Source organism: Halichoerus grypus, chromosome 2 (assembly GCF_964656455.1).
Source record: "Halichoerus grypus chromosome 2, mHalGry1.hap1.1, whole genome shotgun sequence".
Taxonomy (NCBI): Eukaryota; Metazoa; Chordata; class Mammalia; order Carnivora; family Phocidae; genus Halichoerus; species Halichoerus grypus.
Genome location: NC_135713.1, coordinates 156,225,834 through 156,347,729, shown reverse-complemented (window position 1 = coordinate 156,347,729; position 121,896 = coordinate 156,225,834). Strand labels below are relative to the sequence as shown.

The following is a 121,896-nucleotide window of genomic DNA, read 5'->3' as shown; positions in this document are numbered from 1 at the left end:
AAATAAAAAACAAAACAAAACAAAACAAGCCAGTAGAGCAGATAAATGAAAGGATAAAGCAGACAAATGCCATTCATATAGTGGAATACTATATGGCAAGGAAAATGGATGCATTCACCCAACAGCAGGTAAAAACACAGATGAACCTCACGAGAAAAAACCTGAGCAGGAAAAGGCAGCTTCAGAAGTGTACTTTTTATTTGATTCCATTTATATAAAGTTCAAAAACAGACAAAAACAAATTGATGGTAATAGAAGTCAGGATAGTAGGTACCTGTGTTGGGGGAGAAAGATATGCTAGAAGGAGGTGAGACTGGTGGCCTAGCCCCTGAATCCTGTCAGCTGAACAACCGAATATAAGTGAAAGTGGACAGGGGTTCTAGATCCTTCGGGTGGCTTATATTTAAGGTGACCTGGTTTGCCTGGGACAGTCTTCGATATGCCTGTTGTCTTGGCCTTCTATTGGATAGAGCATTTGTCCTGGACAAAAGTGTTCTGATCTAGATGATAAATTACATGGTCACCCCCGCTGGACCCTGTCTTCATCAGACCTGTTCCCCTTGGGAAGTGTCCATGTGAACCCTTATCTATTTGGTGTGCAACAGAAACAGAGGGCTCAGATCCTGCCCTGGGCTTGGAAGAACAGCAAGAACACAGGATTCAGCATGCCAATCTGAATTGGGCCACACTACTCAAAGAACACCAGTTCTCCACCCCGGAGAAGTCCAAGCTGACTTTGGCTTGGAGGTCCCTTGGCTGAGCATGATACCAAGGAAGTAAGATCACACTTTTTGAGGAGCCCCTTAGGCTGATAGCAGTAATAAGTGGAAAGTCCCTGGACTTCCCTCTCGGCAGCTGTGGCTCTAATTCCCTGGTCTGGAGGCTGGGAAGCCCATAGCCCCATCTCAAAACAACCCAATCTTAGTAGCTATAGGATCCTCTAGTCTCAAAGAATATACACTCATGTTCCATTTTTAGAACAAAAGTCAGGAACAGTGGGTCCTTCTTTCCGTTACTGGATAAAGGGCATTTCTCAACATTTGGAGGTGATGTGAGTGTTAAAATGATAAAGGGGACTTCCTATAATCTAGGCATGTGGGGGAGTCAAGATTCCCACTTTGAGCCAGAACGGGAGATGGTTATTCATCTCCCTGTAATGATAAACACAGGTATTCATTTATGATGCGGCTGACGACAATGACAATGTGATTATATTATTAGTAGTATTTGTGATGGTTGATTTTATGTGTCGTTTTAACTGGATGCAGGGATGCCCACGTAGCTGGTGAAACATTATTTCTGGGTGTGTCTCTGAGGGTATTTCTGGAAAAGATTGCCTTTGAATCAGAAGACTGAGCAAAGAAGAGCCATACTCACCAATGTGGTTGGGTGTCATCCAGTTTGTGGAGGGCCCAAACAGAACAAAAAGTAGAGGAAGGAAGGGCAGATTCTCTCTCTCTTCTTGAGCTGGGCCATACATCTTGTCCTGCAATCCTCCGCCGGAGCTCCTGGTTCTCGGGCCAACTTCAGCTTCTCATATCCCGTGAATATGGTAAGTTCTCATTTATGTTCAAGCCTTTGTATAGGCTGTCCCCTCTGCCTGGAATGCATGTAACCCTTTTGCCTGGCCAACTGCTATGTCATTAGTGGTCTCCTCTGAAGAGTCCTTGACCATCCTCCCTACCTAAGATTTTATGAAATGCCCTTCCTATAACACCTACTGCATGGGAGTCGTATGCACTTACTCCCACGTAAGCACTTATCAGACTATGTTGTCCTTCCTTCTTTACCTGGCTTCTTCTCCAGATGACAAAATTCTTGAAAGCAGGGGTTGTGTGTGAGCCATCTACAGTTTGTGCCTCTTCAAAACCTGTTCCCCCTTTTGCTAATAGCAACTCAATTTTCCCATAGAAAAAAAAATCTCACTTTCTCTGCTGTCAGTCCATGAGAGTCAAATGACCCCACTCCACAGCTCAAGGATGAATGGGGGATCCAGACCCTGTGAATGAATGTATACCTCATGCTCATGGCCACAGAGGTGGGTTCCAGGATGGGCCCACTGAGAGAGAGAGAGCAGTGAGGTTTCTGCTGTGACTCTTAGGAATGCAAAACTCTCTTTTTGCTGGAACTGCTAATCTGAAAGATGGACACCTGGGGCTTCTGACAACCTGTGCTCTTCTTGCTTCTACATGGGGAGAGCCCACCAGAAATTTAAGGGTGGAGAAGGGAAGGCAGAGCCATAGCATGAAGCAAGATCAAACCTTGTCTAAACCAGGGCTTGGGACCCCCTTTCAAGGGCTCCTTGCAAGATATCTCAGTTCCTGCACGTGGCTTACGTGCTCACTGATGGGAAAATGAGAGTCAGGAATAAATTTGGGAGAGAAAAATAAAAAACTGACTCTTACTTAGGGAGTCTGTGCGTATCTTTGATGCCCAATGCATTCCGCATTACTATTCAGTTTGCTCAGTTGCTAACCTGATGAAAACAGTGGGTTGGCTAAGATGTGTGTGTGTGCATGTACATGACGGGAGGGTCTGTTCCTTTCCACAAAAGTCTTCATCATGTTAGTGTTACCAGTGGTAAATACAGGTGAGATGTGTACCGTTCGAGATCAGGGGCTTTGGAGATAAAAACGTCTGGCAGCTGGCTCTATATATTTCAGGTGTAGAATCTTAAACAATTGACTGAGCCTCTCTGAGCCTCAGTTTCTTCGTATGTAAAATGGGAGTAACAGTAGCTTCAAGCCATTGCGAGAACACAGGAAATGGCACCCATGAAGGGCGTGGCCCAGTACCTGTTCTATCATATAGTCGGGGAAAAAAGCTCACGTCTTTTTCAAAATAAACATTTTATTTAAAAATATATTTATATATATATATTTTTTTTTAAAAGAACACATGCCAACTTTGGTACTTTAGCCATTGCTTCTTTTCCTGGTAATCCACATTTCTTTCTGGTAAGGTATAGTTGAGCAAGGGAGACCAATGTGAACACAACACACAGATCCCCACAGAAAATGCATGCTGGCTTTTTTTATTTCTTTGCAAAGCACCTCTTTGGGTTTCTCCAAGGAAGGGCTTCAAGCCCCCTCTTTCCTCACTGCGGGCCCACTGGAGGGGAGCTCTAGGGAGCAGGGTGGGTTCCCTTCCTTTGGAAAATACTAGAATAGCATCCAGGATCCCCACCATGATACTCCCCCTTTCCATAAACACTCAGGAGCTGTTAAACCATTTAGAGAGGAAACTCAGGTGGCCAGCGTCCACGATGGGAGCTGGTGATTAAAGAAGCATGAGATGTTCAGGAGTTTGTTGGTCCTAATCCATTGGGGAAATCACCAAATCCTAGAATCAGAATCATTACTGCTATGTTGTTGACCCTAGCGAGTCCTATTACAATTTCCCTGGTAGATAGAGGATAGAGAAATTCTTCCCAGATCTTTCCCTGTCTTGAAATCATCTTCTTGTGCATAGGCTCAACCTAGCCAGTGGTCCTCTGAAAATGTCGATTCTAGAACCAAAGCCAGCTCCTTAGCACAACCTGAGCAGCTCTTGCAACTATAGGACCATCTCGTTCCAGGACCTGGGTTCCACGTGTCTAGTAATATCATCTGAGAAAGAACGAGCAGTCTCGGCATCTGAACCACCCTGCTGGTTATACTTGGTTATAGGAAAACGAAGACCCCAGACTCTTTTTACTCTGAGTTGGCTCATCCCTGAAAGCAAACTGTGTGCCCGCCCTAGTGGGCTTCCCACTGTGAGGAATGAAGGCCTGGAGGGGAAGGCCGAGTGCTTTGCTCCTAACGGGCAGTGCTTACCATGGGCACCCCTCCCCCACCCCAGTGTCCCTTTTGCATAGAGAGCTTGTTATAAGAGTCAAAGACAGGGACTAGAGAAAACAATAATAATTATAATAAAAGTTTCCTTCACCCTTCCCTGATTTTCAAGGGGCTTCTGTATCCGGCAATAAAAAACAAACCCCAAGCTCTCACAGATGTTTTAAGTGATGGGGGATACAGAGAGATCGCCCAAGTACCATACTGTGGCTGTTGGATCCCAGAGACAAGACAAACTGGTAGCGTGGGTGATAACGTTTGGCAGAAAAGGGACCCTCTGCTCTCCCTTCTGGAAAAATGAAGACCACTCCCCCCCCCTTTTTTTTTATCAGAGCTAAAGGGCTTCTGGTTTGAGGACTGGGAGATTCCCGGTGTTCTAGCTTGTAGGAACCGCAGCTCCCCAGTCACAGAATCTGAACCATGGGTACTTTGTCTGGTTAGTAGTGGATGTCTGGGGATTGGTGCACTTGGCACAGATCAGACGTCAGGGAACCGTCCGTTGGAGGAGTCAACTTGATGCGGGAGCTTTCAGCCAGGTCCGCATTTGTGTCTGGAAGAGCTGATGGAGTTTAAATATATTTTGAAAAGGATTGTCTTGAATTCTTGGGATAGGGTTTTTTTTGTTGTTTTTTGGTTTTGTTTTTTTATATCCAGATCAGATATAAATGTCTTTGAATGGCAAAGGCCACCAGGGCACAGACCCTTGACTATTCAGGTGGAAACTCTCTTGACTTCCCTCCCTCCCTTTCTTTCCTTTTCTTCTTCCCTTCCTCCCTTCCTTCTTTTCCTTCCTTCCTCCCTTCCTTCTTTTCCTTCTTTCCTTCCTTCCCTCCTTCCTTCTTTCTTTCCTTCCTTCCTTCCCTCCTTCCTTCCTTCTTTCCTTCCTTCCTTTCCTTCCTCCCTTCCCTTCTTCCATCCTTCTTTCTTCCTCCCTCCCTCCCTCTCCTTATAACAGAATGCGTGCTGTCTCGATAATATTGTTAGAAGCAGGGCTACTACTAACGAGCACTATCTTCACGAGAGCATTTGCACAGATGCGTTTTCTGACTCTGTTGAGTAAGTTTGAACCCACGCGGCTGCAGCAACATTGGGATTAGCGGCAAACTCTGTGTCTGTTAGGCCTGCTTCACCACGGGAGTCCCAGGTATCTGGAGAAAACCACATGTGGCTACTTCCAGGCTCTAAGAGCATTAAGAAGCTCAAATGTGGCTGTCTTCAGAAGTCTCCGTACATCTCCTAGTCATGTCCCATTGATCTCCAGAAAAGAGGACACACTTAAGAGTTTAAAAGTACTTAAAATAAAAACTCCCACTAGGAGACAGATGAATTAACATGGTCTGTCTGATCCACTGGGTGCAGCCAACTTCTCCGAGTTTCTCCCAGGTATCCCTAGTTTTATACTGTAAATGTCACATCTGATCGATGGACAGTGTGTGAATACGGAGCCTGTGGGAAGGGGCTGAGACTAAGAATCCAGGGGTCTGCTCTGTGATGCGTGTGTATCAGTACTGGTTAATATCCTACAAAGGTCTGTAGGCAAGTGTACAGTCTTAACAAAGTACAGCGGCTTCCTGACCAAGTCTCGTCCTTCTGCCCCAAATACCCCGAGTAGAGACCCTGCAAGTTTGTTTTCCAAAGGCAGTAAGTGGGGAGAAAATAACATACAGATCGCACAACGTGGCACAGGAAAAATGTACTGACCAGCAAGCTTTGTCAAGATCCAAATAAAATGTCAACACCTGAGGGACAAACATGAGGAATGTGTTAATAAGATCTTTCTTCCCCGGAGCTTCACCTTCCCAGAAGAGACTGGTAATGCTTCCCTCTCGATTTCTGGTTCTGATGACGGACATAAAAGCAAAACGAAAAAAATGTACCATGTGGATCTCTCAAAGCACAACGCAGGTCAAGGAATGTAAAAAACGGTTTTCGTGTCCCTTTGATGCTTTTCTACGAGAGACGGTATTTACCACTTCCAGCAACTAAGGGTGAAGCTGTTCTGTCTTTTCACATCCATATTCCTTGTCAAGATGAGCGCGTTCATGGTGAGCAAGTGGCTGTGTGAGTCTTCGGGCTGGAGCCGGTAGTCATACACAGAGAGGCAACGTGTAGTCTGTTGATGAATCAGGAACTCGTAGTGAGAAAGGCCAAGTATCATTTCACAGCAAATTGGGGGCTTAAGGGCTATTGGTGTAGAATGCTCTGTAACACTGCTTTTCAAAAGACACACAAATACACATACGTGTAGACATATATACACATGCATGTATATGTACATGCATATATCTACACACATATGCATACCTACCCCCCGTTAGATCTGCCAGCTGAGTAGCAGTCCCCCCAAAACACTCTGTGTTCACACATGTTTACAAGTTAACAATGGAATGACTTCTAAACCTTTGGTTTATCAAAAAGAGAACTTCTAAAATCACAACATTTTTGGTTACCTTCTGCGTAAGTGCACAGTGAATTTTTTTTTTTTTTTTTTTTTACAAGAAGAACACAGTGCCTTAGTGGTTTAAATTAAAAACAACAACAACAACAACAACAAACCAACCAGCCAACCAGCAACAGCTACTCTCTACAGCATGCAACACTATGTCATTTGAGTGTTTGGAGTCCCAGCAAAAGCGCGAGGTATGGAGGAATGCACACCAGACCACTGTCTTTTCTTCCTTTCCTTGTTTTCCATGTGCAACTGTGTTTCCTTTCACTGACCCAGACCTGCAATCCTCTCCCCTTGCAAATATCATTTCAGCTCTATCTTTACAAAGTAATGATTTCCAATTTCCCCAACACCACCCAAATCACTGATTGCTGTAAGTCAAATGAGAGCAGAATGAGCTTTGGGACTGATGGGCCAAGTCACTGCTTTTTTTCCCCAAGGACATTCTTTTGACTTTTTTTTTTTTTTTTTTTTTTTTTGCAGCAAATGATGCATATGGAGAATGAGTTCTCCGGGAGAACATGGAGTTTTAGCTTTTTAAAATATGGCTTTATTAGGATTATGGCAGCTTGTTAGATCTGAGGAGTCCTCTTGATGTTGGGGCAGAAAAAAGAAAGAGTTTCAAAAGAGGAGCAAGAAAAGATTGGTATCTTGAAAGAAAAGTTGGAGAAAGATAAACAGAGGTGGATCCCAAATCCCTCCCCCCCAAAAAAAGTTGGACCTCCATAAATCGCCATCCCGTTGTAGGAACCCATGGTATTTATTCTCGTGACACGTGAAACAAGGTTTTCTAGCACTGTCTGAATGATCCCTGGTATGGCTTGCCATCTGCTTATGTGGTCACCTCCAGTCTTTGAAACTAAAGGGGGTTGTGTTGGGGAACTTTCCATGGCAGGAGGTTTTGGGTTTAGTTTGCTTTAAGGTTCTTGGCTGTTTCCCGCTTCACAGAGACAGTGGGAGTGATCTGGCGACTGGCTGACAAAGAGGGAAATTCTCAGTGGGGTTCTGTGGACCAAATGTAGGGTCATTGCTATCCGTGACCAGAGTCCTGGGTCCCGGACTGGAATCACCACAAGGGGGCAGCTTTGTAGCCCAGCTGATTTCCTTTCCCTGGGAATGGGTTGGTTCTGTCCCTCTATCCTACCTCAAGAACCTAACAGAAGTGGGGCCTGACTTCTATTTTGAACGACAAGGAGGGGAGGGATGGCAAGCAGCCTCCACCACGGGTCTCTCTTCCAGAAATGTTGATGGTTATGCTATTATACTCCCTGTACTCCAAAAGAGCTCCATTTCCTTTCCGAACCACATCTCATAAATCCATGAGAGAGGCTTACGAAGCGAGAATATGCCCGAACAATGCCTGAGAAAAATCAGGGGTTGCAAAAATATTGGTGTTTGAAAAGGCAGTGAAAGATTTTTTTTTTTTTTTTTTTTTTTTGGCATTCCTGATCTGAGAAAGCACATTTCTGAATGCATTGCTGAAATCATTGACAGTTACTGAATGTCGGTAAATATTACATCATACATATATATATAAAGACTCCTTTTTGCTCTCGTTGATGGTCACAGAAGTCTCCACTGTTTCTTTGAAATTCCCTCCTCCTCCTCCTCCTCTTTTTGGACGATAGGAGTGATTTTGGTTGTCTGCTTTTCCCCCATGGAATTCCCACTGGTCTCCCTTGCTGCCTCTGCCCACGCATTCTACCACTGCTGTAAGTGAAGGTCCATGGGGGAATTCAGGTTGAGATCCGTGACATCCAGGAAATCAATGTTAAAGATGCTGGGTCCGCTGGTGCCGAGGGAGCTAAAGCTTGGCGTGGAGCTTGGCGGAGTGAGGTCCAGCCACTCCATGGTTTCCCAAGGAGATTCAGTGAAGCTTAGCGGCAGCCCACTGCTGTCCACAGAGGAGGGGGAGAACTGAGTCTGCATCGGGGAGAGGGGGCCTGCCAAGATCTCGTGGGCGCTGAACAGGTCTTCTGCTGCCTTCCCGGAGAATCCATCCATTATCCCATCGAAAGGAGGCTCTTCGCTCCCGATTTTTAGCAGGGCGACATCGCTCACCTTCCCTAAGGGGCTCTGGGAATTTAATAAGACTTCAAGGTGCTCATCGTTCTCGGTGCCGTAGTGATCAAAGGAGAGCTGGCCCCCCGAAGACGAGGGTTTGGGCAGGGCAGCCGGGGGGCTTCGGGAAGACCCGGGTATCTTGGGGACTTTTTGAAGACACGAATGATCCTCTCTAGCGTTAGCTGGCATTTCTGTTGGCAAAACAGAGTGGGAACTGTTAAACCACTTCTGGTTCCGCAACAGGGATCTTTGGGATGAAGGAGTCACGCTTACACACAAGATGGACGCATCTCTCCGGTTATCACCCAGTCTCGTCCCTAAAGTGCCCTGTTTGTGTCCAATTCTTCTCCCTGGTCTCTCCCCAAGCCCTTTCTTTCTGGAACTTCCACTCCGATCAGCAACCTCGCAAAGCAGGTTCCTTTACCTGCTCCTTCACTGACACCTGGCTGTCCCCCGAGGACACTGCATCCTCCTCACGCCCGCAGTGGGGGCTCATTTACGTGGGAGCCGGAAGAGGAGTCATGGGGTGCCACGCCATTGTCACTTTCCGATTGTCACTCCAACCTACGGACTCTACTACTGTCTCCCTCCATCAGCCCCCTGGGCTCTCACTTTTTTCTCTGTTGGGCTGATATTCTCCCGTCCACGGTTAGAGCTACTGTCTTATAAATATCCTCAATCCCCTTGCTCTTTTCTCCTTGCATCGCACTCCCTTGGCAAAACCCCACACCCAGGGGCGCCCGGGTGGCTCAGTTGGTTAAGCGTCTGCCTTTAGCTCAGGTCATGTTCCCAGGGTCCTGGGATTGAGCCCTGAGTCAGGCTCCCTGCTCAGCGGGGAGCCTGCTTCTCCCTCTCCATCTGCCTCTCTCCTCACTCATGCTCCCTCTCGCTCTTTCTCTCTCAAATAAATAAAATCTTAAAAAAAAAAAACAACAAACCCACACCTGGATGAATCTTGGTTGCAAGAGAAAAATGACACAATGGAGCTGACTGGTCTCACTTTAGATTTACGGTAACAAACCTACCAATGGCACTTAATACAGCCTAGCATCCTACTGTGTTTCTCCAGAAAATTCATTCGTGATTGATTTAGAACTACCCTCAAATGATTCTTCTGTCCTCAAATCTCCTGTGCTCCCCTCCTGAACCCTTACCTTTGCTGACCTGGCCATATAGTTCGTTAAAAATATAAGGGTGTCTTGGGGCGCCTGGGTGGTTCAGTCGGTTGGGAGTCCGACTCTCGGTTTCAGCTCAGGTCCTGATCTCAGGGTCTCGAGATGGGGCCCCAGGTCGGGCTCTGCCCTTGGCGGGGAGTCTGCTTGTCCCTCACCCTCTCCCTCTGCTCTCTCTCTCTCCCCAAAATAAATAAAATCTTTAAAAAATATATAAGGATGTCTGATATCACCCTCTCCTCTTTCCATTGCAAAATGTATAGATATATACGCCCATCTTTTCCTTCTTTCTCTTGCTACAAGGCAGAAATTGCTGGTTCACTTGACTGTTGTCCATTCTGCCTTACCAGACTCTAATCTCCACAAAGGTGGGGACTTTGTCAGGTGCAGCACTGAGCCCAGTGCAATGCCTGGCCACTCCTTCTCCCAACTTTCAAGGTTGTTACCGAAAGGCTCAGACCTGAGGATTTTTTTTGTTTTTGTTTTTGTTTTCTATCTACATGTTCTCTTCACACAATCTTATTCATCTGTGTGGTTTCAGATTCTGGGCACATACCATGTAATTTTGAAAAAATAAATGAATGACTAAAAAGGAGGCGAAAAGAACATGTTGGTCATTTTTTTTTTTTTTTTTTGGTTGCAAGCTGGAATGACATCTAAGCATGAATGGACCATCCAGTGGGAGATCAGTAATTGAATTTCATTTTGAGTAGGTAGCACAAAACTTGCTTTGTCTGCTCTCTTCTTATTATTAATTAAGAGGATAGGGAGATTGGGATTAGAAAGGCAAAGAGGAACGGAGTTACAAGGGAAAACACTTAGGGAAATAGGGACCGAGTTGAGGACACCAACTGGTAAAATGCTGAGCAAGCTCCTAGGGACAGAGGGACAGAGTCAGGGAGGAATCACCCACTGGACCTTCTTACATCTTCTCCAGCGTGGACAGTGAGCTCACAAGAAGTGACACTTGACCCCCTTATGGCTTTTGGGTCTGACTTCCCGTGAGCACCTGACCTTGGTCCTAAGGGTTCACTCCCCAGAGCACAAGCAGGTGCAGAGTATCCCCAGGGCAGTCTTACCTCCACTTTCAATGAGGACATCTAGGAGCTCATCCATCTGTTGACTCCGAGTCATTTGCTATTGCAAATTAAGCAGAGGAGAATGGACAAGTAAGAAGGTTGGCCACCTCTTCTGTGGGAGATCGTTAGAAGCAGCACTACAGATTTTTCGAACTAGGTTTGGTTAAGGTGGGTTTTTTTTCTTAATTGCAGTAAAATACACATGACATAGAATTTACCATCTTCATCATTTTTAAGCATACGGTCCAGTGACATTAAGTACATTATGTTCACATTATTGTGTGACCGTCCCCACCATCCGTCTCCAGAACTTTTTCATCTACCCCAACTGCAACGCTGTCCCCATGAAACATGAACTCCCCATCCTCCTCCCCCCCAGCCCCTGACGATTTCCATTCTGCTTTCTGTTCCCATGAATCGGGCAACTCTAGAGACCTCACAGAAGTGGATTCACATGGTGTATTTCCTTTCATTACTGGTTTACTTCACTCAGTATAATATCCTCCGGGTTCATCCATGTTGCGACATGTGTCAGAATCTCTTTCCTTGTTAAGACTGACTAGTATTGGGGCGCCTGGGTGGCTCAGTCGCTTAAGCATCTGCCTTCAGCTCAGGTCATGATCTCGGGGTCCTGGGATCAAGCCCCACATCAGGCTCTCTGCTCAGCAGGGAATCTGCTTCTCCCTCTCCCTCTGTCCCTCCCCCCTGCTTGTGCGAGTGCTCTCTCTCTCTCAAATGAATAAATAAATCATCTTTTAAAAAAAAGACTGACTAGTATTAATTGTATGTATTCACCACATTTTGGTTAACCATTCATCCATGGACAGCCACTTGGGTTGCTTCCACTGTTTGTGAATAATGCTGCTGCGAGCAGGACTATAAATGGCTGACCGCACGACTACAGCTCAGTGTTCACCTCAGACTGGAAAACTCCTGAATGAAACAAGAGAAGGGGGGGAAAAGGCAGAGTGCTCCCCAGGAGAGTCCTTCAGGGTGAGCTCAGTGGAGTGGCTTCCATCCCAAGAACAGGGCTTCTTAATACAGAGAGTACAGCCATTTTTCTCACTCTGAAGCGACTCGGATCTGCCTCCTGTGTGGGGGCTGTGGTTGTGGCCCCAGCACGTGGCTCAGGCTTTCCTGGTTCCTCACTGAAAGAGCCCTGTGGCACCTGTTGATGCTCGTAGGGTAGACACCCCTTCCCTCTGGCTCATCTGAGTTGTACGGTAGAGTCTCGTTCATGGAAATCCACTTGGCTTGACCTTCTTCTTTTCTTTTGAAACCACAAAGGATCCATGGATGCTTACAGATACCAGGGGCAGAAAATGGGGAGGACAGGGGCCCATACCTCTCTCACTCCCTTGACAGCCCACTCCCAATACACAAAGGCATCAATAATCAATATGATGGGAGCACTGCTCAGAGAATGAGTCACCTACCAGTCCAGAAGGCATCAGATGTCCACAGGGTCTGGCAGGTAATGTAAATGAGCCGAACAGAGAGCAAGAGAGAGGGGTAGAATGTAGACCCCTCGCTGTGGTTCTGAGAGGCTGTGGATACTCTGTTTCAGGCAACTGTCCGCTCCCAGAAATGTGGCTCCACCATTGAGAGATCCTCTGACTTTTCAGGAATGAGAAAGCCCACTTTTCGCCTAAAATCTCCTGACATTTAAAAATACTCTTTAAGCCACGTGAGACCTAGCTGCAAGCTGATTTTGATCTGGGGGACGCCAGCGTGCAAAAGTTGACGTAGCTCTTCCTTGTGAGGTTGGGCACATGCAAAGGGCCTTCTGATATCTTATCCAAGCTCAGACCGTTTGAAATATACGATCATTCACTGCTTTCCTTTCTTTGGAGTTTACTTTTTATTTGGAACATTTCCCATAAATGGCAGCAAGGCATACAACAGACCTCCATGATCATGGTCATCAATACTTTGCCTGGATCACTAAATTCTGAAGCTAACAAGAACCTTATACAAAGTATCACCTTAAACAAAGTATCACCTTATACAAATTATCACCCTGACAACGGCTCTCCTCTATCTGAGTACCTACCAGGTGCCTGGACAAGGTAGTAAGTGCTACACTCTCTAGAATCCTTACAAAGCAGATATGGATCCTATTTCACATAAGAGACCTTGAGCACTTGTCCAAGCTTAGTAACAATGGTGGCTGGCTGCTGACATTAAATAAAGGCACCTGGGTGCCCAGCCCAACCTCTTCTCTGCCTGCCTCACACACCGGCTAGGTACACCCAACACCTTTCTGCAATTAGCGTCTAGACACTTGGCCCATTCTCATCGAGGGGCTCCCGATGCACTCAATGTCAGCATCTACAGACTGCATGAAGGTGCATAATGAAAAAAAAAATCCGTTTAGGCTACCTGTTTCCCTACAGAGAACACATCTTGCAAAGTTACCTGCTTTACGGCATCTTCATAGGACGGAGGCTGGGTTATCTCTGGAACTGCTGAAGTTGACTTGGAAAACGTTGGGGATGGAATGGAAAACTTTGGCCCTGTCTTCTCAGAAGAAGAGTGTAAACCAGCCATCTGTGGGGGTACAACGCAAAGAAAGAGAGTCAACTCGTGGGGTCAGAAACGGTACGGCTTCTGTGTTATAAACTCCAGGCTTGAGTTTGGAAAAACTGATTTGAGGGGGAACGAAAAAGAGCTAGGGTTTAGAAACAACCCCAATATATTGACAGTAGGACACATCACAGGCATCCTATTGACAATAGTACATATCGTGGGCATATCATGGGCAAATTGTAGCCCGTATCTGGAGGCATGTTAGGATGGGAACCTTGCAGATTCATTTTCCCCTCTAGGATGAACCCTGTTCGGTTAGGAGAAAAGCAAATAAAGTAAGAGTGCAGTCCAATATGAAAAAGTCCATCACCCCAGGAATTCCCAGGGTACTTTACCCTCACCCCCCACCACCGGGGAGGCGTTTCATTCCTAACTGGGTGCATTTGCAGAGAGATGGAGCCACCGCTGGGCTATCTCTTTAGGAACCAGCCTCACGTATTGTGAGTGTTCTATGGAATGCCAGGGCCATTTCAGGGTCTCTGTCCCCAAAGGATTCCCTGCCTGTCCTTGTGGCATGTAGCGCTTCTGTGTCATGGCCCTCTTGTTGGTCTCCTTATCACCTCTTCATTAGTCCTTGGAACTCCCCATATTCTGGCTCCCTCCCATCCCTGATTTCCACCTGCTGGGATGTACCACCTTTTCCTTTTTCCACTGAGAGACTGCCCCGTGACTCGAACACTCTGCACCTTTCTAGACCTTTCTAGACCTTTCCACCTTAACACTCTTTCTCGAGTGTTATTTCCCCACGTGCCTCTATTCCAATCTTGGACTCCACGGAAACTGGTGTGTTTGCCATGTTGTTTCACAAACAGACCATGCTCACGTTAGTCCTCGTGATTTCCAGGATGACCCCGGGCAATGGCTCCTCAGTACACCCTGATTTCTATCTGTACATCCATGTCAGTCTGTTTCCAGTGGATTTGTTTTTATCTAAAATGTCACTGATTTCTGCCTTTGGACCTCCTCATTCGGAGGACGGGGCCACAGAAGAGGGAAAGAGGCCAAGTTTAAACCTTTTTCCAGGCGCCTACCTTTTGCTGGACCCCTGGGCTTTTGGGACGAGGGGTGCCCCCAGCACCATGACTGCTGTCTGCCTGGGCTCCAGAGAAAGGGGGGTGGAGGCCGGAGGGCTGGGGAGAGAAGCTTGTAGGATGGCTCTCATGCCCTGAGTTCTGGAAGGAAGAAACGACCAATGAGGTGGCCTCCAGCAGCACACTTGAGAGCTTTGGCTGAGACTCCTGGTCCCTGCCCCGGTGTCTTATCTTTTCAACTCTCCCTAAATCCCATTATCAAAGTCTCAAATCTGGCTTTGTACGTATCACCCATTGCTCAAAAACCTTCCATGGCTCCCATGCATCCACAGCATAAGGTCTCCACCTGTAACGTGTTCGAGATGCTCCAGGCCAGGTACCATTTCCTTCAAAAGCTTGTATTCTATTAACTTCCCTCAGCATGCCCTGCACATTGTACTTCCCTATCTTTTCCCACATGGAATGTTCTTTTTCCGACTCTTGTTTTTTAATGCTACGTTTCTCATGGAGTCTAACCCCTTTGCAAAACCTTCCTGGACTGGCCTCCCCCCCACCCCAAAAAAGACCTTCCTGGATCTTCCTAGCCCTTCATGACCAATCTGCTTCCCCCCACCTTCCCCAACACTTCGTGCAGCATTTGATACCAGAAGCACTGATCAGGCATGTTATTCTATATTGCTCTTTATCTTTTTATCATGTAATTGATCATGTCCTCAAAGAGTGCTTTGTAAACCATGAACCACTGCACGAATGTTAGTTCTTCTTGAGAGTATCCATGTCGTCAGAATGGTCTTAGGGTCCAGAGCTGTGTTTCCAGAACTATTTTTACCTTTGTTGCCTAGGACACCGTGCACTGAGTAAATGTTGTCAACAGAGATGACAATCCATGTGACGTCCCAGCCCCTCCCAGAGTGCCCACTCAGAAGTGGGCATCATTCACTTGGATGTGCTGTTCTGGGGTGTGTAAAATCATATTCCCATTACCTATGGCCATACCCCATACTCCCAGGGTAGAGAACATTCAGTGGGAAAAGGGCATGCATTTTAGCATCAGATAACCCTGGGTTCCTGTGACCCTGGGCTCCTGGGTTAACCTCCTTGAGCTTCATTTTCTTCTGTGGCAAGTAAAGAATAAAGAATTGGAGCTCATAAGGTTGTGACAATTAACGAGATTACTCAGAGGCATGCCTCTTAATACTGGGCACGTGGCAGGATCCAATCATGTGGGTTTTCTTCCTATTTTCCTTTCTCATAAGGTAGATTTCAGAACTTTTGATGATGTAATTTTCTTTCTCAGCCTTAGGTAGATTTTCCTAATGATTTTTTAGCTTCGTGGACAAGGAAAGTCTCTGATGATCACCTTGGTCGAGTCTTTGAACTAGTTACTGCCGTAAGCTCTCTCTACAACCACCCCTCATTCAGCTCCAGCCACACTGGTCTTCCTTCTGATCCCTGAATATTCCACACACAACTCCCACCTCGGGGCCCTTGCTCTTGCTATTCTTCCTTTGCCTGCAACCTTCACCCCAAATATTCATGAGGCTTTCTCCCTTATCTCTTTCAAAGATTTGCTTAAATGGCCCCAGACCTTGACTTAAAAGTTGCAAACTTGCAAATGCTCCATCACCATGCCTCCCTGATTTTTCTCCATAACACCTATCATCCTTTAAGGGTGCTTGGGTGGCTCAGTCGGTTAAGCATCTGCCTTTGGCTCACTTGGGCTCATGATACCCGGGTCCTGGGATTGAGCTCCACATGGGGCTCCCTACTCTCCTTCTCCCCCCCTGCTCGTGCTCTCTCTAGCTATGTCTCTTTCTCTCTCAAATAAATAAAATCTTTTAAAAAAAAAGATCTATCATCTTCTGATACATGATATATTTTATGTGTTTATTTTATTTACTGTCTTCCCATGAGAATGGGGATTTTTGTTTGGTTAGTTCATCCCTCATCCCCAGAGACCATAACAGGGTCTGACACACACAGTAGTGTTTGGAAAATATTTGCACTATGCAGACCATTACACGGAGAGAATAGTAAGGTCTGGTAACTTCCCTTTGGCTCTCTTGATAAATTGGTTTGGCCTGTGGTAAGGCTTTATGCCGAGGAGTCCTGGAAAGGGGTTGGCAATCTGACCCACCACCTTTTTTTTTTTTTTTTTTTTAAGATTTCATTTATTTATTAGAGAGATAGAGCACAAGCAAGGGGAGCAGCAAGCAGAGGGAGAGGGAGAAGCAGGCTTCCCGCCGAGCAGGGAGCCCGACGCGGGTCTCAGTCCCAGGACCCCAAGATCATGACCTGAACCAAAGGCAGATGCCCAACTGACTGAGCCACCCAGGCACCCCCACCACCTGTTTTTATAAATAAGGTTTCACCGGAGCCCAGCCTCCTGCATTCCGTTACAGGTTGTGGATGTCTGTGTTCAGGAAACAAGGGTCCCATTGAGTGGCTGTGACACAGGCCATCGGGCCCACAAAGGGCCTTTCACAGGCCGATTTTGCCAACCTCAATCTCAGAGAAGAGAGTCTCCTGTCTACCGTGAAGACCAGAGGTTGCTTCTGGGCTTCCCCTAAACCCTACCCATTCAGACTTCAGCTCCTGAGCCTTTGCTGAGCCACACCCCACTTCTGGAAAGCGGGGTGCTCCGGGGGAGCCTGGGGCGGGGAGTTCTTACCTGTGCAGCGCATACCTGGTTGCTGGCAGGTGAGGTGATCCTGTGCCCTTCTCCTTGGGCGCCCGAAGAGGAGGGGAGGAAGTAATGGTTGTTGGGGGATGGGGGCAAACTGATGTGCTGCGGGCTTTTGACCGCGCCCAGCGGCGAGTGCTGCGGGGAGCACTGCGGGCTGAGGAACGTGGACGGCAGCGCGTCGCTGGGGCCCGAGGCCGGCTCGGCGCACGGAGCGGGCCCCGGGGGCCGGCGCCCCGCCGCTTCGCAGGCCTGCGCTCGGCCCTCTGAGCTGAGGCCCTGTCTCTTCCCAGGTCTCTGCTGGGGCGTGAAGGGACAACTGGACGCGGCGTCCTCCTGCTTGACGGGGACGGCCAAGAAGGGCGGCGGCTTCTCGGGGCAGGTGCTCCTCTTCTGCTTCTGCAGCTGCAGCCTCAGCTCCTCCACGTGGCGCTGCTCCTGCTGGAGCTTCCAGGTGAGCTCGTTGATCACCTTCTGCTTCTCCACCAGCATCTTGTCCTTCTCCGAGTCCAGCCCGTCCAGCTCGGGGCCGAGGGAGCCCCCGTTCAGGCTGCTCAGGAGGCTCTCGTCGGCGCACGCGGGGAGCGGGGACGGGTGCAGGCAGAGGGACGGGGACGCGTCGTTGAAGGGGTCGGGCAGGGACCCCGCCGCCGACAGGTCGGACGAGGCAGGCGAGATCGGGGGGCTGGAGCTGGTGCTGCCGAAGTGGTAGAAGCCGTTGGATAAGGCGCCGGTGGACGGGGAGGACTGGTAGCCCGGCAGCGCGCTGCTGGGCGTCACGGGGAAAGTGACCGTCGTGATGTCCCCGAAGTTGGCCAGGGGGGTCCCCGAACAGTCCTGGAAGGGCCGCAGACGGTCCATGAGGGCCATCTTGGTGCCGGACACCGGCAGACCCCGGATTCGAAGCTGCTGCCTTAATTCCGAGACCTACAGAAACCAGGGCGTGGTTAGGGTGCCGGTTAAGAACAATCTTTAAAAATAAATAATTACATTCGCTTTCAAACATCACACATGGAATTTTACAACATCCGCTTTTCTATGATTTGCTTACAATCCCCTCCCCTTCCCTTGGTATCAATAGGCTTTTGCACCATGCTTTTTTTTATTTTCATGATCCCAGAATCCTAGACAGGCATAGCCCACATGAACCGTAGAGGTCGCCTACTCTACTAGCTTCCAGCCCCCACCCTGGCCCTCGCCCCATTCTACAGATGAGAAGACTGATCTCTGCCCAGGTTTAGCCATCAGCCAGCAACCAATCATCCCAAAGCATGCTGAGACTCCAGGTCTTCTGCTCCTAGGTCACCGGTCTCCCTGCCAGGCTCTCTCTGTCCTTGGTTCTCCAACTTGAGCAGGTGCATTTTTAACGGGTTCCCAGGGGATGCTGATGCACTGGTCCCTGGGCCAGGTTTTGAGAACCATGGTTCTACATGAACACTTATGTCCTGTTTTTTTTTTTTTTAAGATTTATTTATTTTAGAGAGAGAGTGAGCCTGAGCATGGGGAGGGGCAGAGGGAGAGAGAATCTTAAGTAGATTCCCTGCTGAGCATGGAGCCCGACACAGGGCTTGATCCCACCACCCCAAGATCATGACCTGAGCTGAAACCAAGAGTCAGAGGCTCAACAGACTGAGCCGCCCAGGCGCCCCAAAATACGTCCTAATTTTAATAACTGGCTAGATGATAGTCATATACTGAGGGAGACTGTGCCGGGATAAGACCATCAGTTCAAATCCCGACCTTGCCTCTTACTAGCTCAGAGATCACTCTGTGCCTTGGTTCCCCTTCTGTAAAATGGAGACAGTCATAGCGACCTTATATGTTTTTGTGAGGACTGAAATGGCTTAACATTTGTAAAGTGCTTGGAATAGTGTCTCGCAAATGGTTAGTGTGGTGTAAGAGTTTGCCATTATTATGTTGATTCACGTGTGATAATTTCATCCTGCATTTTTTACAATGTTCATAAATGATAAGCTGCAGATATCTAAAAATATGGGAACTAAATTAACGATCATGACTATGACTGATGGAATACCTGAATCCATTAAAGCTGATGTTATATATAATAATGAATAATTATTTATGGTATATTATTTTTTCTTGATTTTTAAAATTTGAGAGAGAGAGAAAGAGAGAGAGAGCACAAGCAGGGGGAGGGACAAAGGGAGAAGGGCAAGCAGATTCCCTGCTGAGCAAGGAGCCGGATGCAGGATTCGATCCCAGGACCCTGAGATCATGATCTGAGCAGAAGTGAGACACTCAACCAACAGAGCAACCCAGGTGCCCCCCCTGTTTTTGGTATATTATTAAATGAAAAACAGTTTGAATTGTTTGATTCTATTTTTCTAAGAATTATATAAATTTGTATGTATGTGTATATTTAAACCTATGCTTGCTGATGAAAATATGTAGATAAAGATAGACTAAAATGTTAACAATGGTTCTCCTTATCTCTAACATCCTAAATATTTCACATAAGATATTACTTTTGTAATTAAAACAAGAAACATTAAATATCTAAGTGTCAATAATCCCATAAAATAGCTAGAAGAACAAATAGGGAAATATCCTTCTGATATTCTGTAGGGAAAGATCTTTTGAGCCTAAAAGCAAAGAAAGCAACTTTAAAAATACTGAAGACAAAAATAAAAAACCCCTCTAAGTCAAAAACACCAAAAAGAAAATGCAAATGCAGATAGCAGTCTCAGACAAAAATAATTGCAGGACAAATAATAAAGTGTTAGTAAGCTCGATGTACCAAGTGTGCTTTAACAAACCCCCAAAATAAACCAACACCCCAAAATGGGTAATGGGCATGGTTCAACTCTTCACAAACAAAAGATACATTTTTATTTATTTATTTGAGAGAGAGCGAGAGAGAGGGAGAGCACGAGCAGGGAAGAGGAGCAGAGGGAGGAGGGAGAAGCAGGCTCCCCGCTGAGCAGGGAGCCCCATGCGGGGCTCGATCCCAGGATTCTGGCATCATGACCTGAGCCAAAGGAAGACGCTTCACCGACTGAGCCACCCAGGTGCCCACAAAAGATACATTTTTTTAAAAATGGCAATAATGGACATGTACCAGCATTAGTAATCCAAATAAGATAAATATGGACATATTTTTGCATTCATGAAATTGACAAAGGAATTAATAACACTTTGTGTTATTGAAGTATCAGCAAAAATAAGCAAATAAAAATGTTTTTTTAAGAAAGTTCCTTAATACCTTGCTATTCCAAGTGTGGTCCTTGGACTACCAGCTCCAAGGGCATCTGGGAGCATGTTAGGAATGCAGACACTCAGGCCCCCTCCCCACACCTACTGAATCAGAACCTGTATTTTACCCAGAGCCCCAGGTGATCCAGTGTGTATACTCATGCTTGATAAATGTTGCCGCAGCCCAATGCTTCTGGCAGTAGATTGGCACAAACGTTCAGGACAGAAATTTTTACAATATGTATTCTTTGGCAAGAACTTTAGTTTTTTTTTTTTTTTTTTTTTAAGTAGGCTCCATGTTCAACACAGGGCTCGAACTCACAACTCTGAGATCAAGACCTGAGGTCAAGAGTCAGATGCTGTACTGACTGAGCCACCCAGGTGCCCCTGGCAAGAACTTTAAAAAATGTTAATATGTTTTGGTTCAGGAATTCTACTCCCAGGTATTTAGCCTGGGACAGTCACTGGATACATCAATAAATTTATGTACAAATTATATTTTTAATAGCAAAAATTTGGAAGCAAGTTAAGTGTCTGACACAGGACTGTTAACTAGGTGGTAGAATGATACACTATGAAAAATAAAAATTCTGGGGTGCCTGGGTGGCTCAGTCGGTTAAGCGTCTGCTTTTGGCTCAGGTCATGATCCCAGGGTCCTGGGATCGAGCCCTACATCGGGCTCCGTGCTCAGCGGGGAGTCTGCTTCTCCCTCTGCCTGCCACTCCCCCTGCTTGTGCTCTCTCTCTGACAAATAAATAAATGAATAAATAACATCTTAAAAAAAATAAAAATTTTATCGAATATTGCAAGTTATGAAAAATGCTTATGATATGTTAACCAAAAAAGCATGTCAGAAATTCATGCTCACAGGATTACCTTACAGCAATAATTTAAAAAAATTTTTTTCAACAATAATTTTTAAAAGAAAACAGGTCCACCTGTATTTTCAGTTTATAGGGAAATAAAATCTGCAATGCTATCTGTGGGTCAATTATCTTTTAAAATACTCTTTATTTCTACCTGCACTATCCTGTCTCAATAGTAAATAACTACTTTTATAATCATTTAAAGGGTATTTTAAAAGGATTGCAAGAACTCACACTATTGTAAGCGGTAAATATACGCCCCCATCTTTCTGGCATTGTTTTATCTTTTTTTTTTTTTTTTTTTTTTCAGATTTGCTGGTTTGAAAAAGTACAGAATAGCAACTCATTATTGTTTTAACTTTGAATTACTTAAAATTAATGAGTTCCACATTTATTTTTAGAATCTGTTCTGGCACTGAATATTTTAAACTACATCATTAAATAATGCAGCTCATATTCCAAAATAACACAAATACTTGTTGCGTTCATGTACCTTACATTTCGGAGTATTATGCTGTGTGGGCTTGCTTGGGACAAAGGTTTGTATACACCTTTCCTATACTCACTGGTGTTTTAATCACCGATCACTCTTTCAACCATGTGTTATGGAAATGTGTATCATACACAAAAGTTGATGAAAAAAGTATAATGAACCTCATGTACCCATCAACCAGCTTCAACGATGATTAATCCATGCCCAATCCTGATTCATTTATACCCTAAACCACTTCCACTATATTTCCTAAATTATTCTGAAGCAACTCATATAATGAGATCTGTAAATATTCTGATATCTTTCTCTAAAAGATAAGTGCATTTTATAAAAAACGCCAATAAAAGACCATTATCACACCCAAAACACATGAATAACTATTTCTTAATATCCATCATATTTTCCCAGTTTTTAAATTTCCCATTATTTTCTCTCTCTCATGCTGTCATGCTCTCTGGCTCTCAAGTTTCTTAGAAACAAAAAAAAAATCCATATACTGGATTAGCAAAAAAACATATACTGTGATGTTACCCTGTATAACTTTAAAAAAAAAGACTTATTTATTTATTTGAGAGACAGAGAGAGAGAGTGAGCAGGAGCGGGGGGCTGGGGCAGAGAGAGAGGGAGAATCTCAAGCAGGCTCCCTGCTGAGTGCAGAGCCCGACACAGGGCTCAATCTCACAACCCCGAGATCATGACCCTGAGCCCAAACTAAGAGTCGGATGCTTAACTAGCTATGTCCCCAAGGTGCCTGCCCCCCATGTATAACTTTTTAATGAGAAATCAAACTTTCTTCCCAGTGCTTTTCCCCTTTTACTCCTAATCAGCAAAACATGAGCATTTTGGGAGAACATCGACCTTCGATACCTTATCTTTCTGATGACCTGTTTTAAGGGTCACCTTCATTAATTCCTCCTATTTCTTCCTTTTCCAAGGTACGGTTATATCACCTGTTTCCTTTATTCCTCTTCTCTCCTTCTTCCCTTCCCACTCTTTCCAATTGCTCTCCTTCCGTCTCTTTCGGTCTCGTGGCTTTAACCCACCCCGCTATGCAAAAGATGCCAAAATTTCTGTGCCCAGCCTGACAACTAGGTCGGTGTGTCTCTAACTGCATGGAAACTGGCTAGACTTTTCCTCTTGGTTGTCCTGGTGGTACCTGTGACTCAATTTCCCCAAACTGAATGCACCTGCCAACATCCCTTCAGATCAGCTCCCCATTCTACCCTCCCAGTTTCTGCCCCTGGTGTCACAATCCCAGGTGACACCTCTCCCCATACACCCTGTGGTCAAGTCCAATTAAGGTTTCTCCTTCTCCATCCTCATTTCAAATGACAGTAGCAAAACCTTTCAGATCACTCAATTAAAAGAAGAACTACTCTCCAATCCAGTAATCACACTACTGGATATTTACTGAAAAAAATACAAAAACAGGAATTCAAAGGCATACATGCACCCCTATATTTAGAGCAGCATTATTTACCATAGCCAAATTACAGAAGCCGCCCAAGTGCCCATTGATAGATGAATGGAAAAACAAGATGTGGTGTGTATACAATGGAATATTACTCAGCCATAAAAAAGAACGAAACCTCGCCGTTTGCAACAACATGGATGGAGCTAGACGGTATAATGCTAAGCGAAATAAGTCAGTCAGAGAAAGACAAATACCATGTGATTTCATTCATATGTGGAATTTAAGAAACAAACAAAACAAGCAAAGGAAAAAAAAGAGAGAGAGAGACAAACCAAGGACAGACTTTTAATCATAAAGAACAAACTGATAGTCACCAGAGGGGAGGTGGCGGGGCAATGGGAGAAATATGTAATGGGGATCAAGGAGTGCACTTGTGATGAACTCTGGGTTTTGTACAGAATTGTCGAATCACCATATTTTACACCTGAAACTAATATAACACTGCATGTTAACTATACTGGAATTTAAAATAAAATAAAATAAAATAAAATAAGAAAAAAACAAAAAAAAATCACTCACTTAAGTGCAAATCCCAGTTTTGTCATCTATAGTCTGGTTAACTTGCATAGCATTTGGTCTCTGTTTCTGGGGGTGGGGGTTAAGCAAGACATTTATTCACTTAATATATGATCTTAGTGCACTGTGTGTCTATAGTATAAACCGTAAACTCACAACCGATCGACACTCAAACTTGACAATGTGCAACCCATGTAGGGATGTGAGGTTGATGTGATAAATGTCATATGTCTCCCAAATATAACTCAAGACTTCCTACTTTAACTTCTTAAAATACACCAATCAATGTTACCAGAGAAACTAAAGCCAAATCTATGAATTTACCAAACTTATTTATTCTGTAAAGATTCTTAGGCTTCTACAGAAGGAGATGTAAGTCTATTTTTAGATGTCAGCATTCTGGATTGACTTGTGGGCTCTGGAAACATAGGACGAAGTTGTCAAATGAACAGATGAAATTGGGATGGCTTCTCCAAGTGGGGGAGAAAATGTAGAGATAAAAGAATCTCTTTTACATGTTAACCTATGTCCTGATAGAACCAACATATTTCTCCCACTTTTCTCACCTGAGCTATCAGGGTTGGTGTTAGGTTTATCAACAGTATCTTTCTTCTAGGGGAACCTGGGTGGCTTGGTTGGTTAAGCGTCTGACTTCGGCTCAGGCCATGATCTCAGGGTCCTGGGATCGAGCCCCGCGTCGGGCTCCCTACTCAGCAGGCAGTCTGCTTCTCCCTCTGCTCCTCCCCCCACTCATGCTCTCTCTCTCAAATAAGTAAATAAAATCTAAAAAAAACCCAGTATCTTTGTTCTATACAGCAAACCGTTTTATAGCATTCATGATAAAGATAAATATCAAAAATATCTAGGATGATAATGAGTTATATGCCTTATTCATTTAGCATCTTTGAGGTCCTGATTTTTATGTTCACATGTAAAACCTATCTTGCAGGGTGAAAATGGAAGCAAATCTATACAGGATGGTCGACTGATACTTTACATTCAGAAACTGGCAGCTGCGACCCCCATCATTTCCTAGTACCCCTGCTAATTTATTATTATATATCGAACCAGCCAATCATTCCGAACATGTGCACATGGAGGAAACCATCTTTGGAGGCTCTGCCGCACGGCACATCACATCTAGACCAGGCAACTACCTGACCCCGGGCTCCCATCCTAAGGTAGATTACTTTTTAAAAAATCTTTTTTTTTTTTTTTTTTTCAATGCAGGGCTTGAACTCATAACCTTGAGATTAAGACCTGAGCTGAGATCACGAGTCAGATGCTTCACCCACTGAGCCAGCCAGGAGCATCTGAAAAATCTTTTTTATTCTGGTTAAAGACATACAGCATGGGGCGCCTGGGTGGCTCAGATGGTTAAGCGTCTGCCTTCGGCTCAGGTCATGATCCCAGAGACCCAGGATCGAGTCCCGCATCGGGCTCCCTGCTCCTTGGGAGCCTGCTTCTCCCTCTGCCTCTCTCTCTCTCTCTGTCTCTCATGAATAAATAAATAAAATCTTTAAAAAAAAAAAAATAAAGACATACGGCATGAAATATACCATCCAATCATTTAAGTATGCAGTTCAGTGGAATTAATTCATTCACACTGTTGTGCAAACATTATCACCATCCGTCTCCAGAACATTTTCCTCATTGTGAGCAGAACCTATGTACCCATTACACACTAACACCCCATTCCTCCTCTGCCTAGCCCCTGGCAAACACCCTTCTACTTTCTGTCTTTGAACTTCTCTAGGTCCCTCATACAAGTAGACTCACAGAATAGTTGTCCCTTTGTGCTTGGCTTACTTCATTTAGCATATTGTTTTCTGGGGAGAGGACCTAATTTTATACCTTCATGGATTTATGACCTGGGGAGTGAAGGGTGGATGACCTGTTACCAGAAGCTTGGCATCCTCTTCCAGCCTTATGGATGCTAAATCGGAACGAGCTCAATGAAACCTAAGCATTTTTATTCCAAGTGGAAGGGACAGAGGAACTCTTGATATCACAACCCAAGATATATTTTATTGACTGGTGTTGCCATTGGCAGCCATAGAATTAATTTTCTTTCATTTGAAATAAATCCCACTCCCACCTTTCCCCCAAGACAGATAATGACCAAAGACTGAGAATGGGAATGGAGGGTGACAAATAAGGCCCGAGAAATCCTGGCCCAGTGAAGACCACGGGGACCTGTAGGAAATTGGCTTTTTGGGGACAAGTGATAAGGTCTTTTGGGGGAGGGGAGAGTAATAGGTGGGATCACAGACAACGGAGTGAGGCGTTGAGGGGAGCAGGTGTTCACACATTAGAGAAGTTGAAGGCACCACAAACTGCCTTCTTCAGTTCTTTTGTAAGTACTGGATGGATGAATACGCCAATCGCGATCACCGCTCTGGAATGCGCGAGGTTTAGCTCAAAGCCCAGGGTCATCTCGGTGAACCGAGATCCCTGAGGTCTGTGATCCAGAGCAAACTGCTCCCCTCCCCACACAGCATTTAACACGTTGCTGTCACATTTCAGGGCAGAAATTCTCAGACTTGGGGATTTCACAGAACAGTACATTGTTTCAACTTAGGCAGTTGATGCACTTGGGGTTGGGTTACCAACATTTCGGCTCCTTGCACAAGACTAACATCCTTATTTAATAATACTCCTGCTTAATAGAAAGAAACAAAAGTCTACCAGAAACATTCCACTTCCACCCACTACTGTCATCATTTCCAAACAGGGTCTTTCTTTAGATTCGAAACATCGGGAGGAAATAAATACTTTGAATAAAGATCCTTCAAGGTATGCCGAACACACTTAGATTTATGAAAAGCCCTTTATGTGGTTCTTGTTTTTCTCATTTCACCAGAGACTGATTAAAGTTCATCATGGAATTGACTGCTGGTTTAGAACATTCAGGAAGCCCACATCAGTCTTACTCTCTGCGCTATGCTCTGTCATGTATATACAATTCCACTGGGTTCTCACAAGAACTCATGTATGCAAATGAGCAATCTAAGATGCAGAGAAATTAAGAAATGAACCCAAGGTTGCATAGCCAGTGAAAGAGCTGAGTTAGAAGCCCAGGGTCTTCTGCTCTATGGGGGGCGGGGTACTCAACCACAGCAGTTAAGATTTTATCATCTACTTGAATTTCCCTAACCCTCTCCCTAACCTTCTCCCTCCCACCGTTTTATTCAAGAACTCAGTTGGGGAAAATGTTGTTAAAAAGCTACTGATGGATTTGTCCGGGCACCTGGCTGGCTCAGTCAGTGGAGCATACGACTCTTGATCTCGGGGTTGTGAGTTCAAGTCCCATGTTGGGTGTAGAGATTACTTAAAAAGAAAATCTTAAAAAAATCTACTGATGTATTTGTTGAAGGACAGGGAGGAAGGAAGGGCAGGCAGGCAGGAAGGAAAACACACCAAATCCTATACCTTCAGATCATCTAGGTTTGATGGCAGTGGGCCTGGTTTGAGAGAAGAGACACCAGTTTGTCCAGAAAAGCTGTTTTTGACAGGAGACAAAGGGGTACTGCTCAGTGGTGTTGAAGTAGAGTTTGGATTTCTGACCATCTGTTCATTTGGCTCCCTGAAAAACAAACAAAAAAGAGGCACTTAAAATATGGGCAAATAGATATATGGGGGCGTAGTACCAGGATTTACAATAAGAAATTACACATTTGGTCCTTGTCCCTCTCTCTGGCACAGAGCTCCTAAAATCCTTGGAATCTCCTAAGTGATGAGAGCCACAGGGGTGTCAGCTGTTAGTGAGGCGACTTTGTGAAAGCCCCTAGGTCACCTAAGGATGGGGGCTGGTTGCCTGAGAACCAACCCTGTGATTTGAGGTTGAAACTTTCAGTCCCACCCCCTGCCCTCTGGGGAGAGGAGCTAGGCTGGAAGTTGATTCATTCACCAATGGCCAATGATTTAATCAATCATTGCCTCTAATGCAGTCTCCCTAACACCTAAAAGAATGGAGTTCAGAGAGCTTCCAGGTTGGTGAATACGTGGAGAACGAGGAGAGCGGCATGCTTGGGGGGGGGGGGCGTGGAAGCTCCTCGCCCTTTCCCCATCCCTTGCCCTGTGCATCTCTTCCATCTGGCGGTTCCGGAGTTACATCCTTCTATAATAAACCAGTGATCTCGTAAGTCAAGTGCTTCTCTGAGTTCTGTGAGCCACTCTAGCGAATTAATGGAACCCAAGGAGGAAATTGTGGGAACCTCTGATCTATAGCCCTGTCAACCAGAAGCCCAGGTCACAGCTTTTAGACTTGTGGTTGGCACCTGAAGTTGGGGAAGGGGGGGCAGCCTTGTAGGACTGAGCTCTTAACCTGTGGGGTCTGATGCTGTCTGTCCAGGTAGATGGTGCCAGAATTGTGTGGAACTGTAGGGCACCCGGCTGGTGATGTGGGGAAAGCCTCCCCCACACACTGGGATTGGGTGGCCAGAACCCTTGGTGGGTAGCTTTGCATTTAGATCAGGTCACAAGCTAATGGCCTGCAAGGATCAGGCAAGAAATCAATCAGCGCGAGAGGCGGGGCAAGGACACCAACAGTGCAGGCTCGGTGCCAAGTGGCAAGTGACACTCTCTCTGGGGAGACAGGAGGGAGCCGTAGAGACTGTGGCATAGTGGAGAGTGTCCTGGGGGGGCAGGAGCACCCCTCATAAAGCATGGCTATATTCAGCACTCAGCATCATTGCCAACCCGACCTGAGGCTGAGCAGAGACAGGTGCGGGAACCCACACCCCAACTTCAGAGTTGAAGGGAATGGCCCATGTAAAAGGTGACCTGCCGTGGGGGTCACAGGCCGGGGTCTGAGAGTCAAACCTTGGGGCTGGCCGTCACTCAGTCACTCAGCTCTGTTGCTTCCTAAAGCATAAGGTCCGAGTGAATCCAAGAAATGGAACCATTCTGAGATGGTCTCTCCTCTCTGCTCCACGATTCAGTCCAAGAGCGCTAATCCTTTCTCTTTTCCCAACCATACCTCTTACCGGGGCATCGATTTTGTTGCTTCCTCCCGGCCTTCTGCTCCGGAAAAGGTGGGCATGGTTCCTAAGCAGAGTCCCATTCTAAACCTACCAGATGAGGACGGGGTGCCATCGGGGACTGGCTGGGTGCCCGGGCGCTGGCCCCGCGTGCCTCAGACACAGAGGAGCGCCCCAGCCCCGGGCCCTCCCGACTTACTTGAGCTGAGCCTGGTGAAGCCCCGGGTAGCCGAGCCGGTGCTGTTGTTGCTGCTGGCTCAGGATCTGGAGCTGCAGAAAGAGCTGCTGTTGCTGGAGCAGCCGGGCGTAGGCCGAGTCCATGGGCGGAGGGGACTTCTCCGCCTTCTGGTCTGGGGGGATGTACTGGTGATATTTGAGCTTCTTCACCTTGGGCTTGGGGTCCTTGGGCTTTTTGTGGCGGTTCTTACTGTCGCTCAAGGACTTGGACTGCAAAGGGGGTGAAGAAATGGCACGTGCTTTAGGTGGGGGGTGGGGCAGGGGGGAATGGCTGGATGCCGTGGCTAGACCGCGAGGAGGTTCTGTTAAGATGGGCTTTCTCGAATCCCAGAGATACGATCTAGCAAAGGCACAAGGTGCCAAGAGACCCTGGGGCATTGAGGTACCTGTCGAACGGATCTACTGCGGGTGCCTCAATCTAGAAGAGGGGGTGGGCATGAATCCCAGATGTGGCTCCGGGAGCATTTCCTTCCCAGCGCAGAGTAAGACGGAAGCCTGCGTCTCGGCTAGGACGCTTTCCTTGGCTAAAACCACAGATGGCCTAGCAAAGGACACGATCTGATCTTGAGATGGAGTCGTAAGAAGTTCCTTCCCACGTATACACGAAATCGCCTTTAGTGAAGCACTTGGTAAACTGACTTATGAATGACGTCACCTTGGATGCAATTAAGCTTGTCTTTGATGGGGATTTTTGCAGCTTTGGGCGGAAAAGTCAGATAGACTCCCCCATCCCACCAACACCCCAAATACGGATGTAACCCCAGGAGCTGACACCCTCTGAGATAGTGACACTTGACTTACTATGAGAAGGGTTCGCCACCCACTGGGACCCTTCTAGAAGCTTCCCATCCTAGAGCGTGACTTGGACACACTGAAAGAAGTCAAGGCTACAGGCTAGGAAGTTAAGACCAAGTTCTGAACACGGTGCAGGTACTTTGCTACATCTCCCTTACCTCACCGGACAGTTGAGGAAAATATTCTTACTTTTTATCTCAGTGACCAACACAACGATGTGGAAAGATACTAGTGACATAAGAACAGGTCTCAAAGGATTATACCATACCTACACCTACGCTCCTGAAATCAAAAGGCCTCCCTATTGTAGGAGGCAGTAGTCCATACTGTCATCAGTTGAAAGAAAAAACTTAACTTTCCAGCCCTGACTTTAATTAGAGAAGCCTGAAATGAAGAACATGGATGTCATGACCGGTCTCTCGAGGCTTTGGGGGAAAGGTGCAGGGGAGGTGTGATACCAGAAGTGTCCAGGAGAGGGAGCTCCAGAATACCTGGCAGGCAGGTTCCCACCGGGCAGCTTCCCCATTTTAACCACAAAGCACACATCTGGAGCCTACAACTTGCATTTCTCTGACTCCAGGCATCCCACCACCGAAGCCTCTTTTGTAAACGTCTTCTTAAGGAGGCTTCTTCTCGGGAAGTAATAGATAAGGTGCACAAGAATTCCCGTGTGCCTGGTGGCTCGATTTCTCCCGGCTCCTTCATTGATTAGCATTCTAGCTAATTAATCAGTCTCCTGCACTCGCGGGAGAATCTCTGCGGGGCTCCTGCCATCAGCTCGGCCCTGCTTTGCTCCAGCTCAGCTTCTGTTCCCACCTCACCCTAGGACTTGCCTCCTCGTCTGGGGGAGCTGCAGGCCAGTCAGGGACGGGGAGCTTTTTCTCCATGTTGCCTTAGTACAGGGATACTGAACATTCCAGAAGTTACTCAAATTGGACCGCTTTCTCTGGAGAGTGGAAGGCAAAGTCTTTTGAGCCCATGGAACCCTGATTCCATGGACTGTATAGTTTTACACTCTTTTTGAAACCAGAGGATACAAGGTGGTAAGTTTGTTTGTTTGTTTGTTGTTTTTTTCTATTTTCTGCCTAGAACTGCATGGTCTATGGGAGGTAGATACATCATCCAGGGGTTTAAGACCCACGCGTGAATGTGTAAAGCAGGTCAGTGTAGTGCAAGAGGGCATGGCGTGGTCTGTGGCTAGAGGGTCCGTGACTTTTTTGCAAGAAGTCTTGCTCACATCCTGGGCCTGCCCCACAACGTACCACCCCAGCAGCCTACAATCAGTTTGCCTGTCCTGCCTCGCAAGACCAAGTCCCAAACCCCCTCTGCCAAAGAAGACTGTTCACCCAGCTGCCTGACCCCTCCCACCCAACAGCTTACCCCTCCGGTCTCTTTTCCTTGCAATGTCCTGCTGTCTGCAATTCCCTCCTGCACCTGCTACCCGACTAGGGCTCATCCTCTGCGTCTAGCTCACACCCCAGCTCCCCTGGGAAGCCTTTCCCAATTCTCAGTGAGGTCTCTCATTTGCAGGTCTCATATGGCATTTCGGGGCTGTCTGATAATGGTCCACCACTGCATACCCTGCTCAGGGGGTGGGGGAGACTGAAGTCCAGCCCCTGTTCTGCTTCTTATGCTACGAGTCCTGATGGAGGTGGTGCCCCCCCCGAGAAAGGGATCTCTCATTCTGTATCTCGGTAAAATACAAGTAACAGAGAAATCACCCCAGTAACTATTTTAAAGTATACGATTCACAATGTTGCGCAAGCATCATCACTAAGTAGTTCCAGAAAATTTTCATCACCCCGAAAGGAAACCCCATCCCCATGAAGCAGCCCCTCCCCATTGTCCTTCTGTGGTCCCCGGACAACACTCATCTGCTCTCTGTCTCCATGGACTTGTCTATTCGGGATATTTCATATAAATGGAATCCTACACTACGTGGCCTTTTGTGTCTGGCTTCTTTCACTCAGCATCGTGTTTTCAAGGCTCATTTCTGTGTCAGACTTCATTCCTCTTTATAACTGAAGAACATCCCATTGTGTGGATATGCCACACGCAGACCCATCCTTCAGCTGATGGACATTTGGGTTCGTTCCAAATTTTGACTATTGTGAATAGTGCTGCCATGAATATTCACATCCAAGATCTCGTTAGAACACCTGTTTTCAATTCTGTGGGGCATATACCTAAGGAGAGGAATTTCTGGGTCACATGGTAATGCTAGGTTTAACTTTTTGAGGAACCACCAAGCTGCTTTCCGTAGTGGATGCACCATGTGTGAGAGCTCCAATCTCCACACTCTCACCAATACTTGCAATTTTCCAGGATAGCCATTCTAGTGGGTATGAAGTGGTATTTTGTTGCGAGTTTGAGTTTCATTTCCCTGATGACTAATGACACTGAACACCTTTTCATGTGCTTATTGGCAATTTCTTTATCTTTGGCGAAATGTCTGTTCAGGTCCTTTGCGGCATGTTTTTCTTACTTGCTCCCAACACTGTTTGGGTTAGTGGTGGCTATGATACTCAATTAGACTATAGGCTCCTTGAGAGCAAGAATCTTTTTTTTTTTTTTTAAGATTTTATTTATTTTGAGAGAGAGAGAGAGAGCACGAATGAGGGGGGAGGGCAGAGGGAAAAGGAGAAGCAGGCTCTCCACCAAGCAGGGAGCCCGATGGACATGGGGCTCGATCCCAGGACCCCAAGATCATGACCTGAGCTGAAGGCAGACGCTCAGCCGACTGAGCCACCCAGGCGCCCCAGGAATCGTGTTTTATTCAGCTTTGATATATACCTTCTAGGAGCCTGCACTGAGAACACCTTTCCCTTACATAGGATTTTACAGTTTTGGGGGAATTCTTGTGCATTCTCTCAGTGGTCTCATATGTATCTTAGAAAGTCAATAGGTCAGAGGTGTTTCCCCCGAGCTGGGCTGCTTCCTTCTTTGAGAAGCCCTGTAGTATCCTCTTCATTTAGACATGATGAGTATCGAACAACTGAGAATTCATAGACATTGACCAATCAGCAGGGAGACTGGCTCTTATATAAACAACCAGTCCTGCTAGATCAGTTACCTGTCAATCCTGCTCTCCGTTGAAACTGACCTATCTTTCCTCTGGGCAACTATCACCTTTCCTTAGTGCACTGAGGCTGAAGGAGGTGCTAATTTGGCTTATGCAAAATTTAAACACGTTGGTAGAAATAGTAATAAAATTTCTCTTTGTACATGACAGTAGAAATAACGTGAACCATCTCCTTCCTCCACCGGCAATGAACAAAGTTCATCAACAGTCGTGTAATTTCAAAGCTGCTGGGCTGAGTAAGCGAGGTTTAAGCTACTTAGGGAGTGAATTTGAAGTGAGGTTTAGGGACATTTACAGGAAACTGAAAGTCCTGCCGTCCACTTTTGTGTATATGCATGCAATGGAGGGGACTCTGCGGTCATTACTTTAACACTGATTCTTAACTTACGATCTTCTGAAAAATATTTCATAAAAGACATCTCAGCTCTCATTAAGTGGTGACCCTAGAGCTGAGATAACTTGCTCCCAAATTGATGAGAAGTTATTTGGGTTAGGGGCGCCTGGGTGGCTCAGTCGTTAAGCGCCTGACTCTTGATTTCAGCTCAGGTCATCATGATCTCAGGGGTGTGAGATTGAGCCCCACGCTGGGCTCTGTGCTGGGTGTGGAGGTTGCTTAAGATTCTCTCTCTCCCTCTCCCACTGCTCCTCCCCCCCCACCCCGCCCAACAAAACAAAACTAAACTAGTAAGTTACTTGGGATAAAATATTATGAAGAAGACCAAATGATTATTAGCAGGCAGTTAATTGGTAAGAGGAGCGAGTCCTCTGTGAACTAATAAGTATAACGCGAAGAAAAGTTAACCAACAATCTGCTATGATGCTCATGGTCTACTGGGCAGACAAGCCCTCCCTTTATCTCCAAAGGGAGCCGGGCTTACATGATTGAGGTGTTATATGACGCAAAGGCTTCAGATCTGCTTCCCCTGCGTAAAACCCAACTCCCCGCCTCCCACCTGTTTGATGACATTTACAAATCCTGTGTGCGTTTCCATCAGCCGTGTCTGTCTCTAGGCTGACCTTATGAAGTCTTTTAAGTCAGGCACGCTCTGGCTGAGCTGTGATTCCAAAGAAATGCAGGCACATGGGTTTTTCTTCTGCGGGGAAGACCCACGCTGTGCCGACACAGATAACAGACTCTTGGTCCGCATACACGGATGGCCCCTCTCCCCTCTCCTGACTTGCAATGCTCCCTGCGGACTGAGCCTACACACAGGTCCATGTGACTCTCCTCACCTAACTCCCACCGAACCACCACACCTAACTCCAAGAGCTCTGCTCCCAGTGGGCTCTGTGGGTGAGCGCTCTGGCAGGTGCCAGGAGGCCGGTCCGTCCCTACCTTTACGGCAGCGTGCACAGCGATGGGGTTACCAAGAGGGCCGAGCCCCTGCGTCCCCGTGTCTGACTGGTTGCTGGGCTGGGAGGCTGAGTCTTTCCTGTCATTTTCGGAGCCAGAAGAATGATCCTGAAATCCAAATTTCAGCATGAGTCGGATGCAGGAGGAAAAACTGTATGAGGCAGAGATAAAGTAGAACCCCCCATCCCCCACCACATACACGGCTCTGTTGTTTTCATCTTCACTTCATATCCAAGTACATATCACACGACCTCCCCGGGGAAAGGAGTCATATATAATCTGTCAACCAACTGAGGTCACTTTTGAGAGATAAAGGGGTCGTCATTCATCATTATTTCGGAAGACAGGAATAGAAATGGCCTGTTCTAGGCCAACCCAGACAGCTGGTCACCCTGAGTGAGGGTTCCACCTATGACGAGGTCCACCTGTTAGACCTGATAAGGAGACTGATGAAAAAAGGAAGAGGGAGGAGTAGGTGTAGGAATTTGGGGGGAAAGTAGGACCAAAAAAACCGATAAAAACGGTGTTAGCAGATGGAGGGAAAATGCATGAGTGTGTATGTGTTTCTGGGTGTATATATGTTTGCATGTTTGCATATGTATGTGTGTATATGTTTGTATGTGTGCGCATGGGTCTGCATATATGTGAATGTGTCTATACATATATGTGTGTATGTGCATGTATGCATAGCTCTGTGCATGTGTGTATGTGTATATGTATGTGTTTATGTAATTTACATGCATGTGTGTATATGTAGGTGTATGTGTGTGTCTACGTATGGGTGTGTGGGTGTAGTGTCATGAACAACCTCTGTACATGGAGGACTGGAAAAAAGGGTAACTGTCTTCTGTCCCTCTCCTGCAATCTGATACTGTGACCAAAAGGGACAGGGGCTGCTCATACTCTCCTGGAGCTTCTCCGCCCTTTCCTGAGCCCTGGCACCTGCAAAGGTCTGCAGAACCCTTGCCTCTCGAGCCTCAGTGTCCTGATCCGCTAACTGGGGCTGCTGGGTGCAAGGACAAAATGATTTTTGCCCTGGGCCTGGCATCACCTTGTGCTTGTTCCCTTTGACCCCTTCTCCTGGGTTAAGTGGAAAAGAACTTGTCTTCTCCTGAAACCATTCTGTAATCAGAAGCTGAGGAATTTACCATCAGAATAACAGATACAAGTGATCCGAGATACTGTCTGCTGTTATCAGAGAAGCTGAGCTGCAAAGACCAGGTGTGGCACGCAGGGACACGGAACGTGCTTTGATTATAAACCCGTGCACAGTAAATGTATGGATCTGCTTGTTAGCTCTCGTTTCCTCCCATTCCACATCTCCTCCTTGGCAGCCCCAGCTTTGCTCTCTTCATGGTGTGCAGAAGGGTATGACAACGACTATTAAGTATCATGGTTTCCAGAATAGGGCTCTGCATGATGATTACCCAAGCTGTCCCTGATACCCCTATGGCCATTTCCAGTGTAAACCATGTTTCAAATAGAATATCAAATTTCAACGCATCACATAATTCCCAGGAGGCCATGAGAACCAAACTCTTCCTAAAAGGGGGGTTCTCTGCAGAGTCCGTGGGTGAAAGACTCATATCTCGCTACCACACTAGTGCATCTCCTTCCCCCTTTTGTGTGTGTGTGTGTGTGTGTGTGCACATGCCCACACATCTCCTCCTAGGGGCTGCATGAATACCATCATGCAAGGCTGAGGGAAGCCCCCATCAAGCTATTCTCAGGTTGGGCTGGATGTGGACCTTGCTGTGGTTTGGCAGGTAGAAATCTGTAAGGGTAGAACCATCTCGGGGCTCCCTGCTATGCAGCCAATCAGCACCTCCTGCTCTACGCCCTCCCCACCCCGACCCAGGGCCCTGTAGAGATTTCTCGGTGTGTGGAAAGCCTGTGGGCTTTGAAATCGGTCCTGCTCTGGCACATTCTACCCGGGAGATCATCGGTGACTCATCTGATCTCACTGAGTCTCTTTTTACCTTGTCCATAAATTTGGCAGATAAAAGGCATCCACTTGGCAGAGTGGACGCTTAAAGAGTAAGTCAAAGGGTATAGTCCTGAGGATTCTCTTTCAGGGTTTTCTAGAGGTTTTGGCCACCGCACACTGATCCCTGGACTGGATGGGGACAAAAGAGGCATGAAGTTCAAGTGCCATCAAGAGACATCTCTGGGGTCTCTACGCAAAACTAAAGGTGGCGATGTGCTTTTAAGCCCACGAAGACACGGTAGGCTGAGGTGGGATTTATTTACCTGGACTGGCCCCAGAGGACCTGCCAAAGGGGTCTCTGAAGCTTTAGTGTCCGCAGGGGATCCCGCTGAGCCCTGGGGGTCTTCGCTTCGAGTCTGGTCTGGAGAAAGCCCATCACCGCTGCTGTCCTCTTCGAAGGCGAATGCATCTGCCGATTTGGAAAAACTCACCTGGTTACCTGATGGGGTAAAATCCAAGAACGGGGTCAGTGGCTGAGGCACACCAAAGGGCTTTCTGGAAATGCTTCGCCGTAGAACCCTACCAGGAGCAAACATCTACCTCCTTCGATCTGTTTCTAGGGCAAGGTAAGAGTGAAGATAGGTTTTAACTTGATGTGGCTTCTCATCGATTTACTCCAAATGGGAACTTGTGTTTATAAAAGGGATACGTCTGGCAGGGAAGAAGGCAGGGCGTATTAAAGGTCTCCTGTTGCTTGGTCAAGTTTATCTTCAGGTTTATGCATTCCTGCACATTTTGGACATGAGACCTGTTATCTTTCTGAAATGCAGTCAGGGAAGATGAAGGAAAGAAAGGGGCCACTGGATACAGAACGAGGCCAAAGGAGATTGCAGTGGGAGGGTACCTGTCTCCCTCAGGTTCTACGACAAGACAGAGAACTGAAACGACAACATGCCATTAGCATCACGTTCAAGTATAAAGCAGGGCACACGGCACAAAGTGTTTCGCAAACTTCGCTCTTTGGGATAAGCCAGACCCACTACTGAGTCTAAATTCCTAAATGTCGGAATTAGCTCATGTCACCAGTGTTACAAAGCCCCTTTCAACGAACGCACAGCTGATTATAAAAGCCATAAATATGTCCCGGAAACTGCAGCGTGATCTTTTAAAATTATTATTATTTGGATTTCCTTTGTATGCTTCCTAGCTCTGTGTCTATTTTGGAAACCCTCAACAGCTGGGAAGGCAGAAATTCTTCCTCAGAAGGCTGCGTGGCCTTTGGAGGGGAGCGGGTTCATCAGCTTGGGGAAAGGGGCTATCCAATCAGGTGGGACTACAATGACATCCTTATACGTCCCTTATGGGTTTTTGTTTGTTTGTTTGTTTGTTTGTTTTTACATTGCCAAATTGTATCTGGATTATTATCCAGCTACACGGTACAAAATGTGCTCAGGCCCCAGAAACGCTTCTGACCCGACCCCAGGCTCAGCTCTTCTAAAGGAATTTAGGTATTATCGGAAGTTTCCCAGCCCGGCATTCTGCAATCACACGGACAAGAACTTTTGACTCCTGCTTTGGGCAGATAAGAGAGGGGAGCTTTCACGGTGGAGATTGGAAAAGCAGCAAGGAGCAGCAAGAAATGGAACAAGTGCGCTTCGGGGCTTGTCATCACCACCACTGCTGGTATCTGTCACGGACCCTCCAGACATCCAAGTGTCAAAGCGGGAAAGAGCCAGAAAGGACAGGGCAGGTGGAAATTTCAGATGCTGCTCCCCCCACCCCCACCCCCGCCGCCACGGGGGACCCCACCAACCTGGAAGGACTTGGGGACCAGCGTGGTTGCTCCACCACTTCAAGGACTGTTTATAAACTTATAAGTGCTTTTCTATGATGCTAAATGTAATGGTTACTTATGAGAACCATTCTTACCATATGAAGGTGCCTAATGTATGTATTCATCCCACTTTCTGTTAATGATTTGGTGCCTCTTCTAGATCTAGTTCTATATATACAACGAAACATACACACAGGCACAAAGTATTTCACTTAGACAGGACTGGTGAAATATTCTGAAGCTTGCCTTATTCTCGCTACAATGTTACTTAGAGTCCTTTCCTTGGGGGCACACAGAGATAGTCCTCAATTAAAAGAAAAAAAATTTTTTTTTTTTTTGGCAACAGCTACACAGTATTCCATTGTGTTGTTGGAAACTTTTTATTTTTCAACTTCTATTTTCAGAGGTGTCCTTTTTTTAAACCATAAAGATTTTGAAATAAGAAAAAAGTACAGAGAATAATGTAAAAGATTTGTTTACCTATTACCTGAAATAAATAAATTCTAGCTTTTTTGGATATTTATGTCAGCAATGCATTCGTTTCCTAAGAGAGGGGTTTCATTGGGTATTTGATAAATGCCACCTTTTTCATTTGAGATCGGGGGTCATTCTTCCCCCCTTCAGTACTCTCAAACACTCACCTTCCTATTTTAAGAATCCAGCCTTATGCCCTTCCCTTCTCTTACAGGGAACCCTGGGCTCTACAAATAAACCTTTGTCACTGAAATTTCAAGTCCTACTTCTGCTGGTGGAGAAGGCTTTGTCCCTGTTCAAAGGCTTACCTGTGTTATTAAGGGCCAGGGAGACACAGGAGGGTGGTGGAGGACGTTAAGCCTTCCCCACCCCAGAAATCACAGCATTTCGTTGGATCTGCTCGGCACATGCCCTGAGCTGACATCAAGTCCATGCTCAGAGAGCCCTGCATGTGAGTGTGTTGGCCCCTCAGGGCAGCCGGTCTTCTCTGCTGGACAGGACCCTCCATCTGAAAGCTTTATGGTATTCCCTCCTGACTGCCCTCCATCAAACTGGGTATAGAGCTTCTCCATGAGATCTCATCCTCCATGGGACAGAGACTCCCCCACCCCGTGGACCCCCACCATCTCACTCACACCCACACCGAGGATCACATCCCAAATATGCACACATCAGAGGAAGTTCATCACATCACAGAGGTGTCCAAATATTCTAACATGTGAGTGGAAAAGTTACAAGAGGCAGGCAGGGAGAAGGAAAGAGGATGGTTTCTTTTCTTATCTGCAACATCCCACTTTGTTTCAAATGGAGCAAACGCAAATGATAAGAACAGTTTGTATCAGGAATTCACTTAGTAGTGGTAGTAACAAAAGACATCAACCTTTGTTGGGTCTCAATCAGAGTAGGGGCCCGTTTTCTCCTCACGGTTTTGGGGATGAGGATATGCCAGTCATACAGGGACTGTGCCAAGACGGCAGTGTGAACGCTCAGAGCCACCAGCAGAGGGGGGCAAAACCCACTACCCTCCCTGGAAGCCATCAGGTGGCAGCATGTCATTTAGGGAACACCCACTGGGTAATGGAAGGGGGAGGTAGCAGAGAAAATGCCTCTCTTTTTTTTTTCTGCACACAATGCACTAAGGATATCTCCAGATTCCACAGCATCTTGTACTTGAGTTTTTGAGATGTAAGGGACGGATGGTGACACCAGGATCGTGAGGATGGAGAAGGGGGGACATTCTGGGGAGGGTGGTCATGATGATTTCATGGGGACTCGTCTCAGAAGAGTGTTGGAAGGATTGTGGAAGCCCCATTGTTGCCACTGGTTACTCAGCCTGCCCTTCCCACTTGGGCATCTGGCAATCTGGTGACCTTGGATCGAGGCACTAGGATGATGTGGAAAAGTCTCCAAGTGGAGTATCTGGAACAAAGGAGTTGGGCATCTGTCCCATTTTCCCTAGAGCTGGACAGAGCATTCCCTGGTTATTTCGTTCCCATCCAAGCTTCCCGCTTTAGGAGAAGGAGAGAAGCAGAAGAAAAATCAGCTATGATGTTGGGAAGAGCTGATCTCCATGGGACACCATCAGAGACATTTGTCAAGGACGAGAACCACCTGGCGAGCACCGTCCCGGACAGACGGAGGAGATCTCAATGCAGGAGACTCCTGGAGGAGGCAGGATTGGGTTGAGTGTGAAATGACCGCCAGCTGTGGACAGGACGACAGACAGGGAGGGGACACTTGACCTTCCTGGGGGGGGGGGCAGCGAAAGGGACGCTAACGGAGTGGCGAACAGCAGAGCGGCAATGGGAAGGGGAGGAAGAGATTTCCCCCCCACCAGGGGACAGGATTATTTTGGGAGCCAATTCCTGGAGAGACACAGCTTCCGGGAGTTACTTTATCAAGTGACAGGCAATCAATTAAAGAGGTTTTTCTAAGTCAACAGAGAAGCCATGCGTTCATGCAACCACATATGGGGGAGTCCTTTACTCCTGGACGAGCCAACAGGGTGAGGACAAAGGCCCCACATGGGACTCCTTTTTGTCTGATCCCTAAAAGGCCGCATGTGCCAGGTCAGCATATGTCACCGAGGACCATGTCGTCACTGTGCAGGCACAAAGACCCTGCCCCGGGGCCGGGGGCGGGGGGCTGCCAATCACCACTGTCTCAGGGCTGCAAGTGCCTTGGATTTGTGACCAAGTGGCTTGGAGTGTGCCCCCCACCAGGCTGCACATCCGGCTCAGCCCCCGTTGGCGCGAGAAACGGAACAGCCGGGAGGCGCTCGTAGCCAAGGACAGTGGCTTCCTTCAGAGATGATGGATCGACTTCGGTTCTGGACTCCGGCGGTCTTGGTTTGTTTCTTGGTCCTACCCCTCCAGTGCTAGAGTCTGCTGGCAAGTTACTGAACCTCCCAGAGCCTCAGGGTCCCCATCTCTAAGATGAAAATAGCAGCCATAGTTACTGTCAGGTTTCGAGGATTAAAACAACGGAGCGGGTGCGAAGTGCTGAGCCCAGTCCCTCGATGGGCAAGAGTTCCGTCCTTTCTAGCTGTGGGGATGACAGTTACTGCTTTCGTTAGGAGTAGCCGCTTGTCGCAAGTTTGCCATTATCAAAAATAAACAAGACCACCCAGGAGGCCATTTGTCCGGCCCTCAGCTTGGCAAAGATCAGCGCAACTCCAGACCTAGAAAAACTGGCTTGTCCTCACGGTGTCATCCTAGGAAAGCCCAGACAGACCCTCCCCGGGGCCAGAGAGTCCCGGGAAAGGCTGCTTGTCACTCCCTCTCCCTCCTGGTTCAAGCCAGGCTCACGTGGAGAGGCACAAAGGTCACCTTATGGGGCTGCCTCGGGAACAACCCAGTCTGTTGGCTTTGCTGTGACCCTGGGCCTCCGCTCCGATCTCTCCCCCAGCACGAGGCCCCCTGGGAGCCGCTGGAGTGCGGTGCACAGGCTATTGTCCCTGTAGACACATCAGGCGGTGCGGTGACAAGGACCCGCTTTGGGAAGCCCTGACATCATCCTCTGGCCATGCCTGCAGGGCCGATTCTGGGCACCAGCCCCTGGGCGATGTCGACCGGGCGACTCTGAGCTTTCCCCATCCCTCTTGGAAGCAATTAGATGAATGAGTCAGTTGTACTTTTTGTACATAAACATGTAAGATTCCGAGATTAAGCGAGATAGCTGGAGTCCTCGGTACCTCGCTGCTAGGACCAGCACGGAGGGCAGGAGACTGCAAAGTGGGATGTGGAAAGGGACCTGGCTTGCTTATCTACTTGCAAGCTTGCTCAGTGCCCTGCGGGAGAGCTATTTTAATTCACCGGCAGACCATCTCTTAATGCCCTCTTGGAAGAGACTGAAGGAAAATGCATTTCCAAGGGGACAAAGTGATGCCCGTGGAAGCAGCTATGGTTTAAAGGCTCTTGCCTAAACATATTTTAATACACGGAAGATGCCACAGCCTCCGGAGGATGGATTGTATCTTGCAACAAAGACAGAACCTGCAGCTCTTGAAGGGGATCAGATGCCTTTATTATGGAAATGGATATCAGTGGATGTCTGCAGGAAGGAGGATTCCTTTTCTTCAGACTCCTGGCAGTTTCTGCAATGTGCTTTAGCTTCTAAGACATGACCCTGGTGCTAGGACCACATGAGTGGAGAAAAAAAGTTAACTGGAAGGATTAACCTGTGTCAGAGCTCAAGGTTAATTCTTGAGGGAGGAAGAAGATCATCAGGTGTGTGAAGATACTTGCGCAAGGTCTCTTGCTTCCCCTCTGCAGGGCCCCCCCCCCCCCCCCCCCCCCCCCCCGTCCAAGCGCCCTCTCATGGCTGTAGCACCTGTCCCCAGCTACAGACTTCTTGGTGAGGCCAATGACTGCTTCGGTGGGCAGCAGAGGCCCCCAGCACAGAAAAGTATTTTACACGTATTCCTCATTGGGCCTCTTTCCCCCAGGATCACGCGCACTTTTGAAACAATTTCTCATTATAGAATGATAAATTCTGTCCACGAGAAAGTTATGCCAAAGCAAACCTTTTCTTTTTTATGACAAAGCAAACGACTCTACCATCTGGCTTAGGGCCATGATTATTGCCCATTTGCCTTCCCATAAACGATCAGAGCGTCAGGACTTCCAGAGTCTCTGAAGAATGACCGGATTCTTAGTAAATAGGATTTGTTTTGTTTTGTTATGAAGTCTGCACCTCGGGGGTGCGAGTGAGCAAAGACTAGTGTGGGATCTTTTAGAAATATAAGTGACAGCTATAAATGGGTGTCTTCCAGACCAGCCCTGGTGGACTAGAAATACTGCTTCTTATGTTAAAGGGTTATAGTGACACAAAGAACTAATTTATCTTTGACAACTAGATTGTATATTCTGAGTCGCAGTGTCAATTTTTTTTTTTTTTTTTTTTAGAAAAAGTAGCTAAGTAGCTGATTTGGGCATTCGGCAAGCCACCTGGGCCAGACCAAGGGAAAGGTGAGGACACTTTAGGAGGAGGGGTCTGTCTGTTGGAGCTGAAAACCAGCATCCTCCCACTGTTTGAAAAAAAACAGGGAAGCCAGCAGGGGTTCTGTTTCACTCAAGCGGAAGCCAGACCTCTGGACAATAAATAGCTTCCATGGAAGCTCAAGGATACTGCTCCTGTCAAGTAAAGAAAAGACTCAGATGGCCAGTGAGAGAATTAACAAACTAGGAGTCGGCTCCCGGGGTCTCCAACTGAGAGGATCTTTAAGTAATAACGACCCCACTCAGCTGCTCAAGGAGGCCAAGCTAAACTCCAGTATATAATTTCTGTTCTCCTAAATCCTCACTCCCCTGTAACATCAGATTTGGTGTTTTGTTTCAGTATTCTGTCCTGAGAGACAGGCTGTTAGGGGTTGTGATATGGTGATTTATAATAAGAAATATATACTTGGACTTCATCCCCCTTTCTGGCACAGAGCTCTGAAAACAATTGGAATTTTCTAAGTGATGAAAGCCACAAAAGGGTCGTTTGTTATGTTAATGAGGTGGCTTTTGGACCTCGCCTAAGGATGGGGCTGGGGCTGGGAGAACCAATCATGTGATCTGGGAACTTTCAGTCCCACCCTCTGACCCCCAGGGAGGGGAGAGGGGTTGGAGACTGAGTTCATTCACCAATAGCCGAATCAATTGAGACTCTGTAATGAAGCCTCCATTAAAAACCCAAAGAGACGGGGTTTGGAGAGGTTCTGGATTGATGACCATGCAGAGATTTGGGGAGAGTGGTGTTCCTGGAGAGCATGGAAGCTCCTTACCCTTTCCCCATACGTGGCTCATCCTCTGCATCTCTTCCAACTGACTGTTACTGAGCTTTTATAATAAACTGGTAATCCAGTACGTAAATGGGTCCCCTCAGTTCTGTGAGCTGCTCTAGCAAACTAACTGAGCTCGAGGAGGGCATCGTGGGAACGTCTGATCTGTAGCCGGTTGATCAGAAGCATGGGTGATAGGTGTTTGTGACTGGAGTCTGAAGAGGAGGGTGATCTTGCCGGACGGAACCCTTCACCCGTGAGATCTGATGCTGTCAGAATTGAGTTGAACTGTAGGATGCCCAGCTGGTGTCCTACACATTGTTTGTTGGGATGGGGGACACCCTACCCCCCCCGTTGGAAGTGGTTGCTTAGACCCCTTTAGTGGCTTTCCAAGAAGAGAAACCAGGGGATTAGGTGCATGCCCCTCTGAGATGTGGCCACGAGGAGGCCCAAGCCTTCTCCTGCGGAAGTCAAATCAGAAAGCCAAAGCAATCTTGAAAAAGAAGAACAAAACTGGAGGTATCACAATCCTAGATTTCAAGATATAGTACAAAGCTGTAGTAATCGAAACAGTATGTCACTGGTATAAAAATAGACACATAGATCAATGGAACCGAATAGAAAGCCCAGAAATAAAACCACATTTATATGGTTAATTAATCTCTGACAAAGGAGGCAAGAATATGCAATGGGAAAAAGACAAAGATGGTCTCTTCAACAAATGGTGCTGGGAAAACTGGACAATTATATGTAAAACAATGAAACTGGGCCACTTTCTTAGACCATACACAAAAATAAACTCAAAATGGATTAAGGACCAAAAGTGAGACCTGAAACCATAAAAATCCCAGAAGAGAGCTCAAGCAGTAATTTCTCTGACATCGGCCACAGCAACATTTTTCTAGCTAGGTCTCCTGAGGCAAGGGAAACAAAAGCAAAAATAAACTATTGGGACTTCATCAAAATAAAAAGCTTCTGCACAGCGAAGGAAACAATCAACACAACTGAAAAACAACCTATTGAATGTGAGAAGATATTTGCAAATGACATATCTGATAAAAGGTTAGTATCCAAAATATATAAAGAAATTATGCAACTCAACACCAAACAACCAAATAATCTGATTAAAAATGGTATGAGACATGAACAGACATTTTTCCAAAGAAGACATCCAGATGGCCAACAGACACATGAAAAGATGCTCAACATCACTCATCATCAGGGAAAGGGTAACCAAAATCACAATGAGATACCACCTCACACCTGTCAGAATGGTTAAAATCAACAACACAAGAAACAACAGGTGTTGGGAAGGATGCAGAGAAAGGGGGAAACTTCATGTCTGTTGGTGGGAATGCAAACTGGTGCAGCCACTCTGGAAAACAGTACGGAGGTTCCTCAAAAACTTAAAAATAAAATTACCATCTGATCCAGTAATTCCACTAGTGGGTATTTACCCAAAGAATATGAAAACACTAATTCATAAAGATATATGCACCCCAATGTTCATAGCAGTGGTATTTACAATAGGCAAATTATGGAAGCAATCCAAGTGTCCGTCAATAGATGAATACATAAAGAAGATATAGCGTACATACACAATGGAATATTACTAAGCCACAGAAGGAATCTTACCATTTGCAACAATATGGATAGATCTAGAGGGTATAATACTAAGTGAAATAAGTCAGAGAAAGATAAATACCATATGATTTCACTCATATGTGGAATTTAAGAAGCAAAACAAATGAAGAAAGGGCAAAAAAAAAGAAACCAACCAAGAAAGAGACTCTTAACTATAGAGAACAAACTGATGGGTCACCAGAGGGGAGTGGGTGGGGGTGGGTGGGGAAATAGATGAAGGGGATTAAGGGTACACTTATCATGATGAGCACTGAGTTATGTGTAGAATTGTTGAATCGCTATATCATACAATTGAAACTAATATAACACTGTGTGTTAACTCTACTAGAATTAAAATTAAAAAATAAACAATTTTTTAAAATAAAAAAATTAAAAAGCAATCCCTTTGTGTGTTGGGAGAAGTTCTAGATTGGTCTTGGGTTGGAGAACACTTGGTCTTTACTAAAACCGGGAGGAAGACAATGACCAAGTGTTCTGCTCAGAGCCGGGCAGAAACACAGAAACCCAGCTGCAGACAGAGCTGGAAAATCTAAGCACATCTGGAAAAGCGCATGAAGAGAGGGTGAAATACACAGATGCCAGGAGAACAACCCACAGCGAACCACTGCCCTGAGTCACCGCTTCACCACGGGGAGTTGATTTCATCACAAGAAGCGACAGGCAGATGAGGGGGCTGGGTCATCATCACCACTGGACGGGCTACTCAAAGTCCTAGCTCCAAAGCTAGTCTCTGAGCAACTCCTTCTGTCTTTATGATATTTCATATGATGCCATCACCTTGCCCATAAAAACTCTTATGCACATTGAAAGATTACTGCTAAGAGGCTGATGCCTGGGTCAGTCCCCATTACTGGTGCCGGATTTTCCTTGATCTGGTCAACCCATACCCTCCACCTCTTTCTGTGGCCATTCATGCCCTTCATCCTCACAGTCTCCCTACCTCTGTCTTAAAGATCACTGCCTGTGAGCCTCCTATGGTATTTATCTTAGCCCTCTTTGCCTTTTATGCATCCTCCACTCCTCCCAACTACCCTCTAGCAGGCACTCTTGATTCCTTGAACCCTGTACTACTTTTACACCATTTATACCCTTTTATCACGATATATAATTATTCATTACATGTTTGTTTATTGCCCGCATTTCCCAACTAGAACATAAGTTCCACTGAAGCGGAAATGTTCTGTTCACTGACATATCCCAAGCACTTAGAATAGTGCCTGACACAGAACATACTCCATAAATAGTGAAGAAATATATGAACAAAAAGGCAATCTTATCTAGTCCATTAGTTTAAATGTTCATATACGCTCATGTCTCCTAGATCTGTCATTCTAGACCAATATTCTCCTGCATTCTAGTTCAAGAGAACTCATTGCTCACTTAGTCCCTTGTCCTTGGATTTTCTGTGGGCCCCTCAAATCTCATAGTTGAAACACGAATCCATCATCTCTCCCTGTATCTGCTCTTCTACTCATGGTCCCCATCTTGATAAATGGCCGCCATTTACCCAGTTGCCCAAGAGAGAAACCTAGGTGTTATCTTTTGCCTTCCCTTTGTCTCAATTGGTGTATTCTACTGATCATCTAATCATGCAGAATCAATTCTCTCCCAGAGTCCCACTTTTCCACACCTCCCAGCCATGACTCTTGTTCATGCTTCCATCAACTTTCCTCAAACAACTCTAGCAACCCCCTAACAGAAGAGAGTACTCTGGCACTATATCTCATCTCTTGAGTCTACTTCACATTGCAGCCAGAATGATCTTTGTGACTTTTTATCCAGTCCCCTCAGAGGAATTGTCACGTGGAATGATGGCTTTCTTCTTCCTCTTTTCTTGCTCAAGTGTGAAGTCCTGGAGATCAGAAACTAGACTAACTCCCTAACATACCTCCAGTGCCTAGTAAATTCTTTACATAATTAAAAAACTGAATGCACCTTGAAAAAAAGGCCCCACAAGATAGCAATTATTGTTGTTGGGGTTTCAGAGAGGAGCAACTGAGGCATGTGGGATTAAATCACCGCACGGCCGTGTGGCCAAAGTCACAAAGTCCAGCTCTGAAAATGAGGGCAGTGGGTCCCATAGCAACTATTCCTTTAGGTAGATTCATGCCTTGCCCTTTTTTTTTTTTTCGCTAGCCCTCATGTTTACTGCTTTCTACCCATTTCTGTTGACCATGTGCCTGCTCATGCCCTTGGACTCCTCACCTGAATGGGGGGCATGTTGTTTAACCTTCCCTCTGCCTCAACCTGTCCCTACTGTACCCGAAACTGATGAACACTCTCGACCCTCAGCTCTCCTTATGGAGATTCTCCTGCTTAATGACCCTGATGAGAAGCAAAATTAAATGAATTCAAGTAGAGACCAGAAACCAACAACCATAAAACAAATTCACAAACTGCTTCTTTGTAATAATGACCAACTAAGACTTTTAGCAACTGTGATGAAAAAGGGAGGAAAGAAGGGAGAAAACACACAAATTAGCAACATTGCATTAAAAAATAGAGCAGAACCCCTGGTCGAGAACAGCTTAGAGCACCTGTAAGCCAAGACTTTATACGACTTTAAGCTAATAACTTTGTAATTCAGTGGAATAATGAGAATTTTTTTTTTTTGAAAAATGCACATTTTAAGGGTGCCTGGGTGGCTCAGTCGGGTGAGCGTCCGACTCCTGATTTTGGCTCAGGTCGTGGTCTCAGGGTCATGAGACTGAGCCCCACGTTTTGCTGGAAAATCACCGTTCAGCCAGAAAAAACCCTTCCCCAGCCATATGCACTATTTTCATAGTGGAATATGGGCAGAAGTGATATGTTCATTTCCAGGTGAAGGCTTTTAAAATAGGTGGGTGGGCCTTTCCATTCTTTCTTCCCCCTCACTGGCTAGATACAGAGGATGAGGGGGCTCTAGGGCACAGGTTGGCAAATTATGGCCTGTGAGCCTGCGTTTGTTAATAAAGTTTTATTGGAACACAGCCATGCCCACTTGTTGACTTATTGCTTATAGTTCTTTGGGTACCGCAGCAGCAGAGTGAGTAGTTGCGACAGGCGGTTTAAATCGCTTAGCCTATTTACTGTCTGGTCCTTTCAGAAAGTTTGCTGCCCTCCTCTAGGGAAGCAGCCAGACTGAAGGGGTCTGTGTGCCTGAAAGATCCACCATTAAGGAAGATCCTCCCTGGACCGTTTATGAACAAGACGTGATCTTCTATTGCTAAGCTGCTGAAATTCTGGGGCTGCTTTAGCAGCTACTATTATCCTAACGGAGAATAAAATAGATGCAAGTCTCAAATAAAATATCAGATATTTCTAGAAAAAAATTTCTATGTAGGATTTTTTTCCAGAAATGCAAGGTGATTAGAAAAGAGAGCAGTGCCATAGTCCTAGGTTGAAGAAGAAAACTCACGCGATCGTCTTTCCGTGCATGTTGAAAGCATTTAAGAATTCAGCATCCATCTTATACACTACTTTTAGTAGGATAGGAGAGAGAAATAATTCCTTAGAATACCTATCTACATACCAAAAGCTAGCATCATATATAGAGGTACATGAGAGAAGAAATCCCCATTTGTGATAGAAACAAACAGAAAAATAAATGTTATCAACATAGCAAAAGCATAACATATATATGATAATAAAATACTGATCGAATCCCTGGCAATATACAAATAAAGAAAATTTCCTACCATGTAATATATTAATAATTATTAAATTGCATTGTTCATTATATAATATGAAATGACATAAGTTATGTGCTTTATATAATTCATATGTATAATTTTATATATGATATCCATCTACATACAATATAGATATTTTATATGTAATAAAGTATATATTAAGTTTGCATAATATAGTATATTGTATACTTTGCAATTTATATAAAATTCATATAATTCACAAATACGTAATTTGTAAATAAAACATGAAAATTATAATTTATATGTTATGAATATACTATATATAAATTTTTTAAATGATGCTAATTAGATAATACTTTAATGAAACCCTGATGTTACTTTTCAAGTATCAGCTAGTGCACCAACACAGAAAAACAATGAAGCGGGAGACAAATTTTCATTATTTGTAGGAGACATGATGGTGTACCTAGGCAATTGAAGATAAACCGAGAAACTATCGGAACTATTAAGAAACTCTTAAAAGTTAAAAAATTATTGTGCAAAATTAATACATTTCCTGTATGTCAGCAATAATTAACGTGACTTTACTTAAAAAAAAAGAAAAAAATCCAGAACCCTACTAAGGGAAATAAAAGATCACTTGAATCAGTGACCTCTGGGTATGGAGAGGACTCTGGGACAGTGACCCAGGGCAGGACTCCTGTTCTAACTACCTTTTATGGCCTCCTTCACAGCAGAATCCACGGGGAGTATATTCTTCTCCACCAGCTCCAGTGGTCCTGGCCGGAGGGCGATCTTTTCATTGAGATCATCTGCGAGTCGGGCTCTTTTCAGCTTCATCTGAGCAGTTGGGATGGACCTCTCTGCAGTGGAGGCTGAGGGATGGAAACCGGAAGAATCAGCCCTACTGTTCTGATGTCAGCTTTGGTTTTGCTTCTGCTTTTTGGCTTTTGCACGCGCACCATTGTGTCGTGTCGTGCTCTCTACCACCCTAATAATGTTTCACTGCGATCATGGTCATTTCACATGGATTAGCAGCGAAGACCAGACACTTCCAAATAAAGGCAAATCGAGAGGCACGGAAGGGTTAGAGAAATGTGCTTTGTGCCGATTCTTGGAAAAAAAAAAAGTGCAATTTGGCAATTCTGTGGGCAGGCAGTCCACGGGGTGTACATTGCTCGCTGACCCTCAGCTGCAGCGTAGGGATGTGCATCCTGTTTCTACATTACCTGGCACGGGCTGAGCCTGCTGAAAATACCATCTATTATTATAATTACTTGCAGTAGTGTGACTCCTTAAGGTTTGGTGATGTTGTGATGCTAACTGATGCCCATGTCAAGGGGAATTGTAAAATTAAAAAAAAATCCCTTTGAAACAGTTACTTAATTAAACAGGGGGGCTTTAAAAATTGAATTCATCCGATGGGCGGTTTCTCATCATTTGGACGGTGACAAAGGTCTCTGCCAAGCCCTGAATCACCCGTATATTCCTCTTCCGATTCCTCCCAGACTTATTTCTGTGTGAGAACTTGGAGGAGAGTCTGGCCAACCAGCTGCTCCTGCAAGGCAGACCTGTTAGGATTCCATCGGAGTTTGTAGCTTCACTCTGAACTCGGCGGTTTTAAAAGAGGAGATATTTACCCACCAGCCTCCCAGCCCTGTCGCTGTATTATTATCCACCCGCTAACCCAGACCTCGTGTCTGGAGGCTGATCTAGAAATCTCCATATGGGGGCGCTCTAGAGAGGTGGTATGGTTGCAACAGGTCAGATCTCATCTAGAAGTTGTATCTGTAAAGCACCTGACACGGGATGGACAAAACATCAGTACTCCGAACCTAAGAATACATGTGCTGAGACTAGGTCCTCCCCAAGCCTCCCCTAACATCCCGTCAGGTCAGGGCAAGGGCTTCTTGCTGGGTCCCTTGCCTCAAGGATCTTTCTGATTCGTCCTATGCACCAATTAATCCCCAGAAGCACTCCTCCCTTGAAACCCCCTACATGATGCTTCTCTATCCCTCTGGCCATGCCATGAATGGAGATGCTCCATCCCCAAAGGACCACTCCAGTGACCCTGGTCCTCCCCCTTCTGTCTCTCACGTCTTACCGAGTTCACCTTTGTACCTTTGCTTGGTTCCCTCCCCTGGTGAGCTTCCTACCTTCTCCCCACCACCAGCCCAGCAGGCTACTCTTCGGGTCCCAGCCCAAAGCCTCCTCTTACGTGCCGCCTTCGCTGTGACCACCTCCAGCACTTACAGCCACGGCCCTTGGTCTTAAGCTGCTGCTTCCAAAACTAGACCCAGAAGCTTTGCAAAGAGGGGTCATTTTGTATCCAGCAGATCCTTGGTGCCCTAGGGCACTAATTCCCAATTTCTGTTGGGGAGAAGAGAGGATCCCATGGGAATCACCAGAGTCATGCAATTGAATTGGGGGCCATGGCAGTTCACAGCCTATTTTAATTCAAGACCGTGATGATATAACAAATAACATTTCTCATGCCTTTTTTTTTTTTTTTCTTCAAGGAGGCAGCATGCACAGCATGGAGCCCACACAGGGCTTGAACTCACAGCCCCTGAGATCAAGACCTGAGCTGAGATCCAGAGTCCGATGCTTAACTGACTGAGCCACCCAGGCGCCCCTCTCATGCTTTTTTGATTGTAGTATTATTACACACTCGTCCAGCCTAAGTATGGGAAATGCTAAAAGAGTATATGAAAGACAATGAAAGCATTGAGAAACGCCCCACTTTGAGTCAACTGTTTTTAACAGGTGGGTGTCTTTCTTAACTATTTATATTTATCGTTAGGGCTACGTTTTGGGGTTTTTTTGTTTTATTTATATATTTCAAGATCTTGTTTTTAAGTAATCTCTGCACCCAATGTGGGACTCAAACCCACAACCCCGAGATCAAGAGTCGTGCACTCCACCAACTGAGCTGGCCAGGTTTTTAAATCACAGAATCAGACTATAAACACTCTGTGGCCCTAGAGGGACTCAAACAACCACTCTGAATGGCAGGGGACATTTATTAAGAGGACACAGAGAGAAAAGAACTCTGGCACATGCCCACCATTGGCGGGCATCCTTGGTCATGCTTGGGTGCGGTCTCACCTTGGAGTATGTGCATATTAACCACGTCGGCGCGATCGGGCCTGTTTCTGACCTTGTGCTTCAGGGAGTCTTCAGTCTGCAAGCACAAACACAGAGCATGTTCCGCTCACATGGTTGAACTGCCTCGTTTTGACTTTAAAAGAGTCTCGATTTCTCTCAAAGGGGAGAACAATCCTTCTTTTGACAAACAGAACCTGCAAATCGCTCTGGTCTCCTCTATTTTAATGCAGGAATGCTTGCAAAAGCCTCTCTAGTAATTTTAGGATGGAAAAATTCAGGAAAGAGGGAAGGAGCTTGGGTCCCCTTCAGGGCTACACACTTAAAGGCCAGGCAGGTACGTGCTAATAAAATATTAATCAAGCTCTGATAATACTAAAGCTCTGATAATACTAAGTTGCTTGTACTCCAGTCAATTCTATTCCTCGGACTCTTAAAATGGCCGTGAAACTAACTAAGGTTAGAGATGAAATGAAACCTGAGTCCATCTAGTAGAACATGACAACCTACGCCCTCTTCCAAGAATTCACTGCCTGTCTCTCTTAGGACCTGTGAAAATGTAAATTCAGGAGCTCCGTGAGTGGGAAGGACACACGGAGATGATTTACCAAGTCCCATCTTCTTCTTGATGGTGGAGCTGTCTGTGGGAACGGATATGGGCTCCGGCAGGGCCACGCCCAGATCTCTCAGGCCCTGATTTCTATCTAGTTCTGGGTTTTGATCCCACTATACTGGATCTCCTACTTGACCCCTGAGAGGGGTCAGGAGATCACTCATGTTCTGATAGAAGACACTTGTTATCCAGGTAGCAGGGACCAAAATCTCTCAGGAGCCACTGTGAAGAGGTACAGAGCCCAGCTCCTCTCTCCACCCACAACCTAGCTGCAGGGCTAGAACTCGTAGACAAAGAAATCCCGGGAGAAAGGCACCCCCTTTTCATCTCCTTCTCATACAGGGCTGATGCCAGCTAAATAGTATTTATTATTGATAAGTTCAGTTTGCAGAGATCTACTATGAAGGTACAGAATATATGCCCCCCCCCGAAGTGCTAAACAAACAAACAAAACAGAAAGAGAAATAAACCAGAAGCCTTTTGCCTTTAGGTACCTGCCATCAGCTCTGTATTCACAGGCCTTAGCTTAGTATTACATTGGATTTTTAAAAAATCTGATTGTAAGAAAGGGCTGGAAGGCTTTTTAAAATCTCTTTGACTTCTTCAGCATCGTTGCCATGAACTTCCTAACATCAGGAAGACTGGGGACATTTTCTTAAGCTAAAAAAGAGTTTCAAAGCAAAATGTGGTCAATCGCATTTCTCCAGTTTTCGGTTCGTAGGAATAAGATTCCCTATGGTGTGGCGGGGTGTTTGGGGGGGGGGTGTATCAAGTTTGTGGTAGAAATTCCACCTGCTTTAGCCAAACCTGAGCACTCAGAGATCCATACCCTGGAGTCCAAGTTCAGAAATAGGGCAGTTTGCAAAAAAAAAAAAAAAAAAAAAATTACCTTGTCACTATCCAAATGTTTTCTTTGCTCATGGAATTCGGTTGGATTTTTCAGTGCTGCAACGGAAAGACAGGGACGTGAGCAGAGGGGGGCTCAGGGCACTGAGCAGCAAAGACAGGATTTGCCGGTGCGCTTGCTGAGCTGTGCATAGGATGGATGTGAGCACCTTTATTAGGCCACAAGCAATTGAAGAGGAGAGGCCCGGAGGACACCAGCTTCCCTGAAGCCAGAAGATACAGAGGAGGCTGGAATTGAGGCCGAAAACAGGAGGAACAGTAGAGGCAGACGTGCGACAGGGAGACAGGTGTGGAGACAGGGCATTCCGAGGAGGCACGGGGACCTGTGGGAGGCTGGACACAGATCCCGAGTGAGGGAGAAGGGCGATGGGGTGCCTAACGCCTCTTCCACTTTGCCCTGCCCCTGAGTGCAGAAGTCTGGGTGGAGGCTGCAGGCCACGGGAGGGGCGCCCCAGCCTGCAGGAAGGGACTTGGACTTGGGACAAGGTCCATGACGGGTTGGACAGGAACATGCAACTAAGGCTGCTGGGTGAGAAGCACAGAATCAGACTTTGAGGGCCAGAAGGGGCCCTGGAGATGGTGAAATGAGCTCCTGCCCTGAACAGAATGGGGAAACTGAGTCCACAGAAATCAGCTGACTTGCCTAGGGTCACACAGTTAGGGCTAAGAGCCTAGGTGCTCTGACAACTTCACTTCTTCCAAGGCATGCTGTTCAAAACATTAACACCCAGGAGATACATGTATGGGTCAGCCAGAGCACACAGCACGCTGAACAGCCTAGACCCGATGCTGCCTCCATCCTTCCCTCTTCTTCCTGCTCTCCACCATGGCGGGGAACGTCTTCTGACTTAGCAGAGAAGCAGAACATCGCTGGGCAACATTCTGCATCTCTCACGAGCTTTCCTGAGCCCCTGAAACAATCAATCCAGAGCCACAAGCAATCAACTCTGCGTTCTGAGTGATGAGGTTGGTCCGAGCTCACAAAACTGCACTGAATACTTTTCTGAACTGCAAGGCTGGACAAGCTGCTGAACCACAGGATCCGGGGTTCTAATATCACTGCAGCAGATGTCCACCTCTAAGTGGCGGGCAATGAAATATTCTTCCAAGGTTTGGCGAGCTTAAAAAATTGGGTCTCTAGCCAGACTGGAGCTTGGGGCTACGTGTGTGTGAGTGTGAGTGGGTGAGTCTTGTTCAGTCTTTAAGGTAAATTTTAAATTTGAGCACAGATTTCAAGAGAGCTTGCTGGACATCAAGCAAATGGCATTGCAGTCCAGGCAGCTGGTTGACCACCTTATTCTCTATGGAGGGCATGGCTTGGGAAGCCTCTCTATGGAAGGCATGCTCCCTCTCAGTGTTCCTGCCTCGGGGGAACAAAGGAGTGTTGACCAAAGCAGCTTGCCGAATAGTCCCAGCTGGCTGCCTTGTGTCAAATATACTGGGCGAATACCCTCCTCCTCACTTTGAGCAGAGATTAAGGGGCTTCCCTTCTTATAGGAAAAATAATGGAACATGCTGCTTGACTATCAATATTTCCCATTGAGTGAATATGTTTCTCTTTGCTGCTTTTACTCTTAAAACGGGCTTCTTTGCAAAATCTGCCATTTCCAATGGCCCGCCTACCCTGCCACACCCTCCATTTGTCCCCACTCAGGAGCTCTGGGAAATCATCTGGAGAAATGTGCCGTTCTAATGCACTGCTTGTGCATTTTCTCTGATTTGGGTCTGGTCGCCATGCCTTGTAAGGAGGCTTGTCTTTTCCTGCATTTGATCACAGTTGCAATTTATCTTGATGGTGCTTTGAGAGCAACTCCCGTATCCCCGGGCAACCAGAGCCTACAAGTCTGCTTGAGGTCCAGGGGGCCCTGGTGAATCTATACAATTTGAAGGGATAGGTCTTCACCTATGTCCTACAGTCTGGTGGTCATCTAATTTGGGATTACATATTGGTGCTGGCCTCATCACTTGTATACTCCAGAAAAGAAATGATCTTTGTGTGGCTGTATAAAGTGATTAAAAAGCATTCACACATCCTTTTAGTATGAATCTATCCTGCAATATCACTTACATTCCAAACCCAATTGGTTTTAATCGGGCTTAGGAATTAGGAGGAATTTATCTGATTCTCTTGCCCCGTGAGGCTCTCCAGTTCCTATTAGCAGAACTTATTAATTGTTCGAAGCAGTGCATTTCCTGTATCTTAGCCTTGGAGAGCTCTAATTCATCACTTCTTGGTGTTAATAACTTGTGAAATGATTTGCACAGTTCAGGTCTCTGAAGCCAGGAGCACAAAGGTCTTCTGGAAACTTCTATCACAGAGACACAGTGGGAGATGCTATGTCCATTTCGCAAGGACTTGGGAAGAGAGCCAAAGAGGTCCCCACACTGCATTTTACCACACGCTAGTCTCCTCGCGGCTTAAGGGATGTTACATGGGGTACTGGTTTGGGGTCACCCCACAGAGAACTATCTTGCCATGGCTCTGTGACTGACATTTGCTTTTTCCATGACTCCAGAGAATGTGGGTTTTAGCCAGCTCCCCTGAGGGCCAGCGAAAGCCATAATGTATCCCCCCCCCAAGTTGGCTTTTTGGAAAATACACAAAGGACCTCTTGCTGCCAGCCCTGGGAGTATCAAATGGCAAAATTTTGTTTTTGGGGGGACGTTGACATTTGAGATGGAAAAGGAATTTGGATTTCTAAATTAAAAAAAATAAGTCAATGTGATTTCAAATTAAAATATGGTTGTAAATTCAGTCAGCCACACATCTAACTCATTCCCCCCCGGAGGAAGATTAATCACTTCTCACAAGGGAATTCGTGTTCTCGCTTCAGAGTTTAGTTACGGCCTATTCCTATTTCGGTCCCGCAGCTCCAGCTAATTTGGGTCAGCTGTGTGTATAAACATTTGCTTACGAAAGCTCAGAAAAAGATCCCAAGGAAAGAACAGGCCTCTTGCAGTCCCCTGCTCTGGACACTAACCTCATGCCTCCGACAGGAGCCCGGGAAAAGGAGAACACGGGCCCTGGGGCCACGGAGGCATCAGTGAAGGGGATGGGCCGACCCCCCAGCACAGGGTGGTGGGGGAGCCTGCTGTTGGTGGAAGCTCTGGCAACAGAGGCAGGGCCGTGGCCTTGCCTGCCTGCTCTCTAGGGGTCGCTCCCTCCCAGGCTTGCAGGACAGAACCCAGCTTCTTCAGTATTGCAGATAAGGACAGAAATGCAGAATCAAAGGGCTGGTGTCCTGGGGCAGCATCTGGAACAGTGGGTCTCAACGTGTGGCCCCCGGACCGGTATCTTCAGCCTCACCTGGAAGCTTGTCAGAAATGCCAATGCTCAGGCCCCACCCAGACCTCCACAACCGGACCCTTGGGGGGTGGGTCCCGGGGATTTATGTTGGAACATACCCTCCTTGCCGATTCTGATGCCCAAGTTTGAGAACCACTGTTCTGGAGCCCACCAGGCCAGTGAGTCCTGATCTGGGGTCCTTCGGAACCCAGGAGTTCTAGAAGAGAGAAATTAATTTCTAGGACTGATTTTCAGCATTTCAAAGAGCTGAAGGAAGAAGGTCCGTGTGCCCAGAGAAAGGCTGATTAGGCTAATGGAACGGTCCCTTTTCCTTGTTGCTGCCTAGGATCATAATGGCATGCTCTCATGATGGTTGTCTCACCAAAAATCACGGGCTGTTCAGTGTAAATGCCATTAATTAATCAAAAACAGATATATGGATTCATAATTCATGAATGTGGGCTTCTTTGGTGGGGGGGTAGAAGACATAATGAAAGTCATCTTGGGTGCCTGAAAATTTGGGAACTACCTGTCCTTGCTTTGTCTCCTCAAACACGTGTGAGAGTCTCCCACCTGTCAGCGGGCTTAGTAATGCGGGTCTTCTGTTTGTCTCACTTTGAAAGACAAACTAGATCGTGAATGCTGCTCTTCCTAGCAGAGGAGGTACATGCTCTGCGTAACTGACGATGATTTGGAAATGACATCCTCTCCTAGGCTGGCGATCAACTGCTTACTGAGTACCCAAAGGATGGTCCCAGGAGTCCAAAAAACGTAGCTTTGTTACCTTTCAGACCTGGCTGCACACTTGGGAGGGGTTCATGCAACATACGTGAATACTTTGGGATTTCTAAGAAGAGTCCAAAGTATGCATGTCATGGCTGGCTTCCTAGTTTCTAGGGAGCGAGGAACCTGAAGACAGGAGGAGGGGAAAAGACAACGTTTAGGATTCTGGACTCCCCCCTGCCCCCACCTTCCAGGCTCGCCATGGAAATCCAGAGTGCCTTGGCTTGTCTCTGAACTTGAGAGGTTAGACAGGGAGGGAGGAGGCAGACAGATTAAAACCCTCGTGCTGTGTGCTGCTCAAACAGCCAAGAGTTGTGTGCTGGGGTGCTGGAGGAAGAAGCCAAGTCAGATGGATGCACAGAGGAGAGGAGGAAAGACTTTGCATAGTCGACTTCTCAAGACTATCATGAAGCTGCATGTGGTGTGGGTAGAGGAGTGTGCCCGGTCATTCTTGCTGCTATTCAGGAGAGGTACCACAGAGAATTCGGGGGTTTACCAAGGCTTTGCCGTGGCTGCGATTAGTCTGTAAAACAAATAAGGTGGCACCGTTCATAGACAGCTCGTTGTAGCTTTCAATTCATTTACACTGATCAGATCATGGACCCAAGCTGCCCGGATGGTTCATTCTGGCCGGCGGCGGCTTTCCGGAAGTTTCCTTAGAGATGCCGCAGCCTCTCTGGGGCCCCCGTCTAGTGCAGTTCTCTTGTTCTCATATTGCAGGACCATAAGCTACCTGTTTCCTCCTCTCTCTCCCCTGGGTTCATACAGATTAGCCCCACATCCATGCAGTGGTGTGATGCTGTCCAAAATATCACTACTCGGAACAATCAAGCAGGGGGGATCTGGGGCCCCTTCCAGACGGTAAGCCTCTGAAACAGAACTCACGTCTGACTCCTGTGTGTTCCCCAGGGCCTTCCTCACAGCAGATGGTCAAAACACCACTGAATTGCTGTGATCATCCATTGCACCTACTCCACAGGGCTGATCATCCTTCTGCACCGAGGCTTCCCAAGGGGTTGGAATAAAGTGGTGTTGTTTTAGGGAGGGCACGTTCTGCATGGAGCACTAGGTGTTATGCACAAACAATGAATCATGGAACACTACATCTAAAACTAATGATGTAATGTATGGTGATTAACATAACAATAAAAAAAGGAAAAAAAAAAAGTGCTGTTGTTTTAGATTCCCCCCAGGAGAGGGATGCCCAAGGAAAAGAATTGTAGTGGAGAAAAATCTGCATGAGAAATGGTGAACAGATCCAAGCCCCACAGGTCAACAGGGAAAGAGGCTGGCTCTGTCCTAAAGCCATGAGAAAAACAGAGAATGTAGATGTCTTTTGCAGCCTTGACTCCACAAGGGAGGGGCAGCGAAGTGCTCCCTTTGAATCCTGGCTGGTGGTGGCAGAGGAGGCAACTTGAAATCTCCATTTAGAGATTCAGAGGTGGGATTCTGGAGACAAGTCCAAGCAATAAATTCTTAAAGTAGTATTTCTGAGCTAATTGCGAGAGGGTATTTCACTGAGATTTCATGACTATTTTGACAATGTGAATTCTACAATGGTATTATAAATGTGAAAACAATCTTAGAATCTGGCTGGGGCCCATGCTCCCCGGTCTGAAAAACCTCTTTCCACTATTGAGAGTTGTTCTGGGGCCTCTGTGCTGGCCTCAGAACTCTGCCCTTCTTGACTAAATTCAAGGAACAATGACTTTATGTTCATTCAAAGCACCCGAAGGGGGAGAACCCCAGACCCATAATGGACAAAAGTGGGAAATAAGTAAATGCTGAAGAGAAGTGATTAAGGGGGGTTATGAAGGAGAATTTGTCCCTGGTTGCGGTGGACTGTTTGTTACTCATCAGTAACTTCAAAACCTGCAGGATACATGTCCAAGAAGAAGGAAGGAGTTAACTAGTTCTACTAGTTAACTGAAATTTACACATGGTTCAGTTTATCAGAATCCGGAGGGACAGAAACCTTATACTTTCATTGTCAATTTGATGTACAAGTGAAGTAAGATCTGCTACAAGGCTAAAGCAGCAGAACTTTTCCTTCCCTCTTGGTCACGGTGAGGCGTAGATGAGGACGGAAAACCTGACGCCATTTTGTTAAAACCATTGGGTTTTCCTTGGCATTTCCACCTATGTATATTTTTAATTTCCCCAAATTCCAACTGAATTTTTTGGCCACAAAATGCTTGAGGGAAACCTAAGGAAGTGCTTTTAAAGTCCAAGTGATTCGTTTGGAATATTTGAGAAAAGAGCTCTATGCAGGGACCAACCCCGCCGTAGGTTCTAGCCCCAGCTCCTCCACAAAAGGAGTGGCAACGCCTTTGAGATTTAATCTAATGTAAAACTCAAGAGGAATTCTGCCAAAGGATAGCAGGTGTTTCTCTGGACTGGTTAAAAAACAGTGAGGCTAAGCAATAATAACATAGGGACCGTGAATAGTTCACTTGACCATCAGCTTTCAATTGAAGCAATTTATGACAAGCTTTAAAATCTGGGAGGGGGGGGAAGGATTGCAGTTATTTCAAATGTACTCATAATTATGTAAAAAATTCTACCTTGAACTATACTTCTGTGTGTTTCCTATCACCTCTTCCCCTAAAATCTTGAGTCCGTTCAAGGGACTGTCTTGCTCATTGTTGTCTCTACGGGCCCAGCACCCTACCCTCCATATAGTCTGGTTCATAACAAAATTTGTTGCATTTGATTGAATCGATAGGACCCTGAATCTGCTGGCTCTTCTTTCCTTCCCCTTATTGCTTGCCTTGACACATGAACCCTGAGGAGCTCTGCACTGCATTTAGATGGCCAATCTCTGATTGGATTGACAAGGCTAACCATCTCCACCCCCAACCTCTCAGCAGGTGAAAGATTTGTCTTGAGTCTAACTTCCTGAGAAGAGCCAAGTAGCTGAGGTCTGTCCGGGCTGGGCATGCTTTGTGTTCCTGCTGCAGTCGATAATTTTCCACAGCAGAATCTACACCCTCAGGAAGCCTAGTTGAGAGGAGCTGGATGAAGACTAGGGAAAATGGATGACACTTAATTAACCTTTATCAATTTGCTGAATTAAAAAGAAAAAAAAATCCTTTCATTCTCATAGGACTTCCCCCCCCCCCCAAGTAATTATCTTAATGGTTCAACGGACTAAGGATGCAAAATTTCTGTCAAGTAGGGTTTTGTTAATAGGTACCCTATTTGATTCTGGAAATCCTGAGAACAAAATACCTTATCCCCATTGGACACTCCTCCACAAACGGACATTGAATTTACAAAATGCATTTAGAGGTGTTATTTTAAAATGTATCATAGGGTTCATTCCTATCTTCCCTAGGTGTTTTTACAGATTCCCAGAGATTTAACCCCATAAACCTCAAAAAAAGAAAGAAAGGGGGGAAAAAGAGTTTATTCTCATTCAAATCTCAGCAGCAAGACCCAGGTACAGAGTACTTAGGCACTCGAGTCAAGCTTTAAGTCAGTTGTGAGCAGCCTGGGCTGACTGAGAGGGACTGAGTCTTTCTACTCCGCGTGCCTTTCCAGAATCAAAGAAAAGAAACCCCAGTGGGGGAATAGATTATTTTAATATTACCCAAATAGAGGGGCTCCTCATAGATTTGAGGATGTGGGCACAGACTGTGGCCACTGAGAGGATCCTGGTGGAGCTACACTCTTCTACTTAGTGAACAATTCTTCTAGATGATGCTTAATCAGGTCAGATTCTACATGTGTGTAATAGGATTCCGAAAAAGACTGGTCTGCTCAGCTCTGAGTGACAACGTACTTATCTGACTGGAAGTCAGCAGACCTTTGTTCTCTCCTGTGTTTTTAGCACCTCCACTAATGGGCTGAGATGAAACAGGCCACCCAGACGTGATGCTATGGATTCTCATCACCGTTGTACATACTGTGTACACAGCCTTTAAAACTGCAGGCTGAGTGGTTCTACTATTAAGGTCCCCTGCTGTTTACTGTTTGGAGGGCTTAGCCATGAACAAAGAGCTATTTTTGAATTATAAAGGAAAAGACTTGAAACATTCTCAGTTCTGTTCTGGCTCTGGGGCATGGACTATACTTAAAATTTTAGACCTTGGGTCACGGGGCTCCAATATTATTACTAACCGCAGGACATTTGATCTGGGCCAAACTGCTTGTTGCATGCTGGACTCTGAAGTAATGGTCATGGCGAATCTAGATTTCTGCTAGAGTCATTATGGGTTTTGATTTTTAAATTTCGTTGGGGAAGAAAGTTAAAAAGTGTGACCCTAAAGGAGTCTGAACTGCGACTTCATTCATTCGGGGCACCCTTCCTTCTGTTACTATGGATAATCAAGAGTTAGATTTAATCACTAACTTGGTAGGAAATTTTAAATCTATCTACTAAAAGATATGATAATCATTCTTCTTTGACCCAAATTATGGCCAGTAATTCAATATACCATTGATGCTAGAAAGCCATTGTTTCTCGGTGTTCCAGAAAGGAAGCACTCGACAATATTCAATTAATTGTGGACTCAAGTACCCCGAACAGAATGGAAACCGAGGAGGTAAGAGGATGGACATGTGATTGATGCTTCTGGAAAGAACAGGGATGACATCCTAAAAGTAAGAGAAGGGTGAGGGGTGCCCACAGTGAATTGTGTTTACTCCAAAAACAAACCCACTGGTTGGCATTTTAGCTACAACCTATGTCATGAAAGGGAAGCCCTTGCAGATGAGTAGGATCTGGGGCAAAGCATCCAGGGTCTGGGATTTCTGCTGATACGGAGTCTACGGGGATCTTGGGGGGAGACCCATCCATAGGCTTAGTCTCAATGACCTTGGAGGTGCTTTCCAGCTCCCAAATTGCATGGTCCCCTGGTAATAGATCGGTGAGCAAGAGACACAGCTACTCACGTGGTGTTATGCCTTGTTTAGCCAGCTGTTCCTGGGTCCTCCTCTGCTGAAGTCGTAACTGCAAAACTTGGAAAAGAAAATGTTAGTTTGTAAGTTGGGCTGCCTGTGATTGTAGTTGTTTATATTTACATCAGAATTTTTGCCCAGCTCTTCTCATTTTATTCTTATTTTTTAAGATTATTTACTTGTTTATTTATTTAGAGAGAGTGAGCACTCGTGCAAGGGGGGAGGGGCAGAGGGAGAAGAAAGAATCTCAAGCAGGCCCCACACTCAATGAGGAGCCCGACGTGGGGCTTGATCTCAAGACCCATGAGATCATGACCTGAGCCAAAATCGAGTCAGACGCTTAATGGACTGAGCCATCCAAGAGCCCCTCATTTTACTTTTAGAACAGTCCTGAACTTTTGCATGAGGTACATTTGTATTTCTGTTACAGATGTGGAGAAAGAAAAGAGGAGAGACCCTGAGGGGGTTGCAGGGATTTGCGGGAAGTCTGTGACGAGTTGGAACTAGAACACCCCTCTCCTCTTTCAAAGTGAACGTTGTTCCCACAGCACTATGCTCCCTGTCTCCCTATTACCCACTTTGGAGATCAACACCAGCCGATTCTGCTGGGAATTTGCCTGCACTTTCAAAAGGGAGAGAGAATGAAGAAAGCAATAGGCTTTGGAGTCTCATATGGGTTCAAATCTCATTTTTAGCCCCTTCAAAAGGTGGGTGACCCTGGGCAAGTTGCTTAACCTCTCTGTCCCCTGGTTCCCTCATCTGTAAATGGGAACAATGCCTACCTTGAGGTGCTGCTATGAAGTTTGATAAACAATGTACGCAAGTCACTTAGCAGAGCGTCTGGCACAAAATAATTCACCAATAAACAGGGGTATTATGAGCATCTGGAACCTGTTTGGAATTTCAAAGATAGACTACTGGAGTCAGGTTTTGCTTAGAAAAGTTAAAACACTGTAAAGTGTTTGAACTTTATATTATAAAACTTTGTTGCTATCCATAGCACAAATAGATTATATATATCATACACATATATACATACAGTTTTTTAAAACTATATTTAAAATTATGTGTAGCATTTGTGATTTTCTCCTACTCCCTCTCTACTCTCCCCCTAAAAATTCTATCTTTGGACACTTAGCCTCTCCCTCATGGATATTCCATTTTCTCAGGGAGGATCTTCTTCTTCTTCTTAAAGATTTATTTACTAGAGAGAAAGAGAAAGAGAGAGAGAGAGAGCACACATATGTGAGCTGGGGGAGGGGCAGACAGAAAGGGAAAGAATCTCAAGCAGAGTCCCCGCAGAGCTTCTTGAAGCCCAGTGTGGGGCTCGACCTCACAACCCCGAGACCATAACCTAATCAAGGGTCAGACACTCAACCAACAGAGCCACCCAGGCGCCCCTCTCAGGGAGATTCTAAGTTTACCATCTTGGCTCTGGCATTTACATTGCTCAGAATAAGGATAGAAAGAGCAAACATTTACAGAAAGAGGGATTGGTCTAATCAACTTATAATGAAGAGAACAAGAGAACTGCTTTTAAGAAGAGAAAATTAGAATGTAGGGAAGAGGGGCAAAAATAGGAAGGCTATGGGGGCTGACTTTCAAGCTGATGTAGTATTCGGAGTAAAGCATCAGAAAAAATGCAGTCACCATACTGAGAGACTAATGGGGAAAGAGAATTTTTTAAAGTGCTGCCATGGTTTTGAATTGGACCCTCATCAATCATCTTCAAGAGAGAGCAATGTTGTTGAATTGCTTTTAACTACTTTTGGTTGCTAGACTGCGCTTCACCATAGCCTCGTTTTACTCCAAGTTAGGACTGGACAATAAAGAAGACAAAATAAATGAAAATGATATGAGAGTTTGTTATTTAAGCCCTCCTTCAGAACAACCCTCCCACTAATAAAAGCTGTAAACTCTGAACAAAATATGAGCTATAACTACCTGAAGATTCTGAACAGGAAACAAAATCAGGCAGATTGTAGAGGGGAATTGAGATTTGGAGAAGTGACTTGCATGGGGGTGAGTTCCCTATTTGGGGGAAACTGAGGCTGACCTGGAGTCATGAAGTGGCAGGTCACAGGCAAATAAAACTCTAATAGAAAACATGCTCATCTTTCTGGCCAGAGAAATCAGAGAAAGGTACCTGGACAACCATGGCTGACCACCACAGATTGAGGAGGATGTCATATAGGGGAGAGAGCTGGAGAAGGAAGGGATCCCCAAACTATGTGTATGAACCCTCACAAGTTTCAGGTTTATCCCTTCATGATGTTTCCTTGGGGCAGACTCAAAGCAGCACAGCAAAGATTTAAAATTAAACGGAAATTTGAACCTCTGTGCACACAGGCAAAAAAGGACTTAATGTTTGAATCTACCTGGATTGTGTGTTAAAACAAAACAAAACAAAACAAAACAAAACAAAACAAAACAAAACCAGCATTCTCCAGAGGATTGTAAAAGAATTCAGAGTTTGTGTAACACAAGACAGAATGTCCAGGATACAATCCAAAATTACTCTACACATAAAGAACCAGGAAGAACCAGAAAAATGTGATCCATTTTAAATAGAAAAGCCAATTAACTGATGCTAGCCTTGAGATGACCCAGATGTTGGAATTATCACACTAGTACTTTAAAGTAGTTATTTTCTTTCTCCTTCCTCCTTCCTCCCTTCTCCTCCCCTCCTCCCCCTCCCCCTCCTCCTCCTCCTCCTTCTTCTTCTTCTTCTTCTTTTCAGAGAGGCAGGGGGAGGGAGAGGCAGGGAGAGAATCTTATGCGGGCTCCATGGAGCCCACTTAAAAAAAAAAAAGAATAAATATTAGAGGGGATGAATCAGTAAACTTGAAGATCAAAATTAAGAAGAGAGAGGAAAATAATGGAAAAAATGGACACAGAGATAGCCTCATGGATCTGTACCACATTATCACAAAGTCTAACATCAGCTAATTAGAGTCCCAGAAAGAGAGAAATAAATAATAATGGCCCCAAACTTCCCAAATCTTGTAAAAGACATAAATTCACAGATTCCAAAAGGTCAACAAACCCAAACCAGACATATTCACAGAAAACCACCCTTAGATACATCATAATCTAATGACTAACCTAAAGATAAAGAGTAAATCCTGAAAGTATCCAGGGAAAAACAACACATTATATAAAGGGAAACACTGATTCTCATCCAGAAAGCATGGAAGCGAGAAGATAAAACAAAAACAAAATGTAAAACATAAAACAAAATTCAACACCAAATAAGAAACGTCCTCTAGAAATGAAGATAAAATAAAGATGCGTTCAGGTAAAGAGAAAGTAAGATAATTTGTTGCCAGCAGATTTTACTACAAGAAATGCTTAAGGAATTCTTCAGGCTGAATGGAAATGAGAGCAGAAACAAACCTGGATATTCGGGAATGACTAAAGAGTATCAGAAATAGTAACTATTTTGTAAATGTTAAAGATTTTTCTTTTTGTTCTTAAGTTTTAAAAGAATGCACCTAACTACTTAGAGAAAAATTATAATATTGTCCTGTAATGTTCCTAAGGCATGTGGATATAATACAGATTACAACTGTAACATAAAAGGTCCTTTATGACTGCAAGATTTCTACGCTTTACATGTAATGGTGTAATATTAACTATAGGTAGATTGCAAAAGATTAATGAAGAGCAACTAATACAAATACAAAGAGGAAGGGTGCCTGGGTGGCTCAGTCAGTTAAGCGTCCAACTCTTGACCTCACAGTCATGAGTTCAAGCCCTGTGTTGGGCGTGAAGCCTACTTAAAAAAAAATACAAAGAGGAACAGGTAAAAAAACACCCATAAATTAAAATGGAATACTAAAAAATATTCAAACAATCCAAAAGAATGCAAAAAGTAGGGAATATAGAGACAAAAAGTAGAGGGACAAACAGAAAACAAACATTAAAATGGCTGAAGTCTAAAAACATTAATAAATACATTAAATTTTAATGGTCTAAACCCTCAGATTAAAAGGCAAAGATTATCAAAAGGAATAAAAATTCAATATGCAATTATATGCTGTCTATATATAGACACTTTATATATAAAGACTCAGATTAGTTGAAGTAGATGGGGAAAAATATAGCATACAAACAATAAACATAAGAAAGCTAGATTGGGGGCTCCTGGGTGGCTCAGTTGGTTGGGCGACTGCCTTCAGCTCAGGTCATGATCCTGGAGTCCCGGGATCGAGTCCCGCATCGGGCTCCCTGCTCTGCGGGGAGTCTGCTTCTCCCTCTGACCCTCCTCCCTCTCATGTGCTCTCTCTATCTCATTCTCTCTCATATGAATAAATAAAATCTTTAAAAAAAAAAAAGAAAGCTAGATTGGCTATACAATATCAGATAAAAGAGACTTCAAGCCAAAGAGTATTATCAGAGATAAAGAAGGGACATTACATAATTATAAAAGGGACAATTCATTTGAAGACCTGGCAGTTATAAATGGATAGGCATCTAATAAAAGCCTCAAACAAATGAAGCAAAAACTGACGGACTGAGAGGGACAAACAGACAATTTCAAAATCATAGTAGATTCTATGATTCCTTTCTCAACATTTGATAGAACTAGATTTTTTAAAAAATCACTGATGACATTGGGATTTGAACAATTATCAGTCATCTTGATTTAACTGATATTTATAGAGCACTGTGTTCAATAACTTAAAATTTACCATTCTTTTAAGGTTCACTTATTACATTCACCGAGATATACTAGGCCATAAAACAAGTTTCAATACACTTTTTTTTTTAAAGATTAAACTCATATACAGTATATTCTCTGTTCACATTGGAATTAATTAGAAATCAAAGGCAATATGCTATTTAGGAAAATATTTGACAATACACTTCTAAATAATTTGTAGGTCAAAGAAGAAATCACAAGGGAAATTAAAAATATTTTTAATTGACTGATAATGCATATACACAACTACAGTTATGGGATACAGCTAACGCAGTGCTTAGAGGGAAACTTTAGAGTTTTAAGTGCTTATGTTAGACAAAAGATAGATTTTTTTTACATTAATTTATTTGAGAGAGAGAGACAGTGTGTGCGGGTGTGACGCTTGCACGGACAGAGAAGGGGGAGGGGCGTGGGGAGAAGCAGCCTCCCTGCTCAGTGGGGACTCGATCCCAGGACCCTGAGATCATGACCTGAGCTGAAATCAAGAGTCGGACGCTTAACCGACTGAACCACCCAGGCACCTGAAGAGGAAAAATTTTAAATCAGTGACCTAAGATTCTATCTAATAAGCTAAAAAAGAAGTATGGCCAAGGTAAGTAGAAGGAAGAGAACAGTATTAGAGCAGAAGTCTTCCAAATAGATCAAAATAGAAAGCACACAAGTAGCAGAGAAAATTCACTGAGCCAAAAGGTGGTTCTTTGCAGAGACCAACAAAATTGACAACCCCCTACCTAGACTGATAAAAAAAAGAGAGAAAGAATAAATTTTACCAGTATCAAGAATAAAAAGATGGGTTATAACTACAGACCTAAAAGGATATTAAAGGATTAAAAAGGATATTAGGAGAATATCATTAACAATTTTATGCCAACATATTTGACAACTTTTGGATAAAATGGAAAAACTTCTTTTTTTAAAAAAAATGTTTTATTTATTTATTCATGAGAGTCAGAGAGAGAGAGAAAGAGAGAGGCAGAGGCAGAGGGAGAAGCAGGCTCCCCGCCCAGCAGGGAGCCCGATGCAGGACTCGATCCCAGGACCCTAGGATCATGACCTGAGCCGAAGGCAGATGCTTAACCATCTGAGCCACCCAGGCGCCCCAAATGGAAAAACTTCTTGAAAGCTACAACTTCTCAAAATTAATACAAGGAGAAACGTAAACCTGAATAGTGTTATATGACTAAATAAGTGGCATTAAGAACTTGTCCCCTTAAAAAAAAAAAAAAAAAAAAAAAAAAAACACAACAACTCCAGACCCAGATGGCTTCACTGGTAAATTCAACCAAAATATTGTGATTGCAATGAGTTGTTTTCTAAGTTCTCCATCAAATAACCTCCATCTTCTACATGTTACTTCAACAGTAAATAAGAATCCTCAATAATTTTGTATTTCAATACCATAGATCTTAGTGCAACAGATGGAAAAAGTTTAGAGAGATACCTGTTGTTAGAATCAGCCATTCTGAAGGCTGTTTCAGTGCTCTAGACATTAAGCTATTTTGACCGAGATTGAGCTGGATAAAGGCAGTAGAAATGGAAACGAGAGAGAAAAAATAAAAAACATTTTGAACAAAAAGAACTGGAAGGATCTAGTGATAAAAAGGAGGAGAGAAATATGTACTACTATCAAAGGGGCTTGTTGGGATCTTCAGCTATGCTGTAGGAAATTTAAGAACTCCCTGATGTTATCTGTAACTATGTACTTGTACCATGTACTTACGTACTTTTTCTTGGGAGTGGGTCCATAGCACTTGCCAGATTCCCAAAGGGGGCCAAGGCCTCCAAAATTTAAGTCCCGCTAATCCAGAAATGTGAAAATCCAGGGTTTTGAGAGCATGCATTAGAGTTAAGTTAAATGATGCTGACAAAGAAGTCTGGGGAAATGATTAGTTTAATTTTAAACAGTATGAATTTGAGGAGTCCCAGTAAATTATAAACAATGTTTCTGATATGCAATTTGAAAAACAGGGCTGGAGAAAGGCTCAGGGGTCAGGGCTGATTTGGATACTGTCTCCAAAGAAATGGCCACAAAAACTTGTATCAGAATTCCTAAAAAAGAGGGGTATGTTATCTGAGGAAAGGAAAGAAAAAATGAAAAAAGGAATAAAAATGACATTACCAATCAAGAAAGAATAACATTAAAAGGAGCTGGTAAAGGGCATAATTAGTTTAGGGCATAATTAGTTTTGGGTATGGAATGTGGAGAAATCACTGGGCTATTTGACATCGCTCACTTCCCTACTCATCCCTTTTTAGTCAATCATTTGCAGATTTTCCCGTTAAAAAGATCAAAGGCATTATTCATCACATTCCTTCAACCTTTCAATAAGCATCTGATGGCCCACTATGTGAGAGACATTGCTCGTTATTGGCATAACTGGTGAATAGGACAGGTGGTTATCACTCTCAAAGCTGTAACTTCCTAGCTGGTGAGATAAACACAATTTTTCCTGAACACACAGTCTTTTTACTCCTTTTTGTTTTTTTCCTACTTTATTTTGCCTTCTCAAAGTACCATCCTTCTTTTGGAATAAATTTTTTCCCTAAAGAAGAAGCTGGTCTTCGAGGTTTGTTAATTCCCTGAAACTATATGCAATGTGCGTGTATCTGCCTATTTTTGTGGATTGGCCTGTGACTTCTTTCAGATTTTAGGAAGTCTCTGGGACGTCCAGAAGTTAAGCACCATCAATTCCGATCTAGACAAGATCATCTCACATCTTTTCTAGCAGGCTCTCTCCTTACAGTGCACCTTACACATATTATCAAACTAATGTCCCTGAAACTCTATTTTCGTATGATTACATGGTACGGTATCCTCCAGTGGCTCCTGATTCTGGCATTTGAGATCTTCTCCACAAGCACTATTCCCCACACAAACTCTCTCCTCCAGTTTAGTCTGTTTCCACCTGAGCCCAACACCTACCAAATGTGTTTACACACCTTGCCTTTGATTATGATATCCTCACAGGTGGAATCTCGTGTATGGTTTGAGGCTAGGCTATAATTTTAATTTATTCCAAAGAGTTGGCAAACTATATATATCTGAAATTTATTAAAGAATTTCCCTTTGTCCACTGATTTGTAATGTCACCTTTGTCATTTACTAAAGTGCTGATATCAGCTCTGATCTAAATTCTAATTTATACTAACTTATACTTTCTATCCTTTTTTCTTTTTTTTAGCAGCAAAATAGTACATGGTTCCTGATTCCTAGAAATAACAGACATGAGAGCTTTAAAAATCTATACCTGTCCTGGCAAAGACAAAGGGGATTCCTCAGTGGACTGAAACTGTAAGTAATCTTTGGGAGAAAACAGAATATGGGATTGGATTGGAAAAGTACACTGTAAGATATATGCAAGTGAGTGATAGAAAGCCTTGCTAAGTATCCTCCTTGCCCAGAAGCACAAGGGGGTATAAAGCTCCCGCTCACAGGGCTGTTAGATGGGGTGCCCAAGGAATACGTCAGTCTCTACCATGTCCTGTACCTCTCTCCACACTGGACCAGGCACTGGTTATGGGATGGGAGTCTCAGTCTCCAGGTAGGAGCAGCAAATATGGCATCTGGGGAGATACCAGAGTGGACTCTGGATTGTTGGCAATACCCAAGAGGGTCAATAACCCTTTGTTGCCTGAAACCAGTGACTGGTCATCCTGTGCCTCTCCCCCAGTCCCTCCAATCAGATCAAAGCACGTGTGTCAGCAATGTATCTTTTTGCCCCCAGGCTGTGCTCACCTGTGCATCAGACAGTCTAACAACTTTCCAAAAAGGGCACAAGGTGAGGGTATGATTGAGAATCACCTAACCTGGGAGGAATGTCAGCACCACATTAGAGTGGTGGTGTCTTACTTTTGTAAGACTCTAAATGTAGAACAAAAGAACACATACTTAAGGTGACAGCACGAACAAATGAAAAGAGAACTTTCTCAGAGATAGACAAGAGAATTTTCATTAATTAAACATAAAAGAGACACCTGGGTGGCTCAGATGGTCAAGCATCTGCCTTCGGCTTAGGTCATGATCTCCAGGTCCTAGGGTTGAGCCCCATGTTGGGCTCCCAGCTCAGTGGGGAGTCTGCTTCTCCCTCTCCCTCTGCCTCTCCCCCTGCTTGTGCTCTCTCTGTCTTTCTCTCTCTCTCAAATGAATAAATAAAATCTTTAAAATAAAATAAAATAAAACAAAACAAACTGGGGGAGGGGCAGGAAAAAATAATCATCACCTCACACCCATTAGGATGGTTACAATTAAAAAAAAAATAAAGGTACAAGAGTTGGCAAGGCTGTGGAGAAACTGGAACCCTTGTGCACTGTTGGTAGTAATATAAAATGGTGCAACCCCTATGGAAAACAATATGGCGGCTCCTCAAAAAATTCAAAATAGAATACCATATGATCCAGCAATCCTGCTTCTGAGTACATACCCCAAAAAAGTAAAAGCAGAAACCTGAAGAGATGCTGTACACTCATGTTCATAGCAGCATTACTCACGATAACCTAGGGAGGGAAGTGACCCAAGCGTCCATCAACAGATGAATGGACAAACAACATGCTGTATACACATACACTAGGTTATTAGTCAGCCTTCAAAAGGAAGGACATTCTGGCACCTGCTACAGCATGGATGAAACTTTGGGACATTATGCTGAATGAAACAAGCCAGTCACCCAAAGACAAATACTGTGTGAAGTACCTAGAGTTGTCAAATCCACAAAGGCAGAAAATAGAATGGTGATTTCCAGGTGATCGGGCGGGGGGAGGAAGACACTGGAAATTACTGTGTAATAGGGATGGAGTTTCAGTCTTGCATGATAAAGAGAGTTCTGGAGGCGGACGGTGGTGATGGTTGCACGACAATGTCAATGTGCCTATTGCCACTGAACTGCACACTTAAAAAGTGCTTTAGATGGTACATGTTATATTATGGGTGTTTTACAAGCACAAAATTAAACTACAAAAATAAAGCAAATGTTGAATAAGGATATAGTCCATTAAGATAAACTCAAATGGGTCGCTGAATATTGGAACGAATATAGTTAAACATGAATTACTAAGCAAGGAGATGAGCTGAACGGTTCTCTTAGAATGTAATCCCTCTTAGACAAAGGGATAAAAGACTGGAAAGCAAAATCAATATGTACTCGATGTAGACACATTGCAAAATAGAGAAAAGCTTCCAGAAAAAAAAATACTTATTCCTGAACTAGAGCTAACTATTATTCATATTTGATTCATTTCCTTGAGGTCCTTTTTCCTAGATGTTTATGTGGGATCACATTATAAATTCTTCCTTCCTTAACTGATTTTTATTAGTAACACATCACAGGTATGTTTCCATATAATTTAATACTCTTCAAAAGACACTATTTTGGTAGCTGCATCTTCCATTTTTTGGTTATTCTGTACATTATTGAACCGAATGCCTACTATTAAATATTTACTTTGTTTCTAGTCTTTTATAACAGAGGACACTCTGTAGTCAATTTAGGGCCACATCCTCAATTAGGCTTTAGGATACACTCCTAGAAGTGGAGTTGTTTGGGTTCTGGACATGTCAAATTTGAAAGCTTGTGGTCCGTAAGACAAATAGCTCTCCTGAAAGGTTGTTCTGATTTTCTTCTCACTAGTGAAGGGTGGCAGGTTGCCCACGGCCCGCTGCCTGGCCGCTCTTATCATGCTGTAATCCTGCTCTCCACCGAAGCTGGAGGCCTGGCTGCCAGGTCAGTGCTCCAAGCCTACAGAAAACGGCCAGAGGGCCAAGGCCAGGAGGATCCTGGCAGTGGATCTAGCTTGTCCCTGGGTGGCTTCTTCTCCAAGTTTGGCAGAGCTCTGATGCTGGAGGTGGGAGCTAAATGACCCTTTGGGCAGAAACCTTGCGCTTGGTGAAGCAGGCTTTCCCTGTGGGCACAGCTGCCCTTGGTCAGCACTGGCCTCCTTCCTGGACTGCCTCTGTGTGCTTCCCTGGGCAGTCCCTCCCTCCCTGCTTTCAAGCTGGCTGCAGGCTTTTGTGTCCCCAGAGCTCTTGGCAAACCTCCACTGATCCACCGTAGCTAAAAATACTCTAAGCAGAGGGTTGATTTTTTTGGCCCAAGGCTCCCCCACCCCCCACTCCCACTTCTAACCACCTATAAGTGACATCAAGTCCCCTCTTCACTTCTTTGGAGGCCATATGGTAATCTTTGACAGGTGAAGGGAAGGAAGCTCTTGGTGTCTCTGTCACCTCAGTATGTTCTCTTATGGTTCAGGCTTTTGGGTGTCAATCTTTCGTAGCTTTCACAACCAAAGCAATTTTTTTTTTTTTTTTTTTTTTTTTGCATTCTTTTGGCCCTTGTCAGAATTGGGAGTCATATGTTTGCACTCAAGTTGCTTCTTTCCTGAGAAGTCCCGGGCTCTCGATTCTGATTTCCTCATCTGTCTGGCTATTCTTGCCCCCAGGACTACACTATTTAAGTTATTGTAGACTTAACGATAGGCTTTCAGGTCTGATACAAAGAAATCTTCTATTATCCTTTTTAAATAAATATTTTGTGACTACCCTAACCTGTCTCCTCCCCCCACCAAATAAACTTCAGGACCAGAGTAGCAAGTTCTACCACCACCCTAAGCACCTACCTTCCCAAAAGAAGAGTAAGTTCCTTTACTATTTTGTAAAGTGTGAACACCATCCAGTTAGAGCAACAGCCCCCTGTCTGAAGATGATTAAAGAATATATAGAAACTTCTGGATCAAGTATAGCACAGGACCAGGAATAGCTGCCTATGTGCAGCTGGGACCGGGCACCCAATTCAAGAATGGGAGCTACAATATCTTTACACAGCATCAGATTGCAACCAGAACATGTCACTCACCTATGCCCAGGAGAGGAAGCATTGATGGAGCAAGGGAGCTGGGAACAGAAAACAGAGACCTAATTTTGATTCCACCATGCCGTGTGACCTTAGACAAGTCACTGTGTCTACGAGTCTTAGCCTTCTCATCTGTATATAGCAATATTCCTATCACTAATAAATCATAAGAACCAATCGCACAGGGTTGTTGGGATGGCAGTAATGAGTTAACCACTTTCTAAACTATACAAAATACTTTTCTATGTTAAATTGATGATGGCAGCTTCAGGTGAAAGCCCACCTGTTTGGTTCTGGTTACAGAATCTGGAGGAGAAAGGGGAACTGTTTGCAGTGGGAACAATAACGTATAACTTTAAAAAGTCATGCTGTCTAAACGCTGGCCAGGTCAGGGATCCAGGTGGTGCAAATCGGGAAGGAGAAAATCTGGAAGAATCTTATACAGAGTGCCCTGAGGATACAGGAATTCCGCCATTCATTGAGCGAGGTGGGAATGGCAGGAGTGAACAGAAGAACGGAAAGAGGAGTGAACAGAAGAAACGGAGTCATTAACTCCTCACAGATCAGTTCTGGCATTGAGGGAACTGTAAAGGGCCAGGGTCTGGAACAGAAGCTTTTATAGAAATCATCTCATTGAAACCCCCTGCTAATCCTGCAGGACTATAGGGCGCCTGGGTGGCTCAGTCATTAAGCGTCTGCCTTTGGCTCAGGTCATGATCCCAGGGTCCTGGGATCAAGCCCCGCATCGGGCTCCCTGCTCGGCAGGAAGTCTGCTTCTCCCCCTCCCATTCCCCCTGCTTGTGTTCCTTCTCTCGCTGTGTCTCTCTCTGTCAAATAAATAAATAAATCTTTAAAAAAAATCCTGTAGGACTATAAGTTATCGTCTCATGTTGCAGCTTGTAAGGCCCAGAGGACACCAATAACTCCTTGAAAGCCATAAAGCTTTGAAGTAAGGGAAGCACATTTCACACCCTTGACTTTGGACTCATGGGTACAAATTCCAAATGGACCCATGTTCTACCTTATGTTTTAATGTCTTTCCCCCATTTTGGGGGGGTTCCTTTCAAATGAAGAAGCAGGAGCCACTGTAACATGAAGCATACACCTCACATTACCAGCCACCTAGGTAACTTAACATAAGGGACCCTCAGCTCAACAGCACTGCCCGAAGTATTTCCATAGCGACAGTCACGTAGGGCACCACTGTCTCTCTGGAGCCAACAGGCAGCTGGGTGACTATCCTACCCGATGCAGGTGATGGGCCCAGCTGAGTCTCTGATTAGGAAGAGGCTCCTGAATGATCCCAAGCTCTGACGGCATCACACAGAGTTGTTGCCATGGTTTTGGTGAGAAGTATTGCTTTTCTGAGGATTGCAAAACACTTCATGTTCCAACCCCATGCTCGTTCATTCCTGACAGAGTGGAAAATGTGTCTCCTTGGCTGAAATGTTCCTCTTGAGTCCAGCCCAAAGATGACATTTTTAGGAAAGTTTGAGAAGAATCCTGTGGCTGTTACTGAGTCATGATAGAGTGGAAATGGATCTTTTCTATTTAAAGAGTTTTGTGCTACTGTTTGAAAATGTCATATTGCTAGGGAACGGTGGAAATAGAAAACTTTCCATTTGCCATCAACAAAGAAAGATCATTACTGAATGAGAAACAATGGAGTGGAGGAGAAGTTTTCTTACCTGCCTGACTGAAGTAATAGGTTGCTGGGAGTTGAATTTAAGAACATGAGTCTAAATAAGCTTGGTGTTCTAGAAAGGGATCATTCATCTGAAATCCAGAACATTCAATTCTAGACCCCATTCTGCTACTACAGTTGTTACTTTAGACAGGCCCCAGAATCTCTCTGGATCTCAGGGACAATATAAGTCAAAAGAAGAGATTAGATTGATCCCAATTTTCCCAATTTCCCTGATATTAAGAGTCACCTACAGACTAAAAAAACCCCAACCACTTCTTTGGTCCCTTTCCTGAAGATTAGAGCTCAGCAGGTCTGGGATATATTGGAAATGTATTTTAACAAACCTTCCAGGAAATTCTGAGGAAAAGGTAGGTTTGAGAAATAGAAATAAGCAAATACAACATGCAAAACATGAGACCATGTTTTTATACTATTTTGTACCTTGCTTTTTCACTGGCAATATATGGTTACTTTTTGTGTGGGTGTGTATGTATAGACTCTCATTTTTAATGGCTACATAGTATTTCACCATGTTTCAATATCTATTTAATCCCCTTTTATTGTACATTGCATGTTCTTTTCTCCAGAAATGATACATTATTTTGAATTCCTACTAGGACTATTAGAGGGCCCCCATTTCTCTACACCCCTGTGAACCAAAACTCCAAAGTGCTATAAGCATTGCTAAGAGAGTCTTTCAGAACAGGGCAGGAGGACATTGAGGAAAGAGGCCTGTGCACATCTCCTGTTTCAATATTTGGAACACTGTGGACTTTTGACTTTTGTCAGTTGCACCTCCACTACCTCCTGGAACACATCCTTCTACTTTGGATAGGAACAGAGATAATACAGCATCTGGTCGCTGAATAGCCAATCATGCGGTAGTCAGTTTAACTCTGTCAGCACCAATCATAATTCCTTCAAAACAAGTTATGTAACCTTGTGGTTTTTGCCTTTATAAGCCTACTCCCTGCTCACGATTTGGAGCACACTTTTGAGTTCGGTTCTTTGCAATCTCTAAGATCCCAAATTAGCCTCTTCTTCTTGGTCAACACCCTTATTAACAATGGATGACATTATTAAAGAAGAAAAAAAGCTTTGCTAATTTGATAAGTAATAATGGTATCCCATTACATTTCTTAATCAGTCAAACATGTTTTCATAGATTTGTTGACTATTCATATCTTTCGTTATGTGAATTGCCTGGTAACATTCTTTGCAAATGTTTCCATTTTTCTTTTCCTTATAGATTTGGGAGAGCTATTTATATTTGAAGCACATTAAATATAGTCCTCTATGTTGTAAATTTCCCCTGGTTTTAGTTTGCCATTCAATCTTGTTTGTGATGATTTTGGCATTTAACATTTCTATAGCAATCCTTTTAAAAAAACTTATGCATTCTATCTTTGGTACATACTTAGATCTCCATATCCAGATCATATATTCACTTAAATGTTCTTACATTTTTCTGGTTTTGGTTTTGCATTTGACTTTGCAATGCATCACATTTTAGTACATAGTATTAGAAAAGACTCTAATTACTTTTTCAAACTGTTAACTAGTTATTATGACATAATTTCTATATCAAATGGATTTTCGATACTATGTTTGTCATGTAATACAGACTTGCATAACCTTGAACCTACTCCTTTTTACTCATTCTTTTCATTCTGACCTCAGTATTTTTGTCTGTTTGGTGGCAGGCTGGATTTATCTGACTTATTAAATATCCACTTTATAGGGTGTAGGAGTCTAATTTGGGATACTTTGAACCCCCTAGTCTAGATCTCTGAAACCAAGCCTTCAGAATGCAAGGTTTTAAGAGAACAAAAAGTGGAAAGCAGCTTCTACCCACATCAGCAAAAGAGGCAACATATCACATTAAGACAGGAGCACCAGGTATTCCTATAAATGTTTAACATGCAACAGGTAGGGCAAGTTTAATCCAATGAAATCGGAGTATGAATCAATTCTGAATGTACCGAGGGTTTTCCAGACAAAGAGAAGCAGATGAAAGAAGAGAAAACAAGCAGGGAAGAAAGGTAGAAAGAGGAAGTAAAAAAAGAAATGATGGTAGGAAAACAGGTTTATTTTTTTTTACTGTGAGAGTATTTGTGTGTATAAATATCTATTCCAGTGAAGACTATTAATTCATGTGTATTTAATAGAAAATGAGAGAGGTGTTAAATCATGCCACAACCAGGTTCTGCCCCAAGAGGGAAATAAGAGGCCGAGTGTGTGACAGAGGCTCTGGATTTATAAAGCTATGCTTTTGGCCATTTCACGGGCTATGTGTCTCCCTAGGCTCAATATGGAGGGGATTCTAAGGAAAGGGGGGGGGGTGAGGGGAGGAAGGGAGAAAGAGGAAAGTAAAAAAAAAAAAAAAGCAAAGAAATGAAACCGATTTTCATATGAAAGTTGTGTTGTAAGAATTTCAGAATGAATCTATTTGCTCAACTGTTTAGATAATTTAGAAGCAGAAAACTAGGGACCAGAATGATTGAGCTACGTTTCTTTCTCTAATAAACAGGGTTACTACCCACCCAGGCTTCAGTTTGGGCTGTGTTGTTGGCAAAACCGGCAAGTCCCACTGAAATCTGGAAATCTCTCCTACTTCCACTCAAGGTGGAAAACAGCTGCTTTCTCCTCCATTGGGTGGAAGAAACTTTTCAGTGCTTCTGGCAACATTACTGTCCCTAAACAACAATACTAGGTATCTTGCTGTTTCTCAATTCTTTGGCAATTGTTGCTTCTTATTTATGTTATCTTCCATCTAGAATACTCCATGGGCCCAAGTAATTGTTATCATACAAAGAACCCCAAAGGCATTGGTGGGACCTGTGGGTTAAACCTTGGATTTGGTCCATCTCAAGAAATCATCATTGGTCCAATCATCATTGGATTTGGTCCATCTCAAGAAATCATTTGTCCAATCATCACTGGATTTGGTCCATCTCAAGAAATCATCATTGCTAAGAACATCATCCTTACTTGTTACTTCTCCCATCCTGCTGTGGATACGCTGCCTTCTTAAGACCATCATGTTATTCATATTTGAATACACGCCTTCCACTCAACTGTTTGTTTGTTCCTACCTTACCCTCCATTTTTTTCTTAAGCCATTTCCCCTTGGCCTCGCTTGGCCTTTGGTCTCCATGCAGTCCGCTTGCTACCCCCTCTGTAAGCCTCTGAGCGTAGTCATATTTTGTAAAGGAACAACAGAAGGCGTGGTCTAACAAGATTCTTTTTCTGAATCCTAAATTAATTTGTACTTAAACTTTATCAAAGTCATAAAATAACTTCTGTTTATTCTATAGTTAGCAAGTCAACTGTCTTAAGGAGGGGCGAAATAATTCAAAAATTACCCCCAAAATGGTGCATGCTAAATAAAAGACATGTACTCACTGTACTAACCATATATTCACTGTCCACAGAATCGTCCTCTCTTTCTTCCAATGGGCCACGGTTTCTAGTCCGTCTAGAAATGGCTCTACCTTGACTATGCAAGAAGGTGAAAAGAAGCCTCCCAATTTTGCTGAGTGAACTTAAGGACTCCTTCCAACACTACTTCAAAGTAATTAACACAAAGGAATCCACCTCTTTGGGTCCCAGCCTCCTTACCCAGGAAGGGAGAGATGGACTAAATGAGAATTAGGTGCTCTCAAACTTAAAACAAAAAAACAAACAAACAAAAAACCCCACCAGAAACCTTTTTTAAACTGAAATATTACATGGAAGGAAAAAGAAAATAGCACAGGGGCAAACGATAAAAACAGAACCTCTCATGAAATGTCAGAGCTCCGTGGAGCAGAGTTTGAAAAACCATTGGATTGGATCATCTCTAAATCCCTTCCAAATTAAATGTTATTTTTATGATTTCCACCTAAAAAAGTCTCAAGCCTCTTAAGAGATATTGCTTAGGAATAGATGGGAGTGATTCTATTCAGGAGGAGGGAGTAAGGGATGGATTACAGTGCCTCTGCACTGAGAGAACCCTGTGCCCCCAAACCATCTTGGTCCTTTGAACCTTCCCTGCAGGATGGTAAAAGCTTGAGAGCACAGGGAAGTTCCCAATTCCAGCCGAGGACCAAGCCCAGATCCCTTAGCAACAGAGGGAAGCCTCCTTTTACATCAGCAGATGGTGGTGGGCCCTCACGGCTCTGCAGCACCTTCTTACAATGGACTCCTGGCTACTATTAGAATCTTCTGGACCATGCCTAGCAACCAGCACCCCTTGGTAACTAAGGAGCAATCATTCCATCAGACCCCACGATTGCCGCTTGTCTCATCACTCTATACTTTTTCCATGTTCTGCATATATGACATGCCCTGTGTCTAAATGTAAATCCTTTAAATAAGGATATCGGAGGACAGATGCCGAAATCCAGAAATTCACAGAAAACCAAAATGAACTGTATTTTAAAAATAACCTGCATCCGTATTCAACTTCTGCTTTGCATACAAAATACCTAGGGGTAGTGATTAGAAGGTCACCCCACGTCCTGTCTGCTGTAATAAATCAGTGTGATGTCCCCTCCAAGTCTCACAAGAGTCCAGGGGACCAGGCCCTATTCCTACCACTACACAACTATGTGACCTCGGTCAAGACACTTCACCTCCAAGCTTTAGTTTCTTCCTTCATAAAGCAAGAAAGATGAGCTGATGATCACAGAGGCTCCTTGGGGTGCTCACATTTTATAACCTTTGGCTTCATTTTTGACCAGGGTCTTCGTACATCTCCAAGCTCAGACCTCTGAGTTTTTTCCTAATCCCTAGAGTTTCTCCCATGAGCTCACAATATTTCTGGTAATGGTTCTTTTTTTTTTTTTTTTAGATTTTTTTTTTTTATTTTTTTTTATTTTTTGAGAGAGAGAGAATGAGAGAGAGAGAGCATGAGAGTGGGGAGGGTCAGAGGGAGAAGCAGACTCCCTGCCGAGCAGGGAGCCCGATGCGGGACTCGATCCAGGGACTCCAGGATCATGACCTGAGCCGAAGGCAGTTGCCTAACCAACTGAGCCACCCAGGCGCCCTTTCTGGTAATAGTTCTTAGCATTATGTTCGAAGTGCAGGGAAGGACTGGCAAGACCACAAGGCAGGACAGGTTCTAAGAAGTCAGAAATGCAGGGTCCCCACGTGACCCTGTGGTCGGAAAGGTGAAATCGAATAGCTAGACAAATCTTCAGGATCACCAGGCCAGCCTGGTGATGATGCATTCATGCATCTGTCCGTCAATTTGTTCTCTCCAAAAGTATTTAACAGTTCCTTGCTATTTGCTGAAGCATCCATAGACCCAGAAGATGAGACACAGTAATTTAAAGCATGAATAATCTAGTGGGGAAAGAGAAGACACACACACTTGAGTTAGATAATAAAGCCTTGGGGCCACCGGTGATTCAAGAATAAATATTCACAGAAGGCTACCAAGGGTAGAACTGGACCTTTACATTTTCAAGGGAGAATCATGTGGGGACGGATGGTTGGTACAGGGCATTCTTGGCCAAGGTAATTCCGAACATGCCTACAAACTTGAATGTGGAATAAACATGGTGCGTTCTGACCAGGGCCTCGCTTAGTGAGCATATGACCTATCCCGCCAGAGTCCCACGCTCAGCAGGGCCCTGTGCTTGGCCTAACACAGTGTTGTCACCACCTGATATTTTCATCATTTTTGAGCAGAGGGCACCATGCTGCCATTTTGCATGCAGCCCCACAATTTATCTAGTGTCCCCCAGAATACCAGCTTGCTCAAGGAAAGAGATCCTATCATGGACTGGTAAGAGATGAAACTGAAGAAGAGGTGGGGATTCAAGGACAGAGGGCCTTAAGTGCTGGGACGAAGTGTTTGGACTTCATCCTGTGCAAGGTGGTGGTATGGACGTGCTTTGGGCAGCAGAGCAATATGGTAACATTGAGATTTCAGGATGATTAATTTCGTGCTAACACAGATGGGGGAGACAGGACTGGTTTGAAGACTCTTCATGATCCATGGTAAGGCAAGAAAGTCCACTTGCGTGTAGTGGGAATCGAGAAGATTTGAGAAACAAGTGAATTACAGAGAAGAATTACTCTGTCTTGATAATAAATTAAGGAAAGGTGGAGAGAAGAGAGATAAAGGAAGGAATCAGAGTATTAAAGTAGTGTTACTATGGTTATTGGTAGCCAAATAGGTAGGGCTACCAGGAGTCTTTGGGGGTAACGCTTTCATCCGCGAACTTGGCAGTCAGGTGGACACCCTAACATCATTCATTTATGCACTTCATTCATTCAATATTTATTGATCACCTAACACTATGTCCAGGCACTGTATTAGACACTCAAGATCCAGCTGCAAATAAAGCTGTCACGAACTCTGCTTATATGAATTTTGCAGTCTAGGGAAAGGGAAAGAGGAAAAGGTTAAGCAAATCATTACAACTGTGGGCATGCCGTGAGAGGGAAGCTCTATGTTGTTTAGGAATCAGAGGAGGCTTTTCTGGCTCTTTCTCCCGAGAAACCTAAACAAATCAATAAATGAAGTTGTTAAACTCTGAATTTGTTTTGTGTGTGTGGGGGGGGTGTAATTTTCATTTCCTAAAACTAGGCATGTCTCATGAGAGAGGGAGATATGCACAGTAAAGTAACTGGCTGAGGGAGGAATAAAAGAACAATCCAGAAGCCAATGATACCTTCCCCTTTTATTTTCTTCCAAATGGTTTTCCACTGGGTTCTTACCAAGAAATGCCTTTCCAAAATCTGCTATGGAAGTGGTTCTCATGCAGCTAAGATGTTCCCACTGGGCCGCCTCTCTTACTGATCACAGCTTTTGTTCCGAGGATGGGCATCGACCCAGCCACGTCGGGCTTGTCCCTGGGAATTTTGGAAACTGGACTGAGAGAGAGCAAACTCAGGAGCTTTTGGGGGGTGGCCATTGTCAACCGTGTGAACTGGGAAAACGGTGGAGCTGACTGATGGAGAGAGAAGAATGCAGTGTGGACAGGAGCCAGGGACAGTGGCCTGCAGGTGCTCCTGTCCCCAGTTCCAGCTGACTTTCCTCCAAGTCTCAACCTCGTCCCTATGGCTGAGTTCCACGAGATGCCCTATATCTATTTTTTTTTTTTTGCCAACAAAGAGGCTTCCTATTGATGAGTGTTGAGGAAGAGCATCCAGGGATGGTGGATGCTATTGGTACGACCAAGGAAAATTTTGAGATCTGTTTTTAAATCGTGTTTAAACTCCTAGGGGTGTGGACTGAGAGCTCGTAAGGTGGCCACAATATGCACATCCCAGAGCAGGACCTTGGCAGGCCCGGAACCTGGCTGACACATGTCACTTCAAGCATCCTGGGTGGCTGTTTACGGTGGGTCCCCTCTGAACTGTGTCACCTAAAGACCACAAGCCTTGGACACAATAAAACAGCCAGTGGAAGGTTCTTCCCTTAGAAAAGGCAGCAGTACACGTCCAGACTTAGTCCTTGACTTTAGCCGGATTGACCTTAGGTACAACGCACGACTCTGATATTTTTGTCTTCACGGACACTGCCAGGCAAAGGACATTGGCAAGCTGTTGGCCGTGGTTGGTCAAGCAAGACTTCTCCTGGAGGTTCCGGGTCCCTACTAGGTCAGAAAGTCAATGTTGTGGGATGCATTATAGATACCACTCTCCTTTTCTTGCCCCATGGGTGGCTCCCCCAACAAAATCCTTTCTTCCACCTGGCAGTATCCCACTCTGGGCCACAGCTACCCTTCACGTGAGCAGCCTGAGTCACTTATGGGGCTGACACATTCTTCCTTGGGGTACACAGCCATCAAACTGCCTGAAAAAGAGGACACAGGGCTGCTACTGATGTGTCCAGCCGGGAGAATGTGGCCCGATGTGCCAGGTTGCCTATGCTGTTCCTGCCCCGATCTTGGCCATGTTTCCCAAATAAGGCGGAGAGCCAGGACATATTTTTGTGTGTTCTGATGCCTGAGCACACTCTGCTCCTTGCCTTCTGACTCCAGGTACCAATAATAACTGTTCCCTGGCCAAACATGGCCCTGCATGCTGATGCATGGCCAAGGGGCCGCAACGACCAAGAATGACAAAGGCCCAACAGTCTACCCGTTTATTGATGGAAGCATCCAGAGAAGAGAAGGTAAAAATGATGACTGGGTTACTGATGTAGCCCTTTGTGGTCTGGGGATGTGGGGAGAAGGTGAGCCTGGGATGGGTGGGTGGCGGGGACTGGACCAGCCTCAGTAGCCCTCACGATGCCCAGGCATGCATGCAAGAGCCTGGGACCAGGCACATAAATGGAATCCTTCTTAATCCTAAGAGATGTTCTGACTCCGGTTCCCTTCAGGAGCCTGAGAGACATGCATTCAGACCAGCTTCGAGCCCCAGACATTCGGAGGGTAAAAACCAGGAGAATATTCAAACCCTCAAAGAGCCAAACTCAGCATTGCTATGCAGTTATTTCAATGATGAAGCCTCATGGCTCAGTTTAAAGGAGTTTTAGAAAGATGTCTGTTCACACAAACACTGCGAAGCTATTCTTTCCCTAAGCACCACACTCTGTTTGTCAAAACATTTGAAGAAGACTAATTCATGCCTCAAAAGGAATTTTCTGTCACTCACAAAGCTGCCAGGTTTGTGAGCTGAAGGCTTTGTGTGTTACAATGGCTCAAGACACCCCAGGGACGAGGAAGCCGGACCTCCAGTGGGAATGCCTTGGGGCTTACCATGTCATGGAGAGGGCAGAATCACAGTTTGCACACTCTCCTGGAGGCTGTTTGAGAACATCGGGTGGCTCAAGCCAGCTCTGGCCAGTTTGGTGCCAGCAAGAAGCAGAACAGGGGAGCAGCTGAACACATATGGGCTCTGAAGCCAGGGGTGCAAGAGTTCAAGTCCCACCTGTTCCATTTATGAGTCGTGCAATCTTAAGAAATTTCCTGAAGGGTGCTTGCATTTCTTCCTCTGAGTTTGGGGGTAAGGATGGGGCAACTACTTCCTGACAAGATTGCTGCGAGGGTTAAATTAACACCTGCTGCTATACACTTAGAGCAGCGCCCAGCCAACAGTGAGCATCGGATAATTCTGGGGGTGCTCTATTGGGGCTGCAGCTGATCTCCCCCAACTCCCCCCACCGTGTTGGGAGGACCGGGGAGCAGCAGGGCCATGCTGTCCCCAGAGCTGCCCCACGAGGGTCGTCCCTGCTCAGCAGCAGGGAATTTTTCCCTCCATCACAAACAGGTCCCCGAGGCACAGAACAGAAACTCGGCAACTGACATAAACAATTTCAAACAATAATTTCAAACAATAATTTCAGAAGACAAATGGTTCCATTTGGGCATCCAGATTCCTCTCGGAGGCTTTCCCCACTTGTTTATGTATTCCATGGCGTGAAGCCACGAGTGAATTAAGCAGACAGCTTGCACACTCCCGGGACGGCAGGAGCGGCCTGTGGGAGAAACAACTTGCCATTTGACCTGCTTTCCTTGAAAGCTATTGCCGGGGGAGGTCCTTGAGAAAAGGGCCTCTGATTTACACCTCCCGGTGTCCACCCACTCACGGGGAGAGGTCCCCAGATCCGAGGCCTGGGGATCCAGGTTCGAGTCCTGCCCTGCCATTTTTCTATGTGTGTGAATTGGAACAGGCGATCAACCCTTCCCGGACCTTGGCTTCCCATCTTTACAAGGAAGGTATTATTATTCCTGCTTTAGGTACCCATAAGGAAGGTATCGTGATACCCAAAGTACAGGGAATTGCAACGGTCCAACCAAGACTCCTTTAGCAGTGGTAATTACTATGGGGATACTAACAAGGTCAGTTGTCCAGAGACTCCCTGGAGAACTGGTAACAAAGGGAAAGTAAGGCTTGGAGCAAAGGGCGTGTTTTATGAGGGCAAGGAAAAGGAATTCTCCCCCAGATGAAGAGGAACATTTTCATTCCACGTTGCTCGAGTCTCTGAATGTCTATTTTATTTTGAGATCCCGAGTGATGCCGGTGGCGTACTAGGCTAGCACTTAGAGCATGCACGGCTCTTCTGATTACAAAAGAAATGTGTGTGCATTAGAGAGAACCTTGGGAAATGTACAGAAGTTCCAGGATGGAAAGCAAAATCCTTGGTAATGCACATGTTTAATGCTTGTCGTGATACACCTGCCAATATCTGCCCTTCTTTCTTCCGATTCACATATATGCACACACACATATATAAAACACCTATTCTACAATTTCCCAAGAATTGGGATTGTAGGATAGTTGAATACTGAAGCCTCTTTCTTGCCTTCTAGACAGCTTCCCACCTCATTAGGGATCCTTCAGAAGCACCATCTTTTATTTATTTATTTTTTTAAAGATTTTTATTTATTTATTTGACAGAGAGAGAGACAGCGAGAGAGGGAACACAAGCAGGGGGAGTGGGAGAGGGAGAAGCAGGCTTCCCGCGGAGCAGAGAGCCCGATGTGGGGCTCGATCCCAGGACCCTGGGATCATGATCTGAGCGAAGGCAGATGCTCAACGACGGAGCCACCCAGGCGCCCCGGAAGCACCCTCTTTAATGTGCATGCTCTATCCCATTGTGAGTGGATTTAAACATTCTCCTTTGGTTGAACGTTTCCGGTTTCTCTTTCAATTTTTCTGCAGCAGACAGAACACCCCAAAGACTGAATCTTTGACCTTTCATATGATATATATAGTCTATATATATGTATACAATAGACAGTACAAGACTATACCTTATACACTCACACTATTATATATATAAACTGCTACATATTAAGAGTGATATATATAAGTATATATATGAAGATATGCGAGTATATACGTGTTATATGCTGACGTCTTTCATTAATAAACGTGTACCAGTACCTCCCAAGTTTGGAAAAATAATAAATGTAGATACATTTTTTTTTTAATGTTAGAAAGTAATCTTAGCCCTGCTGTTAGACACAAGATTTTGACGCAACCAGACATAACATTTAGAACATCTTCTGTGTCTGGGACATTCCACGGTGTCAGGCTCCAATCTATGTGTTAAGACCAGAACCTTCTGTAGAGGTTGGCATTCCACTGAGTCAGAGGTTCCTCTGCAAACCCCAGGCCTCATCCTGTTCTTGACTCCCAGCCAATCGTGTGCTCGGCCTGCCGAATCTTCCCCTCTCCTGATCTAAAGCCCTTCCGATCCGAATCCAGTGCAGGTGGCTGTTCTGTATGAAGAAAGCTTCAGGCAGGGGGAACATTTTGTGGAGAGAGCCACTGGTTTCAGTGCCAGGCACCTGCCTATCTTAACACCATGCTTCTCCTTCCAGCACATTCCTCAGCGGGATCATGTGGTGACCTTGTTTCTGGGGGACCAGAGACGAAAGTTCTGGTTCTAAATCTATGGGGTGACTTTGGACAAATGTCTCCTCATCTATACAACCAACTTTGCAATCTCCCAGAGTTGGTTTGAAAATAAAAGCATATGGACTGATAGGATTTTTTTTGTGTGGGGGGGAGAGTTAATGCACCATAAAATATATTATATGTATATATAATGTAACATACACTATATAATACAGTCTATGGTATACAAATCAGACTGTTCCACTAGCTCTGTGAGCCTCAAATTTTGTTCCCTCTGGAGAGAGCTCTTCCTCTAGGTTTTATTTTTAGACGGAACGGTATTTTCGATTATAAGAGCATAGGATCTGGGTTCTCAGTAGTGCCTGAAAAACAGCCATGAGCCTTTGCTAATCCTTACAGCCAGTGGTAACCTTGCAGGGTCCCAGGGCTCTCTTCAAAAAGCCCTAAAGACCTAATCTGGACAATAACCACCCATCTGGAGTTGAAAATAACAAGAAAGACTTCCATAAGAATTTTCTTGAAAGACAGAGAATAAATGATAATACATATACAGAGCACTTTATAGACTGCAGTGTAAATTCTATAATGATAATAACAATCTTCACTACTCTTAAACACAGCCTGAGGTAACAAAGAAATGAGAACAGTAGCACATCTTAAGAGAGAGCCACAAGATATTTACCCCAAAGATACAAAAGTAGGGACCCAAAAGGCTATGTGCACCCCGATGTTTATAGCAGCAATGTCCACAATAGCCAAACTGTGGAAAGAGCCAAGATGTCCATCGACAGATGAATGGCTAAAGAAGTTGTGGTATATATATACAATGGAATATTATGCAGCCATCAAAAGGAATAAGATCTTGCCATTTGCAACGATGTGGATGGAACTGGAGGGTATTATGCTGAGCGAAATAAGTCAAACAGAGAAAGACATGTATCATATGACCTCACTGATATGAGGAATTCTTAATCTCAGGAAACAAACTGAGGGTTGCTGGAGTGGGGGGTGGGGTGGGAGGGATGGGGTGACTGGGTGATGGACACTGGGGAGGGTATGTGTTCTGGTAAGTGCTGTGAATTGTGCAAGACTGTTGAATCTCAGATCTGTACCTCTGAAACAAATAATGCAATATATGTTAAGAAAGAAAAAAAAGAAGAAGAAGAATGTAGCAGGAGGGGAAGAATGAAGGGGGGGAAATCGGAGGGGGAGAAGAACCATGAGAGACGATGGACTCTGAAAAACAAACTGAGGGTTCTAGAGGGGAGGGGGTTGGGAGGATGGGTTAGCCTGGTGATGGGTACTGAGGAGGGCACGTTCTGCATGGAGCACTGGGTGTTATGCACAAACAATGAATCATGGAACACTATATCTAAAACTAATGATGTAATGTATGGGGATTAACATAACAGTAAAAAAATTAAAAAAAAAAAAAAGAGAGAGCCACAAGAAGATGGCAGGTGTTAATTTAGAAACGATGTGTTTTAGAATAACAATTAAATGATTTAAAAGTATCGTAAATTAACACACCCTATCATAGTTACACAAATGTTGATCTAACAATTAATATAGAATTGATATTCATCTGTGGATAAAACTGCTACAATTTATCGCACACATGAGCACATCCCTGAACTGTGTCAAACACTTCTATGCTTTTTCACTAAAGCCTCACAGAATCCCCATGGGGAAGGCATCTTTGTTGCCCCCTCTACCAAGACAGAAGTGGAGGTTTGAGAACTTAAAAGCACAGGCTCAACTTCCTACAACCAGGAAGCGTAGAGTCAGGATTTGAACCCACAGCAGCCAGACTGTGGAGCCCATGCCATAGGACCAACATTTACAATTTCCGATGTTAAATAACATGAGGGGCCATGGGTTTTCAGTCATCACAGAGGAGCGAGGTTTTTAGTTTACAGGTTTTTCTTTTCTTTTTTTTTTTGAGATTTTTATTTATTTATTTGAGAGAGAAAAAGAGAGAGCAAGCATGAGGGGGGGAGGAGGAGAGAAGCAGACTCCCCACTGATCAGGGAGAGCCCAACGTGGGACTCGACTGCAGGACCCTGAGATCATGACCTGAGCTGGAGGCAGACGTTTAACCGACTGAGCCACCCAGATGCCCCTAGGTTATAGTTTGAATGTGAGCATGCTTTAGGATTGGTGGGAATTTATTAAGAACTTAAACCTCCCAGGTGCTCAGCTCCCTCCCGATCTAGTTCCTCAGATAAGGTCTCTCTAATCCTCACTACTCCTGGACTTAAATAAACAAACAATGCTCACTGCTAGTTGATTTATTGCCAACGTCATTCCTGATTATTATAGCAGATCTAGGAGACACTGAATAATCAAAATAAAGAATATGGGAATATAAGAAAGAATATAAGAAAAATTAAACATTACTCCAAATCTTACCACTCAGAGATAATCACTTGGGGGATGGGTCTTTCTAGGCTTTTCTATGCATACGCTTCAACACTTTGGGTATGTTTGTGGTGTGTTTTGATTCCTAACTTGTGGAGCTTAAAATACTTCAACTTTTCAAAGCATTTTCTTTCAAAACTGCCTATGGTCAAGAAATGAGTTTGATATTTTAAATTTATTGACATTTCAGTGTGTGTTGTGTTGGGGATGGGCACTAAATTTAAAATTGTCGGGACACCTGGGTGGCTCAGTTGGTTAAGCGGCTGCCTTTGGCTCAGGTCATGATCCCAGGGTCCTGGGATCGAGTCCCACATTGGGCTCCTTGCTCGGCAGGGAGCCTGCTTCTCCCTCTTCCTGCCTCTCCCCCTGCTTGTGTTCTGTCTCTCTCTCTGACAAATAAATAAAATCTTAAAAAATAAAAAAAAAATTTTAAATTGTCTTCTAATATTCTAGGGCATGTCAGAGGTTTAAAATACATAGCCAGTTTAACTTTAGTGTTCATATCCTACAAATCCCAACTTGAGTTTTTGTCTATTTGATTCGGTTTATAGAAATGTGCTCTTTTCTACTACTATGATGATGTCAATTTCTCTTTAAACACTGGCATATTTAAAAATTTCTCAGGGGCACCTGGGTGGCTCAGTTGGTTAAACGTCATGATCTCAGGGTCCTGAGTTGGGCTCCCTGCTCAGTGGGGAGCCTGCTTCTCCCTATCCCTCTGCTCCCCCCGCCCCGCTCACTCTCTCTCCTGCTCTCTTTCAAATACATAAAATCTTAAAAAAACATAAAAATAAAAACTTAATTTCATAGATACCAATACATTCTTGTTTTAAAAGATTCAAATGGTGTGTATGTATGTGTGTGTATATATATATTTTATATATTAAAAAAGATCAGATATAGATTTTATATATATGTGTGTATATATATATGTATGTGTATGTGTGTATATATATATCACAGTTACATATATATATAAGTATATATATAAAATAATAATATATTTAAATTATATATATATATATATATATTAAAAAAGATCAGATCTGCCTTCCTCCCACCCCTGGGTATCACTGTGAACAGTTTGACTTATGTTCTTGAAGATTTTTTTCTGTGTACTTATACCTATCTTTAAAAATAAAAATGCAAATATGCTGCCTGATTGTTTCATAATTTTTTTTTTTAAACTAAGTGTATGTCTTGGATATCTTTCCATGTCAGTTCATATAGAATTTTATCTCTTTTTTATTTTGCATTGTGTTTTATCGTATTTCATGAGTGTAGCATAATTAACCATACCCCCACTGATGGAGGTTTATGCTGTTTCCATCCTTTTTGGCATTATAAATTGTGATGTCCTGAAAATCCCTGTACATACAAGCGTTTCTTTCAATTAGATGCCTTAATGTACCTTGGTTGATAGTGAGCTCATTTAAAATTCAATAGAAACTGTCAAACTCTATCCCTTGAGGCTTAACTAAGGGGATTAGGTGTCTGTTTTCTCCACGCTTGGAAGATACTTGATGTTATCAATATTTGGCATTTTTTACAAATCCGATAGTTGAAAAAAATGCTTTCAATCTGCATGTTCTCGAATGTTAGTGAGTTGAATATATTGTATGTGCTTATTGACGATTTTTTTCCTTTGAATTATCCTGCTCTTTAGGTTGTGGACCTTTTTTTTTTTTTTTTTTTTAAAGATTTTATTTATTTATTTGACAGAGAGAGACACAGCGGGAGAGGGAACACAAGCAGGGGGAGTGTGAAAGGGAGAAGCAGGCTTCCCGCGGAGCAGGGAGCCCGATGTGGGGCTTGATCCCAGGACTGAGCCACTCAGGTGCCCCTAGGTTGTGGACTTTTGTTTATACAAGTCCTTTTAACAACTTTGTCTGAATACACATTTCAAGTGTTTTCTTTCAGTCTACTGTTTGATTTTTAAATTTCTTTTGCTGATTTTTTTTTTTCCATGTAGCATTTTAAACTTTTTAAGTGGCCCAATACATCAATTTTTATTTCTCCTCTGGCTTTGGTAATATGCTTGGGAAGGCGTGTCTTACTCCAAGACTATAAAACGATTCTGTTTTCTACTAATATTTTATAGATTTTTTTTTTTTTTAGATTTTATTTATTTGAGAGAGAGAGAAATAGTGAGAGAGAGCACAAGTGGGGAGGAGAGGGAGAAGCAGGCTCCCTGCCGAGCAAGGAGCCTGATGCGGGACTCGATCCCATGACCCCGGGATCATGACCTGAGCCGAAGGCAGATGCTTAACCAACTGAGCCACCCAGGCACCCCTTATAGATTTCTTTAGCTTTTTAATCCATATGGATTTTTTAAAGACTCATTATAAAATAGTTGAATTCATTTACTTCCAAAAGGAAGTCAATTTTCCCAACACACTTTCATCACATATTTTATTGCTAATTTGAATAGCCATTATTATTAGAGTTTAATAATTAGAGATTAAAATCATACAGATATACATGTGGATGAGTATACGTACACACACAACTCTGATCCACTGATAATATGTTTTACTCCTAATACTAATTACTACATAGGTATATCTTTTTTTTTTTCCAGCTTTATTGGGGTATAATGGACAAAATTGTAAGATAAGAGTGCATGACATGATGGTTTGCTGTGCATACATGTTGTGGAAGGATACCCACCACTGAGTTAATTAACAGGGCTCTCATCTCAGATATTTACCTTTGTTTGTTTCTTTGGTGACAACACTGAAGTTCTGGGCTCTTAGCAAATTTCAATTATACACACAGTGTTATCAACTACAGTCGCCATGTTATACATTAAATCTATAGACCTTATTCATCTTATAACTGAATGTTACCAGCCTCCCTATTTCTCCCACCCTCCAGCCCCTGGCAACCACCATTCTACTCTCTGGTACTAGATATTTCTTTTATAGCTATGTTTAGTGTCTTGGGGCAAGCCTACTCTTTTTGTTGTTGGTTTTCAAAAACTTCTCAAATTTTTGTTCTCAAACTGAGATCTAAATAGCTTTCATTAGAAGTCCTAAAATTCCGGGAGGATGGCATGTATAATTTATAGATTAACTCGTACTAGACACAAGTCTCTTCATAAATCACTATTTAGGAAATCAAGCACAAGAATGGTAATTGGGTGTATGCCTGGAGTTGTCGTCCAGAATGAAGCATATTAAATCCACTTGGCCAAGTGGGCATGTATGTTGGAACGGGGGAAGGCTGGAGGGTAGGGCTGGGGGTGGGAGGAGTGAGCGTTTAGGCTGTAACAGCAATGGTCATTCTCACACAGTGGAACCAACGGGGTCAGATGTGGCCTCCATCAGTTATTGGTTACGTGGCTCTGACCAAGTTGCTTTGAGGCTCAGCTTCTCTGTCTATAGAATGGGGATAATCACAGGTGTCCCATAGCATTCTGTAAAGATTAAATGAGATCATAACAGTGCCACAGATAACAGGTTCTCATTAACTCCTAGTCCTCTTTGCTTCTCCTTTGATGAGGTGTCAGTCCTATCTGGTAACAGGTGGTCCCCAAAGAGCAGATCACACAGAAGTTTCCAAAGGTATCAGGTGATTGTGCCTCCTTTTCCTTTTTATTCTTGACTGAAAAGGTGTGAAAAGCTTACTGAACACCAGTCACCACTGAATAAGTACCCAAGATGACTCCGAGCTTGTTCAATTACAGGGGCAAGCATTCACTGCCATATGGAAGTTGGACTCGGGTTAAGCTTGGTCCATTGTAGGTGCTCCAGAAATACTAGCTACCGAAGTGCATCATAAAGATTCATAACCATTAGTCCCATGCTTGGATATTTACTCTAAATGGTGAGTATCCTATAAGACAACCCTGGAGAACTAAAAAGGCTATGTGCATTAAGATTTTCATAGTGATGTTATTTATAATATAAAAATTATAACTGGATCATTTTCCAACCCAAGTGGAAAAGGTTTAACAAATTACTATATACTCACTCGATGGACTTTGATAAAGTCTTCAAGACAAGAATGTGCTACCACCAGCAGCTCAAAAAACAGCTTATGATACCATACTCGCTGATAAAAACACTGAGTATAAACTTCTCTATACACTCTGGCTGTAACTTTGTAAAAATCTTTACGCATCTGGACAAGGACAGGAAGGAAACACAAAATAGTAAAAACTTTTAAAGTATCCAGGAGATTACTGTTCAATTAATGTTGAATAGTATTTTCTGGATTTGGCCTGTTTTGGAGCCTTCTCGCCCCATCTAGAGCTTGAGTACCAAAAAAGTTCCACATGGAACTTGACCTCAGACGGAGAAACCAGCCCCACCAGTCCTCCAGTCCTGAGGAGCACAAAGTCGAATGACTTCCGGGAGGAAGAGTGTTTCCAGAAATAGGAAAGGCAGAAAGCTATGGGCGACATCCCAGTCATTTCTCCTCATCTTTGGAGGAGGACATTCCCTGGGGCTACCTGACTTTGTTTCCTAAGAAAGAATTGATGACTTTTTACTTAAGGGGCTGCGAAGGGGCTTAGAAGGGGCTTAAGGGGCAGAAAGAACGAGATGCAGATTGAGGGTAGAGGACTTACTTAGGTGGTAGATCAAATTGGGGTGTCAGCAAGGGGCAGTAGGCAAGACATCCTAAGTATCTGAGAGGTTATGGATCCACTCTTCATTGCTACACAGACCGAGTGATGGCTAAGTCGCTATGCACGAGCAAAGCCATTATATACACTTTACAATGTTACAGTAGTGTAAATCAGTATCTCTGCTTCTAGCATTACTGTTTCTTTAAATCTAAGGTGGCTAATCTAAGGGGGCTGGATACAGCAAACCTCAACTGGAGCGACTGAAATGATAAGAGGAGTACGCGCTCCAATAGCGTCTATGGGGAAACGGACAAACTTATCTTTCGTCAACCAACAGGAGAAAAGACAGAAATTATTCTTCTTTCGGTGGCTCCCAAGGGCACTCTGTTGGGCCCGGCTAAATAAATAAGTAAGTAAGTAAGTAAATAAGTAAGTAAATAAATAAAGTCAGGAATCAGCCTTCTTTGTTCTAAATTTCTGGGAATAAATGACATTTGCACAGCATTTGGAGACCCTCATATCTTACCTGGGAATAAGATATGAAACTGGTTATGTGACATTTGACTTACTAGTTATTCCGCAGGACATCAGAATAGAAGTTAGTGCAAATTACACATTAAAAACAAACAAATGCTACCTGCTTAGAAATTTGAACATCTAAGCACTGAAACAGGAAGGCTGCAAAACAATTACTTGGCTAAGAGTTTTTGGGGATTTTTTTAATCCTATTTATCCATCAAAAGCTTTTCACTCCCCCCATGTTTGTCTCTTATGCAATTCACATGTCACCAGGTCACGTTATCCCTTCCCCTATGGGGACAGGGACTTCTTTCTGTACAAGAAAACATCAATAATTCTGCAGAGGTCTTTCCCTCACAAATGGCATGAATAATTTTATCTGTATGGAAACAAAGGCCCAGGGAGCAGGGCTGATTCCTATCCCAAGGTCATGGAATCGGAGGAGATGTGATGGGACTCCCCCCCCCCACCACCCCCTCATGCCCCTGCCCACAGGAGAGCATGAGTGGTCCTAGGAAGGCAGACACCTGTGAAATGCACCTGCTGGTTCCTCCTTCCGGATCTGGGCAGAGATGCAAGCTAGCTGGTCACCATCTGCTAGATGGCCAGTGAGTTCTTGCTGTATTAACAGGGAAATGGAGGCAATGAAAAAACCACTTTATGCTCTAGCATCTTCTTTTCACGTTTGGCTTCCCCGAAGTATATAAAAGTCAAACCCTGGGGCTGAGCACTGCTAGTTTGGCCATGCGTTTCCATTTCTCTCCAATTTAATTCAACTAGATTAGAATCCATCCAATCTGGTTCAATCCAACTTAATCAAGTCTTCCTGACTGGGCCTGCCACATACTATAGCAAAGAAAAGATGAATGCTACTCTTTCTGGTCTGGAAAAACTTAATTTTTTTTAAAGGACCCCGGGCACACTAAATTGGACTACTTATAATCCTTGACTCATGTTACATCACCACATAGGATCACTGAGCCCTGAATGAACACTGTTTAATTAATTTGCTTAAAAATAGACATGCAGGCACCCACTGCCTAACCTAAGAACTCCACCACCAACTGTTTCCTTAGCTTAGACTACACCCTACCTCCTCACCTAGCCTCCCCTGCTCCAGAAGAACTACTTTTCTGAATTTTGTATTTATACTCTCTCCTCCCCTTGCTGTTCTAGTTTTAATACACAACACCTATGCCTAAAAATATATAAAAACATAGATTGCTGGGGCACCTGGGTGGCTCAGGCAGTTAAGCATCTGCCTTCAGCTCAGGTCACGATCCCGGGGTCCTGGGATCGAGCCTAAAGTCTGGCTCCCTGCTTAGCAGGGAGTCTGCTTCTCTCCCTCCCTCTGCCCCTCACCCCCAGCTCGTGCTCTCTCTCACTCTCAAATAAAATCTTAAAAAAAAAACAAACAAACAACCCAGATTGTTTACTTCTATTGCTTTTGAGTAGTCTTTGGGGGAAGGATAAAATGCATCTCCAATACATATTTAATGGTGCCCTCTTTACGCCAATCAGAGTTCTACATGCTGGGGAAGCAAGCAGTGAAACAAACTAAAAAAATCCTGGTCTCTATGGCCGACAAATAACAAACAAGTAACCAAGTCAAATGTTTAATATACCTGATGAATGAGAAGAGCTATGGATACAAAGAAGCCAGGTGGGTGGTCAGGGCTCTTGCCCCAGTAATGAAGATGGTGAGGGATGGCTGCCCAGTACGGGAGTCCATCTCACACAGCTGGGACGGGAGGGAACAGCAATGGTCTCAAGCAGGTGGCCTGAGCCAGACCCCAAATGTTCCTTTGGCTTTTAAAAAAAGATTTTAAATTCCCATTTAGGAATGAAAATGCACTCATCTTTTAAGGTCCTGTCAATTGTGTTCTCATGTGGACTTCTAGAGGCACAGTTTGCTGGAACCATGCACAGAGTAATGGAAGGTCGGCTCTAAGATTCCATGTGAGGGTGGGGAAGGTTTCTTTCCTGCTCCCCAACTCTATACCCAGCCCCCAGCTTCTCGTAACATCCACTGCAAGGGAAACATGGAAGACATAGCTGTTGAATGAATGAATGAATAATATGTAACTCACACACAGCATTTTCCAGGTTGCCTGTGAGCTTCTTGAGAACAGGGTTACAATCCTACAAAGATTATCCCTGGGGTGGGGGTGGAGGGACAAGGACGCCTGATACCAATTAATAACAGAGATCCAAGGCTTGAAAGGGTGAGTGGACATCTAAGTAAGCAGCCAGGAAGGAAAACCATCAGAGTGCTTACCTGGGTGGGTGGCTGGGGGGGAGGGCCTGCCAGTAACCCACCTACAGAAATTCACCCCATTAAAGAATTCACTGTTGCCAACTGTGAGCTTCTCTGTTCAGAGCAGAATTTTCCACAATGTGTTTATCCAGCTAAACCTGCCCCATGGGATGCTATGTGAATAAAGGTGAAACACGTTTGAGAATCACTACTTTTTAAAAGTTCACAATATAGGACGCCTGGGTGGCTCAGTCAGTTAAGCGTCTGCCTTTGGCTGAGGTCATGATCCCAGCATCCTGGGATCGAGTCCCTCATCGGGCTCCTTGCTCAGTGGGAGTCTGCTTCTCCTTCTGCCCCTCTCCCTGTCCCTCCCCCTCCTGTCCCCCTCCCCCTGCTCATGCTCTCTCTCAAAAATAAATTTTAAAAAAATCTTAAAACAAAAGTTCACAATATACATCAGAACTAGTAAGGTCTTCCAGAAATCCTGCAGTTAAAGATCCAGTGTAATTTTTCAGCACACTCTGCCTCCCTCTTGTTAAAAATGTTAAGGTCCTGTGGAATCAGTCTTCTGTGGACCACTGTGGAGAAAACACTGGGATTGTGGCCACGTAATCCATATTAAGGGAAAAGTTCTGCAGAACAAAGTCTGCAGGATAGAGGGATGGTGGAGGTAAGGAAGATGGGAACGCCATATTAGAAGGTGGGATCATAAGCAGAATAACGTGCCCTCCCCCCAGATGTCCACATCCTAATCCCTGGGACCTAAGAATATGTTACTGCACATGGTCCTATGGACTGAATTGTGTCTTGACCCTCCCTCTCCAAATTCATATGTTGAAGCCCTACACCCCAATGGGATGGTATTTCCTTCGGGAAAGATTAGGTTTAGAGATGAGGTCATGAGGGTGGGGCCCCCCTGAAGGGATTAGTGCCCCTGTGAACAAGAGAACCAGACAGCTCACCCTTCCCCACCCCTAACTCTCTCCTCCTTCTTTCTCTTTCCATCCGCAGCCGTGATATCCCCCGTGCCCTGTGTCTTATTATTCCATCCAAGGCTGTGGATGCAATTCAAGTTGCTAATCAGCTGACCTTAAAATAGGGAGATTATCCTGAATGAGCCCAATGGAATCACAAGAGTCTTACATGTCCAAGTGAGAGAGAGATTTGAAATTGCTACATTGTTGCCCTTGTCGATGGCAGAAGGGACCAGGAACCAAGGGACACAGGTGCCTCTAGAATCTAAAAGTCAAGAAAACAGATTCTTTTGAGACCCCAAAAGGAACACAGCCCTGCTAACACCTGGATTTTAGCTCAGTGAGACCCTTCTCAGGCTTCTGACCTCCGTAACTAGAAGATGATAAATTTGGGCTGTTTCAAGCCACTAACTTTGTGGTAATTTTCTACAGGAGGTGGATACCACTGTTGCTGAGAGAGGAATTAGTGGCAAAGAAAGAGTCAGTTCAGCTAGGAACAGTTTGTACAGACACCCAGGGTGAAAATTAGCCCTTCTCTTCTATTCTGCTTGCATCCAGGAGAAATTCCTGAAAGATCCTGATAGAGCAAGTTTTCCCAAATTTTAAAAATAATCTCCCAGTCATTTCAATAGCAAGGTGGAATTGAGGAGCGGTTAAGATATTTGCGCTCAAGGAGGCTTCACGTGAAAAAGTGGTCTTCAATGACATCCTGAAGCAACGCATGCTCACACGAACAATTATCTCAGAATATCGCGTTAATTATGAAGACGACAGGTGTGATTCACTTGTCCATTCAAGAAATATGCATTGAACACCTACTGTATGTCCAGATCCCTGAGAACGCAACAGTCCGAAAATGTCACGGTAATGGTTTTATGAAGCTTCTCGTTTTCAAATGTTACAAAAATACTCAAGGCCATTCACATGGGAAAAAAATATCAAATCCTAGGGCTGGAAGCAATTGCAGATTCAACCAAAGTCAGCCTCTGCCTGTCCAGTGCCTACTTTGCACGTGTCTTGGTTTCTTTTGGCGGTGACCCCAAGTCTGGGAGTCACTATACCTGAGCACCAAGCAGCCTGTCTGCTGAGCTGCCCCTCCCCCCAGGAAGCCCAAAGAGAAGCTCCCATGTTCTTCCTCTGCTGGCTTCTACCCCAGGTGACCCAGCATTCATGTTCCTGGCACCCCCTTCTCATTCTGAGTCTCCTCTTTCATGCCTAAAATGCGAGTTTTGCATTTTGAGGCGTCTTTGGGCACCCAGACTCTCGAGAGCTTGATGGGATGTGGGAGGGGCCAGCAGAGAGTATTGGTCAAAGGCTGCTTAGGCTGAAGGTAGGGTTGCCAGAGAAAATACAGAGTGGCTAGTTCAATTTGGATTTTCAGATAACAGTATGTCCCTAATTTGGCAACGTGCTAAAAAAATTATTCATTGTTTATCTGAAATTCAAATTCAACTGGGCATCCTGTCTTTTTATTAAATCTGACAGCCCTAAATTTGTGGGGGAAGGAGGCAAGGTCATGGTGGATACCAGAGTTTGCCTTTGCGTGGACTGTTTGAGTCAGAAGAGGAGACAAAAAGCAAAAGAAATAGAGCAGTTCTCTTGAAGGGAAATCCATGAATGGACCTCTCTCTCTCCTTTTGATGCTTTGTGCGTGGTGTGTGTGTGCATGCGTGTACGTGCCCATACGTCGGAATCTGCATTTTGTTGACACAAGGATTATGGTATTGACAGAAACTGGTGACAGTGATACCAATTACAGATATTGACAAAACAAGTGAGAATTTTTTAGAAAGTAAAAAAGTGATCAGTCTAAAAGTAATATTACTTACTGCATTTCTATAAACTCTCTACCATTTATGTCCAACAGCTACACAGCCCCATCACAATTTTGTTTGTTCCCCGTCTCTGTGCGTCTTCATAAAACCATAAAACATGGGGCGCCTGGGTGGCTCAGTCGTTAAGCGTCTGCCTTCGGCTCAGGTCATGATCCCGGGGTCCTGGGATTGAGTTCCGCATCAGGCTCCCTGCTCAGCGGGAAGCCTGCTTCTCCCTCTCCCTCTCCCCCTGCTTGTGTTCCCTCTTTCGCTGTGTCTCTCTGTCAAATAAATAAATAAAAATCTTTAAAAAAAAAAAACAAAAAAAACCCAAAAAAAAACCATAAAACATTATGAAAGGGTCTGCGAAATCACCTGGTCCAAACCTGACATTTACAGGTTAAGTCACCAAGACTCAGAGAGAGGAAGTGACCAACCCGGGATCATGCTCTGTCATAACAGTATTTTTCGAGGGCTTACGTGCCAGGCATTTTTAAAATGCTCTGCTTGTATTATCACATTAATCCTTGCAACCACCATATAATCACCATTATTCAGATGAAACAAATTGCGGCAGCGAGAATTAGGACACTTCTCTAGGGTCAAGGTTATACAGCTGGGAAGCAGAGGTGCCTGCAAAACACCCAGCTAGTGTGGCTCCAGAGTCACGCACTCAACCCTGAAACCCCACAGCCTCTCAAATAAGAGGAGTGTATATCATTAAATATGTTAATACATGTAAAATGTCCTCGTTTACTGCTCCTCTAGCATGATTTTGTCCTTAATAACAAGGTCACGCGAACACAGTTTACAGAAAGCCAGTTGGCATCTGCTCATTTATAAAAATGCCCCACAAACATGGGATGTCTTGCTGTGATCAGAGAACAATTTAGTTGCATTTATTTTTAAAGATTTTATTTATTTGACAGAGAAAGAGACAGCGAGAGAGGGAACACAAGCAGGGGGAGTGGGAGAGGGAGAAGCAGGCTTCCCACTGAGCAGGGAGCCCGATGTGGGGCTCGATCCCAGGACCCCGGGATCATGACCTGAGCCGAAGGCAGTCGCTTAACCGACTGAGCCACTCAGGTGCCCCTACATTTAGTTTTTGAAATAATTTTAATTAGACACAACACCAGGGTCTACCAGCAAAGCAAACACCGGCAGTGAGAGGGAGTTTTATGAATTTACATTAGGAGTAGCTCATGAAAGCAAGAAGAAAAAAAGCAAATGGAGCAGAAATCAAAACAGAGAAGAGGCTTTCCTATCCATTGTTAAACACAAAATAAACCATGCTCTCTTAGGAAGAGGCAGGCCCTCTTTGCTAGCAAGCTGCCGACCCAAGGTCTGAGCTGGTGCAGCTGGACTTTATGTAATTATATCCAGGAGGATATAATCTTCGGGGTCTGCAACATTACATTTACTTAGTTTCACATGCTGCTTGTTTTTTCTTCCGCGTCTTTCAAGAGATTATCAACCCCTTGTATCTCCAGTGACCAAAGCACTTTGTCCATTTCCAGACCCCAGTTTGGCTGTTTATCAAAGGTGGAGGATTAAGCATGCCGGTATCTGCGTTGATATCATGTTTTCCTGAAGCTACCCTTTCCTGTGATACAAAGCCTGTCCAAGCTTTAAAAAAAGAGAGAGAGAAAGAAAAGAGAGAAAAGAGAAAGAAAGGAAGAAAAAGAAAAAAAAAAAAAAGAGAAAGCAAGTTGGCAATTGGAATTCCCCAAAGCTCCAGGGTCTACCTGGGAGACACCAGAACTCCACTAACCCACTAAAACAGGAATTAGGAATTCCCTCTCTGCACTTTCCCCGAAGGAAGGATTCCTTGATGAGTTCCCTAAGTCTGTTTTGCAATTCTCCTATCCTTTTATTTTTATTTTATTTTATTTTTTACAACCAGCCCCTCCCCTACCTCCTACGCCAAAGGGCAAGGGTGCATCTGAAATGAGCTTAGTTTCTTGCAAAAACAAATCTGCATCCTCTCTTCTTCAGAAAGGTGGCAGTGTTGCCTTGCGGTTTTGACCACAGTACAAAGCAGGGGCAAGGTCTCTAGCGGATTAACAGACCAACCAGCGCACCTCATCAGGGAAAGGAGAGGAAGGACATAATCCACTGTGGAACCCAGTGCCTGGCAGGCTCACCCCGGAGCCTCAGGGCCCCGAGGCTCGCGGCCACATAAACTCTTGAATGGTCATCTCCCTTCAATGGTACGGAGCCTTAGAAAACCTCCCATGGACCCCACAGACATCTAAAAGCCAGAAGCGACTAAGGAACTCCCAGATGACCCTTACTTTCCAACATCTATGCTTCTCCGTTTTGAAACATGAATCCCAAGTGGAAACACTGAGTGGTCCCATTTAGCAAAGCTGCGGAGAATCACCGTAAGCAACGCCAGCATCCTAGGAACACCTGTTACGGGGAATGTTCACATAGGAGTTCTCAGAAAGTAATCCACCTTCTAAGTAGGAACTCTGCCATTTGTTGAGTGGTTTGTCACCGCTTTTATAAAACCGATATTACACACAGTGTGTTGAGAAAGAACTTAAGGGGGCGAGTGTCTCCTTGTCTAAACGTGGAGACCCACACGTTGGTACCTTCCATGGGCGCCTAAACCAACCCTTCATGGCGAGCCGCTAGACTTCCCGGCTCTCCCTTCCACTCACCTTCACTCGGCGTCCTCTGAGAAGTTTCTGTATGCGCCACTAACACAGAAATTTAGGGGGAGATTCTCCATTTATAAATATCAGATGGTTTGGGAAAAAATATTTGTGGCACTGGACTTTTTTTTTTTTCTCTACAGTGATGTCATCCTAAATACTTGGTGTGCTCCAAATTTGCTATTTTTACTTCCCCCAAGTTACTTTTTTGGGAAATACATTTGTTTGGATTAGCTACATTTTAAGTGACCCTGTATCTATTAATACACAACATCAGGTTCATCTTCTCAGCAGTTATAACTGATATTATGTAGCTCTCCAACTTGAACTCCCTTATTTGTTCATTTTCAAAGTCCTTCCTTTCCCATGTACCCCTCCAAAATTTCTATTCACAGATACAGGAAAAAAATATAAAAGAATTGGCCTTTTCACAAACAAACAAAAATCACATCCAACAATTCAAAGCATTGAAAACGGAAGACATTAAAGTTTCTCGCGCCCCCCCCAGGCCCCCAAAGTCAAATAAAAGTCTTCACTTTCAAAAATGTGCTTTGGGGGGACAAGGTGGAAGGAGCCACGGCCGGCTCTGAAACACTGGTTGGGAAGCAGTGTAGAGTTGCGAGCTGCGGAAGAGGAAAGTTAACAAGGAATGCTAAGCGACTTAGCCCTACCTGATCTGAATTTGCTCCTAATCAGCAAAGAATGCTCAGACCCCAGGAGTGTCATGTTGAGTCTCAACGAGCCGCTGGTCCCTTGGCCAGACGCCCCCTGTTTTCCACCAGGAACGGGCTCCCGGGAGCCCAGCGGAGCGCAGCTAACAACCCACAATGCATCCAACTCTCCGGGAGCGCCGGTGGGTAGGAGGACCGCGGCGGCCGGCGGCCGAAACCGGTGTCCCCAGGAAGCTGGCGGCTCCCCCCTCGCTGCGCGGGGCTAACTGACTCCGAGCCGGCGGGACCCTCCTCCTGCGCCGAGTCTGGCCGGCAGCGGCGGCATCCCAGGCGTGCCCGGCTGATGTCATGGGCTGCCAGCGATCGCGGAGTATCGCCACCACGCCTTTATGAAGGGCCCAAGTTTGCCATCCGATACTTTTTTACTACTGACAACAGCTCAGCCAATCAGGCGCGGCGAGCGGGGCCGGGGCCGGCGGCCGCCCGGGGAGCGGCGGGAGCGGGGGTCCCGGCCGGCGCGCGGGGGCGCAGGGGCGCGCGGGGGCTGCGCGGGGGTGGCTGCGAGTCCCCCGCGGGGCAGGAGAGGCGCGCGCGCGGGCGCGCGGAACCCAGCGGGGCTCCGGGCGCCGCGCGCTCCCACCTTCTCTCCGCGTTCCCGGGCCTCGGGGCGCAGGCAGAGACGAGCGGCCGCGGGGAAAGGGAAAGCCTTTCATTTTCCCGGGATGTGCGCTTTCGGGGCGAGCCTGACTCGGTGGACGCGCAGATCCAGCCCGGGGACACAAGGCCCTCCCTCTGGGGGAAGGCACAGCCGTGGAACTGTGGGGGGGGGGGCCCAGGAGGGTGGGACTCAAGGAGGGAGGGTCTCAGGAGCCTGGGGGGGGTAATTGGGGTGTCAGAGCTGGGGTCAGGCTTAGCTTGCAAAGGCTCTAGGCTTTTCCTACGCGTGGGGGGAAATCCATTCCGAATCGAAAACGGAGTTATTGGACATCTAGAATGTGCCAGGGGTTATAAGCTCTACCTGATCCGAATTAACTCCTAATCAGCAGCAAGGAAGGCTCATCGGGAAGTAAAACAAAGACTCTGCTTTCAAGAAGCTTGCTCCGTAGGTGGTGGCACCGAAAATAAAACCCAGGCTGTGTACCTACATGATGTTGGGTTGAATTGATTTGCAACCTTCTACGCGCGTGGGCCCCTGGTCTCCTGGATCACATACATAACTGCTTAGGTCTCAGGAGAACGCAACCCTTACAGGGTCAGGGGGTGACAGGTGAAGACCCGATAGGACAAGCTCCTGGGACAACTTCTGGTGCCGAAATTCTCTGATCCTTGCCTTCATTCTTTGGATCCCACCAATCCTTTGTGTACAGAAGGTCATCTGAGTTAGGCCATACCCTTCTTGGGTCAAAAGGGAGACAAAGCAACCCCAGCCATGTTCCCATTGGGAACAGTGTCCTGGCCGCGGATGGGGTTTCCAGGAGGGCGGAAGACACAGGAGCATCTCGGTGGCGATGTCTCATTTCCATACACAGTGTGTTACTTTCCTAGTCCTGCAGTAACAAGTTATCGTGAGTTCAGGAAGTCAAAAGGACACAAATTTATTACCTTGCAGTTGTGGAGGTCAGAAGTCTGGGTTCTCCTGGGCTGAGATCGAGGTACCATCAGGGCTCTTTCCCTTCGGAGAATCTAGGGGAGAACGGTTTCCTGCCCCGTTCCAGCTTCTAGAGGCCATCCATGCTCTTTTGCTCGTGGTCCCTTCCTCCCATCTTCAGAGCCAGCAGTGGTGGGGACAAGCTCTTATCCCCCTCGGGTGACTCTGATCCCCCCACCCCCCACTTCTGCCTCCCTCTTCCACACTTTAAGGATGCTTGTGATTACATTGGGCCCCCCTGGGTAAACCTTATTGCAAGGTCAGCTGATTGCCAACCTTAATTCCATCTGGTACCTTCATTCCCCCTCTGCCATGGAGTGGAACAGATTCCTGGGATTGAGATGTGAGCAGTGGGAAGGGGAGACATTCTGCCTGGCACAGAGTGACCCCCTCCTCCTCCTCCCAGCATGTTCCTGTCCTCAGTCAAGCCCCAGGCTCCTGGTCTTCCATGGAAAGAGGTCAAGGGGCTGGGGTTTGGGAACCCAGGACCGCAGGAGCCTGGAAGAATTCCAGTGACTTCAAGCTGCCTGAGGCAGAGAGGTCTTCTGCAGGGAAGGGATCAGTGACATAGGGAACATTGCAAGATGATCCGAGTGGCGAAAAAGAAACTACTCTGAGCAATATTAAAAACAAAAACAAAAACAAAATATCCAAACAGATTTTTATCCTGAGGGCGGTAGGGCTGAGAAGAGGTCCACGCAACTTGGCAGAGAATTCTTTTTCAGTGAAAGTTGTGAGGAAAACAGGGGAGCCAGCATTGAAAGTAAGGGTCTGCGTGACCTAGGGGAGTTGGACAGGAGTACGTTGTTTTCCCTCTGCTGGCATGACTGTGTGTGTGTGTGTGTGTGTGTGTGTGTGTAGGGGAGCTTGGTTTCTTTTTTGAGTGAGTTTGGGAAATGCTGGTCGCCAAAATGTCAATTTTCCCATCACAACACAGAGCTGCTGACGTCTGCCCACTGAGATTTATGCCCCCTACAGTGTGGAATATCTCTGGATATAAATATGCTCATATAGAAGCTCATCCTTCCTTCTCTCTATGCAAGCATTTTTTTTTTTTTTAAAGCAATTTGGACAGGCTGTTCCCGAGGGGGAAAGATCTCCAAGTAGCTATGAGAACAGCAATGGCCTGCCACCAAGCCCTGTCCTACAATTTGACCACCTTGAAGGCACTTGTCCCGTATACCATGCGACCCTGGGACTCCTCTCCTGAGCCTGTGATGTAAGGTAGAAGACAGACACGAGCTGCTTGTGTCGGGGGGAACTTCATCTGACCCTGAGCTCCCTCTGTGAGCTGGAGTGAGTTATCAAAGTCTTCCAAGACAGCATCTTCCGGTAACATGACGTTGGAAATATTTACTTCTAGAAGGGTGCAGAAGTTCAGATGAGATAGGACATTGGGAGTGCCCAGAACAATCTCCCATGGCATGTTTTGTATTTTAGGTCCCTCTCTTGATCCTCCCCTGACCTCTGATCATTCTTGATGATTCCAGGCAATCCTGAATCCCTGTGTTACGGCTTTCCTTTACTTCGCCATGAGTTATCTACAACTGGGTAACCAATTACCACCAGAGTAGCAGCTTAACACAGCACACATGCTTACTATTTCACAGTTCCCATGGGTTGGTATTCTGGGCGTGGGTCAGCTGGCCCTTGGCTCAGGAATTCACAGGGCTGCAGTCAAGGCGATGGTGGGGGTTGCGGCCTTGTCAAAGGCCCAGCGTTCTCTTCCAAGCTCACTGGCTGAGTGGAATCCAACTTCTTGCAGTGCTAGAACTCATCGTAGCTTGCTCTGTCCAGGCCAACAGGAGAATCTCTCTTTCACAAAAGACCCTTTTAAAGGACTCCCCTGATTAGGCCAGACCCACCCAAGATAATCTCCCTTTTAACGAACTCAAGGTCATACCATTGAGGAAACTTCATGGTATCTGCAAAACCCCTTGACATTGGCCAAATCACATAACCTAACCGTGGCTGTGTCATCGGTCACATTCAAGTCCCCCCCCCCCCCACCTTGGTGAAAGAGAGAGGGTTATACAACTCATTGAGCCTTCTGCCCTTCACAGCTGTGGTCCTGGGCCTGCAGCCAGATGGGAGTGTTGTGTCTGGAAGCATGAGTCCACTGCACAGCTCAGGGTGGTCAGCTTGAACCCTGACCCCACGTGGACCTCCTCGTGGGGCCACCTGGGGTCAGGGGCTGGGTCGCAGGGCACGGGGTGGTGAGCAAAGGGACAGCTCGCTTATGTGGACCTCAGGACCTCCAGTTCTCTTAGCACCCAAGGTCATCAATGTCTTCTTGGACCTCATCGTCTCCTTGTCCTCAGTGCCTGTCCCTGGTATCATCTGCTGTCTGTTTTCTCTTTTTTTCTTTCACGTGTCTGATGAGCAACTTCAGGGGAGCATCTGTCCCTCTTTCATCCATTCATTGAAAGTGTGTATAGGGATCTGTCCAAGCCACTCTGGCGAATGTCCTGGTTAGACATACAGCTTACACGCGGGTGTGCACACTCACACGATTTGACCAGTGATAGGAGAGAATGTGCTGGGGTGGAGGGTGTCTGCAGCAGGCCTGACGCACAGGGCTGGTCCAAATGCGGCAGCGAGGACATATAGCCTGGGTTGACCATAGCCAGACAGAAACTTATTGGCATTCCTTCCAGATATTCAAACAAACTGAAAACCCAGGGGGAAATGTTCCATGTATTGGTTTCTAAAAATGTGAGTGGCTATTGGTAATTTCAAAAAACAAAAATAAACAAAAAAACTCTTAAAACACAGTATGAGTCAACCAGGGACAGATTCAGGATGTGGGACCTGAGCCTTATGTATCTGGATGGGGGGGGGGGGGGGCTTTAAAAAAATAAGTGCAAAATCAGAAATGGGACGGTTCGTGAAAGTGTGACTTTTGACCAAAATTGAGAAATGGAATCACAACTACCTGGAGCATGGACGATTCGGATCCTCAGTCAACTGACCAGAAATGGTAATGCAGAAATGCTTCCTACTTGCATCCTGGCTTCCCTTCCCACCTGGAACTCTCTAGAATTCCCAGCTACTCCCATCACCCCCAGGGCCGGTGTCAGTGGGAGGAAGGACCCTGATGCTTAAGTTTCATTAACTTCATGGTAAATCCATCTCTGGGGCCAATAAAACATGTCTTCAAGCCGAATGAGGCTCGTATGCCTCTGCCAAGAAAATCCGGTCTCTAAGAGGCTCCGTGACCCCAGGAATGAGAGTAAAATGCGTGCTACCAAGTTACCACTTTAAGAAATTACCTATTTAAGGAATACGGCTTCAGCCTATCAATTTTGTTTCAATTTCAATTCAATTCAAATTCAATTCAATTTCAATTCAATTTCAATGTTTATTAAGCGTGGACTGTGTTCTAGCCCTGCAGGGGTTATAAAGATAACACAGACGTGATCCTGGACCTCCAAGGGCTAAGGATACAGCAGCAGGGCAGCCCCAAGCTCCCAGCGCACCAGAAATCCAATGTCATTATTATGCTAGGAACGGAATGAAATCTCAGATGGAACTCACGGGGGCCGCCCTGTTAGTATAACCTGTTTTCTTTCACGAAAGTGAAGGGAGAAGGACTTTTGCCTAAGTTAAACAAAGCCTTTAAGTTAAACAAATATAAAGAAAGCCGTTTCAGTTGAAAGTATCTGTCACAGCTCCTGGTCCCCCTGTCTGCCAGCAATGCTTCTCACCCTGTCGCCCTCTCTTTGCACTTCTCCATCCTAGCTCGTGCCCAAGGAAAGGGAATGCAGTTTGATCATTCTGGTTTAAAGCCACTGGGTTGGGCCACATTCACTAGAGGGCAGGGTCACTGCGTTAAAAAGTCATGCGTCCATGTATTGCCTCTTCTTGGGCTTCTTCCTGGTTGCTATTACTGTTGAGAGGGCGGGGAGAAGCATAGATCAGAAGCGAAGAATGTGCATTCCGACATGTGTTCGTATTCCTTCAGCTAGTTTGCACTGAATTTATGCAATGACTGTGTCCTTGGGGTCCAGGGTATATCCAAGAGGCTCGTCGCATGGCTGTGACTTGCCCTAAAGAATATGCGTGTTGCACAGAGTGGGGCTCATGGTTGTCCTTCACTACTGCATAGATGGAATTTGCTTCATGCCATTTCTTTGGGTCCCTTCCATTTCCCCCCCATACTTTGAGGGCACAAGATGATGAATAATCTTTGTCCAATAGGCACTTGTCAGTCTTTGTGCTTCTAGATTCTCTTGAGGGTTAGGCATTGTTGATCCTTTCCTTTCTCTCAAAACTCCTTCCAAATCGATATGTTTGCCTGAAATTATTTCCTTACGCTCTAGACCCATATAACCAAATGCTTTCTTGGCTGGACTTGCCCAAAAGAGCCCATATGTCCATCAACGGATGAATGGATAAAGAAGGTGTGATATGTACACACACACACACACACACCCTGGAATATTACTCAGCCATCAAAAAATGAAATCTTACCATTTGCAACGACGTGGATAGAACTGGAGGGTGTTATGCTAAGCAAAGTAATTAGAGAAAGACAATTATCATATGATCTCACTCATATGTGGAATTTAAGAAACGAAACAGATGAACATAGGGGAAGGGAGGGAAAAATAAAATAAGACCAAATCAGAGAGGGAGACAAACCATTAGAGACTTGACTCTAGGAAACAAACTGAGAGTTGCTGGAGGGGAGGTGGGTGGAGGGATGGGGTAACTGGGTGACGGGCATTAAAGAGGGCACGTGATGTAATGAGCACTGGGTGTTATGTAAGACTGATGAATCCCTGACCTCTACCTCTGAAACTATTATTACACTATATGTTAATTGATTAAAAAAAAGAACCCAACAGGTACAAAACCTAAACTTACCGCTTCCTCTCACCAAGTTTCCCTACAAACCTACTCCCTTTTCCTGCACCTACTGTTGAACGAATGGGCAAAGTATTCACCTTGTCTCTGGCCTGGGAGATAACCCGCAATCCACCCCTGCATTCTGTCCATCATCAACCTGTCACCATGCCACATCCATTCTCCTGAGTTCCTCCTAAATCTACCCCTTTAATTTGTTCCCAATGCCTCTTCCGTACTTCCAGCCCTCCTTGCTTTTCTCCTGGTTTGTTTCAAGTGTCTCTTGAGTGGTCTCCGGGCTCCTAGTCTTCCCCACCTCCAACCCGTCTTCTGTGTTGTCATCAAAGTGATGTTTCTAAATCATAGGCAGGATCACTTTGCTTCCTGCCTAAATCCTTCCTTGGCTCCCTACTGCCACACTCCTAAGAATGACATAGAGAGCTCCATGTTATTCAGCCCCATCAACTTGTACCTTATTTCCTGCCTTTCCCATTTTATTCTGTACATACTAGCAATGACAAATAGTTTTAAGAACACGGAGGCTTTTCTCTATTTTTCTTTTCCTAAGCACTTTCTTTTTACCTAGAATGCCTTTTTTTCCTCGGTCTCGAGACATCCTACTTATAACTTCACAACTCAAGGCAGATGACCTTATTCAGAAAACCTTCTTTGACAGCTCAAGCAGAGAGCATCACGCCCTCCTTGCTTTGCTACTTTCCTATCTTTATGTACTTCTGTTATTGCATTTGTCAGGGAGGATTATCAATTACTTTTTAACACAAAAATTCTTCCACGAGTTTATGGGCTCCTAGGGGACAGAGACATTGTTTTCATTCATGCCCATAACCTACTATCTATTTTCCCTTTTAATTTTATGTTGCTAGTTCCCTGCATGACTCATCTTGTAATAAACTGCCCTTCGACATAATTTCTGATTGAATTATTATATATAGACTAGTGTTCCTTTTTCTTTTTTAATCTTCTCCTCTACAAAGAGTTTATAAACTTCTTGAAGCCTTTGGCTATGCCTTATTATTCTTTCTATTTACCAAGATGTCTTACACGGTGGCTTTCAGAGCAGTTGGAACAGGGGTGGGTGGGATATTGCCTGGGGTGTCGGGACTGTTTTGTTCTGATTCACTCCATTCACACTTTCCAAAGATGACGAAACCACTTCTGGTTCATTTGGTCTGATCTGGGAGCTTGCTTTTTCTTCCAAACCTTTTTTCCCCCCTTGGCAACTGGTCACATTCTGTTTTCCTAACTCCTCACTTTGCTCCCCTCCCCTGCCGTCTCCCCCGCTCCCCCAGAAAACAGAATGGAAGCCCATAAATCCCCGACCTGCTTCAGATGACCTGACAAGTCCTGTGTGCCTCGCCTCCTTAACCTGGGCTGCCTATTATGGCTAAGGAATGGTGAAGCACTACCCAGTGTGGGGGGAGTATGGGGGGGGGGCAGCAGTACTATTCAGTGAGCTGCAATCATTCCAGAGCCTTCCAAACCTCTTCTTTACCTCATCCCACGTCTCCAGGGCTGTGGATAAGGCAGGAGAGTTCTGGGGGAAAGGGTATTTCCATCCCTCTGAAAACACCATGGCCCACTCAGGGAGTTAGAATGGGTTAATTAAAACTGACATCTGACTATTAAAATTAGGACATTCCAAGTCAGAATGCCTGAAAAGGGAAAATTCCAAGTGCTATTAAAACCAGCTATGATAACAGTAAAGAAAATTCAGGGTGGGAGCCTTGTTAACCAACAATACCCTTGCTCACTCATCTCAGGATCCCAGTGTCCAGTAAAAAGAAATTAAAAAAAAATCATTCATGAGGCACCTGGGTGGCTCAGTGGGTTAAGCGCCTGCCTTTAGCTCAGGTCATGATCCTGGGGTCCTGGGATCGAGTCCCGTATCGGGCTCCCTGCTCAGCAGAGAGTCTGCTCTCGCTCTCTCTCCCCCTCCCCCTGCTTGTGCTTTTTCTCTCTCAAATAAATAAATAAATAAAATCTTTAAAAAAAATCATTCATTTCAGCCAAGGGCCAAGCACTGAATGCTTCTGCAGCAAAATTCCTTTTTATGGCTATAAGTTGAATGGATATGTCAGTTTCATATACATTGACCTAAATCCACATGGTGTTAAGACAGGGGTTGCAATCCTAAACATGACTCTTTTTGCGAGTTTTTTTTTTTTTTTAAATCAAGACAATATTTTTTAGCGCAGTTCTGGATTCACAGCAAGACCACAAGGAAGGCCCAGAGATTTCCCATATACCTCCCTCCCCCACACGTGCGAGCCTCCCCCATGCAGAGCGGTCTGTTTGTTACAATTGAAGGACCTACACTGATACATCGGAATCACCCACACTCCAGAGTTTACATTATAGTTGGCTTCTGGTGTTGTATGTTCCATGGCTTTGGAGGGAAGTATAATGACATGGATGCACCATTAAGGTAGCCTATAAATTATTTTCTCGCTACCCTAAAAATCCTCTGTGCTCCCCTTGCTCGGCACCCTCCCATAAGATTTTCCTGTTTCACAGTCGCACTATTTTCATGCTTCAGTTCATACGTACCTTTGCCTTCTTGAAGCCCTTTTGTGTGTATTTCCCTTTGTGATCCTGTGAGGTATTGAATTCACCTTCTTTTTCACAGCTGGAGTAGTGAAGTGGGCTTAGAAGAGAACACTGAGTCACTGAACTTGTTCCTCCAGATAGAAGATCAGGTCTGTGTGACTGCTCTTTTTAGGAGATTTTCAGCCTCTTCCTTGCCAGTTGACTCAAAAGCCTGCTCCTGTTTCCCTCCCTGGGTATATACATGCCCTGCCTTTGACAGGTGGGTTGTTGGTTTTTTTGTCTTTTTAATTCCTCTGGGTGGTCAGTATTCATGTCAGGGATAATTTAAACATCTCTATGTTGCTTTCTGGCTCGTGTAGTATCTTCTTACAGTACGTTGCCAATTCCTGATTTTCTGGAAAATTCTTTATTACGCACTGACCTTGGTGCTGACCCATTCCATTAAAACAAAAAAACAACAAAAAACCTCACACATGCTCCCATACACACACACACACACACACACACACACACACACCCCCAGGATTTTGTTACATTATGGTAGAAAGCTAAAGAATGGTAACTGTGTGTCTAAGGCTTTCCAGACATGAGGCTGGGGTATCTTCCAGCGTGCTTGATGGAAAATTTGTTAAAAGTGACCAAAGGAGGAGCCTAGAAGATTCAATAGAATTTCCGTGTCTGCTGATGGGTTAAGTTCAGAAAGCAGTTTTTGAAACATGGGGCTGTTGGCAGTGTAATTCTTCCTTTGCATACAGGGGCATGTGTGGCTACTTACGGCAAAGGATGTGGGTTCTGGAGTCAGATGCCTACGTGTAATTCCAGGGCTCTACCGTTCATTACCTGTGTGACCTCAGCCAAGTTACTTAACCTCTCTGTTCTATGTGTCTCTGTTTCCTTGTCTGCAAGACGAGGATATCTAGGTCATCAAGTTATGGAGAGGATTCAATAGATAAATATGTATAAAGCTCTCAGGACCAAGCCTGGCACCTGGGAAGCCCCCCCCAGAAAGGAGAGCCATGATGATGACCATAACGGTGGGGGTGATAAATGCATCAACCAACCCACTCACAGGCGAAGCTAGAGTGCAGAGAGGCTCTTCATATACTTTGAAGTGCTTTACCAGTGCTACATATTAGCATCTGCGAATGGAGATCCTTTGGGAAATAATTGTTTTCTGTGGTAGAAAGATCCAGGGCAATTCCAAAGCCGTGGCAAGGTCAGCATTCTGCAAACAGCCGCCAGTAACAGGAAACCAGGCTGTCCCTGCAAGAAATCAGTGCCTCCTCCTGGCTGGACGTGGTACTGCAGGTGGGGGAGTGACCCCTGTCTTACAGGTTGCATTGGCTGTCCTCTGAGGTTTTTCTAGAGATTCCACTGGAAATATAAATGTGGAATGATCCTTGCTTAACAGTGATACTCAGTTTTGTTTTGTTTTTGCCCTACTTTTTTTTTTTTTTAAAGATTCGTTTATTTATTAGAAAGAGAGAGAATGTGCAAGTGTTGGGGGAGGGACAGAGGGAGAGAATCCCAAGCAGACTCCCCACTGAGTACGGAGCCTCAGTGGGCTTCAGTGCAGGGCTCAATCCCAGGACCCTGAGATCATGACCTGAGCCAAAACCAAGAGTCGGATACTTAACTGATGGAGCCACCCAGGTGCCCCTGTTTTGGCCCTACTTGAAAAAGAAAACCAAAACCCTGCAGACTAATACCTACTTGGGTAGAACTTTAAGAACTTAGAACTAATGTTTCTAAAAAGTTCTGTGTCCTCTTTTTTTTTTTTTTTTTTTTGCTGTTGTCGCTGTGTTGGGTTTGCTGAATGACAATTTTGAAGACAGACACAGTATTGTACCTGCCAGAAAATAGAGCCGCGTGTTAAATGCTGATAGAGATAACCTATCATCAAAAAGTTTGCTGAATCTGGCCTCGACATACTTATTTAAATGTATGTATTTATATATATGTACAAGTACACAACAGCATTGTCCAGCGTCGAGTGAATTCTAGGAATGCGAATGGTTTTGTTATCTCATTTAATACACACACTAGCCTTGGGAAGTAGTGCCAATTTTATTCTCATTTTACAGCTAGGGAAACTGAGATTCAGAGAGAGTCCCATCCTTCGATAAGGGGCTCCACCCCAGGTGCCATATTTCACGGACCCCCTTTGCTTTGGAGTGCCTCCCTTGAAATTTTCTAAGTCTTGTGGTCAGCAGTGCTACCTTGTCTAAGACCTCTGAGCCCAAATCAGACCAGCTGGGCCCCGTCTCTGGTCTCTCTTTCTCTCCAGGGTATTCTCAAACCCTCTAGCCCATGGTGGGGTTGACCAGATGCCCACATACGCTCCAACACTGGAACTTAATGAGTGGTGTGTGGCCCCATGACCAGCCCTGATCACATCCTCTGAATGGTGTGTTATCAGGCTGCCGGAATCGTGTTGACATGCTGATTCTGAGTGGCTCAAACTATTTATATGGGCAGGAGCCCTGCCAAAAAAAAAAAAAAAAAAAAAAATTCCCCAAAGCCCCCATAACTCCTGGGGGGGTTGCCTTGCTTAGAGAAGTTTGAATAAAATCATCCAGCTGGGTAAGTGGCAGAGCTGTTATTTGACCTTGAGCATGTCAGAGGCACTCACATATTCATTTATTATTTTTAAGATACTAGGAGTTGTGATTCATATATGTAAACTTTGCAAAAATGATCAATTCCCTCAGCAATATTAAGATGCGTAGAATGATCAAACAACCCTTCCACAATTTTCTTTGGTTTCTGACCACCTTCCACGCTAGGCCTACCTTACATAAGAATATGAACTTAATAGTGTCCTCAGGTTTATTTATGGGACACTGTAACTTCCCAGGAGTGAATTAAAGGTTTGGGATGGGTATTATGGCACCAGCCTTTAAGCCGCTCGTCACTGGTGTGGCCTGATCCTTGAAGAGACATAGATGGATTTTTAGAAATGGCCTTCAGATCTTTAGTTGGGAAGGATACCACCTCTGGGAACACAGCAAAGGCAGTTCTGATGTCTCACAAAAGTGTCACCAATGAGAGAGAGAAAAAAATACAACTCTTCTGTAAACATTCATGACAGTGGAATTAAAAAATTTCTGACATCTGTTTATTAAAGATTATAACTCACTTCAACATCACACAGAATGAAACCCCTTTAACCAGATAATAACCACAGCACATTCTTTATGATCGTGCCGACAATAAAACTAGAAGACTTTACTATTTGTTATTTATCGGGTTGACTAGACAAATCATTTTTCTACATGCCAGCCTCGGAAAATTCCTTATTTTCTCTCTCCTTCTTATAAATAAAAACAGCATAGGGTGAGTAAATTTATCTTAATGCACTTTGCACTTTAAAACTTTAGTTGGTGTTGGTGCTGAGATTCCAGAGTTTTACAGCAGAGACAATGTATGTGTGTTTTTATTTCCCATTAGGTTTGTAGAAGGGTCAACTTTAGCTCTTGCCAATGGTGGATATTGTTGGGTTTTTTTTTGAAAACTTTTTCCAGTGTCTATCAGAAATACATTTATTTTTCTTTATCTTCAGCCACCATGCCAGACCATACCAATATGCATTTCTTATTTAGACAGTGTTCATAACCTCCTAAAGATTCTCCCCAACTCCCATTCTTGCACCTCTGAAGTCCACTCTCTACACAGAAGTCAGAATGATCTTTTTAATATAAATCTGTGTAGAGCGCTCCCTTGCTCAAAACTCTCCAGCGGCTTCCTAATGCCCTCAGAATACAACCAAACGCCTTCTCGTGGCTATTCTGGATGTCTTCTGATGGCTTCTCTTTCCTCCTCCGGATCTTACTCCTTCTTCCTCTATCCCACCCTTCACTCTGAAGGGTGCAGGGCAGGTGCACCGGTATGGCTCCTTTGCTCTTGACTTGCTGGTGTGTTCAGCCATTGGGGAGCTCCAGCATGGGTAGGAAGGAGGTGGGACAGTGAGGTCAGGGCTGTTTCCCAGGGTCCCCTGGCCCCCAGCATCCACTGAATGAAGGCTACATCTCTCTCCATTCAGCTGTCCCCCCCACCCCCCATGGGTCCTGGTGACCACTCCCCGCTCCCCCCACCACCAGAGCTGGTCAAAGTGTCCTGCCATTCCTTTTCCTGGGAGTATTTTCTGTGCTTTGTAGCTTTGTAGTTTCTCTACCCCACCCATGTCTTTGTAAATATTCCTTTTACTGAACTTGCTTTCATTTGCCCCATATTCATGTGCCATCTGCTTATCGCTAACCTTAGAGTCCTCCAAGTTGGCATCTGCCTACCACACCAACCTTACCCTAGGCTCGACTTGGTGACTCTCCTCCAGTCACACTGGACTGTCCTCCTTTCCACACCCACCCCACACTCAGTCACTGTCCTCACTGCCTGGAATATCCTCCCCCCAGACATTTGCATGCCTGGGCTCCATTCAAGGGAGTATCAGCTTCACAGAAGGGTCTTCTCTGAGCTTCTTACCTTAAGTAGCCCACTCCTCCCAAACACGCTCTACCAATCTCTCCATTCTGTTTTCTTCCTCTCTTATCATTTACTGAAACGATCTTGTTTAGTTGTCTACTTTTTTTGGTCTCTGCTATGGGAATGTGAGCAGGAATCTTGTCTCTCTTGTGCCCCAGTGGAACCCCAGTGCCTAGAACTGTGCCTTGCACATGGTAGATGCTCAGTAAATGGTTGCTAAGTGTTTGTTGAATGAATCCAGTTGGACTGTCTCATTCTACGGATGAGGAAGCTTAGATCCCTGGTAATGGACCTTGTCTGGGTCCTCACATGGGGACTTGAACAAGGGTTCCTGTGACCTAGGGTTACCCTTCTCAGTTTTTGGATTACTGTCTTATTTGTATCCTGTCTTTTCTGTAGAAAGGGGCCTCTTCTCTTTTCTATTTACTGGATTTGTCTATTTTTAATATAATGAGTAATTTCTTCTAAAGCATGGATTTTCTACTGTGCATTTCCCCAATCTTTCTCTATTCTCTCTCTATATTCTTCAACACATCCTATCTCCATGCCTTCTTGTAGCTAGGAAGCACTGACTGAGAGCTGATGTTTAGATAACTGACGTGGTGAAAACCATATTCACAGGGCAGAGCAACTGGGGAATCAAGACCTGGGAGATCTTTGAGGAAGTTGGGGCATCTGTGCACAAACAGTAATAATCACAGTTACCACTACTTAATTGATGAGTACGTGCTCTGGAGCAAACATAGTATGAGGTATGTTACACATAATTCATAAATGTACACATAAATTCTTATCTATTCCTCATAGCAATCCTATAAACCTATACACCTTCCTCTTTCTTTAGGCGAGGGAGCTGACATTCAAGGAGGCTTCTGGGAAAGTGGCAAAGATTCTGACATGGGCCTCCTTCTCCCTACACCCTCTCAAGTCTGGTGAGGCTCCTGGTAAGTCAGGAGAGGGAGCTGCAGGTTACCCAGCCTCCAAAGTAGGGAATGAGACAAATAACACTGATTGGGAGTTCAGCATGAGTTTAAGAAATCAGAGATGGGTGAAGAAATGAAGTTCAAAGAATAGAGCCCGAAAGAGCCAATTTAGGGTTTAGGGGCAAAAATTAGATCTTGAGCACCAAAGGTCAGACGCAGGGACCCAAGGCTCATCATAAAGATGGTGCTTTCTGGCCCTTTGATGTTCTGGCACCTTTCCTGTAACTTTAAGAGTATTCTTTGAAATGACATGGGGGGAAAATGGAAATGACAGGGAAAAAATGGAGAAAAAACACTTGATATTCAACGAGGGTCTTTTTTTCTTACTCAGTGATGAGAGGAATTTACTGGCCGGACCCTCTCTAGGGCAGAGGTAAGTTGCCCCTGAAACATGGTGACTAGCTTTGGAAGCCTAATAAAACAGCAACATGGGACAGAGTTAGGGAGAAGCATTCGGAAGGTAGGGGCATCTGGCAGAAAGGGAAGCAGCCAAGCTGAGGGTGTGTGGCCTTTGATTGCCAAACAGATGACTTCAGACCGCTGCCATGTGTCAATGCTTACTTGCAACCCAAGGTTAAGTATGAGATGTATTTTCTTGACTGAAGTCACCTACAAATGCCCACTCTGGGCTCCAGAAGGTTTCTCTCCAGTTCAGAGAAGGGGTGAATGGCCAGAAAGAAGGGTCAGGATGCTCCATCGAAGGGAACAAAAGCCAGGTAGAAGCAATGTCTAGCCATGAAATATTAATCTCCATGCTTCAAGCATCCCAAGGAAATTTCTCAATGTATCGCCATGCAAGGGATGTTGTGCAATTGACCCTAACAAAAAATATTTCTGTGCTTTACTAAAGTCTACTTTTGAGCCGCCCAATGTTTTCATCATAATATTTACTTCTGGGTAAATAGGCTAAATTCTCTAATTCTGATACAAAACAGAAAGATCAGAGATTGAAAATAAATAGATGACATGGCTGTTTAAAGATAATGTAAAATGTTTTCTAGTAGCATAAATATTTGATTGTAAAACTTTCAATATGTTGTGTCTATTAACTAGTAATGTACAATATTTAAATAATTCAGCCAGCCGATGTGGGCCAGGGTCATGGGGGAGGACGTGGTGAAGGCCCATCCTGGCGAGATGCCAACTTGCAGTCATAACACAACCCCAGGCCTGGCCCCAGACACTATCTGTTCCATCTGGAGCTCTTTGCTCAGGACCAAGCCCCAGACAAGAGCAGAGGGTTAAATGGAACACAAGGACATTTGAAATTTCCCTGTCACCTTCCATTGCTAATGTGGTTTGCGTAGAGCTTCTATGCGTCATTTATATTTGAACCGTCAGATGTTCAATGCAGTCGGTACTCTTTGGCACGATTCTTTGATTTTTGTATTTGGTGGCAGGGAAGGGGGTGATGTTTCTGGAACACCACTGGGACTTAGGTGGAGTTATCTGAAAATCCATCCATCCCACTGGTATCCCTGCCTCTCTACATGTGTCATCTGGCAAGGAGCATTCGATTTACAGTGAGGAGGCTGTAATTTGGGAATTGCAATTCGGGAAACCTTTTTTTTTTTTTTAAAGATTTTTTTATTTATTTGAGAGAGAGAGAATGAGAGACAGAGAGCACAAGAGGGAAGAGGGTCAGAGGGAGAAGCAGACCCCCCGCTGAGCAGGGACCCCGATGTGGGACTCGATCCCAGGACTCCAGGATCATGACCTGAGCCGAAGGCAGTCGCTTAACCAACTGAGCCACCCAGGTGCCCCTCAGGAAATCTTTTAAGCCACACTTGAATTTGGGCATTTGTGCGAATCTCTCTGGGCCTCGCCTTCATCAGTGTAAAATGGGACTAGTAAGATGGGCCCTGGCTATTCCACTGGGTGGTGATGAGGATCAAAAAGGAAAATGAGACAGAATAGCTAAAAGTATAAAAGTCCTCTCAGGTACTGTCCTCATTTGAGGGAGCGCTGCATTCATTCCAGAGTTTACCCCTCTTTGTACGAGCTCCACCATCTAACACTGAGCCCAGCACATTGTAAATCTCTTTACATGTTTGTGGATTGATCGAATGAGCATGTTGGCAGCTAAGTGGCCCTCTTCCCACTCTGTTCTCCAAGGGCTGTGCTCAAAGAGTAGGAACTTCCCAGAATGAGGAACCCCTGGCTGATCAAAGCCCACAATGGGCTTTTTCAAGGGATATATCCTGCAATCTCCAGAATCCTCAGATTTCTGAATAATGTTGAAGAGGAGAAAGGCAAGGCAGCACTGAGATTCTGGAATTCTGGGTGATGATCTGCCCTTGTTCCTGGCCTAGTGGCTTTCTGCTGATCCATCTCCTGGGTGATGCAGTTCCCAGGAAAGAGGCAAATTGATAGGCATCATGGATTCTAGGGTGGTTCATAAGAGGTAAAACACAAATCTTAAATCAACAAATGACAAGCATCAGCTAATTTGTTATTCAAAATAATTGGGGGGTGCCTGGGGGTCTCAGTCAGTTAAGCATCCAACTCCTGGTTTCGGCTCAGGTCATGATCTCAGGGCAGTGAGATCAAGCCCCGCAATGGGCTCTGCACTGGGTGTGGAGCCTGCTTAAGACTCTCTCTCTCCCTCTGCCTCTTCTCCCCACCCCCGGTTGTGCCCATATGCACACAATCTCTCTCTCTAACAACAACAACAACAACAACAACAACAACAACAAAAAGCTACATAGACAAAATAATTGGGAAGTCAGTAATTTTATAAAGCAGTGCAAATAATGCATAATAATAATCTTCTGTGTTCATTTTCTTAGCCTGGAGAATACTTGAGACAGCCCCCAGTCACATCTACATAACAGGATTACTTCGTCCCACACTTTTTAAACCGCACCCCCGCCCCGCCCCCTTTATGAAGTAGTGTAAAGGCATTCACATTGAGAGGTCTATAATCTTTTTTTTTTTTTAAGATTTTTAATTTTTATTTACTTGAGTGAGAGAGACAGAGATAGCGACAGAGAGCAGGAACAGGGAGGAGAGGGAGAAGCAGACTCCCTGCTAAGTGGGGAGCCAGATGCGGGGCTCCATCCCAGGACCCTGGGATCATGACCTGAGCCGAAGGCAGACGCTTAACCGACTGAGCCACCCACGCGCCCCGGTCTATAATCTAACCAGTGTTTAACAGATCACATATTCTCTCGTGTCTGAATTTAGAACTGAGCTGATTGCACCACGTACACCTTTGTTTCATTCATTACCTCACTCGCTAAATACTGAGTGCCTACTATGTGCAAAATAGGAGAAGTGCTACCTACTATGGGAGGTAAAGTACAAGACATTGATTTCTACCTTTAAAGACCTTACCATCCTTTTTGGGGAGCGGGAGTGGTAAAAGGCTTGTGCAAGAGTATAAACTTGAACGTGGGCGCCTTGTCAGTGCTGTTTGTTGGTAACACCTGCATAATGCTGAGCATACAGTAGGCAATAAGAAAATACTTATTGAATGAATGAATGAAATAACTATCATATTTTATTGAACCTAAGATGCACATTTTCCCATTTTTTGCTATCACCAAAGAAGTAATGCCTCTTAAAAATCAATGGAATGTCAACACTGTAATTGATAGGGTTTTTTTTCTTTCTTGTACATAAAATAATGATTTCTCTTACAATCAATAGCCTTAAATTTGATGATATACGGTAAGGAATGATAGAAGAGAGGATTTATTTAGGTGTTAGAATACAGGTCCTAATTCCTTGGTCCTCGAAAGGGGAAGTTTCTCTGTGGAACGGGCTAGACTCCCTGTATATTGAGACTGGGACTGGGATTGACAGCAGAAAAGGCCTACGTGGAAATGGGTGGAAGGAGCTTTCAAGTGTGAAGGAAGAAAGACAAAGAGACAGAAGTGATTAAAATGTGTTTCAGGGCTATTGGAAAGGTGGATGTTCCCGGAGAGTTCACATGAAAATATATAACATAAGCCTGTAAATAAAAGGTAGGATCATGGAAGATTGTAGAGAGCTTTGAATGACAGGCTGGAAAGTTGGGATTTCCTCTTGTATATAACTTTTGAGCCGAAGAGTGACATTCTAAAAATAGTGTTCTAAGAGGATTAATCTGGGCAGGGCAGATTGAAGTGTGTGGGACTGGAGACAGGGAGAGCAGTTAGGGGATTATTTTTGTAATCCAGCAGAAACATAATGAGAGACTATAGTAGGGTTGTAGAGATGAGGTTGGAGAGCAAAGGTGAGATCTGAGGAAATTGGTGAGTGATGTCTTTTGCATTCCATATTGTCATTTATTCAACTCTTTCTACGTGCCAGGCAGCATTGTGCTAAGTACTTTTAAGCAACATCTCACTTAGTATTCATATAGGACTCATCATATTCTCCATTACTTTCTTATTATCTCTTATTTTCTCCATTTTATACTAAGGAAACAGCAACAGAAAGGTACACAACCTTGTGTCATTAAAATGCCTCTTGCCTTGAGTTCTTTTTAATGTCCGTATGACTATCCCTGTATTCTTTGTTTTCTTCTGCAAGTTACACCTTTGTACATCTTTTTATTTTAACTTTTTCATGCCATGCTGTTTTAGGTCTTGTCTAATAAAAATACACAATCTGGATTCTCAATCTGATTCAACTTCAGAGTCTTTGTTAATGAGGGAGTTTTAACCT

General features: G+C 44.8%; 1 protein-coding gene across 1 annotated transcript; it reads right to left on the bottom strand.

Annotated features, from left to right (window-relative positions):
* Window positions 1–6,764: 6,764 nt before the first annotated feature.
* Window positions 6,765–103,099, bottom strand: MYOCD (myocardin). Its single transcript, XM_036067692.2, has 14 exons — window positions 102,715–103,099; window positions 62,279–62,344; window positions 53,297–53,352; window positions 51,798–51,873; window positions 49,403–49,564; window positions 36,163–36,338; window positions 33,895–34,020; window positions 28,644–28,891; window positions 26,895–27,048; window positions 16,904–17,827; window positions 14,218–14,358; window positions 13,016–13,147; window positions 10,598–10,655; window positions 6,765–8,537 (listed from the first exon to the last, which is right to left on the bottom strand). Exons 1-14 carry the CDS (start codon window positions 102,767–102,769, stop codon window positions 7,984–7,986), a joined length of 2,928 nt encoding a protein of 975 aa, XP_035923585.1. The 5' UTR covers window positions 102,770–103,099; the 3' UTR covers window positions 6,765–7,983.
* Between the last annotated feature and the right edge of the window lie 18,797 nt (window positions 103,100–121,896).

Coding starts and splice junctions, on each gene's coding strand:
- MYOCD (XM_036067692.2), bottom strand. CDS start 102,769: ATGACACTCCTGGGGTCTGAGCATTCTTTGCTGATTAGGAGCAAATTC. Junction 51,874..53,296: donor AACATTTGGATAGTGACAAG/GTAATTTTTTTT, acceptor TTGTGCTTGCAG/ACTGAAGACTCCCTGAAGCA. Junction 36,339..49,402: donor TGTGAAGGAGGCCATAAAAG/GTAGTTAGAACA, acceptor TTACCCCATCAG/GTAACCAGGTGAGTTTTTCC.